The sequence below is a fragment of the Periplaneta americana genome, chromosome 4, assembly GCF_040183065.1.
Source record: "Periplaneta americana isolate PAMFEO1 chromosome 4, P.americana_PAMFEO1_priV1, whole genome shotgun sequence".
NCBI lineage: Eukaryota > Metazoa > Arthropoda > Insecta > Blattodea > Blattidae > Periplaneta > Periplaneta americana.
Genome location: NC_091120.1, coordinates 183625384 through 183727926, shown reverse-complemented (window position 1 = coordinate 183727926; position 102543 = coordinate 183625384). Strand labels below are relative to the sequence as shown.

Sequence of the window (102543 nt, the reverse complement as noted above, 5' to 3'; positions counted from 1 at the left end):
ATATAAAAAAAATAGATCTGGCCAGACATTTACATAAAATATGATATATTTCAGGTTATAAGCCTAAGCTTTTCTTGAATATCTATGGCTAAACGTTAGGGTACCTACTATAAATATGCTAGATTTAGCCATCAAATGGTTAGGTTGACGACAGTGGTACGAGCGGACAGCGTATTCCGAATCTCACCGGTCCGGTGGCATCAATGACGTCACGTTGCAACGAAAATAAGGAACAAAACTGCTGGAAGAATCGATGCTGTCATGGCGACTGTGTAAGTGGTTATCTGTGCTACGCTAGCAAAATCTTGCGAAATTTCCGTACTGCCATCTCGTTCAAATAAAAGAGATCATAAACAACTTATTTCTTGAACCGGTAGTAATAACTGGTCCGTTGACATGTTCGCTCATAAGCCATTAACATATTGTTTTTACGTTGTGCTCATTACAAACAATACAGCAGAACTAAAGCAGAACACACCGCCATGACACAACAGTGCACGATGTCATTCGTCTGCTAATTCCCGCCTTATACAAGAACCAATCAGATTCACTGATGGCGGCTGATGGAGACTGCCACCACCTCTGCAAGTTGATGGCACCGGTGCGACACCGGTGGAGCATCAATGACGTCATCGGTGGAATTCGGAACACCGTGATGCCATCGGATTGCTCACCGGTGAGATTCGGAATACGCTCAGAGTAATATGTATATTTTCAAGGTTGCTTCGGGATGACGCGGCTGTCTGATTGGTTGTCTTCTGCTTCGTAACAGGACTTGCTTTATAGAAAACTACAGGACGGTCTTAAAAACTTTCGTCTTCTGGCGACCAGGAGGAAGGAAAGTGTCACTCAAATTGGAATGAAATTTGTTTAATACATTATTATAATACAGAATGAATATTGTGTGCGTAGCATGTGCTGTTCTCAGCCAAATAGCCTCGGTTCGATTCTCGGCGTGGGTAATGGAATACATTTATTTTCCGTTCACGGTACTGGGTGTATGTCCCTTGTCAGTCCACATCCGTGGAGTAACGGTTAACATGTATGTATGTATGTATGTATGTATGTATGTATGTATGTATGTATGTATGTATGTATGTATGTATGTATGTATTTATTGTATTCACACTGCAAATGGGTAAATACCCGGTGACAGTGGTAACTAATTACACTCGATAATGACAATTAATAATGAACACAATAAATAAAATTAATAATAAATAATAATAATTATTATTATTAGGCCTATTGTTATAATTATTGGCGAAGTTTCATATGATTGCCCCATATTTTCGTGATTTTTGTGTCCATCCTATAGTATCTGCTAAGTATAAAACAAAATGTATAAACCATTTATGTCTCACGGAATCACTATGATTTGCTCTTGGAATCTTAACGTTCCATGGAACACAATAATTTGAGAAACGCTGTCGTAGACGAAAGGGTGTCCTTGATGTTAGTATTTCCGTTATTTTGTGCCTTTCTGGAAGTTCATACCCATGTTCTTTCGACGTCTGTTCATTGTTATTATTATTACTGTATTATTATTATTATTATTATTATTATTATTATCATTATTATTATTATTAATATTATTAGTTATTATTTTAGTTTCTTATAGTGTCTTATAGGAATTTATTTGTTAAAATTTATAGGCCTTTTGTCTGTACTGATATGTAGAAAAAAAAAGGGCTAATGAACCAAACGGATTATGTTGCGCTGCTGGAAAAGTTGTTCTTCCTGAGATTCAAGACTCCCACAATCAATATTGTTTGCTGCTCTGCTGGACAAAAGTTTTAAATGACACAACTTTGGTTACAATTTCCCTTTATTAAATTATTGGCACTGATTAACTTTCAACTTCTTTACTGTGTTAACTTAAAAACTAACAGAGTAAAGAAGTTGAAAAGTATCAGTGATATATAAGTGTTAAATGTGTATAGAGAACAGTGAAGTAAATTAATGATTTATTCCCATACAAAAGGTTATATGCTACAGGCATGATATTTGGTACACAATTCTATAATCAAAATCTGTTCTTTTGTTGCATTTGAAAGCTATCCATTCATATTTTTGTGAAGGTACATCTAAAATTAATTCTTGAAATGTATTTATCTTAAAATTATGAAAGCCAATGTAACAATTCTGCTCCAGGCATTTTAAAGAAAATACTTTTAGGAATAAAATGTTACAGAAAATTTGAAATTATCTTAAAAATGACTGAGATAAATACATTGTAGTAAATTACTGTATCTTGGTAGTCTTTTTCGAAGTTTGGGACCAAATTGTTTTTTTTTTTTATACTAAGCTAGAATTTAAGTTGTTACAGCAATGATATTTCTACATATAAACATTTAAAATATGCATCAATTACGAAAAAAGACATCAAATTATATCATCCTCTGCCCTTTAGAGTGAACGATACATCTGAGAGGTGGCCCTTCTAGAAGTATGTAGTAGTGGAGATAATTTTCAGTCGCACCACCATTTGGTAACAGTTACTTGTTACCATTTCTTATCTTCTGGAAGAGCTCGATGATGGGTTCATTTATGAGAGAAGCGACGTCGGCGTGTATGATAAAATCCAAGTGTGTGAAGCCTTCTTGTGGGACTTTATATAGACCTAGGGAATTGGGTAATTCACCGTTTAGTCTCGTTACATCCTGAAATAAAACCAGAACAGATATTAATGTCACTAAATGAACGAAATGTGAAATCTTTTCAAATTTAATTACCAAATTATTCGTACAGTAATTATTATTATCATTATTATTGCTCATCGTTTTTATCTTTTCTTTATTCCATTTATTTATTCTCGTTTTAGCAACTATATCGCGACATCTGTTGGAGTAGCACGTAAAACCTTGAAGTATTGAAGTGTTCAGTTCACTTCGTTCGAGACAGTAATGCAGCTGCTTTCCTGTACAGTACGAGAAAAAAGTTAATGTCCCGCTTGAATATTTGAAGTCCAATATACAAGAAACTGCGCATGTTCAGACATAGAGCAAAGATACACAAGCTATCCTTAACGCTGTCCAATGTTGTCGTAACCCGTTCTGAAACGTACTTGACAAGATGCGAAGAAAATGGATTTGTTGTAAATAAATATCGACGGTGTTTAAGTAAAAGGGCTTAACCTTAATTTTTTTAAAATGTGACTTGCTGTAATTAGTTGAAATTTAATTAAAAAACGTGAATTTGACAATTATTATTCAAACATTTCTTCATATAAAACACAGTCTAGTATATATATACAGTCTCGAAGCTTAATACTTACTAAATATGCAAACGTAAACAGTTGAAATATGCATCCATAGATAGTTGCTCACCACCAGGATCGCTACTATCGTCTCATCACAGACTCTTTCCCTAGCAGACCATAAAATGTATTGTACTTTCGATATCGTGTTCTTTTGAAAAAATTAACACCTTCCTTCCACTATTGAAATATGAAATACATAAGATTTATATATTATTTTCATAAAATATATATTGTATTCTATAAACTCTCCTTCATGGATCTTTCGGAAGGATAACTCTAACCTATTTTTCTTACAATTTATAGTACTACAAACGTCTCCTTGTCCCATATTAGTATTAAAATTATTGTATTTTAGCCATTTACAGTTATGACAGCCGATAACGAACTTTCCACAAAAATGCGAAATACGGCACAGTCAATGCCTTTTCGATCTAGACCAGGCCGTAATGTTTGTTCGGGTTTTCTATTTCAGTGTATGGAGCTCAGTGAAATATTATATTATAACTTTATTGCTTAGCATTGCTAAGCTTTATTTAGTGTAATGTGTTATAAGTTCCGTTTACTTCTTGTTGCATAATATGTTGCAGAAATAATTACAAAACTGTGTTATTTTAATATGAAGACAATTTTACATGTTAACATAATCTGTTCGCGACAACATTTCAAGTTTAGAATGGAAGCTATTTTGAGGTTTAATAAAAAAAGAATTTATATTGTGATTTCAATTTAGCACATCTACCTTCCTTAATTTTAGACAAAACATTTACCATACCATTCCTATGAAATTAGTGTAGCCTACGTACAATTGTGTTACTTCATATCTTAAGTAGTAGATAAATACAATAATTCATTACTCAATTTTAGTATTAAAATACAGACAAATTGAATGTCCGGGGTATCACACATGACATTATGCTTAATTATAATGTATGATTGCGAATTTAGGAATATAAGTTAAATATAGTAAACATAACCTATAATTTTCATATGAATGGCAAGGCATTGGAGATCACTAAACTTAGACAGAAAGGGGCAACTGGTACAGTAAACACAATTGAAAATTATTGAATCATGCATAAATGAATGTACAAGAATTTCGTAATATTTAATCGAAATAAAGGCAGGTATTACACATACGAAAAACGTAATTTTCACACCATAAATAATATTACATTTTAACTCGCAAGTAAATTATGTCTGAAGTGTCTCATAATCATTGTTTTAAATTTTATTAATGGAATTACACTACATTTTAGAGAAACATATGTTACTGTTTATGCATTCCAACTAATTTATATGCTTGAAACGCCGCCCTTCGTGATTGGGTTAAGCGAGTTACATGGTCTGCCTTACAGCCTGTATTAGATCACGATGGCTGTGGCACAGTCTATTGTTCCTAGTACTCACAGCGCTCCAAGCGGCTAGCAACTATCGCGAGATTTGCAAAAAATCACCCCAAGCTTCGTGACTGTATACAAGTAGACTGTGATATAAAATAACTAATCAGTCTTAGGAATTCGTAGTCCCTTTCTGTCGGGTTGCGTCACGTGCCTGCACACAAGCCATGCAGTCGTTGAATGCGAAACATATTCGAAGCAGGTGACTAACAGGCAACCAGTCTGTTATATGCATAGTACAGTACTGATGTCCTTCAAACTTCCTACAATACGTAGATTTGAAAATCCGAAATAATTCCATAGCTAAACGTCTTTTCCATAGCATTACATTGACTTAAATACTCATACCTTCCACGTATAACGTTGCTTGGAGCAACAACCTGCACTTGGCGACAGCGAGTCACTATTTACAAAATATGACAGCTGAGTTTACTTTAGTGCTGCTTATGATTAGGTTTTCTCCGGAGCGGTTGTTTGCGCGCTTTCAATCGGAGATCTCCGGTTACCTCCGATTGATGCAGCGCAGGTTGTATATGTGCTGTGGCGCAGACATACACTTTCCGCTGAGCATTCCTTTAATCGGATCAGGTAGTGATTCGAGTCCGCTGACGTCCGCGTATCTTTTAAAATAAGTTCTAATTTGTTGTTGTTTAATCTCTCTCTTATGTTAATCTCTCTCTCTTTCTTCGGCTCTTTTTTGTGTTGCTTAAAGTGCTACGTTAGCTGACAGATTTTTTTCTAGTTTTGAAATTCATAGTACATGTGGAAAGCCGTATTAGTTTTATGTCATTGATCAAATTAATAACATTCAATCTAACTGCAAAACTAACGCAGAAGTAAAGCTTTTCAGTAGCTAATGTAAACATTTATACTGTAATTCTCCTAGAAACTCTCGTTTAATCGCAAATAGGGTTTGTCAATTATTATTCTAATCGGTTTAGTTAACGTAAAATATATTAAGGGAGCTTCATAATGGAACAAAAGAAACGTGGGCTATCAATGGGATAAAGTTTACTGTCCAACATAATTTATTCAGATTCTTCACCGGACAGGATTGTGATTATTGTGTTAAAGGGTGTCAGTATTTGAACTGCCTCTTCTAAAACGCGCCACTCTTGCTCTGTAATAAAAATATAAGTGGATATCAACTTAAGAATAATTGTAATTATATTATTACCAGATGTTTCTTTAGTTTCATTAAGAAATATTTTAATCCAAACAGTAAAATATAACTCAAGCTGTCTAAACAGTAAAATATAACTCAAGTCGTCTTGTAAATATTTCATTTGTTTTTTATTGCATCGAAAGTTACGTTTTAGAGAAATTTCAAGACTTTTTCATAGACTGTGAGTCTTTGGGAACAATAGCACTAAAACAGTTTACAAATAAATCGTATCAAATGTTTTGCGTAATTGTTTTCATCAAGTTCGCGATTGTGCGATCGCTTCAAATGGTCTAACAAATTCGAAGTTCCACCACCCTTAGAGTAAATTCGCCCACAAAGTTTACAGTGTGCGACTTCATTATTATCTCCAACTAAATTAAAGACTTTCCAAGCGACGGATATCCGATTTGGTGCCATTTTATTCCACTCACAACTACCGTCAGTCCGTACGCGTCGGTCGTCCTTGAGCTAACTGTCGCTTCGCTCCGAACCCCCGCACCCCTCCGTATGTCCCCTGTTCCACCTACGGTAGTATCGGAGATCACCGGTGGAGAGCTTTATTCGTAATCTCCGATTCCTCCGCGGAAGTAGTCACTCCAATGAGCAGCACTGGTTTACTTGTGCGTGCACTGAACCGTGGCTAACGAGAAAGACAGGCTACGGCACGTTGTCACATTCTTAGTCATAACATGGCCAACATTGAACAAGCTTTTATATATAGTATATATGCACGTTTAACACGAGTTTAATGTAGAGATTCCTTTGTTGTCTAGAAATTTGAACATGTATTTTTATTAGGCGATTGTCAAGATGGCCATGACTAGACCATGATAATCATGTGACTCCAATTCGTGCCGAAGCCTGTCTTTCTCGTTAACCACGGCACTGAATTCTGTGACGTCCACAGCCCATACAGCACAACTTCATTTCCCTTCATTCTGAGTTAAGGGACTATGAATTCCTATGTACGACTAGTAATAATAATGTGTTAAAATTTAATTTTTGTTGTATCCGAAAAAAATTTCTTTTGTAGGATAAGTCCTTTTACCTAAACAGCATCAATATGATAATAAATGAATATATACATATTATAATACCGGGTATTTCATAAGTCAGTGAAATATTTTAGAAATTCACCACAAATAAACTAAGGAACAAATACCACATTTTATTATAGATAAATTTTCCGAGTTTTTTTTACATACCTTACAAATATTCAGAGTGTTCACCCTTGCTGATACGGTAGACATCTAGCCGATAATTTTATGCTCGACCATGCCGAAATGTACTAATTATACACCTGGTAGCAGTCCTTTAATGCATGTCATTAAAGTACACCTACTCATTAAAGTACAGGTCTTCAGCCAATGATAACTCAGCTTACATGTGTTCAGCCAATGACAAGTCTACTTTGTACCGTTATAAAACCGCAAGTATCGATTATTCTCGGATTTGCAATCGAAAGAGAATTAGCGAAAAGTCACGGAGGCTGGAAATCCAATACTGTCGCAGAAGGTTATGTTCTGTTACTATAATATAATTAGCGTTAATTGTAAATAATATTCAAATAAATTCAATTTGTCATCTCGTTTTTCAATGTCGAATTCAATAATCAAGATTATAATATTATCAAGTTTAACGGGACTACGTCAAGGTCAATGACATTATTATTCCTCGGAAAAAATCAATACTTTAGCGTCTGCGCACATCCCACAATTCACGACCTAGAACAAGGTCACTTCCGATCTTGTCAGATACAAATAAAATGTATACATCTGAATACCGGTAATTTCAAGTTAGAAATATGGTCGAGCATAAAAAGTCGTATGAAACTCGCCTATAATGGTAATTAAGAAGCTCGTATGAAAATTATGAAACTCGCTTGCACTCGTTTCATAAATATCCATACTCGATTCTTAATTACTATCATTATAGGCTCGTTGCATAATGTACTATTAACCCACACGCTTGTCATATTACGATCGATGAGTGCCACAGCCGCGGTGATACGGTCGCGAAGTTCCTGAAGGTTAGCGGGAAGTGGAAGTACAAAAACAATGTCCTTCACAAACTCCCAGAATTGTCCACAGCGTCCTATCTAACTCTGTGATAATTTTTTTTTATTGAGATAACCTCGTACGTCATTATGGACATAAGCCGGACAGCCGTCTTGTTGAAAAACGTAGTTATCACTGGGTTTTCCTAGCGGCAAACCACGGCAACTATGCTATACAGGCTTTTTCCTAACAAAACTTGGAGAGTTTCTCGTTCTATCGGCATAAGGATTACAAATCCTTTTCTTTGTTTGTGGCTAATTTTTATAATGTTTCACGGACTTACGAAAGACTGTGTGTAATCGTGCAGTAAAATCGAAATTTGGGCCTTCCGTTCCGTATGATAGGCATGCGGCTGAACTACTGAGACGAGACGACAGATCATGCTTCTGAGCGGCGCGGCGTGCCAATCTCCTTACTCCATATTGTGTGAATCTTGCTATGAAACAACATCCAAGAGTCCTTCTAATACTTATTTTTTCTGGTACTGTATCACCTACTTACGAAGTGTGTTGATAGATAATCAGTTTCATAGTCGCCTTTATGGTCATTATCTATTTCAGCTTTCTTATTTTTGTAACTTAGTGTTAAGTTGGGAAAAGGAAATTGTACCAGAACAATGGAAGGAGTCCATAATCGTACCTATCTTTAAGAAGGGGGACAAGACTAACTGTAGTAACTTTCGAGGAATATCACTTTTGTTGACGTCGTACAAAATTTTGTCCAATATTCTTTTGAGAAGATTAACTCCATATGTAGATGAAATTATTGGGGATCATCAGCGTGGTTTTAGGCGTAATAGATCGACTATTGACCAGATATTTTGTATTCGACAGATAATGGAGAAAAAATGGGAGTATAAGGGTACAGTGCATCAGTTGTTCATAGATTTCAAAAAGGCATATGACTCGGTTAAGAGAGAAGTTTTATATGATATTCTTATTGAATTTGGTATTCCCAAGAAACTAGTTCGATTGATTAAAATGTGTCTCCGTGAAACGTACAGCAGAGTTCGTATAGGTCAGTTTCTGTCAGATGCGTTTCCAATTCACTGTGGGCTAAAGCAAGGAGATGCACTATCTCCTTTACTTTTTAACTTTTCTCTAGAGTATGCCATTAGGAAAGTCCAGGATAACAGAGAGGGCTTAGAATTGAACGGGTTACATCAGCTGCTTGTCTATGCGGATGACGTGAATATATTAGGAGAAAATCCACAAACAATTAGGGAAAACACGGGAATTTTACTGGAAGCAAGTAGAGAGATAGGTTTGGAAGTAAATCCCGAAAAGACAAAGTATATGATTATGTCTCGTGACCAGAATATTGTACGAAATGGAGATATAAAAATTGGAAATTTATCTTTTGAAGAGGTGGAGAAGTTCAAATATCTTGGAGCAACAGTAACAAATATAAATGATATTCTGGAGGAAATTAAACACAGAATAAATATGGGAAATGCCTGTTGTTATTCGGTTGAGAAGCTTTTATCATCCAGTCTGCTGTCAAAAAATCTGAACGTTAGAATTTATAAAACAGTTATATTACCGGTTGTTCTTTATGGTTGTGAAACTTGGACTCTCACTTTGAGAGAGGAACATAGGTTAAGGGTGTTTGAGAATAAGGTTCTTAGGAAAATATTTGGGGCTAAGAGGGATGAAGTTACAGGAGAATGGAGAAAGTTACATAACACAGAATTGAACGCATTGTATTCTTCACCTGACATAATTAGGAACATTAAATCCAGACGTTTGAGATGGGCAGGGCATGTAGCACGTATGGGCGAATCCAGAAATGCTAGTTGGGAGGTCGGAGGGAAAAAGACCTTTAGGGAGGCCGAGTAGTAGATGGGAAGATAATATTAAAATGGATTTGAGGGAGGTGGGATATGATGATAGAGAATGGATTAATCTTGCTCAGGATAGGGACCAATGGCGGGCTTATGTGAGGGCGGCAATGAACCTCCTAGTTTCTTAAAAGCCAGTAGGCCTAAGTAAGTAAGTGTTAAGAAAATTAGGAAACTGGCATTTTCCATAGCGACTAGGAAGATTATTGAAAAACCTAGTGACGTTAGACGCCCCGGCGTTTGAACCAGGGACCTTCCGAATGCAAGGCTAGTGTTTTACCACTGAGCCACCCCGCCCGGTTACAATTCGTTACCCTTATTACGTAGAAATTGCTATGAGTGAGTCGCAATCGAGCAATCCGTTATCGATGTTGGCATTGATATTTCTTAAATTTCCTGATGTCTGTTCAGTAATACCTAGGTACATTTCTCCACACGTCATTCTTGAGGTCAAATGGCTTGCTTAATTTGTATTCGTAGCTTAAAAGTTTGGCCACCACAACCTGTATGTTATCTCCGTCCATGTTTACTGGGGCAAATTTATCATCATGTCTCTCCCAAGTAAAATTTTATTATACAGGGTGATTTACGAGGATTTACCATCCTTTACGGAGCTTATTTCCGAAGACATTCTGAGAAAAAAAGTAATATAAACATGGGTCCTATTCTCAATACTTACAGAGTTACGTTTCGTTATTGGAACTCATTGCTGTGAACGCATGATCTTGGTCAGCGTGCAGCCAGCATCCAGCGCGAGCGCTACAGAAATCAAAGATAGCCGTATGCAGTTACGTAGAGCGACGAGTGCCGTTCACAAGTATGCAGCTAAGTGTACTCAAGCGGACGGCGACATTTTTTAAATGTGTTGTAAACTCTCCAAGACTGTAAATTAGGATGCAAAATTGAACTGCAAATAATTAAGTCGGTGGAAGTGGTGTGATTTGTAATAATTGTTGTGATAAGTGCTTAAGAATAATGCAATTTTCTAGTTAAAAATAGAAACGAAGCAACGAAGGAGTCCACACCATATTTTTACCTTCATAATACTTGGTAATTAAAGAAATGATATTTCTGAATGGTTCATTCTCTATTTGTATTGTTCTTTTACCTTCAAACTAAAGAAAAAACGTATTTTACAAACAACTTTAAATTAGTGTAACTCTGAAAATATTGAGAATAGAAACTATGTTCATATGACATTTTTTTGCTCAAAGTGTCTTCAGAAATAAGCTCCGTAAAGAACGGTAAATCCTCGTGAATCACCCTGTATGTAACTTCCATCTTTTGAAATGTTTGTAAATTTTAGTATTGATTATCAATAAAATAATCCTATAATACTCTAAATCGTTTGGAGCACAAGGCACAAAGTTTGCCTACCTTCAATTCCTGTCCAATAGAATACCACCGTCGTCAAAATTTAGAATTCTGGTGCCACCTCTATTCCATTTTAAAAATAGTAATGAAATGTAGGATTTCGTGTTAGTCAGAAAATAATAATAATAATAATAATAATAATAATAATAATAATAATGATAATGATAATGAAGAATCAAATTTATATTATCATTCATTCTTGTAGTAAAGTTTTCTGAACCTACTATTGGATCTGCGAGGTTGTCGTTGTCGCCGTAGAACAGTGCCACTGGTGCCGTTATCTTACTGGTGTCATATTTGGGTGGAGATATAGAGCCATAGTTAATCAGGTTTTGCAACCATCCAAAGTCGTATCTTCTAAATTTACCTGTAAAATGAAGTAAATATAACATATTAAATTTATATAAGAAGGTATTCAACAGTACGAATTGATTAAACATATTTTTTGTATTTAATTGTCTTTAAAATGTGTCTTGAGTAGTTACAATTTGTACAGACGCTGTATACTTTAATGTAGACAAAACTGAGTGCACAACGCAGTTAAATTATACGTTATTACTGTAGATGATGATTGATGACTTTACTACTGAGCATATGCTTCATAACCATAGATAGGAAGTTCGTATCAAAAACAGTAGATTTCAGTTGAGTACAGCGAGGAGTATAGATGTCATCCCCGCCTCGCCCTGTTCCCGCTCGCTACAGATGATACACGGTTCACATATACAACGAATAGTATCATTCTGTGGAGCTGTGTACAGTCATGAATAGTTTGAAGATTATTATTAATTTACGAGTATATTAATATTTTAGTTTCTGAACAAAGTCAGCTATTCTGTTATTTTTGTATTATTTACGTAACGTTAATATTATGCACGATTCCAAAAAAGTAAACTCATCTGTTATTAAATAATTATGCAAACAGGAGTGTGTAACACGTTTATTTTTTCCCGGATTATTCTTCGTTAAATGTTGACGTCTCGTGCTGCTATGCATTCGGTTCCGTTACAGTCCAAGTTTAACATCGGAATTACGATACGAATTACAATAGAAGTGAAAAATTGTCTTGAAAACAATTACGGGTTTAATATTATGTGCCACATACGAGATACACTATTAAATTCACAAAGTAGTTATTCACTTGATAGTAAGATATACTGTATCATATTTCAGATTTGCTCCAGTAATGTCTTGTGACGTAGAACGAATATTTTTACAGTAAAAATATTGTTTTTATTTTTTTTCTGATCATAAAAGGTGTATTTCTTTTGATAAAATGAAAATGTTCATTGTTATTTTTTATAATGAGGCTAGAATCATACAGTAATTGCGTATTTTGCATGTTATTTTTATATGTATGTGTAAATTATTTTAGATTGGGAGTTACGAAGTTTATAATCACAAATTATTGTTTTTTATATTATTAGTTTATTGTTTTCTTTTTGTACTGTAAAACCATGGACGATTGGAGCATAAGTTTGGTTACCACCCGGCTGTACATGTTTGTCGCTCTGGTTCATTGACATTGAGAACTGCACAACTATTTTTCATTAGGTAAAGATATGGTCCATACTCACACAACTTAACAGTTTCGGTACCAGCTTCCTAGCTCTGGTTATTACAGTAGGTGAGGACATTACTGCTAATTATATGCCTCATAACCACCTGTCGTCATTTCCGAATTACAAGTGACATTTCCACTCTTATTAAAACAAGCTTATGATTTGGTTTAGTTGTAATAAAGGTCGAAACAAGACACCGCTCTGTAGAAAATATTGCAAGTAAAAATAATATTACTACAGGCAATACCTCTCGAATACGAAATATTTACACAAACTGTGAAAACCATGTACGAGTATGTTCAGTCAGCAGTCCGAAGACAGGTTGGAATCTCTTAAGTGATACCAATAAAACATCTCTAATGGGACAGTTAAGTCAGGAGACAAAAGGAAAACGTGGCCAATTCCTTTCCTCTTTCACTGCATACAATATGTAGTTGACTAGTAACATTGTTTATTAATCAGAGTTGAGATGTACGAATTATTGTTCTTTCTCTGACATATCGTAAAGGATGAAAACCGTTTAAACGTTTATTAAAAAGACGGGCCTTCACTAGCTTTGTAATATTATTTAGAATGATGGTAGAATTCTGAAATTAAACTTTGTAGTGCCATAAAAACGTAGCGCATAATTATAGACATACTTTTACCCCGCGCCGTAGCGTTGTGGTCTAAGGTATCATGCCTAGGAATGAGCTCTGGGTCGAGTCCTCGTGGGGAAGGAATTTTTTCGTGAAATTTCGCAAAGTGTATGGGGCCGGTGGCCACCCAGTACCATGGTGAATTTGTGGAGCTACGATAAGTAACAAAATCAGGCTTCGAAAACTATCTACCTATTACGGCTGAGGGGAAATCATCGTGCTGAATACATGTAATCGTCATTCTGATTGTATGTTCGTTTACCACTGCTAAGGCATGTGGAAGCGAGACTGTGGCACCACGGATTATACAGTAGTATATTATTAACTAGTGGCTTGTGCAGCAAATGCTGCTGCAAACAAAGTTCGTTAGACGTTCAAATAAACATTTTTCAGATGTATTTTCAATGAAGAATACTTGTCTTTTTGATAATTATTTGCTTCCATAATAATGAAACATACTCCCTCTGAATGGATTTTTTTAGGCCAAATACTTTTTCTTGAACCTATCCAACTTTAGTTTTTGAGTTTCAACGCGAAAACGCAAGTATCAATGTCAGGACGATAGCAGTAGCTATTTCAGGTCATTGTGGATTGTAGGCGAAAGTTAAAAAAATGTCAGGTTTGCTAAGCTTTCGAACAATACCATTTTCGTATAGCTGCTGCATGTAGAACTTGAAATGTAGAGCGTAAAATCATTTTATCCTACTAAGAGATCTTGCTGAAATGATCTGGAGACTACAAAATTTTCTAGGCCACTTATTTTATCACTAAGTAATACCTTTTGATCTTTCCTTAGGAACTGCAATTTTTGCGCTCTCTCGAGCCAATACTGAAGACAATGACACATATCAATATCTACACTACACCGCCATTAAGTATATGAAAAAGACCCAACCCCACTGGGCTAATAAGTATAAAAATATTTGATTTTTAATAACAATATTATTATCTTACTTACGTTTTGTAGTTACATATAGCAGCCACTCAGTAAATTATAGAAATGAAGATCTAAATTAAGGTATTCTCTACATTTACTTACATAACCTCAAAACGTTTCACATTCATGTCATCAACATAGCATCAATATTATGTACAATTAATGAAGATGCATCATGATATTAACTATAATAATATTTAATTTCTAATGATAATAATGTCATCAAACCACCTCAAGTTTCGTAGATTTGAATATCCAATACACAGCTGTACTCAGAAAATTATTATACACTGCAGAATCAGTTTTTAATAACAAATTGAATTGAGCTCTAAATATGTCGGCAATCCTGCAGGTCATGGCCTCCGTGTAATAAATAGCCTATTGTTTATTGTAGTGTGTGTTTTGTTCTGAAATACAATCAAGTCGGCCGTGATTCGATAAAATTATTTCTCAAAACTGACAACAGATGGATTTTGAAAAATAGAAAAATTATTTAGGAAAATTGACATTTCACTGAAAACTACTACTTTTCCGAAAAACTTTGGGTTCCAAGCTTCAAAATGAGGGGCCATTTATTAAAATCCGTTCAGCCGTTTTCCCGTAATTTCCATTACCATTTCAAATTATATATATATAGATGATAGTTGAACTGGTAGGCCTATATGTAAGCAAAAACCCTGCTGCATCGACAAAAAAAAATACGTGTTTTAAAACGTAGCGCCGTAATAGACATGCAACCAGCGAAACAAACGTCTCGGTGAAGTGGCCGATACAGCAAGGCGTATTACAGTTTTGAATCAGATTTGCGTCGTGAATAATTCAGAAACCTGGTGTGTCCATTTGAGTAAATTTTTCAGGAGGCACAAAGAACTATTTTGAAAAGTATAATAATAATAATAATAATAATAATAATAATAATAATAATAATAATAATAATAATAATATGTAGTCTTTGACATATATGATAATTTTTTTTTTTAGTATTTTCTAGACAAATAATCTGAATTGTCTGGACATGTGTGGTTTATGCAATTCATAACTGGTAACAATCAATTTATTCCTTTAAAATAATTTCTAGTGAAGTGGACGGAGGAGAATTTTTTTTGTTCTAAATGACTTTGAAATTGCATTTGAACCAAGAAAAATTGTAAAAACATAACAAAATGGATACCTTTGATTGACGCTCTGGCTGATACTTATACCGGTACATCTTATCAGACAGTAGCCTACATCTCACTTGAGAATATGTGTCAGAGGAAGAACAATTGTATGTATACATCTGAAGTCTGATTAGTGTTATATGTAACTGGTCAGCGATGTATGCAATGGAGGGGAAATGGAACTGGACACCTACCCCATTATCTCCCGGCTTAGTTGCCTAATGCATGGTACCTTGTTGGCATCACTTGTAAGGTTTAGATCTGTTTTTAGACAGTTGACTAAGAATAACAACAAAATGAAAAATTATATGATTTACGAGTAATTCAAGTTCTTTTAAACCGATAAAAATGGCGAAATGAAGTAGACTCAAAAAGTTTGGTTTCTAAAAAATTCCACATGTCCTGGAATTGTGATCCTCCAGCTCGCTGCAACTTGTTTCCTCAGTAAAATGTACACTGAACACACGATGTGTGGGGTTTCTGCACCATTTAAGGCCTATGTATGAATATTACAACGATATGAAAAACTGAATTTGAGAAAAAAATATGAGTTGTGGAATTTTTGCAGTTCGTGATTCATTTGCTGTTTTCATCAAAATTAATGAAAGCTTTGTTATTAGCTTTTTTATACATATGAATAATTTGTTTACTACTTACCAGATCCATATTCTTGGCCATAATGCACGAACATTCTGGTGGAGCATCCCTGGGGCATGTTGTTCAGGTAAAAGGGTATCTTGGTCTGCAAAATACAACATCGCTGTTTAGTTAACTTAAAATGTACCAGTTGCGCTCTGTTGCGTTGCAGGATTGCAGCTCTGAAGTCTTTTCAATTCCGAACTCCGTCCTGGCAAAGTTAGTTTTATACTCGCTTAAAAATTTTGTATTTAAAAAGATAATGTTACTTCATTTTGATTTTTGTGATTTTCTACGGACTGATCTCAAATTCAACCACTCTCAGGGATTACAACGTGTTCATAAATCTTATATTCGCTTCGTCTGTGATGTCCGTCGCGCTGACCACATTACTCTATACTTCAAAAATCTAAACTGGCTTCGGCTTAACAAACATGTAAATTTTAATTCAATCGTTCTTCTTTTCCAAGTCCTTCACACATCTACACCTACCTACCTTGCCTCCAGCTTCAGTTATCTATCATCATACCACAATCTCTACGTACTCATGCAAAATAGTCGTATACTGGCCATAGAAATACATAAAACATCAACGTATTTATAATCATTCACTATCTCGATATCGCGTGTGTGTAGGGTAGGCTTTACCCTACCCAGTGACATCAGAGACTGTCGGAAATGGAAGTATATACAAACATCGTGATCATTGGGTATAATGCAGTAACATTGTTTAGCTCTCCAACTGAAATTATTACATTTACGATTACGATCAACATGTGGATTGAAAAATCGTAATGGTTGATTTATGCTCATGTTGAAGTACAGATAAATTTTATTTCATGGCAAAGTAAGAATCTAATGACTAGGGCTCAGAAGTTGAGGAAAAATACTTTTTTTTTTCGAGTGTACGAAGACGATACCCATCATATGTTCATTTTAGGTCATTATAGGCGAGAAAATGGTGGGTTTTTATGTCCTTTTTTGCCTTTTTCGGCATTTTTCGGGTTATCGGTTCTTTTTAGCCTCTTTTTTTTAGGTCTTAATGGCTTTTTTTTTGCAACTTCATCTTCTTTCTACTACATTTTTACTGCTACTTTTACACTTCACCATGAGATCTCACTTGCTTCAAGTAGGCTATGCACCAATAACATCCGTTGATGTGGAGAGAAGTTTCTCGATGTTTCGCAACGTGCTGTCAGAAAACCGACGATCCTTTACACCTAAAAAGCTGGAGATGATTCTGCGTCTGCTCAAAGGACTTTTTTTTTAAACAAGAGGGAAGATGAACATTTATCTTTTTTTAGCACATGAATAACAGAGTATACTTTTATGTAGGCTTCTGTGATTTGCATGTCCCTGAAAGGAATATGCACTGTACTTACTTTAACGGGAGAATATATTACTTCGTTAGGTTCTGGATATCTGGTTTCTCCCTCAACGGCAGGGTCCTTAACTTGCCGTTATTATTCCAGATTCTACGAGTGTGGCTCATAGATGTCGCTAGTGCTTAAGAATCGTAGACCACTTAGTTCGTCAGAGATTATCCAGATTTCACTTCAGATAGAAGGGGTCTATATTACATGCATGATAATGATGATGATGTAGAATTATTGGGATGTCCAGGGGAACCGGAGTACCCTGAGAAAATCGAGCTGCCTGGACCACGAGCTTGCCCAGCACGCTGACTTGTGCTATAGCCTGTCTATATCTTAAATTGATTTTCTTATCTTGATTATTCACTATGTACTGCAGATAGCCAATGACCTTATCTCTATTCCTAAGTACATGAATTAAGGAAAACAGCTTATCTGTCGTCCACATTGTCGGTCTGGTCATTACTACGCTAGCCCCCCTTTTTTTCTCCAAGATTCTCGAGTTCAAATTAACTCTGTCCCCGATAAAGAGCTCGAAAAACAATTTGATAGCCATTTTACATTTAAATTCGACACTAAATGAACTCTAAAGTTGAAAGCATCATTAGGTAAAAATACTACTAATTTTTCTGTGAATTTAAACTCAATATTTTTTGTACACTTTAGCCATTTAGGGAACAAGTTGGATAATAGCTCATTTAACATAGGGCATAAAATTATTTAATAAGTGAAAGAATGGAAAAAAGGGAATGTATATTGAAGGAAAATATTGATACATCGAATTTTTTCATCGGTGGGAACCCTCAAGTCAAATTTTTATAATCAAATATATTTTTTGGGTAAATATATGTGAAGTATATAATTTTGTACGTACCACGTCCAGATTCTTCGAGTCAGCTCCTAGGATTAAGAAGGCTACGTTTTCACATAACTCTTTGAATACGGCGTCTTCGTTGCAAAATAATTGCCCAATCTCCTTGAGAAAGTCCGACTGAGGCAGGAACTCATAAACTCCCATCAGATTCAGGAGCCACTGAAACAATAGCAATGCGCTTGTATTAAAAACATTTATAGTAAAATTAAATACATTTGCGTCACAGTGAACGCTCCCCGTGTTTCTGTCGACCGACCAGTGATTAGAACCCCCCCCCCCACCGATAATGCCCTGTTACACGTTCACACACTGAATATGTAACCATTGCAAAAAACAACACAACGTAATAAACTGTACTTATGATTAGCTTATTCACTGAGTGGCTTTACGAGCTGTCTAGGACAGAGTGCCACTAAATCTAGTGACATGAGCCTGTCGCATTTAAGCACACTTAAATGCCATCAACCTGGGCCGGGATCAAACCCGCAAACTCGTGCACAGAAGGCCAGCACCACCCTGATCGACTTCACAGTACATTGTCTCCACATTTCGTGTTATAAGAAACTAATAGTAAAGGGGAAAAATCTTAAGCCGATTTTGGGAAAACTGTAGTTTTTCAAATTAACAGTCTAATTTTTAGTAAATTATTATATGGCTCCAGCAAGCTCTCGCAAAGCCTTCCTTGCATCTCAGAAAAGGAAGAAAACTTGAGAACATGGTTGGATTAATTACTGGATAAGGTCATCAGGAAACATCTACAATCTGTGAGACTCTTTCAAGGAGATTTCATTTGTAGAGTGTTCAAGCAGCACACAGAAACTGGAAAGCACAAATTACTTGAATCTGTGGTCAAAGAAGAGCAGACTCCGACTCTTTGGAACTCTGTCACAGAGCAGCATGAATGACACTAACAGAGGCGTGAAGGTTCTGAACTTCAAGAATACAGAGCTAGAAGTCATATGATGGGTGAAGGGGCAACCTAATAAGTCCAAGACAATGGGTGGTATTAATAAAGTTGAGGAAGATGAGTTTGCTTCAAATTTTGTGAGCTTCCTCCTTTTGCTATTAATAAAGTTGAGGAAAATGAGCTTGCTCATCAAGAATTTCCTCCACCTTTGAGCAAGGAGTCAGCACTAATAGTTTCCTCGCATTACTTATTAATAAAACGGAGTTTTGCTTCTTGCTCTGAAGCATTTGCTTCAAAAAATCTGAGGTACCTAAATAGGTAACTCAAGCTTGTAGAGTGAAGCTGTTGTATCGAAATGGCTGAGTTCATGGATATTCAATGGCCTCAAAAGTTGTATAAGAAGCACAGAGATTCACTTTCGAGAGATTACAAAACTTCGTACCGATTTAATCGAGAAAATGTGGATTGTTTAACCGACTATTTCATTTCTTAGGTGACACAAACCAAACCAGTGGCAGTGCATTTAAATATTTCTTTAACAGATTTGCAGAGGCTAATGCTGTTGGAACAATTGGAAGCATTGAAGGAACACAGAGAGTATTATAAGGAAAAGCGTGCAAGACTCTTTGAAAAATACTATCAAATCACAGCTGATACACGGAATCTTGAATACTTCTTTAGTTACAACTTACACACAAATGTAACTTACATGAAATTATCAGTTCAAATATTATGCACTGGAATGAAATAGAATTTGGAAGAGGGGCACTATGACCCAGCACTGCGACCTATCAAGATACATTGCACTAACCCTCAAGCTAGGCACATCCCCAAACTCACACCGGCTGACTACGCTAAGGTTTGCTATGTATCCAGGTTTCGAGCAAGCAACTCCATTAATCCCTAGGCCAACCCCGTCCTTACGTCGCTAGCCGGCATTCGAGGAATGCTATGGAATAATGACTGAATGGAGAAATGTTGACAGAATGATGTAAATTCCTCATTAGGGGAAACGGGAGAACCCCGAGAAAAACCCAACTGCAACCTTGTCCGCCACAAGTGTCACTACGGATTTTTCAATTAAAGATCCCGTACGAACTCGGACAGTCATTCATCTTTATGTTCTTGTTTCCCATATTTTTTTTAGTCTAGTTTTCATATTGGACACTTTTTTAATTAATTGTGCCTCGGTTATTGGCAACCCAAACCCTTTTTCATACTTCTCTCTGATATTTGCAAATGCTGCAGATTTCTTTTGCCTCGATTCCGGTAACATTGACTTCTTAATTATAACTGGAAATTTTTTAATGATATCCATAAATAAAGATAAATCTTCTCCCTTTTTCCCAACGTCTTCCTCTGTATCACTCATAGCTCAATCACTAATCCTTTCGATCGAAATACACGTGGCGGTATCGCTTGTTGTGGCTGGCCTGAACCCGTTTGACGACTCTACTGATACGAATTCCCACGCTAAGTGAAGCAAAAACTGAGAGTAAGCTCTGGCACGTAAGAGCAAGCTCCGATAGTTTTTATTAATACGACATTTCAGAGCTTCTTCATACAAAAAGGAAGCTCGTTTTGCTCATGAGGAAGATGAGCAAAGTAAGGTCTTCGTTTTTATCAATACCACCCAATGACTTGAGAGAATCAAAGAATTCTAAAAAATCCCCTTTTATTACTACTACTGCTACTACTGCTACTGCTACTACTACTGCTACTGTAATAATAATAATAATAATAATAATAATAATAATAATAATAATAATAATTATTATTGTTAGCCTCATTCGTGAATCGATTAATTGTTAGTTTCAATAAAATTGTTCCAGTAGTTTAGGAGAAATTGCTGGCACAAACAGATCGACGGACAGAGAGACAGACGGTATGCAGGTTATAGACCTTTCGGTTTAATATTAATGAATACGAGTATATTTTCATTAAATTCTTGAAATCAATTTGTTGTACCACAATAGGGTAAACCTACCTAATTTCATAATACTAAGGATTTGTTATGGAAAATATCACACATGGTTAACATAAATACTGTTTTAATTTGTCTCACACATTACATCTATACACAGCGTTTAAATATTAGATCTCATCTGTGTAGCACACTTGTAAAATTTTCTGTTTGGTATACTTTACCCCATGACAGAACTAATTTCATAAATCACGAAATAAGGTGTATCACGAAATTAGGGTAGGTTTATCCTAATTTGTTTATGGTTATTGTAAGTAGTTATAAAAACTTACGCAAGGTCATGTTCTCTTCAGAATATAATAATACTAGCTGGAAACACCCGGCATTGCCCGGGTTTTCATTTTTGCTTTTATATTTAATTAAAATGGTTGTTAGACTTTTCAGAAATCTCGGAAACCCAATTATAGACAACCTCGTTCATAAAGACGATTCTTTACATAGCGTCACTTACATGAATTAATTAATGCCTACCAGGGTTAACTCACTTTAAAACAGCTGTAGAGCAGGCACCGAGAATTGCAACATGAGCCTTGCGTTTAACTGTTTTTTAAATTTAATTATATCGGTTATATATTTTCATTTTTATTTACTTAATCTGGTGTAGTGAAGGCCTCTAGACCATCTGTTCTACACCTCCAGAAATAAAATAAAATAATAGAAAAAATCAAACTATAAACCAAGTAAAAGCAACGAAGGTATATATAGGCTACAGTCACACGAACTTTAAATGAGTTAGCATTGTCTTGAAGTTCAGCAAAACAAAAACACACCTCTTGGTACTTTGTACAGTTGACTGTAGAAGATTGCATTTAATATTATACATGAATGTTTGATCGTATATGATTTTATCTTTTTATTTTTTTAAATTAATTTAACGTCCATCTGTCTGATTTTAATGTAGCCTATGTTCTTCTCCTGGTTATGAAGGTTAAATGTGCAAACTTCGGCAAATATCGGTCAAAGCGTGTAGATTTGTAGAGTACATACATACATACATAGCCACATTGCTTTTATATATAAGATTTATTGCATTGGGTGGGTCGCGAATTTGTCCAAGTTATGAAGTCTAAGTAATCGGATTCTTTTAGACTGCTCAGGAAAAGCGTAGGCATATTGGGATATAAAAGGTCGTGGCTAGTACTCACCCCGATTTGTGAGGAAGCAGGAGCCAGAAGCTTGACGAGGATGTTATCGAGATGGGACATGTACGCGACGGGAGCCAGGCTCACCATGGCCGCGATCTTGTCGTTGTATTCCGGTCTCTCAGCCGCCATCACATAGAACATGGTGGTGCCCATGGAGTGACCCACGTAGAACACCTTCTGTTGGCCAGTCGTCTCCAGGATGTGGTCGATCACTGCTGGCAGGTCGTAGACACCGCCTTCGTGCCAGCTACAATATGAATTTCATGTCGCAGAAACATTTAAGTTGCACTCAGTGGAAGAAAAAATCTTTCAGGTTCTCTTTCACACAAAGATAGGTCGCATTTTTATGGGCGGAAGAATGCGTGCATATATGTACTCAGTGTGTGTGTATAAGATAATGAGAAGATGTAAAAAATAGAAGAGATTGAGGGAGAAATGATAAAGAAGAGTGTAAGAATGGAATATGAAAGGAAGAAAGGAACAGCGAAGAAACAGAATTGAAGCTTGAAAGACAGGAACGGAATGAAATATTGGGATAGCAATAAAAGGCAAGGAGAGAAACAAAATGAAGAAAAATAAATTAAAGGGAGAGAATAAAGAACAGAAATAGCAATAAAACAGGAACAGCAGAAATAAAGAAAGAGCAGTGAAAGTCTATGAGAACAGTGAAAGACTAGGAGAGATGTGAAAGATTAGGAGAGTAGGAGAGCAGTGGAAGACTAGGAAAGCAATGAAAGACTAGGAGAGCAGTGAAAGACTAGGAGAGAAGTAAAAGAGTAGGAGAGCAACGAAAGACTAGGAGAGCAGTGAAAGACTAGGAGAGCAGTGAAAGACTAGGAGAGAAGTGAGAGACTAGGAGAGTAGGAGAGCAACGAAAGACTAGAAGAGCAATGAAATACTAGGAGAGCAGTGAAAGACTTGGAGAGAAGTGAAAGACTAGGAGAGTAGGAGAGCAACGAAAGACTAAGATAGCAGTGAAAGACTAGGAGAGAAGTGAAAGACTGGGAGAGAAGTGAAAGACTAGGAGAATAGGAGAGCAACGAATGACTAGGAGAGCAGTGAAATACTAGGAGAGCAGTGAAAGTCTAGGAGAGAAGTGAAAGACTAGAAGAGTAGGAGAGCAACGAAAGACTAGGAGAGCAATGAAATACTAGAAGAGTAGGAGAGCAATGAAAGACTAGGAGAGCAGAGAAAGATTAGGAGAGAAGTGAAAGAGTAGGAGAGAAGTGAAAGACTGGGAGAATAGGAGAGCAGCGAAAGATTAGGAGAGCAGTGAAATACTAGGAGAGCAGTGAAAGATTAGGGGAGAAGTGAAAGACTAGGAGAGTAGGAGAGCAACGAAAGACTAGGAGAACAGTGAAAGACTAGGAGAACAGTGAAAGACTAGGAGGGCAGTGAAAAATCAGTACAACAGTGAAAGATAGGTAGAACAGTGAAAGACTCGGAGAATAGTGAAAGACGGTAGAGAAAAGGGACTGGAAGAGCAATGAAAAGGCAGGTAGAACAAAGAGACAGGGAGAGCAGTAAAATACTGACGGCAGTGAAATACTTTGAGAGCAGTGAAAGACTGGCTGGGAGAGTAGTGAAAGACTGACTGACTGACTGAGCAGTGAAAGACTGGTAGAGTATTGAAAGACTGGGGGAGCAGTTAACTACAGAGAAAGCATTTAAAGACAGGGAGAGCAGTTACAAGACGGCGAGTGCAGTGAAAGTCAAGGGGATAATTTGAAAACTGGGAGAGTATTTAAAGATATGGAAAGCAGTTAAAGACAGGAAGAGTAGTTAAAGACAAGGAGAGGAGTTAAAGACAGAAAGAGAATTTAAAGATTGGGATAGGGTTTAAAGACTGGGAGAGCAGTGAAAGACGGAGAGAGCAGTAAAATTGGGAGACCAACGAAGATAAGGGTAGAAATGGAAGGCAGGAAGAATCCGCCTAGAAGATGAGGAGGAAGAAAGATAATGAGGGAAAGGATATGGGCCTAGTATGTTCATTTAATTAATCCATTAGTGGAGGATATGACATAGTTGCACATCACGAGTGCTTAAAATTGAAGACCCTTTGTTTAGTTAACCTGTTCCATATGATTGAACGTTACGGAATTTAGGCGCCTATGTTACTACCTGAACTTCCAGTAGTCATTTGTATCTGGATCATGCTCCGAAGTTGCCAGTCTGGAGTACACGTTGCCGCGGGCATTTCCCAGCCAAACATCGAAGCCTGCATCAGCCAGCATGTAAGCTGAAACAGACGATTTATGCAGACATCACTAATTGCGGCGAAATACAAACTTTGTGGCGGACAAAGCGTGCTTGAGTCGGATGTTTTCCAAGAACTCTTAATTCCATTGCCTTTTTCGTACACAGGACAGATGCCGGCGGCGCTCGCGTAGGAAACATGTTACAGAACAAGCCATAGACACCTAGTTTGCGATAATTTGATGTATGAATATAGTATGTAACCTTGTGATCGTTAGTAAAATGTCTCCGTCTATCTCCAATATTAAAATGCATCCATAAAGTGTTCTTGTAGTGTTAAACATTTGAAGAGTCCATTACAAGAATGATGGATGTCATTTGGAATACATTTTGCAGAAGCAATTGAAAGTTTGAAATGCTTAGCGCTCAAAGCTTAACTGTGATTTTCCGATCATTACTGGACAATGACTATCAGTGTTAATACCATATAACTCTCTATGTACATTCTATATGTCTTAAGCTATGCATTGACAGTCTTGGTTCATTTTCGACAAGAAAGTGACATCCACCATTCTTGCAGTGGACTCTTCATTTCATATCGCAAAAAAAATATAGTTAATAATTTTATCTGTTGTCAAAACATTGAATGGAAAAAGGATAATATTTCAACATATTTAATTATTAACAATTATTAAACAAATAAATATTTGACTTTGACATTGAGTGAATACTTAATGATTAGTTCTACAATTGCTTAATAGTAACTTTTCCAATAGAACCCTTAGCTTTTTCTGTCAACTTATTTTTTTGTTTTCCCACAAACTAGAGAAATTGGAATATCATCCTTTTTCCACTCACCCGTTCAATTGTAAATGACGTGTTTAAAAATTGAATTAGGGTACAAGCAGGCCTACACCGAAGGATTATAACGAAGAACTTTAAACCGTATGAGCACAATAGGGTTCGCCCCAACATTTAAACTGAACGTTGGAAATTTTCCTTCTCTATAAAAAACAGAATATGATAGTTACTGGCGTTTCTTACCCAGGGAATTTTCAACTCCGTTGAGGATCCAACAGGAGGAGCTAGCGGTAAGACCGTGTTGCACGAACACGGCAGGTCTGTCGGCCCTAGCGTGCCGTGCCTCGTTTCTGCCGTGCGGGATGCGATGCACGCCCAACGCGTAGCCGTCCTCTGTCGTCACCACGTGCGTCTCCACGGGGTACCCGTACTTGACGATCAGCTCAGGCTGTGGACATGGATGAATATATAATAGGATGCGAAACTTACTGAGCTTCCCGTAACACATACTAGAGGTGCTGTTGTAGAAATTGATCTTGTTGCCACCTGTTGGGAGGAGGGGCGTTATTACATCTAGCAGCGCACCAAGTAGCGAAAAGAGTAACTAATTACTCAATGCATTTAGCAGCGCACCTGGTGACGAAAATGTTAAACTGTGCAGAAAATATTCCCTCCCACCCTCATCGATATTCAAAATTAACCCAATTTAAAATAAAACATTTACATTTTTATTCCTCACAGCATCATCTACTGAAAATTCTTACCGGAGCCAACAGGAAGATAAAAGAGACGATCTATTTTACACTACCCAATTAAAATATAACCAGACAGAGACAAAAAAATAAAACAAAAGGTTAGATAATTGGGATTATATTCTTTGGGTATTTATTGTACAGCGCAATGGAAAAGTCTGCAAGAACTACTTCGATAGTTCAGTTTATTTTATTACTATTACTTTACAATACATTCAACAGCACTATTTTTACAACGTCCATAAACATCACTGTTTAACATACACTGCTTATACACACGTAGTATCACTTTATGTTCACTTATTAGCAAGTTTCTGTCTGCCATTTTGTCTCTTTAAGCAATATCTCGAACGGATAAATAGAGAACTCTGGGTAATGTATCCAACACGTAGTTCTAATGTTCACCACCTACGACATAGGGCGCTGATCATCTTATTCCAGTCCCCCGCCGCCAGATGGTGCTGACCGCAGTTTCGCATCTTATTATATACTAGTGGCTTGTGCAGCAAATACTGCTGCAAACTAAGTTCGTTAAATGTTCAAATACAAATTTTTCAGATTTATTTTCAATGAAGAATACTTGTCTTTTTGATAGTTATTTGCTTCCATAATAATGAAACATACTCCCTCTGAATGGATTTTTTTTAGGCCAAATACTTTTTCTTGAACCTATCCAACTTCAGTTTTTTAGTTTCAACGCGAAAACGCAAGTATCAATGTCAGGACGATAGCAGTAGCTATTTCAGGTCATTGTGGATTGTAGGCAAAAGTTAAAAAAAATGTCAGGTTTGCTAAGCTTTCGAACAATAGCATTTTCATATAGCTGCTGCATGTAGAACTTGAAATGTAGAGCGTAAAATCATTTTATCCTACTAAGAGATCTTGCTGAAATGATCTGGAGACTACAAAATTTTCTAGGCCTCTTATTTTATCAGTAAGTAATACCTTTTGATCTTTCCTTAGGAACTGTAATTTTTGCGCTCTCTCGAGCCAATACTGAAGACAATGACACATATCAATATCTACACTACACCGCCATTAAGTATATGAAAAAGACCCAACCCCACTGGGTTAATAAGTATAAAAATATTTGATTTTTAATAACAATATTATTATCTTACTTAAGTTTTGTAGTTATATATAGCAGTCACTCGGTAAATTATAGAAATGAAGATCTAAATTAAGATATTCTCTACATTTACTTACATAACCACAAAAGTTTCACTTTCATGTCATCAATATAGCATCAATATTATGTACAATTAATGAAAAAATAGATGCATCATGATATTAACTATAATAATATTTAATTTATAATGGTAATAATGTCATCAAACCACCACAAGTTTCGTAGATTTGAATATCCAATACACAGCTGTACTCAGAAAATTATACACTGCAGAATCAGTTTTTAATAACAAATTGAATTGAGCTCTAAATATGTCGGCAATCCTGCAGGTCATGGCCTTCGTGTAATAGCCTGTTGTTTATTGTAGTGTGTGTTTTGTTCTCAAATTCAATCAAGTCGGCCGTGATTGAATAAAATTAGTTCTCAAAACTGACAACAGATGGATTTTGAAAAATAGGAAAATTATGTAGGAAAATTGACATTTCACTGAAAACTACTACTTTTCCGAAAAACTTCAGGTCCCAAGCTTCAAAATGAGGGGCCATTTATTAAAATCCGTTCAGCCGTTTTCCCGTAATTTCCATTACCAGTTCAAATTATATATATAGATATCCATGCTATGGATGTAACATTGCTAATAGTCAGGCTTGGCTAACAAACACAGACAGTTCAATTCAGTATTGTCACTGGCTGAGTCCTAAGGCCATAACCATAATAATCGGCATTATCATGACACCGCCTGACACAACCCAACACCAAGAACATGTCTCCAGTCCCTATGGGAGAAAGAAACAACTCCACGTACCTACTGAGAATCGAACCAGTGTATCTTGCTGTATCATTTTACATTAGTAGAGTAAACGAGTTAACTACACTTCGTCTCATAATGTCTGGCAGGAAAAGTAAACATTGCCGACAGAGGAGGAGAGAAATATAATTGCTGTTCAACCAATGACAGAGGTCTCAGTCCACGCGTATCTTGAAGTTGGGTGGGGGTAGAAGACTTCAGACCGCTCAACTACAGGGACATCATTTTATTTTTACTTCAGTTTTTATTGTACCTGAGTTTTTGAATGTACTTCACTCCCACCCCTTCTACTAATGAAGTTCAACCGTCCTCCACACAAAACCAAGGCCGCATATACTGTCATAGTAGCCTTACGGTCATAGTAAACAGTACGTTCCAAAAATATGTTCGCGTTTTCCAATGACGAAAGAGCTTTCAATATTGCGTCATTTTCCATTTGCCTACGTCGCATCCCGGTTTCCCCCACCTGCTTTTATTCGCCTCTCTGTAAATACTAGTGGCTGGGCTGTCTTAGCTCTTTACTGAGAACATTCATTTTTGTTAAGAATTGGACGTCTACGTATATTATACTCATACAATTGTTTAAAATAACTTAAATAAAAGGGCCTCGTTAAGTAATTGTCGCGTGATTTCCTTCCTTCCTTTCTACGACGCTGCGACGTAACCACTTGGACGGACAGTAGATAGCATGTCTGAGTAATTTTATCTTTTCGGATCGGGCAGAAGTGAAGATTGAATTTACAGTACGTAAGGTCTCTTTTATAGAGTAGGTACATAATTATTTCAACATGAGTTACTGGTAATTGGAATTACGTACAATAGTCTATAGTGCGATAATATGCCCATTAGAACTGAAGCCTGTATCGAAATGAACGGCCACCATTTTCAGAAACGTGTTTAAATATCCATATTATGATTATTTTTCAATTTAACTTCATTCTCTCTATTGTACGCTAATGTGCTGTAGACAGTATAATATACACTGCATAATGAATAAGTCCACATGGAAAGCTCAGTTCATGAGTAAAAAACACTTACTGTTAATACTGTACTATATTTTGATTAAACAAAAACTTAATGAAAATTATCAAACTCAAAATCGCGATATTTCCTAGTTTACGTAAATGGATGAACTACTTTTCTTCCCTCCTATACCTAGTAAAGTGATTTGTTTGTATTTTACGCCAGTATCATCGAACTCCAGTCGTGGAAGGGGTTAGCAAACGGTGTTTGCGGTTCTTAATCGTTGATCCAAAGGTATAGCCTGGTTAATATTAGAAATGTTAGTAAAAATAAAATGATGTCCCTGTACAAGACAAGCGCGAAATGAGACCTTTGCCATTGGTTGAATACCAACTCCTATCCTTCTCTGCCGGCAATGTTTATATCACCTGTTAGGCATTATGGAACGAAGTATAGAGAAAATAGCACAACCTATCTAAACTATTGCAGTTTACCTTCCCATCGTTTACATATAGTTCCATTAATATAAGTGGCAGCGGATCAGTACATTGACACAACTGCAATGTCTTCACGTAGAATATGTGTGAGATGTTCTCCGATATGGAATCAGACTGCAGTGTTCGATTTTACAAGATTTAATTTATCATTGACAAGCTATGATCATATACATTGAAACTAGCTTATAAGCACAATTATTTCAACATTATTTTGTTCAGACTCCTCTAGAGTTTAGAAATTGGAATTACGCTAGCAGAACTTGTAATACAATTCTGAATCGAATGACACCAAAACGGACAAACGCTGTATGACTTGCGTTTACTGAGTTGTGGCAGTTTACTGGCGCTTGACACGCTTTTTTCACTTTTCTCTACTATTGCTACTCCCACCACTCCTATAGCGGTGACTCATACCACGGACCGTACTGGCACAGCTTAGTATATGGGCTATTCCATCTCAAATCGACCGAAATATAGAGAAAATTGACCTTGCAATTTTTAAATATAATGAAACTTTTTCTGTCCGTTGACAACTTGATACAATGCTTAGTGCAAAGTTTGAGGCATCAGAACTTCATAGTGTTTAAATTAAAAATATTTAAATTTATCGTATTTTCATAAAATTAGCAACTTTAAACTGTTGTGGCTCCGAAACCCTTTCACTTAATGATCAAAATCATGGTTTATTTTGATGCTGAGAAATTAAAGTTTATATTGACATGTAAACAGTTTTTCTTACTTTTTATGGAAAAGGAGAAATTTAGATTTTTCTTCATTAAGACGAAAAAATATTTTTAAAATATATGGTTAGATTCCGCATTGAAAGTAAAAATAAACACATATTTTTTACTGGTGCACCGTTGATAAGAAAGTATTGAAAATATCAAATAAAGAAAATAAATAGTACGCGCGTGAACTAACCAGCTGACTGTGTGGCAGGAGCTAGCCGAGACAAGCAAGGCCAGGAGACAAACACGTAATGTTTCGTCTAGTAGCGCATAGCTGGGCTAGCTTTATCACAAGTTTTCATAAACACAGGAGTAAAATGACGCCCAATGCTCGCTTATCTTCATCTCTCGGCCAGTGCATACGGTACTGAGTCGTTCAAGTCTAGGCGTGTGAAAATAATTCATTTAATACCCTCGAAACTTATTGGCGAGCCACTAAGCAAACAATGCCGAATCCCTCTTAATAATGCAAGGTTTATTCTCAATATTTTTTTTACATTTTTACAAATGGGCAAAAAGCCTAAAAGTAAGTAAAATCAGATTATCTGTCTCTCTGTGTACAATAAAAATAAGGATTACTTCTTAACATAACCTACCAAATGTCAGCTTCAAAATGAGCTCCTGTTCAATTTCTGCAGTAAACGGTTCCTGAGTTCTGAGCGCTGAAAGAGGCTTGTTTTTATAAAATACGCTAAATTTGTCGCTCAACAATACGAAAACCATTTGACTTGCGATAGTATATTTTTGAAAATGCACTCTCCTCAGCACCTTGTATAAATAGGGAAAAAATTGGAGTATTAAAAAAATGCGAGGTTTTTTACTGATCGATTTCATATGGAATAGCCCATATACAGTCACGAAGCTCAATACATAGTAAATATGCATCCATAGATAGTTGCTGTCCAATGGGATCGCTAATATCGCCACAGTACACACCTGTGGAGTAACGGTTAGCGCGGCTGGCCGCGAAACCAGGTGGCCCGGGTTCGATTCCCGGTCGGGGCAAGTTACCTGATTGAAGTTTCTTCCGGGGTTTTCCCTCAACCCAATATGAGCAAATGCTGGGTAACTTTCGGTGCTGGACCCCGGACTCATTTCACCGGGATTATCACCTTCATCTCATTCAGACGCTAAATAACCTGAGATGTTGATAAAGCGTCGTAAAATAACCTACTATAAATAAATAAATAAATAAATTACTAAATAAATAAATAAATTACTAAATAAATAAACAAATTACTAAATAAATAAATAAATAAATAAATAAATAAATAAATAAATAAATAAATAAATAAATAAATAAATAAATAAATAAATAAATAAATAAATAAATAAATAAATAAATATCGCCACATTACAGACAATGCGAAATAATACCGGCACAGTCTATTGTTCCTAGCACCCTCACAACTCAAGCTTCGTGACTATATATACTAGACTGTGGTACTAGTGAGAAACGTTTATCCGTATACTCTCAAGTGCTATTTGGTTTATTTGGATATCTCTATTAATTCTCTCACAGTAACAGTGTCTGATCACGTCTAATTTCGTGACACACTCTAGTGAATTTGGTTTCCTATGCGTAATACGAACAAAGACGTACTCTACGTAAAAAAAAAACTGACGTTCGTTAAATTAACCAGAGCAGTAATGCAACTATATTGCTTTCGAGATCATATTATTCCACAATCCTGATATAATCCCAGATGTAATATATAATATAATCCCAGATTATTAAACAAATTTTATTCCGATAATATTTCAACCATGAATCCTCTCCAAATTAATAAAAAAATAGAAAAAAGTGTATTGGATTTATAGTTTGGGTTTAAGCATGTTAAACACTATTTAATCTGTATTCACTCTCAATTTTAAATTTATTTTTGTCTGTATTGGAAACCCCTCCCGAGCACGAGTCTTACTCATTCAGGAGTGGGCTAGTTTATCTTTCATTGCGTTTATTAATTTGTATTCATTTCAAACTTACTAGCAATAATAAATAAATAAATAAATAAGTAAATATATAAATAGATAAAAAGATAAATAGATAGATAAATAAATAATAATTGTAAAACTATTACATCTGCAGATCATATTACTGTCCTGGTATATTACCAGTAGATTTATTACATTATATGTACAGTACGTATAAATCTCAAGATACTTTTAGTACTAATCAGAACATACGTAATTTTGATACAATACACTAATCAGATCTCCATCTCATTCATTCATTTATTTTATTCCATAGATCTTACATGAGCAATGAAGCTTTAAGATGTGGAACAAGTTAACATTTTACAATATTACAATTACAATTTTTACAAATTTTTATAGTTTTACAATTTAGTAATTTTCTACAATTTTTACAATTTTGTGCAATTTTTTACATTTTTTTCTTTTTTTTTTACATTTTGGCGAGATGTAGTGAGATGAGATGAGGTCCGAGGATTCGCCAAAATATTACCCGGCATTTGCCTTTTGGTGGGGGAAACCTCGGAAAAACCCAACCAGGTAATCAAATCAAAGGGGGGGTAATCAAATCAAAGGGGTTGATGCCAAGGACTCGCCATAGACTCGCCATAGACCATCCGGCTTCAGTCCCACGGCTCTCTGTTCGTCTCAGATGTCACGAAAGAGGAGTTCACTGTTCATCTATCTTAAATGCACTGTACGATTATATTAAAGCTTTAAAGGACCAAGAGGAAAAGTTTAAAAAAGGATTAACTAAATATTTCCATACCATAACTTATACTTAAAAGATAAAATGTTAATGCTTGTATTTAAGTTAATATGCTTGCTGTATACTATTAATATACATATTTGTATAAGTTTTTACTTGTTCCAAATCTCAAAGCTACAATATTGATGTCAGGTCTGTGGAATACAATAAATGAAGTAAAAATGAAAAGTGAAAAATGTCCACGCTCCTTGGCGTCGGATTTACAAATTTATTCATTGTTAATGAGGCTACTGGGTTAGTACAGACCCAGAAACAAAATTTGAACCATCTGAATTTTCCATGCTTACTGAGCATGTTATAAGTATGTTATAACTGGAATTTTGAAAATTCAGGTGGTCCTAAGTTTGTTTCTGGGTCTGTACAATGATGGAATGAAACAGACAAGAGATAATTATGTACATAGGAAGAATATTCGCTTGGTAATCTGTTTGCCCATCATCATGGATATTATTTATTTATTCTATTATTTATTTAGGTATGTATTTACATTAATATTTACTTGCATATTAACTTATTATTTTCTTATTTAATTATTTACTTGTTTGTTTGTGTTTGTTTGTTTATTGTTTTTTATTTATTGTTTATTTATTTTTATTTACTTATAATTTATTACTTATTAATTAGCTATATATTCATTTATTTATTTACTTATTTATTTCTTCCGGCGGAGGTAAGGCCAGTAAGCCTTCTCTTCCACAACAATAAAAATACAAATACGGGTAAAATACGGAGAGAGAACTAAAACTAAAGTTAGAATATTGATTTAAAATAATAATGGCAGAATTTAAGTGACATAATCTACGGAAGAAAGTAATTGCAGTTTAGTCACAACTGTCATGCTTATATGCTAGCAAATTAAAGACTGCAAAGGAATTAATAATATACAACACAATTTAACTTTTATCAAAATTTATTAGAATAAAATACTAAGCATTATATCTAGCAGCTACCGGCGTAGCTCAGTCGATTAAGGCGCTTGCCTGCCGAAACGGAGTTGCGTTCGGGCGCGGGTTCGATTCCCGCTTGGGCTGATTACCTGGCTGGGGTTTTTTCCGAGTTTTTCCCCAACCATAAGGCAAATGTCGGGTAATCTATGGCGAATCCACGGCCTCATCTCGCCAAATATCACTATCACCAATACTATCGACATTAAATAACCTCGTAGTTGATGCAGAGTCGTTATATAACCAAGTAAAATAAAAAAATAAAAATATATCTAGCAATTTCTTAAAACTCTAGTTTAAACAACAAAACAACACTTTCTAATTTAATCCATGTTGAATAGACATCATAAGGAAGACAAAACAAAAACTCAACAAACACAAAACACAACACAAACACAAGAACACAAGAAATATATCACACTAACATACGAAAACAAAAACACATACAAGATCGCATCCTCATTCAGAAAACAGAAATACAACATAGTATACAGAACAGAAAACACACTACAAAGACATCTCAACACACAAACAACACAAACAAATAAATACAACCATACAGGCGTATACAAACTCACATGCAATAGTTGCGACAGTTTCTACATTGGACAGACAGGCAGATCATTCCAAACTCGATAAAAAGAACATATTAAAGCAATAACCAGAGGACACAATACAGCTAAATATGCCGAACACATAACTAATGCCAACCACACATACAATAACATAAATACAGACAAGGAAATCCTACACATACAACCCAAAAACCAAAAACTCAACACACTAGAACAATATGAAATATACGGACACACTAAAACACACCCTAATCAAATACTCAACAAACAGATCAATTTCAGAACATACACACACTATCTGACACAACTCTTCATCACACGAACGCACCCACACAACAGGCTGCGAAGTTGAGATGACGCCGAGACACAGAAGGCTCTGAGGATGGTGTCAAGTAGCACCGAAACAGCTGTAAGCCGCACATGCTTACATAATTAACACGAGTAAGATCGCCATTTAATCAATTATTTACTTTCTAATTTAGTTTTAAATTGTGATGATGTCCGGAAACTATACTTCGTTCCATAAATTCTGACAGGAGAGAAGTATAATTGCTATTCAACTAATGACAGAGGTCTCATTCCACTCTTCTCTTGAGTTGGGCTGGGGTAGAACGCTTCAGGCCGACCAACTTGAAGTCAAGAATGAAATGAGTCCTCTGCCATTGGTTGAATAACAATAATATTTTAATTCTCTCCTTCTCTGTCGGCAATGTTTACATCTCCTGTCAGACATTATGGGACGAAATATAGGTAATGTTATGGTGAAGGAAGATGAGTATGAAGTATCCCCGTGTTTAGAAATAGAAAAAAAGCGATTGGTGCTGATTACGAGATGATGTGAGGAACTGAAACAGTAATGCCAAATAATTTGGAGTTGAAGTGTATAGAATTTTGAGTAGAAGTGACACGAAATGTATGATTCTTCCTTCCCTTAGGCCAGCGGTGGCGAAAATGTAATCGTGCGCCGAGCCACTGTGTAACCTGCAACGTGCATAGCACCTATGGAGGGGGGCAGACACTCGAAGGGGAAGTGAAGCAACTGTCTGACTTATTAACGGATTTTCATTTTCCTTACATCAAGCATTTAAATATAGTTTTATACAGTACAAGGCTACAAACTAATGTTTAGTACGTGTAACGAAGAAAGAAATGAACAATATCACAGCCTAAAATTAACTGTCTTCAGAATATCTCTGCGACAGAGTTTCAAAATCAGGAATTATGTCACTTACTGCCAGTCGTAGTTGATCACGAAGGTATTTGTCTCTCAGTCGTGATCTAAATTTGGTTTTTACTATTTTAATTGTTGAAAATAATTTTTCGCAAACGTAAGTTGTAGCTAACATGGCTTCAACAGAGCAAGCAAAGATTTGAAAGTTCAACATTTGTCATGTCCTTACATCTAGATTTCATTTGACATCACATAGTAAATCAGTGAGTTCAGGTTGAAGAGCTAACCGCATTATTCGTACATCTGCTGAAAAAGGGGCGACCTACAGAGATGATGATGACAACAACAACAACAACAATAACAATAACACTTAACCTTTTAATGTTTCATCAGTAACGTGTAATATAATGCCGTTTTATGTTATACAACCGTTTTCCTCGTAATACTTGTGAACAAATCATACATTTAAATTCTCAACATATTGACAGCAAAAAAATGCGTCCTCCCATCCTACTTGGAACTTTCGTACATGATTTCGAGAGAGACATATGCCACTCGCAGGTCAGAGACAAATACAAATAGAACGGAGTTTGTCTCCAGTGAGTGAGAGGGTGGGAGTTGGCGGAAGTTAGAGCAAGCGAAATGCACAGCTATCACTGCGAGCCACAATGTCTCGCGAGTCACGTTCTCGCCACGGCTGCCTTAGGCGAAGCCACGAGAATAGTCTGAGAGGCAGTGTTACATGGTAAAATGTTCCAGTATTACAGGCGAATCATATATAAAACATGACACGAACTCCTCTGTTTAGGTAATAATCAGACAAACTCGATTTAATGTCCTATTGAAATCATGAACAATTCTGTTATGGTAATCGCTTGTAATGAAACTCACCACTGTGAGGTCTATGTCAGGATCACGCTCCCTTTCATCAATCTCTCCCAGAGAGGGACTCAGGATCAAGCCCAGGAGTAGTAAAACCAAGTTCACGTGGCGTGCCATGGTGTACAGGAAATTTTGTCCAGAAAACCGCACGTATATATCTTTAATATACTGTTAGCAATCTGATAAATAACGTCCGATGTGAACTTTGCCACTATTAGAAATTTGTAAACAATTGAGACCTATACATATAGACAGGTAAAAGAAAAAAGGTTGCGATAAATCACTTATTTGATGTATTGATTGGTAAAATTAGAATCTGAAACACTTACAGGCTCATTTGTTTTTTTTTTTTTTTTTTTTGTGAGATTAAAATGTGCACATCATTGTTGTTATCATTGCAAATTCATATCCGATAGATACCGGTTATAATTGAATATACGATTATAAACATGGGTGGACTTTGAAATTGCACGTAACATTCCTTAGAATACCCATGTTATGCGGCTTGATCGCTATCGAATTGTTATTATTCCTGATAGTAAAAGATAGACTTTGAAATGTTGGAGTAAACGCAATACTAATCATCCGATAGGTGAAAGTTCCCATTCAACTCTTGCTCAATTGGTGGCTTATTGGTGCAATACCTCGTAAATTGTGAGATGTGCGCAGACGCGAAAGTATTGATTTTTTTCCGAGAAACAAATGTCGACATTGGCCTTGATATAATCTAGAGAGTAAAATAAACATTAATCTTCATATAACCTTGAAATTGAATTACACATTGAAAAACGAGATGATAAATTGAATTTATTTGAACATTATTTACAATTAACGCTAATTACTATAGTAACAGAACTGACTTTATTTCAAATATAGGTGATTTATTGATTTATTGTTGTCTTCCGATTGCATATCCGAGAATAATCGATACTTGCGCTTTCATATTGCTACAATGGTATTTTCTGAGAGGTGGAACACCTGAACTTTAGTGAATAGGTGTACTTTAATGAGGTCCATTAAAGGGCTGCTACCAGGCGTATAATTACTACATTTCGGCATGGTCGAGCATAAATAAAATAAAAACATGTAGGCCTACTTTGCAGTTGAACATAAATAGATCCGGGAACTTTTGAAGCAGGTATGGATATACTTTTCAAAGAAATTATGATACATCAAAAGAAAGCCCAAGTCTTAAGAAAACACCTGTTCTCATTTCACTCGATATTTCATCCCTCTCAAAATTTATAACGGGAACGAGAATAGGAACCATGTTTGTATGACTTTTTTGCTGAAAATGTCTTCAGAAATAAGCTCCGTAAGTGGCAGTAAATCCTCGTGAATGCCCTGTATAAGTCAGTTATGCATGGGCTGTGGAAGGACTTGAATGGCCTGCTGCTGATATTTTTCGAAACGTATCGTCGGATCTAAAATAAGACTCCGACGATCGATTGCAACAATATCCGTTCTTCTTGTCGACCCATCCTCTAATGCAGTGATGTCAAAGCAAGCGCATTTTTCTGACCTTGACGTTGTGCGCGGGTAGCAAACGCTAAGTGTGGAAAGAGGAAGGGTTATGTATATGAATAAGCAACCTGTTGGATTAAGAAAACAGTGGTGCACAAACTTCAAACGGAACGTGAAATTTTATGTCGTTATTTTTATATGGCTTCTTTCTGTTTAATATTATCTATATTGTCTGTAAAACAAAATTACTAACACTGATTTCTTAATATTGCACTTGTGTTTTAAATGTTAATAACACAATAGAGAGTTAAGAAGGAATATTCACTTGAATTCCATAGTAGTATAATATTATACTGTATTAAGTGGATGAAACACATCATTCATAAAGAAAGTGATATTCCAAAGAAAGAGAATGAGTATGACATGATAAGTTGGAATTTATATTGATGGTATCTTTAGCCTTACAAAAGTAATCTATAAACTATCAAAACAATATTACAGTACAAAGCAAAGTTACCCAGGTACTGTATATGTTTTAAGTGTAACTAATATTACATAACAAAACTCTTATCGCATTATGCTTTTAAGATGATATTTGTGAGCAACTTCCTATCATCAGAATATTAAATTATTTTCTCGAAATCTGCTGAAGCTATAGAGCTGACATTTTTACAACACATGGGCACGTATCCTTTGCTTATGATGTAACAGTAGTTGCTTTGTTAATTCATTTCCTTACAAACAATTTCCATGCGAATATTTTCAAAAATTTCAATACACTATCTTCAGTAATACGTATATACGGTGTATTAGATTTACGAAAACATTCTGTAAGGCTACTAAATAAATAGGCCTATACCTGAAAATTTCACTTTTCTATACGAAAAGTTGAGAAAATATTTCTTTTGAATAAAAAAATCAAACTTGTGAAAAATGAGCATTAAAATTAAAACTTACATTCCTATAATGCACTTATACTTCTCAGACAAATGTAAAAATTAACATGGATACAGTTTTAATAAGTTCTCTTCCCTTTATCTATTGAATCAGTGCTGGCCATCCCTGAATATAGCTCGACCAAGCGGCATATACTAACCTCTTTCGTCTGTCTCTTTCCTTTCCGCTGTAAAGCGCTCAGGCTCTCCTGGGCTCTAATGCGCGCTCTTGCTCCTGTGGGCATCAATTGACATGCCTGCTCTAATGGGTAGACAGTGAATGCGGGATGACTTATCGTTGAATGTAGGTGCACATTTACTATATCTTACATTTTTTTCATTCAGACCATTGGCTCAACAGGTTTTAAAAGTAAACAGACTACGTCAACATGCTACTGTATTTCCGTACAGTCAGAAGGAAAAGAAAAATAACGTACTGTAGTACATACCTTGCAAGGTTCAGTCCTCGTCATCATTGATGCAATTACCAGCGTTGCAGTAAACGACGTTGTATTCTCTTAAGTTGTCGAAGCTGAATCGTCTTCGCCTATCGCTTAAACAGTTTTTGTATCGAGAGAGATTCTGAAGAAAACTTCTAAAATGGGGATCACTCAATTTCTTTAGAGGAATATTTGTACTGAGCATCATGTTGCACGTGTCGTTAGACCCGCACAACTAAATGATGATGATGATGATGATGATGATGATGTAGTAGATGGTACCTCAGATTTCATTTCAACGCATTTCCTGTGCAATGTACTGTTGCAATGTTTCTTTATAGCCTGAGTTGTTCTGGTTTTTATTTCAATTTTACATAGGCCTACATTACACAGGATATTGTCTTCGTTAATACATAAAATGTCACTCTCATACTTCTTAATTGCATTTCGTATCTCTGAGCGAATTTAACGTTTTGCCATTATGAATGGATCAGCACAACACTATTAATAGTAATAATAATAATAATAATAATAATAATAATAATAATAATAATCCATGTATTGTGGGTCCCTATCACCACGGTATGGCGCGTCCTCAGGTTGCGGATCGAGGAGACGGCCTCCAGATATGGAGGGTAGCTGTGAATATATTGAATAAGCAGTAGCGGACAGCCGATGAGGGGTGGTTCTCCAGCTTGGGGGTTAGGCGAAGGGCTAACAACCCATCACCGTAAAAAACAGCTTGTTACGAATCCTTCAAATAAGCCTCGGAATGGAAAGAATGGATTAATCGTGCTCAGGATAGGGACTAATGGCGGGCTTATGTGAGGGCGGCAATGAACCTTCGGGTTCCTTAAAGGCCAGTAAGTATTTAATAATAATAATAATAATAATAATAATAATAATAATAATAATAATTATAATTATTTATTTAACCTGGCAGAGTTAAGACCATACGGCCTTCTCTAACACTCAAGCAGGAGTAAAACTTCGTTACAAAAAACACTACAAATTTACAAAGTATACTGCAATTTTACACACAAAACTGAATAAAATAATAATAATGTAATGTAAATAACAAGTAAGTAGAAATCAGATATAATATATAACATACAGAAACAAAGGAAAAAGCATAATAAAATGTGAAAAGCAGGTCAAATAAATGAGACAAACAAAGTATAAAAAATAAGACAATTATTGATGATAATAATAATAATAATAATAATAATAATAATAATAATAATACTTACTTATTTACTTACAAATGGCTTTTAAGGAACCCGAAGGTTCATTGCCGCCCTCACATAAGCCCGCCAGCTGTCCCTATCCTGTGCAAGATTAATCCAGTCTCTATCATCATACCCCATCTCCCTCAAATCCATTTTAATATTATCCTCCCATCTACGTCTCGGCCTCCCTAAAGGTCTTTTTCCCTCCGGCCTCCCAACTAACACTCTTAATGCATTTCTGGATTCGCCCATATGTGCTACATGCCCTACCCATCTCGAACGTCTGGATTTAATGTTCCTAATTATGTCAGGTGAAGAATACAATGCGTGCAGTTCTGTGTTGTGTAACTTTCTCCATTCTCCTGTAACTTCAACAAATATATTCCTAAGCACCTTATTCTCAAAAACCCTTAACCTATGTTCCTCTCTCAGAGTGAGAGTCCAAGTTTCACAACCATACAATAATAATAATAATAATAATAATAATAATAATTTTTATTATTACATTATATTATATTATTACTATTCAACGCGTACTAAATGCTTGAGCAGGATAACACAACTGCACACATTGCGTTGCAATGTTACTATGAACAGATCGGGTTTCATTCGTTTTGTACGCTGCTGTACTCGCCAGGTACACAAAAGACGGACGGCGCGAGACGTGTACTCTGATACGAAACAACTTCACTTTTCCTTAAGTCATCCCGCATCCATTATCTTCTAATGAGCAATGAACCTCTTCGTCCACTTCGCACTGTGCCTTACGAAGGCTGTTGCAATAAAGCTTCGAATTCTATGGTGACGTGTATTCTGCAATAATTCTCATTTTGAGAAGTAACTCAACACATGACTAAAGGTTTCGACTTCCTGGCATCCCGGCTGACTTGTTTTTCCAACACGGAAATAACACGCTGAACAATAATAATAATAATAATAATAATAATGATAATAATAATAATAATAATAATAATAATAATAATAATAATAATGATAATGATAATAATAATAATAATCACAGCCTCGCAGATACCTTATCCATTACTTGACTTTCTTCTTAAAGATATTTTTTCTTTATTTTGTTTAAAAAAAAAATCAGTTACATAACCTTTCAAGCCTGAGGCTACACTGTAAGCCTTCGGGTCCCTCCTCGGCATGGCATAGTTGCCCCCACCGGTCAATTGGGAGGCCTAGGCATGGCATAATTGCGCCCCGAAGAAATCAGGTAGCAGAATGGACATGGCATAGTTGCGCCCCGATGGACATAGTACACACAAAAGTGATTGTCATAATATTCGTATAAACAAATTACTTACAAATATTACAGTGATTGCATTGAAATCAGGTAGGCCTAGCATATGATCAATTTTACTATTTAAAATAACACTTTTTTATCGATCACACACAATAAATGAACTGCATTTTTTGTTTGTACATCGATATCTTAACCCTACGGTGTAGGGTTTCGAAAATTGAAATTTAGAACCATTGTGAATTATTAACTCTTTACCCTTTTCACTAAACTTAACATTCATTTTAAATTAATCTCACTATACGCCGCAGACGGTGTGAAAATCATTAATAAAATGTCAAAGACTGCTAAGCCCCCATATTCCAACGGCTCACTCATTTGAATATGTCAGTTAATAAAGTACTGCCAACTTCATGGTGTTCATTTTAACGGTAGGCTATTGCATAAACAGTAGAAAAACAGTTAATAAAATACTGCCAACTTCATGGTGTTCATTTTAACGGTATCGATAATGAATATTAAATCGAATTAGAAATCAATAAGGTTGGTTGATTACGAGGCTCGAGTTTCCGTAGTGTCTTTTTCTCTACCTATTTCATCGGGGCGCAACTATGCCATCCCCTTTTCTCTACCTGATGGGAACGGGGCGCATCTATGCCCACAAAATAGGGACCCTTTTTTATCTGCTGCATTTTATCTTACCTTGGGGCGCAACTATGCCTCTGCCCTCCCTCCTCCCTGCAAAAGAGAGAGAGGGAGAGGGAGGGTAGGGGAGAGGGAGAGAGAGGGGGAAGAGGGAGGGATATCTTCTGCGATTTTTAAAATAATTTATTAATTAAATTATGTTTCATTTGATATAGAATTACATGAGATCTGGACCAGTACTATGTACAATATAGGTGTAAGATGTCTATGACGGGCTTGTTGACAAGTGTGGCGATATCTTTGTGAGTGACGAAGGCTATATGGTTGAAATCTTTACATGGCACCTTGTGCAGCTTGATCACGTTGGGTAGTTCGTTGTACAGCTTCATGACATCCTGAAACAGAGAAGCAACCAGATTCTAGATTACAGGCTTAAATCTTAATGCCAATATTTCGGTTGACTTGTTTGTTAGTACTTTTAATCTCCCCTACATCCGACTTACACAATTCTTCGGGTACAAAACGGACATAATTCTGATCGTGGACTATGTTCTTCTTCTGGTAAATAAAGAAAGAGGTGACTTCAGTGTTTTCCACTCCCCTTACGTAGATCAGGTAACAGTTTCACACACTCCTTCCAAAGTACCGGTACAGTATAACAAGTATTTGAAAATTTGGAAGCGTCACATCAACTTGCGGGACAATATTGAACATATAATAAGGAGATTCATGAGGATGATGATGGTGATGATGACGACATAAGTTCAGGTAATCCCTGAAGGACAAGGGCCTCTTACTAGTGCAGTGGTGGCTCAAGTTTTCTCATATGTTGAACCAGACCATAAGAGAACTTTTCTACTTTTGCTCTCTCACACATCCACACACATGCTTGAACTTTAAACCTTATTTATCTTGGCCTTACAAGTACAGGGACATCATTTTATTTTTACTTCAATTTTTATTGTACCTGCGTTTTTGAATGTACTTCACTCCCACCCCTTCTACTAACGAAGTTCAACCGTGCTCCACATAGATCCAAGAGCGCATATACAGTCATGGTAGCCTTACGGTCACAGTCAACAGTATGTTTCAAAAATATGTTCGCGTTTTCCGGTGACGAAAGAGCTTTCAATGTTGAATCATTTTCGCACAGGTACTGTCGTCCATTTCTCTACGTCGCATCCCGGTTTCTCCCACCCGCTTCTATTCGCCTCTCTGTAAAATCTAGTGGCTGGGCTGTCGTAGCTCTTTTCTGAAAACATTAATTTCTGTTAGGAATTGGACGTCTACGTAATATTATACAGGGACATCATTTTATTTTTACTAACATTTCTAATATTAACCTGGCTATACCTTTGGATCAACGGTTGCTACCCCTTTCCAAGACTGCAGTTCGATGATACTGGCGTAATATACAAAGAAATCACTTTACTAGGTATAGGAGGGAAGAAAAGTAGTTAATCCATTTACGTAAACTAGGAAATATCACGCTTTTGAGTTTGATAATTTTCATTTCGTTTTTGTTGAATCAAAGTACAGTACAGTATTAACAATGAGTGTTTTTACTCACGAACTGAGCTGTCATTATGCAGTGTATATTATACTGTCTACAGCACATTAGCGTACACTATAGAGAATGAAGTCAAATTAAAAAATAATCATAATATAGATATTTAAACACATTTTTCAAAATGGTGGCCGTTCATTTCGATACAGGCTTCAGTTCTAATGTGTGTAATTCCAATTACCGTTACCAGTTTCGTCCTTCGTACTAGTAACTCATGTTGAAATAATTCTGTATCTACTTTGTAAAAGAGTACCTTACGTACTGTAAATTCAATCTTCACTTCTGCTCGATCCGAAAAGATAAAATTACTCAGACATGCTGTCTACTGTCCGTCCAAGTGGTTATGTCGCAGGATCGTAAAAAGGGGGGAAATCATGTGACAGTTAATTACTTAACGAGGCCTTTTCATTTAAGTTATTTTAAACAGTTGTATGGGTATAATATTACGTAGACGTCCAATTCCTAACAGAAATTAATGTTCTCAAAAAAGAGTTAAAACAGCCCAGCCACTAGACTTTACAGAGAGGCGAATAGAAGCTGGTGGGGAAAACCGGAATGCGACGTAGGCAAATGGACGACTGTACCTATGCGAAAATGATGCAATATTGAAAGCTCACTGGAAAATGCGAACATATTTTTGGAACGTACTGTTTACTATGACCGTAAGGCTACTATGACTGTACATGCGGTATTGGATCTGTGTGGAGGACGGTTGAACTTCATTAGTAGAGGGGGTGGGAGTGAAGTACATTCAAAAACATAGGTACAATAAAAATTGAAGTAAAAATAAAATGATGTCTCTGTATAACTGTTTAAAATAACTTAAATAAAAGGGCCTCGTTAACTAATTAACTGTCATGTGATTTCTCCCCTTTTTACGATCCTGCAACATAACCACTTGGACGGACATTAGATAGCATGTCTGAGTAATTTTATCTTTTCGGATCGGCCAGAAGTGAAGATTGAATTTACAGTACATAAAGTATTCTTTTATAGAATCGGTACAGAATTATTTCAACATGAGTTAATGGTACGACGGACGAAACTGATAATTGAAATTGGGTGCAATAGTCTATAGTGCTATAATATGCACATTAGAACTGAAGCCTGTATCGAAATGAACGACCACAATTTTCAAAAATGTATTTAAATATCCATATTTGATTATTTTTCAATTTAACTTCATTCTCTATATTGTACGCTAATGTGCTGTAGACAGTATAATATACAGTGCATAATGAATACGTCCGCATGGAAAGCTCAGTTTCGCGAATAAAAACACTCATTGTTAATACTGTACTGTATTTTAATATGACGTATAGGAGCACCACCAAATTTCACAGGAATATAACATATACAGGGACATCATTTTATTTTTACTTCAATTTTTATTGTACCTGCGTTTTTGAATGTACTTCACTCCTACCCCTTCTACTAACGAAGTTCAACCGTCCTCCACATAGATCCAAGAGCGCATATACAGTCATAGTAGCCTTACGGTCACAGTAAACACTATGTTCCAAAAATATGTTCGCGTTTTCCGGTGACGAAAGAGCTTTCAATATTGAATCATTTTCGCACAGGTACTGTCGTCCATTTGCCTACGTCGCATTCCGGTTTTTCTCCACCAGCTTCTATTCACCTCTCTGTAAAGGCTAGTGGCTGGACTGCCTTAGCTCTTTTCTGAGAACATTAATTTCTGTTAGGAATTTGACGTCTACGTAATATTATACCCATGCAACTGTTTAAAATAACTTAAATGAAAAGGCCTCGTTATGTAATTAACTGTCCCTCCTTTCTACGATCCTGCGACATAACCACTTGGACGGACAGTAGACATCATGTCTGAGTAATTTTATCTTTTCGGATCGAGCAGAAGTGAAGATTGAATTTACAGTACGTAAGGTACTCTTTTACAAAGTAGATACAGAATTATTTCAACATGAGTTACTAGTACGAAGGGAGAAACTGATAACGGTAATTGGAATTAAACACATTAGAACTGAAGCCTGTATCGAAATGAACGGCCACCATTTTGAAAAATGTGTTTAAATATCCATATTATGATTATTTTTGAATTTGACTTCATTCTCTATAGTGTACGCTAATGTGCTGTAGAGAGTATAATATACACTGCATAATGAATACGTCCGCATGGACAGCTCAGTTCGTGAGTAAAAACACTCATTGTTAATACTGTACTGTATTTTGATTAAACAAAAACCCAATGAAAATTATCAAACTCAAAAGCGTGATATTTCCTAGTTTACGTAAATGGATTAACTACTTTTCTTCCCTCCTATACCTAGTAAAGTGATTTGTTTGTATATTACGCCAGTATCATCGAACTGCAGACGTGGAAAGGGGTAGCAACCGTTGATCCAAAGGTATAGCCAGGTTAATATTAGAAATATTAGTAAAACTAAAATGATGTCCCTGTACAATCGGATCAGACAAGTGTATAATAAAACATTTACGATAAGAGAGATGCGGTTTTTGAAGAGAAGATATAGCAGCATGAAACGTTGAAAAGCTCTGTCTTTGATTAAGTTTATGTGTTGTCTGTAAGTCAACCTTCTATCAAGATAAATATCAAGATATTTTACAGCGGAATTAAAAGGTATGTTTTGTTGTTGTGCTGTGAGCTCCTCTGGTAAATGTGGAAATCTTTTAGTGAAAACCACTGCCTGTGACTTAGTTCCATTAATATTTATTCGCCATTTCGTTAGTGCAAGCAAATTAAGAGCTGCTTGCATTTGTTGACAGGCAAAAATTATATTACGAGTATAATGTCTTTTGTAGAGAACTGTATCGTCTGCTTAAAGCATATGTAAGCATTAAGGTTTCTTTGGAAGATTCTGTAAATAAATGGAGTACAAAGTAGGGCCAAGAACAGATCTTTGAGGAATCTTAGTTTAAATGTTTGGAGAACTTGAAAGTGATGAATCACACCGAACTCTGAAGGTTCTGTTCTATAAGTATTTATTTTCTTTTTCATCTCTCTCTTCTTTCTCCATTTCTTGATTTCTCTGTTTTTCTTTTCTTTTATCGTGTTTCGTTTCTATTAGATTTCTTGACTGCTCTATTTTTCTTTTACCTCTTTTCATTTTCCCTTTCTCCTTTTTTCAGTTCTCTATTTCTCCTTTTCTTTTTGTGTTTCCTTCCCTGCCCCATTTCTTGATTGCTTTATGTCTTCCTATTCATTTTTACTTTCTTTCTAAATTTTCTAATTTCTCTGTTTATCCTTTTCTTTTTTGATGTTTCTCTTCGTCCAGCATGACATTGAATTGAAAGCGAGGGGAAATGGAAGGAGAAATTTAAAAGGTACGGGAAAACGAGTGCTCGCAAAGAGAGTTCGGGGCTGAAAAAAACTGAATATGTGAGCTCCAAGCCTGTTGGCCACTTGTCTCACTGCGGATTACGCTGCTCCAACTGAAGGAGTTCTAGAAAATTTTAAGCCTAAAAGCCGAAAATGCACGTAACCTCTTAGGTACCACTATTTATTCTTTTCTTATTCGGTGTTTCCATTCTTTCGCTCTTTCTTGATTTCTCTGTTTCTTATTTTATTTTATCATTTTTTATTTTTATCTACATTTGCTGATTTCTTTATTTATTCTTTTGTTTGTTCGTTTTTCCTTTTCTTCTCTATTTCTTGTTTAGCACGTATCTGCATACATTAGAGCAGCTATTGTCAACTGGCCTGCATACTAGTTCGGAGCGCCGAGACGCTGGCTGAGGAGGTAGTAGTGTGCAGTGTGTCGAGCCAAGCCAACGCATCCCATCGCAGAAGCCAACTTTCTGACCATAATTTACAATACCTTCTTCGATTGTGTTCTACACGAGCATTACCACCTAACATTGACCAGTTAGCGAGGGAAAAACAAATTAAAAAATCCAGGAAAACCGATGCTAATGATCGGCGAAAATAATTTTTATCATTTGTTATTTACATTGTAATAAAATAATTTAGGCCTACTTCAGTCTTGTAACAGAAACGACAATATGTTTCATATGTTATACAAAATAACAAATAATTGGTTTAGTGATATATAGTGTCAGATAAAAAATGGATAACTAATTTTATTTTATTGACGACGCTTAAACAAAGGAATAGGATGATAGGATTTAAATATTAGTAATGGATTCGAATTGTTTAATATTTTGTAACAGTGAAAATACGTTATAGGTCTGTAAGTTCCCAATTAATTTAATATGAGAGAGATAATTTGTAGAAAAAAAAGCCGCCCTAAATAAGGGTTCGATAGATCGGCCTACAAATCAATTCATAAAGAATAATAAGTAAACAAAACAATTTTGTGACACTTGGAAAGAAAAAGAAAAAAACATTAAGATAAGAAAACTTAGGAAATCATTTACAATAAAAATTTTGTTGGGTACAAATGATTACTAATTATAGCTAAGGATGATTTTAACACATGAGATCCTATGGCATCAATCGTTGCATCAGAAATTTTATATTGTTTAAGTTGATTTAAAGTTTCACGTGGGATCGTGCCACGGGCACCGAACATGAGCCCAAAAACTGTCCAATGTGTAATGTGGTATTGTGCTCCAAGATGCTGACAACAAGGCTCATATATGACTTGTTTTTCACGACACACCACTTGTGGCTGTTGCTCATGCATCTCAAAACGGATTGTGGGATCAAGAATGACACCCTTATCCTTCTGCCGATCAATTATGATGATATCAGCCCGTCTAGTAGAGCCATCAGAAGAGACGCAACCAACCTCCTCATAAACCTCATAGGAAGCATTCTGACGGATTGAAGCTGCGATGAGAGAACGAACCGTATTATGTCTGTTGATTCGGACCAATTCTCCATGACGGCAGAAACCCAAGACGTGAGGAAGCGTTCCTTGCTCGTCGCATCTTCTGCAACGGGTTGAGTCAAGAGTTCTACCAGGAAGAGTAATTACCTTTCTTCCAGTGAGAATAGAAAACAACTCCCAGACCTTTACTTTTCAATTTGCTCCATTGATGAAAAGAATCTTCACGCAATGATTTTCTTAGTTTTTGAGAAGAAATACGTTCAGAGCAATCGAAGGTAATTGGTAATTGTTTGATGCAATGTTCATTTCGTTTGGAAGATTTCGAGTGGCTGCTACATGAGGGTTGTCAACGTGTAAAAGTCTTTGATAAATATTTAAGTGCTGAAGGTAAGCTTCCCACTGGGCTTTAAATACTCCTAAACCTCGCAATCTTCTTGGTGCATACAACATAGCATCCGGGGTGTCAGTAGGAATTTAATTATTTCCTTAACAGCGCTGCGAATTAATTTGTCAATATCAGATAGAAATTTCACTTTAACATCTTTTAAAGGAGCACATTGGAAGGGGTAAACCAACTGAGGCCAGATATATTGATTTAATATATTTATCTTTTGGTCAGACATGAGTAAGGGTGAAGTGACCAGCTGATTAAGATTTTTTGTCAGTTTTTCAATTAGTTGCGCTGCATTAAATTTTATTTCATCATTAAAAGTAATGCCAAGATATATATATATATATATATATATATATATATATATATATTTGTTTTCAAGACCGCTGCAATACATAACGAAAAGTACAACTTGCTTGTTGTCTTAAACTAAAAAGTGATTTAAAAATCCAGGAAAACCAATGCTAACGAACAGCGAAAATAAATTTTACAATGTGTTACTTACATTGTAATAAAATAATTTAAGCCTACTTTACAGAAGCGATAATATGTTTCATATGTTATACATAATGAGAAATAACTGGTTTTTGTGATATATAGTGTCAGATAAAAAATGGATAATTAATTTTATTTTATTGACGACACTTGAAAAAAGGAATAGGATGACAGGATTTAAATATTACTAATGGACTCGATTTTTTTTAATATTTCGTAATGGTGAAAATGCATTAGGCCAATAAGTCTGTAAGTTCTCAGTTACTTTAATATAAAAAAAAAACTTTACTTTCAAAACCGATACAATACATAACGGAAAAATACATATTTTTTTTTGTCTTAAACTGAAAAGTGGTTTACTTATTACACAGTTCCTCCTAAAATAAATTAAGTACATGCTTCTTCCGTGTTTATTATAATTATTAGAGACTGATTAAAAGGGTTGAACAAGTGAACGGACGCCACTGCCATCGCCCGATTCCTTCCCCTCAACTCCTGCTGCACAGTTGGTGTCTAAGGGATAGAACTGAGCTAGCGAACAAACTGTCTCTGCACCATAGTGCACTGAGATGACGACTCCTGCATTAGAGGAAGTCCAGTCTGATATTGAGCATGAAATGAGAATAATTTCAGTTGATGAGTTTAGACGAGTTTGTGACTGTGACAGCATATACTTGCTATATGAAGCTTGTATACAGGTGAAAGAAAGAAACTTTCAAGATATACTGTAGGGTAGGTTTTGATCTATTTCTGCTTCCGCCGCTGTAGACAGCATTTTACCGGCTGATGCTCGACCTGTCGCCCGGGAGCCAGGTCCCGTGCCACGGCAGCAGTATTGTATCACGTACCTTGTGTTATGTAACCACGGCTGCCGTATTGTATCACGTACCTTGTGTTATGTAACCACGGCAGCCGTATTGTATCACGTATCCTTGTGATATGTAACCACGGCAGCCATATTGTATCACGCATCCTTGTGTTATGTAACCACGGCAGCCGTATTGTATCACGTACCTTGTGTTATGTAACCACGGCAGCCGTATTGTATCACGTGCCTTGTGATATGTAACCACGGCTGCCGTATTGTATCACGTACCTTGTGTTATGTAACCACGGCAGCCGTATTGTATCACGTACCTTGTGATATGTAACCACGGCTGCCGTATTGTATCACGTACCTTGTGTTATGTAACCACGGCAGCCGTATTGTATCACGTACCTTGTGTTATGTAACCACGGCAGCCGTATTGTATCACGTACCTTGTGATATGTAACCACGGCATCCGTATTGTATCACGTACCTTGTGTTATGTAACCACGGCAGCCGTATTGTATCACGTACCTTGTGATATGTAACCACGGCTGCCGTATTGTATCACGTACCTTGTGATATGTAACCACGGCTGCCGTATTGTATCACGTATCCTTGTGATATGTAACCACGGCAGCCATATTGTATCACGCATCCTTGTGTTATGTAACCACGGCAGCCGTATTGTATCACTACCTTGTGTTATGTAACCACGGCAGCCGTATTGTATCACGTATCCTTGTGTTATGTAACCACGGTAGCCGTATTGTATCACGTACCTTGTCTTATGTAACCACGGCAGCCGTATTGTATCATGTATCCTTTGTTATGTAACCACGGCAGCCGTATTGTATCACGTATCCTTGTGTTATGTAACCACGGCAGCCGTATTGTATCACGTACCCTTGTTATGTAACCACGGCAGCCATAATGTATCACGTATCCTTGTGTTATGTAACCACGGCTGCCGTATTGTATCACGTACCTTGTGTTATGTAACCACGGCAGCCGTATTGTATCACGTACCTTGTGTTATGTAACCACGGCAGCCGTATTGTATCACGTACCTTGTGTTATGTAACCACGGCAGCCGTATTGTATCACGTACCTTGTGTTATGTAACCACGGCAGCCGTATTGTATCACGTACCTTGTGTTATGTAACCACGGCAGCCGTATTGTATCACGTACCTTGTGTTATGTAACCACGGCAGCCGTATTGTATCACGTACCTTGTGTTATGTAACCACGGCAGCCGTATTGTATCACGTACCTTGTGTTATGTAACCACGGCAGCCGTATTGTATCACGTACCCTTGTGTTATGTAACCACAGCAGACGTATTTTATCACGTACCTTGAGTTATGTAACCACGGCAGCCGTATTGTATCACGTATCCTTGTGTTATGTAACCACAGCAGACGTATTGTATCACGTACCCTTGTGTTATGTAACCACGGCAGCCGTATTGTATTGCGTACCCTGGTGTTAACACTTTTGAGTGATAAGGTCAGCTATTTCCATAACGTTCAATAATAGTAGGTGATGAACAGGGAAAGGATTTATATGTAAATACATATTTACTTATAAAGCTAATATAATTTATATTTTGCATTATCTTTATGTTTCACAATGTGTAGGGTTGAAAAATCCTACTTTTATTTTCCATATTTTTCCATATTTTAGAGTTTAGTACATATTTTCGTTAATTTCCATATATTTTCCATATTTCATATAAAACAGTCCATATTATATTAGGTTTAACAATAAAACAAAACAAAATTCCATTAACTTTTAAAAATACATTTCAACAATAGAGATTTAAACACATGTTCAGTAATCCCTTTAACATCAGAGTTATTTGAAAATTAGCAGTCCTATCAACAATGGGAAAGTAAGTTACAAAACTGTATTAATTTAATTTAAAATTTTTAACAGACTTCAGTTGTGCAGCTCAACAGTTAAATGCCAGTCAGAGTACACATAGGTTCAGTTTTGTAAATCATACTATAAAGACGGTAAATATGCCAAAAGTACGTCATTCAGTCAATTTAAAATCAAAACTAACAAGTTACATTTCAGAATTTAAAGAAGATGGTTTATCAACTGACAATAAAATATTATTTTGTAATTTGTGTCAGTGTGCAGTATCATCTACACAAAAGTTCCTGGTGCAACAACACATTACAACTAGTAAACATCAGGCCAACAAACAACTAAATTCCAAGCAGAGACAATTGTTTTTAACACAACCAACAACATCGAATGTAAGATCTGAGTTTAACATCGACCTGTGCCGTTCTCTCATCTCTGCTGATATTCCTCTCTACAAACTAAAGAATAAGGTCTTCAGGGAATTCCTTGAAAAATATACTCAACATACAATCCCGGATGAGTCAACACTTAGGAAGACGTATGCTCCATCCATCTACGATGAGACAATACAGAAGATAAGAGATGAAATTAAAGATAGTTCAATTTGGGTTTCCATTGATGAGACTCCCGACAAAGAAGGTAGACTTGTTGGTAATGTAGTTATCGGTTTGTTAAGTGAACAATATTCTGAACGAATTCTTTTACATTGTGATGTTCTAGAAAAGTGCAATAACAAAACTATAGTTAAACTGTTCAACGAAGCTATGGGTATCCTGTGGCCAAAGGGTATTATGTACGATAATGTGTTATTCTTTATTAGCGATGCTGCCCCTTATATGGTCAAAGCTGGACAAGCATTATCTGTTGTATATCCTAAATTGACTCATTTTACTTGTGTGGCGCATGCATTTCATCGTGTGGCAGAAGTGGTCAGAGACAATTTCCCTAAAGTAGATTTGTTGATTTCATCAGTGAAAAAAGTATTTCTCAAAGCTCCCAGTAGAGTTAACGTGTTGAAAGAAATGTACCCTGAAATTCCATTGCCACCAAAGCCAATTTTAACTAGATGGGGTACATGGCTAGAAGCAGTTGAATATTATGCCGAACATATAGACTCTATTAACAATGTTCTCCTTGCATTGGACTCTGAAGATGCAGTCTCAATTGATACTGCGAAAACAGTTACCTGTGACATAAGTGTGAAGAATGACTTAGCTCACATTCAGCATACATTTTCATGCATCATAAAAACGCTCAAAAGTCTCCAAAATAGGCACCTTTCACTATCTGAAAGTTTTGAAATTATAAATAGTACTGTGGAACAACTGAATCGTGGTAGAGGTAAAGTTGCAGATGCAGTAAGAGCTAAGGTGGACACTGTACTTTCAAAAAACCCTGGATATGAAGAACTACAAAAGGTTGTTGCTGTGATGAGTGGTGAATCAACAGTGAAGATTAACTTGGACTTATCCCCAGCAGACATTGTGAAATTGAATTATGTACCAGTTACTTCTTGTGACGTCGAACGCTCTTTTAGTCAGTATAAATCTATCCTCAGAGACAATAGAAGAAGATTCACTTTTCAGCACTTGAAAGAAATGTTTGTAACCTATTGTTATGGTAACAGACAATAAAAATTGTGTTTTGTTGAAACTACATTGGAAGATAAGGTACGTCCATTATATTTTTTGTTTAGTTTGATTAAAATGTACCAATATTTAACGTACATAGTCATTTTTTTATAATTTTAAGTCCATATTTAATTCCATATTTTGGTAAAAATCCATATTTAATTCCATATTTTGGTAAAAATAACTACATATATATTTACATATTTCATATATTTTTAGTCCATATAAATCCGTTCCCTGGTGATGAATAATAATTTTTCTACTGACACAACACAGTTATACTTACAATTACATTGGCGGTAGTATCGCTATCTGAGTAAAGTATAGCAACAGGTACTTTTGTTTCGCTGATATTGTAGCTGGGTGGTTGGGTCCTGTTGTAGCGCTTGAGGTTTTCGGATTTGCCGTAGTTATATTGACAGAAACGCCCTGAAAAATATCACCAGACAATGTTACAATTCTGTCTACATAAAATAGATTTACAGCTAGTGTTTTTCTAGTATTGTAATAATAATAATAATAATAATAATAATAATAATAATAATTCTTTATTTATACTGGCAGAGTTAAGGCCATAGGGCCTTCTCTTACACTCTACCAGGTCACAAAGTATACAAGCAGTTACAATTTAACAAAAAGTTAAAGAGCAGAATACTAACATATTAAAAAGATAAAAGAAAATAATAATAATAATAATAATAATAGCATAGTAAAATCGACACTAAACAGCATGAAAATAATACCATAATAGGAAAAAAGTAAAATACATTGGAATATAGTGAAAGCAAATCATTTAGTACAAATGGTTAATATGGAAAAACGTAAGGAAGAATATATCAAAATGGAATGTAGTAAAATAATAATAATAAAAAAAAAGAAATACGAAAATTAAATAAAATTCACGATAAAAAGCCTATGTTAATAAATTCATCGGCTGATAGTGAGAACAAAAAGGGGAAAGGAAAGAAAAATAAATATATAGCCTATATTTTTACAAAACTATCGCAGACAAAAGGGCTTATAACTGAAAGGAATCTGAATTGAAAAAGTGCAATTTTAATTTATTTTTGAAACTAGACAATGTCCGACAGTTTCTGACATGTTGTGGTAGAGAGTTCCAGAGATGAGCTGCAGAGGCGGTGAAAGATGAAGAGTAGAAGGATGTTCTGTGTTTAGGAATGGAGAGTGTGATATGGCGTTGTGAGCGAGTATCTACTCTTATTTCGTGATATGAGGACCAATGTTGAAAACGAGAAGCCAGGTAGCTAGGGTTAGAGGTTTGAAGAATATTGAAGAGTAAAGTGAGAGAGTGAATAGTTCTTCGCTCTTTGAGACAGCAGCTCTTTGAGACAGGACAGCATATTTAGTGAAGGTGTGATACGGTCAGATCTACGGACGTTGCAAATAAATCGAACGCATGCATTATGAACACGCTGTAGTCTGTCAGTCTCATGTTAAGGTCAGTGTAGAGAGTGTCACAGTAATCAAGATGAAGCATCAAGAGCGAGTGCACTAAATTCTTCTTGAGAAGCAATGAAAGGAAATTTCGAATTCTTTTTAGTGTGTGAAACAAAATCTGTTAGAGGTGTATATTTTTAGTTTGGCCACCTTCGTGCACAAAGAATTGAGTAGGAGCTTGGAAATACATTGTTGACTTTTCATAGACAGTGAGCAAATATACTGTAATAAAGCATATATAAAACTATTGTTGTGCCCAGGGATTATGATAAGCAATATATTTTCACTTTAATTTAAAGTAACGAAATCGTATTATTAATGCATGCATACATGCTTTACATGCGAAAGAGCTCGCTTCCTGTTTCGACAGAGTACAGATTACAGTTTAGTTAACGTCAGCACAGTCTAGTCCTTGAACATGCAGAAATGCGTACGCTTGCATCTTGCATTTTTATCGCGAACTCAACTTAGCAACAGCTGACTTATAGCGAGACATTTTAATTGGCGATGATTCTGAAATTCTGAATTTCCATTGGTCAAGTTAAAAACAGATTCAGTCGTGAAAGTTCCTTAAATCCATATTGTTCTAAGTAACGACCGGAAACACCGATTTGAAAGAATGGTTAAGAATCAGAAGCGTGGTGTTTAGTGAATGCAATACCTTCTTTTCAGAAGATTCGCGGGTAAAATAGCGTCACTCTGTTACGTCACAAAGGACGCGGTTCGAGAGTTTATAAAAGGACATGAAACGTCGAAAACGCTGTCGTAAGTTATTGGTCAAGATAGCGGTCATGGAGTAGCGCTCCCGACGTCCAGGAAGAAACTCACGAATATGGCATCGAAAATGGGATCAACTGGGACCAGCATTAGGGTTCGTCCTACTATTTATTGTAAGTAAAATCAGCAGATAATTCTTTAAACGTTTCATTTAACTAGTTATTTTGGTACTTCAGAATAAACAGAAATTTTCATACTTTCCAAATCGTTCAATACAAAATATTTTATCTGTAGTAAATTGATATTTTTATTAATAAACTTAGTAAACTTATTAATAAACTTAGTAACGGGCTCTTAAGTGTTGTGGGAAAAATTCACCATTAAAATGGGACACACTCACGGACAGGAGAACGCGAATTCGATTATGCGCACTGTTCAAAACATACAGAGGTGAGCCTGCCTGGAGAGAAATAAAAAATAGGTTGCAGCCGCCAAAATACTCTTCAAGGAACGACCACTCATATAAATTGAGGGAAAGAAGGCAGAGGACGGACACTGGAAAGTTTTCTTTTCTCAATCGTACTATCAGGGACTGGAATGCTTTACCTGCAGACTTACTAAAGGCTTTACCTGGTTTTTAAGTTTTTTAATTAGGAGAATTTTATCCTATTTTAATAAAATCTAAACAAAGGACTAGCATTACTTATGTTAAATGTTAAGTTTTATTTAACGACGCTCGCAACTGCAGAGATTATATCAGCGTCGCCGAATGTGCCGGAATTTTGTCCCGCAGGAGTTCTTTTACATGCCAGTAAATCTACTGACATGAACCTGTCGCATTTAAGCACACTTAAATGCCATCGACCTGGCCCGGGATCGAACCCACAACCTTGGGCATAGAAGGACAGCTGCATTACTTGTGAGACAACCTAATATTATATCTATAGTTGGTTGAGAGGAAGAAAAAAAATTTTTGGAGAGCGAGCTTTGTTTATCAGGTTTCGGTTCAGAGTACCGAAACGCAATAAGTTACGAACTCACGGAAGATAGTGTTGTGTAGATCGAGGGAATGGACTATGGAGAGTACAATTACTCCTTGCCTTGACATGTAAACATTCAGTCACAGTAGGGCACAAAATGAATACAGATTTAATAAATACAGTGCATTTCTAGTAAGTTATAGAAAATAACTCTAGTTTAGAAGATACGGTGTGCTACAAATAGATTATGAAATTAAAATTTTTGGGATACTAGAATTACTCGGGGAAAATACAAATGAGGGGGTAGAGGGGAAGAGAAGGCCTGATGGCCTTATCTCTACCAGGTTAAATAAATAAATAAATAAGTAAATAAATAAGAAAATAAGTAAATAAATAAGAAAATAAGTAAATAAATAAGAAAATAAGTAAATAAATAAATAATTCCATTTTAAGTTTAATATTCGTTTTGGTGCTATCTTCCACACTCTGAACTTCACTCGCGGCTTTTAGTATTGGTCCAACATATTCTGAAAATGTTATCTTGAATGAGAAATTGTATGAATGCTTACCAGATTTAAAGAGCTGTACTAAATGCATCATTTGCTTGATGGGCGCTCCCGCATATGGGTTGTTTAAATACGCAGGAATGAAAGTCTGTAAACAAAATATTACAAATTAAGTACCGGCACACAATATAATGTTTTCTTCAACCATTACAATGATTTTAATTTTATTTCATGTTGTTCCTGACTACATCGTTAGAAATTATCTGTAGTAATGTCACGAGAGGTCTGAGATTTGCCGATAAATCTCAGACCTCGAGTGACATTTATTAGGACTATTTCGTGAATAAAATAAAAATGTAAATGATATATCCCTAAAATTCGATCACAAAATGTTAATAATTGTATATTAACGAATACTTAACCTATTCAGACATTGTGAAGTTGAAATACTCGTAGATGAATATCGATTACTGCAATAAAGAAATTCGATGTTATTATTCAATAATGCCAATTGCGAAAAGCGAAATACAGGTTTAAAAATGTTAATTACATGTAGGCCTATTGCACTTTTCTCTTATTATTATAACATAAATACATTTTCATTATCTTCTGAAATCATAATTTAATTTAACAGTAACAGTGGGGACAGCTATATACCAATGCTTATGTATTCATAGCGAGACATGTTGCTACACAGTGAAGCCATCTCTGTATAGATAGGCCTAATTAAAACACGAATTTTATTACGCCATACGGAAGGCAGTTTGATCAAAGACCTTATTATTACTACGCAAAGTCTTTAGGTTTGATATGCGAAGAAGTTATATAAATTTGAACATCTGACTTTCTATTAATTATTTCATTTCATTCACAAAATACAAATTTTATAGGCTACAATTATAATAGGTTAAGTTACCTGTGGAAGCAGGACCAATGTCAGCTGTGCCTTATTACAACCGTTACTTACAATCAGTGCTACACGAAAGCATTTTTTATAGCTCAACAAACGCATTCTCGCTGTAGTGTGTAACGGAACTAAAGCTGCATCTACACAGTTGAATATTCCAATCGCGTATGCGTGCAATCTGGGAAGAATATTGAAAAAATCAAGTTTAAAACGTACGTTCAATGAAGATGCATGAAGATTCTGTGTCTACATGGTGCGCCGTTTTTTTAATAACTCGAAGAATAACCCCCTGAAATGAACGAAATTAGTTTCGGTTCACCCTGTAGGCTATATTACTAAACCCTAGACAGTGGCGGTGCGTCAATAAGAGCACAAGAGCACGTGAACACCTTGTTTCCATTAATGCACGACTAATTTTATTATTTGATATCGTATTGACGTAGTGGGGATGTATAATATCAGAATCGAGTATTTTAAACTTCCCGCATCTTGCATAAACTTCTTATGTAAACTTGGCAACATCCGTTCACGTACAAGCCGTGCTCTTTTCGAGATAGTTACAGGAATTTCACGCATGCGCGGGAGAAAATTGTCTTTAGCTGGCCGCTTATGACTCGTCAAGAGCACAAAGCGTTAAGTGAACATGATGAGTATCTATCCTACAGATGTCAGGTGCATCGGTGCCTATCGTTCACGTGCTATATCTCGAGGAGGAAATTTAAAAGCCTGTAGACGTCAGAATCTGACTGTAGGAACGTCTACTTCACGTAGATGTGTGTACAGTGCTGCTACCAGAGTGTAGTTTGTGAATTACTATACTTCAGTGTCGGCATAATAGCATAGTTCGACTTTCAAAGACGTGCTGGCTGACTGTGGTGGTGATATGAATTTAAGTATCTGTATGGTAGTGTATAATATTTAAGAATAATATTTACTGGCATGTATTTATAGCAATCAATCTATGCGAATGGGATTACAGTACTGGTATAGGCTATAAAGTATCAGTGTGTTGTGAATCAAAATATATTACTGAACACACGCGTTTGTAAATAACGGGACTGTGGTATGTATTCATTATTAACAAACGTAAACAATGAACTCTGTTCAATGAAATTTGGAACAGTAAAGAACTGGGTAAACTGGCTTACCAGGAAAAATTGGAAATAGAAAGACTGAATTTCATTATTATTACTATTATTATTATTACTCTTATTATTATTATTATTATTATTATTATTATTATTATTATTATTATTATTATTATTATTATTATTATTATATGTGATTTTGAATTTATATATGTTTTTTTTTTCGATAGTGAAACATTGGAATCATGACATTTCATATTAGACTAAACGTACAATTTCAAATTCTCTTCGATTTTGGAACCACAAAATTGTGAACACACATAATATTTTATCACGAGCCGCCACTGACCCTAGATTAGATAATCTTGTTCAGGAAAATAAAACAGTCAAGAATTCTACTGTCGGCCTGAGTAGCGTAGTCGTATATCGCTGGCCTTCTGTGCTCGAGCTTGCGGATTCGATCCCGGCCCAGTTCGATAGCATTTAAGTGTGCTTAAATGCGACAGGCTCATGTCCGTAGATTTACTGGTATGTAAAAACTCCTGTGAGACAAAATTCAGGCACATCGGCGACGCTGATATAACCTCGGCAGTTGCGAGCGACGTTAAATAAACCATAATTAAAAAAAAAAAAAGAATTCTAGAATTCTAGCAACGAAACCCAATTGCTTATTCAAGGGAATGTATGGGATTTGAACAATACAAAAGTGAAGATACATTTTCTGCAAGCGTTTAGTTTTTCTCTGTCACTTTCATTTATTTTTTTTCTAATATTATCTCATCGCACATGAAAAGCATTTGTTCATAAAATTGAAATCAATGTAAAAAAAAAACTCACTCCAGAACTAAAATATAAATGTTAATACTTACTGGATTAAGGCGTTGTAAGTCAACCCCCTCAACTAATATTAAAAATTTCTGGCAGATGTTGCTGATCAAGGGCGTATCAATGCAGAGCATCGGGCGAATCTCTGACAGGAAGTGCGGCACTGGCATTATGTGGGTAAAACCGATCAGATTCAGGAATTTCTGGAAAACGTAACCATTATTATTAAATACTAGCCGTACCCGTGCGCTCCACTGCACTTGTTAGAAATAAATATAAAGTAATTACATAATTAAAATATGATATCTGGTCCAGGGAACATTCGTGTTTGATAGAAGGATAAATCTTTAATATGTTACTTAATTTAAAATTGTATTTAATTAAAATGCAACTATTTTGGTCCAGAGACCACTCATTTGGTGCAATGATAATTCCTTTAACATGTTTCTTAATATTATTACATGAAAATAATTAAAATATTATTATTTGGTTCAGAGAACATCCGTTTTTGGTGTAAGGATAATTCGTTTAACATTTTTCTAAATTAGTCTTGAATGCATTCTTTAATAAATCACGGTTGTGTACGAAGATAATTTGTATGTTAGCCTTACTGTGTATCTTCTTTTTTGTTAAGTTTATTTTATTCACGCCTTAACATCTGTGGTCATGTCGCATGTTTAGAATGTGTGGGTATATCAGTAGGCTGTTTCTAATCTTATTGAGTTCCTGTTTCTATTGTGTGTTGTAAATGGCTTGTGTTCATGTAACTGATTATAAACTTTGATTAATGTTTTTGGTATTGGTAATTGAGGCGGTGATGAATCATTGCATATAACTTTCCAATCCGACATTTGCCTTTATGACTAAGGGAAATCATGAAAAACCCAGTCAGATTGGTCGGCCACGGGGTTTGTACCCGGGACCTCCCGAATGCTTGTCTCAAACGCTACCGTCTGACGAACTCGCTCGGTTGTATATCATTGTTTATGCAAATAAAAAAATGAGGTACCCTACATAAATATTATTTTAAGAAACACAGGAAACGAATATGGGTAGATTATGAGCGCAGGAACGCCATTTCGTGACACCTTTTAAAATAACTCTGCTCTAGTGAGCTCTATGGTAAAATGTTTAATATAGGCTGTATGGTCCAGTAAAACTACTTATCTTTACGACAAAACTCTTAACTATTATGTTCTGTGAACAAAAAGAAATTTAAGCGTATAAAATTAGAGAATTTTATGAGGACCAAATAAAGTTGCAATAATCAAGTTATACAATATTTCGACAGAATATCAAGTCTTCTGTGCGTAAAGATCTATTTTCATCTTACCACAGTCCTATGTAGTATTACATCCACCTAGAGAAACTACAAATTTCAAATACTGAAGGAATTATCCAAATTAGCTTCTGAGATTACTTCATACAAACACACAAATTAATATTCTCTGTATATTAATATTGATAAACGTCAAGGCCACCTTAAATGGACGGAGTCATTTGTTTTAATTTCATTATAGCCATCGATGTCGTTCCTGCAATAACTCCTATGTGACATATCGATTTTCAGATTTTTGCTCTATTAAACAACTTAAATACAATCTCTTATATGTAATTATATTTCTTTCTTTCGAAAATGTAAGAATTCACGATCTACTATGTGCCACTGCCATAGAATGAATAAATCTGTTTTTTCTTCCTACTGAAAAATTTTATATTTTGCACATAGGAATTACGGAACAACGACGCTATAATCTGAGGCGGCGGTGAAAATGTATTGTATTGTTATTTTAAAACTCTTGTATGTCCTTAAATATCAGTCCTATCAAAATTTTGCTTGGAATAAAACTTATCGAAAATCATTTTTAAAGAAACGTTTGTTTTGTAATATTTTTCACAAAAATCTGTAATAAGCGAGATATTTCGATTTATTTAATTCAGGCCCCCTAATAACCCCCCTTTTAAATAAAGTATTTTGAATGTCATATAGCCTAAAATCTAAGTTACAACGAACTAAATTTATATTCCAATTTTCATCGAAATCCGTTCAACCATTATTGCGTGAAAAGGTAACAAACAGACAGACAGACAGACAGACAAAAATTTCAAAAAAACTATTTTCGGTTTCAGGATGATTAATTATACATGTTAACACCAATTATTTTTAGAAAAGCGAAAATTACCAGAAAAATTTTGGCTACAGATTTATTATTAGGCCTAGTATAGATTAACTGGTATAGATCAATACTCACTTAACTTTAGGCTCAAATATACAGTAATTATATACATTTAAATTTGTCCCAATTAAGTCTAAAAATTAGAACATTGTCTGAAAATTGAATAATCTGCTGTTAACAATAAGGATTGAAACCATGATATTCAACCATCAAAGCAGTGAGTCCGTCATTTCGTAAATGTGATATTACGAAAATCACTCTCTCACATGTGGTATAATTCTAAATATGAGTAAATATTTCGATAATTTTTCCCAGCCACCAGCGTAGCGTTCAGGTGTGGGTTCGATTGTTGCTTGGGCTCTTTAGCTGGTTGAATTTTTCTGAGATTTCTCCAAGCTAATGGCAAATTTCAGGTAATCTATAGAGAATCCTCGCCTAATCTCGCCAAATATAAACACAATATAGATTAATTTCATGTTGAAGTTTGCCGATAAGCTATTAATGTTTGACTATAATTATATGTGTACAAAACCGCATTTGCTTATCATAAAATAAATAAATTTTCATTAACGTTTTCGATACTTGTGTATCATCTTCAGATGTAAAATGTTAGATTAATATGATGAAAACCTTGCCTATTAAATGGAACTTAATGTGGTAATTTTCGGGTCATATTAGTGTGATTGCTTGGACTTAACTTAGGTTGATCTATGATATACATGCTATGTTAGGTTAAATCACTGCGAGTCATATGATATGATCTAAAATATAAAATAAAACTGTTTAAGAATTTATTTTGATGTACCGAAGTACATATGATATTTCCATGCAGATATTCTGCGTCATCACATGATGAAAGAGTGATGGAACGGAGAAAAATTCTCTCCGGCGCCGGGATTTGAACCTGGGTTTTCAGCGTATCCGGCGTGGCTTAGTGGATAAAGCATCAGCACGTAGAGCTGAAAACCCGGGTTCAAATCCCGGCGCCGGAGAGAATTTTCTCCGTTCCATCACTCTTTCATCATGTTTAAGAATTGTAACCACTATTAGCGTAGTTATTGAAAAGTGAACACTTTGTATAAACACTTTAACAGTTTAAATCATTTTGAACATGTGTTGGCTGTATTTGCCAATTTAAATCACCGCTAGTCATGTGATATGATCTAAAATATATAAAAATAAAACTGTTTAAGGATTGTAACCACTATTAGCGTAGTCATTGAAATGTGAACACTTTGTAAAATCACTTTGAAAGATTATAATCACGTTGAACATATGTTGGCTGTATTTGCCGATTCAACGAACTTTAAATCGGCAAATACAGCCAACACATGTTCAAAATGATTTAAACTCTTAAAGTGTTTATACAAAGTGTTCACTTTTCAATAACTACGCTGATAGTGGTTACAATTCTTAAACAGTTTTATTTTATATTTTAGATCATATCATATGACTCGCAGTGATTTAACCTAACATAGCATGTATATCATAGATCAACCTAAGTTAAGTCCAAGCAATCACACTAATATGACCCGAAAATTACCACATTAAGTTCCATTTAATAGGCAAGGTTTTCATCATATTAATCTAACATTTTACATCTGAAGATGATACACAAGTATCGAAAACGTTAATGAAAATTTATTTATTTTATGATAAGCAAAGGCGGTTTTGTACACATATAATTATAGTCAAACAATATAGATTGTTAACTGAATATGTAATAGGCCTACTTCAAGTAGTTAATACCAATAGTCCTCGGAAAGAATAAGTTGAGTCACTTTTCTTAAAACTTTTTGTCTTTTGTTTTTGTTATTGCGAAAGGCTATTGGTTCTTTGCCTCTGTCATTAAAATTGAATGTTGGTGAACACTGCATATATTTCCCCTGGCCATATCTGTTTTTCCACAGCTACAAAATTACGATCAGAATCCATAAAATATGTCCCAGTTCTGGAAACTTGAGTTGTATTGTTTCCATCTTCCCTCTTTGTATAATATACTGGCAAAGACATACACCCTGAAAATTGTTATTTTGTCCTCCAAGCTACAGGGTAATTCACGAGGATTTACCGCCACTTACGAAACTTATTTCGAAGACATTCTGAACAAAAAATGTCATATAAACATTTGTCCTAATCTCAATATTTTCAGAGTTATGCTAATTTGAAGTTGTTCCTAAAATACCATCATTCTTTAGTTTTAAGGGTAATAGTAATATGCGTTACAAGAGCGGTATGTTGACGTTTTCATGTTCGAGGAAAAGATTGAGAAAGCTCAACTACATTTCGCTTTTTCAATCTTTTCCTCGAACATGAAAACAAACATACCGCTCGTGTATCGCACACTATTTTGTGCGAAGATCGTTTATTCTTTCTAATTAGTTGCAATGAAATCTCCATCTTGGTTTCTGTTCAATGACGGCAACTTTGGAAAACAAATATATCTATTTCAAAACATTGTTCCTATAAAATATTTTGTGCGAGATCGTGCGTATTTGTTTGCTTTCCGCACAAAACCAATACGCGGTAAGTGTGAAATACCACATTCAGTATTCCCAACGTAACACACATAACAATTTCCCTCTTCTTACCTCTTAAGCGCGACATTCATTTTACTGCTTTAGGCTTTTAACATATTATTTTTAGAGACGTTTAACATAGTAATAATTATAAATTGGAAACTTACCACAGCAATTTCACCTAAATTGCACTGTTAATTATTGTTTTTAAATATTTGGAAAAATTAAGTAAACTCTACTACTCCACAAAAGTTATTGCATTCCTGATGCAAGTAACATTAAGGAAGCCGTGAAAAAATGAACAAGATTCCAGATGCGGATGTTATTACTGCAATATGTTATATAAATAATATTGTTAAAATATTAAAATGAAAAATAAATCGTTACATAACCTTACCGTTTGTTTTAAGTTCGCATTTATAGACTGGGGGGGGGGGGAAAGACAGACGTTTATCACGGCCTGCTGGAGTATAGTAAACACAGAAAACATTTTAAAGCAACAATGTTGAAGATAGATATTTTGGTATTCCAAAGTTGCCGTCATTAAACAGAAACCAAGATGGAGGTTTCATTGCAACTAATTAGAAATTCGTCTTTCAGGTATGTAATAAACGATCTTCGCACAAAATAATGTACGATACACGAGCGGTATGTTTCTTTTCATGTTCTCGGAAATTAAAAAAAGCTCAACTACGTTTCGCTTTTTCAATCTTTTCCTCGAACATGAAAACGTCAACATACCGCTCTTGTAACGCATATTACCATTCTGTGTTTACTATACTCCAGCAGGCCGTGATATACGTCTGTCTTTTTCCCCCCCCCCAGTCTATGATGAGTCTGGAATCTTGTTGATTTTTTCACGGCTTCCTTAATGTTACTTGCATTACAAATGCAGTAACTTTTGTGGTGTTGTAGAGTTTACTTAATTTTTGCAAATATTTAAAAACAATAATTAACAGTGCAATTTAGGTGAAACTGCAGTGGTAAGATTCCAATTTATAATTGTTACTATATTGAACGTCTTTAAAAATAATATGTTAAAAGCCTAAAGCAGTAAAATGAATATGACGCTTAAGCGGTAGGCTAAGAATAGGGAAATTGTTATGTGTGTTACGTTGGGAATACTGAATGTGGTATTTCACACTTACCGCGTATTGGTTTTGTGCGGAAAGCAAGCAAATACGCACGATCTCGCACAAAAGAATATTACAGATAAGGAATGACTTATTCAGGACTATCATTTCTTTAATTGGGTAGTATTTTGAAGCTAAAATGTGTTTGAATTCCATAGTTGCTTCCTACAGATTTCTTTCTTCAATTTTTAACCACAACATTCCATTTTTATTACGTATTTATCACAACAATTTTTACAAATCACACCACTCTTGTGAATTCTTTATGACTGTACATTAGGATGCAGAATTAAACTGTAAAGAATCAAGTTCCTAAAGTCGTATGATTTGTAACAATTTTTTGATAAGTGCATATGGATAATGTAATTTTTACTTAAACATTGGAAAACAAAATCTGTACAAAGAAATTAACAATATATTTTTACCTTCAGAACACTAGTCATTTAGAGAAATAATACTTCAGAATAGTTAATTCTCTATTTGTAATAATCTTTTACCCTTAAAACTAAAGAAAAGTGGTATTTTACTAAAAACTTCATATTAGTGTAACTCTGAAAATATTGAGATTAGGACACAAATTTATATGACATATTTTTACTCAGAATGTGTTCGGAATTAAGCTCCGTAAGTGGTGATAAATCCTCGTGAATCACCTTGTACGAGGCGGCAATGGTATAAAAAGCATTGTTATTTTAAAACATATTATCTCGCCATATAGTAATGCAGAATTGCTGCACGGAAATAATATTATGTACTTCGGTACATCATGGTAATATCAGTCCTATCAAAATTTTCCATAGAATAAAACTTATCGAAAATTGTTTTTAAAGAAACTTTTTTGTGTAATATTTTTCAAAAGAATCAATAATAAACGAGATATTTCGATTTATCTAATTCATGCTCCCTTATAACCTCCTTTTAAATGAAGTGTTTTGAATGACATATAGCCTAAAATCTAAGTTAGAACGAACTTAATTTATTCCAGTTTTCATATAAATCGGTTCAGCCATTATCGCGTGAAAAGGTAACAGACAGACAGACAGACAGACAGACAGACAGACAGACAGACAGACAGACAGACAGACAGACAAAAATGTCAAAAAAACTATTTTCGGTCTCAGGATGGTTAATTATACATGTTAACACGAATTATTTTTGGGAAAGCGAAAATTACCAGAAAAAGTTTGTGTACAGATTTATTATTAGTGTAGATAAATGTATTTAAATGTGAGCAGTCATAAAATACTTCCACGTTTCCGTTCCTGGGCTTCGGAAGCTTCTCGTTAGTTGTGAATCCTCACATTTAAATACATTTATTTTAACAATGTTTCCGTTCTCGTTCTCGTTTCCGTTCCCGGTTTTTGGGAACAGTCTTAACTTTGAAAGCATAAAATATGGATTATATTTGAAATAAAGTGTTAAATTATGTAAAGATATGCGAGAGATTTTCTCAGATAGGTATCAGTTACGCTAAGCATGCTTCCTTGAACTGATATTTTTGTAATGAATTGTAGCTGGGCAACTCCCCCCCCCCAACCTCCCTGACGTCAGCCGAGCTTACAGATAGTGTCATATCTACAGATCTGGAATTTTATCTCTGCCTCTGTGCAACATCACATTTGCGCAGGAGAAGTGAGGGGATGGGAGGACAGTTGTAATGCTTTTCAATACGCTGATGCCCACGTTGTAAGGTAAGCCATTTGAAATTTAACGGCCACTGACCGGCAGAAATACAATCCGAGATCTGTACATGTGCAGTTTGCGTTGACTATAACACTGTACAGACCGATTATTTAGTCCTGACAGTTCGACGATGTGAAAGAGGGGAGGTAATAGGAGTAGTGGGGAGAGCTCCGGAATAGAGATAAGAGCGAGCGGTGAGTAAAGGAATGCAGTATACTGTTCTCCAACCAGGAGATTAACCGTGAAAGGAATGTGCTTACTATTGCGTCATCTATTGGAGCGAAGTAGATAGATAATATTACCGTTATAACGTCAGTTTAAAAACCATGCGCTATCCTACATATGTTATTTCCTGTATGGAGGGATTAAAAGACCAGGAGATTAACCGTGATTCAATTTTGTCACTAGAGTAGTACAGGGACATCATTTTATTTTTACTTCAACTTTTATTGTACCTGAGTTTTTTAATGTACTTCACTCCCACCCCTTCTACTAACGAAGTTCCAACCCAAGTGTCCTCCACACCGAACCAAGGCCGCAGTACTGAGTTAGTGATTATAGTACGTTTCAGAAATATGTTCGCGTTTTCCAGTGACGAAAACTTCCAATATTGAATCATATTTTCGCACAGGTACTGTCGTCCGTTCGCCTATGTCGCATCCCGATTTCCCTCACCTGCTTCTGCTCGCTCCACTGTAAAGACTAGTGGCTGGGCTTTCTTAGCTCTTTTCTGAAAACATTAATTTCTGTTAGGAATTAATATTATGCAACTGTTTAAAATAACTTAAATAAAAGGGCTCGTTAAGTAATTAACTATCACGTGATTCCCCCCCCCTTTCTACGATCCTGCGACATAACCACTTGGACGGACAGTAGATAGCATGTCTGAGTAATTTTATCTGTGCGGGTCGGGCAGAAGTGACGACTGAATTTACAGTACGTAAGGTACTCTTTTATAGAGTAGGTACCGAATTATTTCAATATGAGTTACTAAGTATGAAGGACGAAACTGGTAATTGGAAATAGAGGGAATAGTCTATATTGCGATAATAAGCACAAAATAACTGAAGCCTGTATCGAAATGAACGGCCACCATTTTCAAAAATGTGTTTAAATATCCATATTATGATTCTTTTTCATTTTAACTTCATTCTCTATATCGTACGCTATTGTGCTGTAGACAGTATAATATACACTGCATAATGAATACGTTCGCATGGATAAACACTTATAATTAATACTGTACTGTATTTTGATTAAACAAAACCTAATGAAAATTATCACACTCAAAATCGCGCTATTTCCTACTTTACGTAAATGGATGAACTACTTTTCTTCCCTCCTGTACATAGTAAAGTGTTTTGTTTGTATTTTACGCCAGTATCATCGAACTCCATTCGTGGAAGGGGTAGCAAGCGGTGTTTCTGGGTCTCAATCATTAATCCAAAGGTATAGCCAGGTTAATATTAAAAATGTTAGTAAAAATAAAATGATGTCCCTGTATAAGTTTGTGTGTATCAGTGTTATCGTTTGTACTGTGAGAGTTAGCCAATAGAGATACGCGTACCCACGTGTGTGACCTTATGACATCTTATGACATCAACATTCATTCACAGCATTACCCCGCTGCGTCTCATTCCCCTGAGACTTTCTTCTGGTTGGAGTACAGTAGCTTAACTGTACTAGAAACATACCACTCTACCGCACGCATGACATCCGTTCGCTCTGAAGGCAAGCGACTAACCCAAACAGTCCTTGGTGTAACTAAATGGACTCGCCTGACCCAGGTGCATATTGTCGGCGACTGTCAGGACTAAACAATGGTACTATATCTGCTTATCATCGCAGTCTGTCACAATCAGTTCGCTTGAGTCCCGCGCGCGCTCAAACAATGCTAGACTGATACTTACGCTGAGTGGTTCTTGTAGAAAGGCCAGCACATTACCCACACCACTTTTGGTATGACTCGTGTAGACGATGGGGGCTAAACTGATCATGACCGTGATCTTCTCGTTGTATTCGGGCAGTTGAGACATCATGATGTAGAACAAGGTGGTGCCCATGGAGTGCCCCACATAAATGATCTTCTCCTTTCCGGTCTTCTCCAGGATATAGTCGATTACAGCCGGCAAGTCATAAACACCGCTTTCGGTCAGGCTGGAAAAATTCACCATTGTGAATGTGTGGAATATCATAAGTTGGGCAAACAAATGCATGAGCTATTCAATCTAAAATCGACCGAAATATAGAGAAAATTGACCTTACAATTTCTAAATACAATGAAACTTTTTTTTACGTAGAGAACTGTGATACAATGCTTTGTGCAAAGTTTGGGGCATCAGAACTTCATAGTGTTTAAATTAAAAATATTTAAATTTACCGTATTTTAATAAAATTAGCAACTTTAAACTGTTGTCGCTCCGAAACCCTTTCACCCAGTGATCAAAAACATGGTTTATTTTGATGCTGAGAAATTAAAGTTTTTATTGACATATAAACTTATTTTCTTACTTTTTACGGAAATGGATAAATTTAGATTTTCCCTGATTAAGACTGCTTTTCCACCGAAAAAAAAATATGTATAGTTTTATTCCGCATTGAAAGTACAAATAAACACATACTTTTTACTGATGGCATGTTGATATGAAAGTATTGAAAATATCAAATAAAGAAAATAAATAGTACGCGCGTGAACTAACCAGCTGACTATGAGACGGGAGCTAGCCGAGACAAGCAAGGCCAGGAGACAAACACCTGATGTTTCGTCTAGTAGCGCATAGCTGGACTAGCTTTATCACAAGTTCTCATAAACACAGTAGTAAAATGACGCCCAACGCTCGCTTATCTTCAGCTCTCGGCCAATGCGTGCGGTACTGCGCCGTTCAAGTCCAGGCGTGTGAAAATAATCTATTTAATACCCTCGAAACTTATTGCCATACCACTAAGCAAACAATGCCGAATCCTCTTAATAATGCAAGATTTTTTCTCAATATTTTTTTTTACATTTTTACAAATGGGCAAAAAGCCTAAAAGTAAGTAAAATCAGATTATCTGTCTCTCTGTGTACAATAAAAATAAGGATTACTTCTTAGCATAACCTACCAAATGTCAGCTTCAAAATGAGCTCTTGTTCAATGGTCTCCAGTAAATGGTTCCAGAGTTCTGAGCGCTGAAAGAGGCTTGTTTTTATAAAATACGCTAAATTTGTCGCTCAACAATACGAAAACCGTTTGACTTTCGATAACATATTTTTGAAAATACACTCTCCTCAGCACCTTGTATAAATAGGGAAAAAAATTAGAGTACAGTAGAACTTGGTTATAGCGACCTCGTTTTGTGGGACACCTCGCCTATAACGTCAAATATTCTGTGGTCCCAACTAATTCCCCATAAGACATATGCTATTCTACCTTGCTTAATACGACAAACGTATATGCGTCTACTTCGCATATAACGTCATTTTCAACCTCAGTTTGGAATACAATTCTCTAAGAACCAAAGTATTTTAAGAAATATTTTGCTGAAATCTGGCAAATCCTTTACTGTTCCCTTCTATCATAGACCAGGCAGATTCCCCATCCCATTATAACCTGCCCGAATTCATGCGATATTAATGGTACCTGCATGCGGTCAGTTTCGACAGGAAGTTTTCACTAAGTGCACGCATTTTAACGCAGTATGGGCACTAAAAGAAGTGAGTGACACTTTAGAAGCCATTAAAATTGTGAACATTTCTATGAAGCTAGAGGAGGGAGTATAAAGCTAGGAGAGGGAGCAGTGAAATTGCAACTGAAGTAATGAACATAGAATTTAATTTATAAAATGTATATTGGGCAAGTAGGAGACAACAGAGTAAAATGACTGATTACTTCACTCCTCAGTAAAGAAGTTTGGTGAGTAACGAACAAACTGTTCTAATACAGAATACTGTATTTATAATTGTACATGTATTTTGTTGTGTTCATGGTATGCTTAAAAGTGAATACATAAATCTAAAATAAGCCTAATTATGTTTATTATTTTTAATTTTCCACCTCACTAGACTGATAATATGAACCTCGCTTACTACGACACTCGTTTATAGCAACATAACTTTCAAGGTCCCTTGGATATGGTTATAACCAAGTTCTACTGTATAAAAAATGCGAGGTTTTTTACTGATCGATTTCATATGGAATAGCCCAGATAGATCCCGAAGTGGATATATCTGGTTGTGAGCAAGAGAGTGTAGGTTGCGTCATTATAGTTAAAAAAATGGGTTATATCAGCGGTCGTCAGCACAGTGCATCCTCGGGCTAGCGTCTCTTACCCGCAGGTCTCTTACAGCACCAGTGGCCTGGGTTCGAATCCCGGTCGGGACAAGTTACCTGGTTGAGGTTTTTTCCGGGGTTTTCCCCTCAACCCACTCCGAGCAAATGCTGGGTAACTTTCGGTGCTGGATCCCGGACTCATTTCACCGGCATTATCACCTTCATTTCATTCAGACGCTAAATAACCTTAGATGTTGATACAGCTTCGTAAAATAACACAATAAAATAAAAAAATACAGCACCAGCGTGCAATCGTGATTTACGGTGGGCCGCACAAAATTGCAATGACAATAGCACAATTTGAATTGATAAATTAACGTCAATTCTTCATCATATAAAAATGAGCATAATTGGCTGGAAAAGGGTGATTGGAAATCCTGTGGACATAATGAGTTATTAGAAGAAGATAGAAATAAATTGTGGCTTAAAGGACATGCAAATGCCTATAATGCTCTGAAGAAATTTATTTTGGAAGTATGCCTACCTTCTTGAAAGATTTGGGTCATATTCGATATTAAATACATACTGGAATTTAGAAATTTACCATAGCCTTCGTCTGAGTTATGCTCCGAAAAGAATACATTTTTTATATAATGCCCTGCAATTTACATCCATAATTGCAACGCTGGATCTCAATTTCAATGTAAATAAAAGAAATATAGGGGTAATTGATTAACTAGCGGACTTACTCCTGTTAATTATGTATGTTTGTGCGGCTTACAGCTGTTTCGGTGCTTCATCACCATCCTCAGAGCCTACTAGATCTCGGCGTCATCTCGAACTTCTCTGCCTGTTATGTGGGTGCGTTTGATTGTTGAAAGGTGTTGAAAGGTGGAGTCAAATAGTGTGTGTGTGTGCTGAAATTGATCTGTGTGTTGAGAATTTGATCGGAGTGTGTTTTAGTGTGTTGAGTTTTTGGTTCTTGGGTTGTATGTGTAGGATTTCCATGTCCGCATTTATGTTATTGTATGTATGGTTAGAATTGGTTATGTGATCGGCGTATGTAGATATATTGTGTCCTCTGGTTATTGCTTTAACCCTGCGTTACTCATGTTATAAATATTCTCACCATTGCTCAGGTGGGGTTTCACAAACTCCATTTTAAATAACTAATATATTTTTCCGCAAGTTTCAGAAATCAGATAAACTAACTAAGAATAGTTCACATAAACAATTTAAGTGAACTCTTCTGGATGTGATTGAAAGGTATACAGATGCACAGAGTACACACTAGCTCCATCTCTTAGATTTTCGTTGAAATATACGCACCGGGGTTTATCACACCCCACCTGAGTAATGCAGGGTTAATGTGTTCTTTGTAGCGTGTTTGGAATGATCTGCCTGTCTGTCCAATGTAGAACTTGTCGCAACTATTACATGTGAGTTTGTATACACCTGTGTGGTCGTATTTATTTGTTTGTGTTTTTTGTGTGTTGAGATGTCTTTGTAGTGTGTTTTCTGTTCTGTATGCTATGTTGTATTTCTGCTTTCTGAATGAAGATGCGATCTTATGTGTGCGTTTGTTTTCATACGGACACATTGGACAGACAGGCAGATCATTCCAAACACGCTACAAAGAACACATTAAAGCAATAACCAGAGGACAATACATCTACATACGCCGATCACATAACCAATGCTAACCATACATACAATAACATAAATGCGGACATGGAAATCCTACACACACAACCCAAGAACCAAAAACTCAACACACTAGATCAAAACGAAATATGCAAACACACTAAAACTCACCCCGATCAAATTCTCAACACACAGATCAATTTCAGCACACACACACACACACACACACACACACACACACACACACACACACACACTATTTGTCTCCACCTTTCAACACATGTCAACAATCAAATGCACCCACATAACAGGCAGAGAAGTTCGAGATGACGCCGAGATCTAGTAGGCTCTGAGGATGGTGATGAAGCACCGAAACAGCTGTAAGCCGCACAAGCTTACATAATTAACACGAGTAAGTCCACTAGTTAATCAATTACTTATAGTCAAGTGTTAAAAGTAGTGTACGCAAGATTCAAAATGGAGAAATATAGGGATCAAAAGTCAATACCGTAATTTCCCATAACTATGGTCCAGGCACCCAACTATGGTCCAAAACGCATTATGTACTACTTAGTCCCCCAATAGTTCGGTGTTTGCCATTTAAGGCGCCACTGTGATGGAATTATGTTCCCCATAGATGCTTCTATCTACCATTACACGTGGCAATGATATGGATGCTTAACAAGGTCAGTGTGCATCGTTCTATTGAATGAGTGAAGACACGAATTCATTCAGTTTGTGATTTTCTGTTTTATTAAGCTCTCCTCTGTAGAATTGGTACGTTATAAATATATGATTTTTTGTACAATTAAACCTGGCTATATAGTGTTTACTTTCACGTAATAATTAGACTGGCAGAGGTTAAGGACTCTGCGTGAAAAATGTTTAACCTCAAGATTACAAGTCAGTCCTCAACTATGTACCACAATTTTTCATGGAGCATAGTTGTATTTCATTTTGAAATATTTGTTTTAATGAAATGTGAACAATTTGATTATTTACTTCTGCAAATACAGTATCTCAGTATATTCTAAAACACCATTTAACATTATAGTCCAGTAAATAAAGAAGCAGGCTGTTCCAGCATCAATGGTACTAGCACGAATAATGGTCCGGTAAAACGAAAACTTCAGGGTAGAATGATCACAACCGTCCCTGTAAGTGACTGAGAGCGATGAAATTGAATTGGATACAGATTATGATGTTTCCGGTGTACTCTCCATATTTACAGACAGTGAGTCAGATGTGGAAAAGAAGACGAAATCTGTTAAAATAATGCTAAAGGCACATAGTTATATGGTAGTTACTTATGAGGAAGAATTGTGGCCATGGAAAGTTTTGGAAGTGAAGAACATTGGAGCTGTTGTTTCAGGTATAGTAAGAAGCGGCAATTACTGAGGGGAGGCAATATCCGCTATTAGTAACATCTGGGTGGCCACAAAATCAGTTGAACATTTGGAAGAAAATTGAAACAATTCGTAAGTTTTTACACCTTTTAATTATATCCATTGTTTCGCGTTGAAAATAATAGCGCAAATGATAATAAAAAAGAGTTTTTTTTTCCTGGGAAGCAATGTTTTCTTCATTTCATAATGGGTTTTCTGATTCTCACCTCGTAAAAAAAATTGAGAAACTTTAGGTGGCCCGGTAATTTTGCCGATTAGTGTAGTTGTTCATTATTGCAGGAAGATGACTTTCAGATTTCACTTGTTTATTGTGTGTTTATGCAATGTGTACTAATAATAAGAATCCATGTACTTTTCATTTATTTTTAATATTTCTGTGCTAGATTATGTTTCTACCCTTAAATTAGAAACTCAATTTATTGATTTACGAATAATTACAGATCCAGTTATAGCCCATTCATGTTTTCAAGCATGAATATATGAGTGGACCATAGTTGGGCAACTCAGAATACAACTATGTACCAATGCTTATTATTTTTTCAACACTTGTAATTAAATAATTTCAAACACATATGTCAATTTTTATTTAATATACACTTACAAGAGTCCGAAGCCAAAATTTCACTTAATCTGGATGAATAGTATTGAATATACAAAGAAAAATGTGACAAATGTGAACCATAGTTAGGGGAAACTACAGTACTCGAAATCATCTGGGTGTTGGATAATGAAATGCAAATATGAGGAATGTAATAATGAGTGGAAAAATTTAATAATGAGTAAAATAAAACATTGCTTGTATTCACAAAGTGTAGATAAATCTACAATCTCTCACTGCCAAAGAATATCGCCCTACACTTCGTCCATTATTAGTGTCGCTAACATCGAGTCATTTTTCACGTTATCAGTGGTCGTCATAAAAAGGAAGGCCACAGACAATTAAATGATAATTTCCATAGATACATGTTTAAATTTCTAACTGATCAGATATTTTACCTTTTTCATTGTCGAAGCTTGAAGCCTACTTAAACTCCACTGGATTATGGAAGTTCATTTCTAATAGTATGCACTACACATGATGGTATCACGACTCTCCTATGTCCCATTGCGGTCCACATTGCACTTAAACTGTTTGTAACAAGAATATCTCCAGCTCTTATTAGCTGGATTTTCTCTTCTCTCTTCGTTTCCTCTTATCTCGTCATTTTCTATTCTTTCGTCATATCTTCATCATTTCTCTTCCTTCGTCAGTTTCTCTTCCTTCGTCATTTTCTTCTCTTCCGTTACTTTCTCTTCCTTCGTCATTTTCTCTTCCTTCGTCAGTTTCTCTCCCTTCGTCAGTTTCTCTCCCTTCGTCAGTTTCTCTTCCTTCGTCATTTTCTCTTCCTTCGTCATTTTCTCTTCCTTCGTCATTTTCTCTTCCTTCGTCATTTTCTCTTCCTTCGTCATTTTCTTCTCTTCCGTTACTTTCTGTTCTTTCATCATTTTTTCGTCTCATTACTCTTTTTCCTTCGTCATATTCCCTTCTCTCGTTATTTTTGGTAATTTTCTTCTTCTTTCATTTTCTCTTTTTCGTCATTTTCTCTTATTCGTCATTTTTTCTTCCCTTGTCGTTTTCTCTTCCTTCGTCATTTTCTTCTCTTCCGTTACTTTCTCTTCTTTCGTCATTTTTTCGTCTCTCATTACTCTTTTTTCCTTCGTCATATTCCCTTCTCTCGTTATTTTTGGTCATTTTCTTCTTCTTTCATTTTCTCTTTTTCGTCATTTTCTCTTCCCTTGTCGTTTTCTCTTCCTTCGTCATTTTCTCTTCCTTCGTCAGTTTCTCTTCCTTCGTCATTTTCTCTTCCTTCGTCATTTTCCCTTCCTTCGTCATTTTCCCTTCCTTCGTTAGTTTCTCTTACTTCGTCAGTTTCTCTTCCTTCGTCAGTTTCTCTTCCGTCGTCATTTTCTTTTCTTCCGTTACTTTCTCTTCTATCGTCATTTTTTCGTCTCTCGTTACTTTTTCTTCCTTCTTCATATTCTCTTCTCTCGTTATTTTTGGTCATTTTCTTCTTCTCTCATTTTATCTTATTCGTCATTTCTTCTTCTTTCGTCATTTTCTCTTCCTTCATTAGTTTCTCTTTCTTCGTTAGTTTCTCTTTCTTCGTTAGTTTCTCTTCCTTCGTTAGTTTCTCTTCCTTCGTTAGTTTCTCTTCCTTCGTTAGTTTCTCTTCCTTCGTCAGTTTCTCTTCCTTCGTCATTTTCCTTTCTTCCGCTACTTTCTCTTCTATCGTCACTTTTTCGTCCCCCGTTACTTTTTCTTCCTTCGTCATATTTTCTTCCCTCGTTATTCTTTGGTCATTTTCTTCTTCTTTCATTTTCTCTTTTTCGTCTTTTCCTCTTCTTTCGTCATTTTCTCTTCCTACGTTAGTTTCTCTTTCTTCGTCAGTTTCTCTTTCTTCGTCAGTTTCTCTTTCTTCGTCAGTTTCTCTTTCTTCGTCAGTTTCTCTTCCTTCGTCAGTTTCTCGTCCTTCGTCATTTTCTTTTCTTCTGTTACTTTCTCTTCTATCATCATTTTTTCGTCTCTCGTTACTTTCTCTTCCTTCGTCATATTCTCTTCTCTCGTTATTTTTTGGTCATTGTCTTCTTTCATTTTCTCTTTTTCGTCATTTCCTCTTCTTTCGTCATTTTCTCTTCCTTCGTTAGTTTCTCTTTCTTCGTCAGTTTCTCTTTCTTCTTCAGTTTCTCTTCGTCATTTTCTTCTCTTCCGTTACTTTCTCTTCTATCGTCATTTTTTCGTCTCTCGTTACTTTTTCTTCCTTCGTCTCGTTATTTTTTGGCCATTTTCTTCTTTCTTTTATTTTCGTCATTTCCTCTTCTTCCGTTATTTTCTCTTCTTCCGTTATTTTCTCTTTCCTCAAAAATTCTCCTCTCGATACTATGATGGACTGGTGAAGAGTTAGGTAAATAAATGGTGGTTTGGTAGGGGAATAATTCGGTAAATTAGTTGATTGGTGAGTGTCTAAATCAGAGGAGGGATGAATGTATGGCTGACAGGTTACTGGACGGTTGGATAGATATGTGACTGGACGGGTTGATGGACATTCGGAGGATTGGTAGATGTTTGGACGTATTGTTGAATTTTTGGATAAATGTGTATTTGGTGGATGGTTGGACAAAGGAATGGATTGATGAATGGATGGGCGGGCGTGTTGGTGAGCAGATGTGCTGATAGATGAGTGGATTGCCGGATGAATGGTTGTATAAACTTGTTGGCGGTTGGATGGTTGAATATTTGACTGGCTGGCTAGTGCCCTGTATGGATGGAAGAACAAGATGGGATAATGAATGGGTAAACGAAAATATTGTTATATTTGTAGAAGATTGGATGTATGGAATGTTAATTAATAGATGGATTGGTGGACAGAAGGCTGAGAATAAAGTGGTATAAAATAAGTCTATAACTTATAGTGTAAACACAAAGGAGAACGAAATATAGCTGATCAACTAAAGTAATGGATAATCGATACCAAAGAGATCAAAATACGTGCGAAAACAAAAGAAAGGATGAACGGGGAACAAGCATAAGCTGAATCATGAACAAAATACATTTTGTTTCTGATTCAACTGAAAGGGCTGCAGGTATTACCTGAAATCCCAGAACTCTCTTGTCCGAGGGTCTCTTTGACGAGTGTACATCGTTGAGTACTCGTTACCACGTGCGTTGGCAATCCACACATCATAGCCGTCGTCTGCGAGCATGTATGCTGTAAAAATTAAAGTACCATATGTGATGACGTCAAGTACATGCGACGACAGCTTATACAATTATTATGCGTGATGGGAACAAAATCGTATTTAAGGTGAACAAATTAGCGTGTTAGTCTTCCATCGAAGCGGCCGATTTGATCCCCAGTCAGATCGTGATGGATATTGTGGTGGACAAAGCGAGAATTGGAGACTGTTTTTCTCGGGGTACTGTTGTTTCACTCTATCATTTCATCAACACTGTCCACGTCCCCCTCATTTAATTTGCTTTCTATAATAGTGAAAATAGATTTTGGTGATCTTAGGGATAGCACGGGTTTCCGATACTGATATGGGAAGGGCTTGGGGCACCGGGCTATAGGGCTCATCAGGCTCATCAGGCTATTCGTCCGCGAAGCGAGACCTAGCCCTGTCACAGGCTGGGTAAAGATTGTCCACCTGTCGCCATCGGATTCACATGCCTCCAAGGCCACCCATGGGACTTGGATAATGATCACATATTCTGTATTGGGCGCACAAAAGGCAGAGCGTGCCTAGGTGTACAGACCTGTCCCTGGTCCAGCCCTGTGAATGGCAAGCCCTGCCAAATTGAAGAAACACAAATACCGTGGATTACGTCAAATGTCATGCGTGATGTGAACAAAATTGTCTTACTTAGGGTGAACTAATAGGGGAGACTTTTGTACCTTGAATCACTTTCCACATTTTATTTTATTTTATTTTTTTTAATTTAGTAAATGAAATTTTTAAAATGAAAAGTTGCTTGAAATAGTTCTTGAAGATTCATTTACAAGTTCCTACAGGTATTTTCATGTTTTATAGATCTATTAAGGATGAAAAGAATAAAATGAAGTGGTATGTAAAATGTTCCATGGTACGACAGTTTCGTGTACCTTGGATCATACCCTCTTGTACCTTGGAAAATTGGAACACGGGGAATATAGATGGAAATATAGGTGTTCAGAACAGTTTGAATTTAGAAAATTTAAATTCACGGAAAGTACGTTTATAACTGAAAAATTCTGGAGGATATTAATAAAAAATTCTAAGGTGGGAGGATTTTCTGTGATTTATCCAAGGTATTTGACTGTATAAATCATAGAATGCTGCTAGAAAAATTAGATCATTATGGAATTAAAGATGTAGCACACAAATGGTTTCGCTCATATGTCGTAGATAGGAAACATAAAGTCGAAATCAATATCACTGTGAAATCTGCCTCGACATGCGGAACTATTAATAATGGAATTCCGCAAGGATCAATTTTAGGTTCCCTACCTTTGTAATGTTCATAACTGATCTTGCCCCCTAAAAAAAGATGTAGGTCATTCCATAATATTTGCAGGTGATGCAAATATAGTAATTACAGCCAATAGCTCTAACACATTCCAATCTTGACGGCGGAAATTCTGCTCAAAATATGATATTGGTTCTCAGCCAATAAATTAGTATTAAATTGTAACAAAACTAACATAATCCAATTTAAATCCTACCCAAATTCAACTTGGCAAATTTCAAGTGCAATAACTAACAAGTCCCTAATATTAACAACTAAATTTTTGGCTTACAAATATATAATATATGTTAAATTGAAAAAATCATATTAAAGAAATTACCCCGAACCAAAATTCAGCATGTTTTGCTATTAGATCTATACAAGAGATAGTATATACCAATACCTTAAAAACAATATACTTTGTATATTTCCACTCGGTAATGAGTTTTGGAAAAATATTCTGTGGAAATTCTACAGATAGTAACAGTATATTCCTGCTACAAGAAAGAGTAATTCTGTCGTCGATTTGCAAAATGGGATACGTCCAAAATAACAAAGTGTTGGAAAATCGCAAAAAAAAATCATAACAGACTTAGAAAATTAAAAGGTTCATAGATTCTGAATGTATGTATCTAATAGTGATCTAATTAGAAAAAAAATATGAACATTTTAATTTGTTAACCTAGTTATAGTTTTTGCGATTTTCCAACACTTTGTTATTTGGACACGTGCTCTTTTGCAAATCGACGACAGAATTATAATAATAGTAGATACAAAATCAAGGAATTCATATAGGACCATTTTAAGAAGGCTACAAATAATGGTCATGGCTTGTCAGTAGAATTTTTATTAACAAACTGCCTCGTATGTAATCGTGAAAATTTTGTAACTAATTCAACAGTTTATAGCATAAATACGCGTCAAAAATTTACTTTCGTACTCCTTCGGAATATTTATCGTGCTATCAAAAAGAAGTGCGTTACATGACAGTACAACATAAGATTATTCAGGGCCAAATTAAAGAAGTAGGCCTACCTAATTTCTTACGTCTTCTGTTCAGTTTCTGTCATTAAGCAATGCTGCATTAATATTTCTGTGTTGGTATTAACTATCGATAATAATCCTTGCGTTGTAATAGTATACTGCAAAAGGTCTTATATACGTTTATACTCTTCTATATGTATATATATTTCGACTAAACTATTATATAGCTAGCCGTACCCGTGCGCTCCTCTGCACCTGTCAGAAATAAATATGAAGTAATTACATAATTAAAATAGGACGTTTGATCCAGGGAACATTCGTGTTTGATAGAAGGACAAATCGTTTAATATGTTACTTAATTTAAATTGTATTTAAATAATTAAAATGCAGTCAATTCCTTTAACATGTTTCTTAATTGTTATTACATGCAACCATAGTTTAATGAAGATTGACATATCATTTGGTTTTAATGTGTACACTTTATATTACTTGCTATATGTTTCAGAAGTTACTGTAATAACATTGTAGAATTATGTCCATCTAGAGAAACTACACTTTCCAATGGTGAAATAATAATGAAACTATTAATTACCGGTAGCTTCCGATATTACTTCATACAAACACAGACACATTCTCTTAGGCTATGTTTAATATCTTTCGATTGTTGTTGTCCAAGGCCCCTTATAGACAAATTCATTTGTTTTTATTTCAGTACAGCGCCTTAGATGGCGTTGTTATTGAAATTTTAAAACTCATTTATCTTATTAAATATCAGTTCTATCAAAATGTTGTATAGAATAAAACTTATCGGAAATTATTTAAAAAAAACTTTTGTTATGTAATATGTTTCATGAAAATCAATAATAAGCGAGATATTTCGATTTATTTAATTCAGGCCCCCCTTATAACCCCCCTTTTAAATAAAGTATTTTGAATGCTATATAGCCTAAAATCTAAGTTACAACGAACTTAATTTATATTCCAATTTTCATATAAATCGGTTCAGCCATTATCCCGTGAAAAGGTAACAAACATCCAGACAGACAGACATACAAACAAAAATTAAAAAAAAGCGATTTTCGGTTTCAGGATGGTTAATTATACATGTTAACACCAATTATTTTTGGAAAATCGAAAATTACCAGAACAATTTCGGCTACAGATTTATTATTAGTATAGATGAAGACATTGTAGTACTATTAAGATTTTTTGACATGTTCAAATTTATAGCTGTGAAGCAATGTCACGAACAACGGGGAATATAAATAAATACATTACAAGCAAGGTTAAACTTCAGATCCTGGTTCATAGGGACAGCTCATTACTCATGTGATTGTAGTGAGTTCCTGGTTTTACTTATCAATGTACGTCAGCCTAAGGAAAACTATACCTTATCGTAACATACAGTACAGGGTAATTCAGACCACCCGTAACAGTCACTTATTTCTGAAACTTACTTACAAATGGCTTTTAAGGAACCCGAAGGTTCATTGCCGCCCTCACATAAGCCCGCCAGCGGTCCCTATCCTGTGCAAGATTAATCCAGTCTCTATCATCATATCCCACCTCCCTCAAATCCATTTTAATATTATCCTCCCATCTACGTCTCGGCCTCCCTAAAGGTCTTTTTCCCTCCGGTCTCCCAACTAACACTCTATATGCATTTCTGGATTCGCCCATACGTGCTACATGCCCTGCCCATCTCAAACGTCTGGATTTAATGTTCCTAATTATGTCAGGTGAAGAATACAATGCGTGCATTTCTGCCTTGTGTAACTTTCTCCATTCTCCTGTAACTTCATCCCGCTTAGCCCCAAATATTTTCCTAAGCACCTTATTCTCAAACACCCTGAACCTATGTTCCTCTCTCAGAGTGAGAGTCCAAGTTTCACAACCATACAGAAGAACCGGTAATATAACTGTTTTATAAATTCTAACTTTCAGATTTTTGGACAGCAGACTGGATGATAAGAGCTTCTCAACCGAATAATAACACGCATTTCCCATATTTATTCTGCGTTTAATTTCCTCCCGAGTGTCATTTATATTTGTTACTGTTGCTCCAAGATATTTGAATTTTTCCACCTCTTCGAAGGATAAATCCCCAATTTTTATATTTCCATTTCGTACAATATTCTGGTCACGAGACATAATCATATACTTTGTCTTTTCGGGATTTACTTCCAAACCGATCGCTTTACTTGCTTCAAGTAAAATTTCCGTGTTTTCCCTAATCGTTCGTGTATTTTCTCCTAACATATTCACGTCATCCGCATAGACAAGAAGCTGATGTAACCCGTTCAATTCCTAACCCTGCCTGTTATCCTGAACTTTCCTAATGGCATATTCTAGAGCGAAGTTAAAAAGTAAAGGTGATAGTGCATCCCCCTGCTTTAGCCCGCAGTGAATTGGAAAAGCATCTGATAGAAACTGACCTACACGGACTCTGCTGTATGTTTCACTGAGACACATTTTAATTAATCGAACTAGTTTCTTGGGAATACCAAATTCAATAAGAATATCATATAATACTTCCCTCTTAACCGAGTCATATGCCGTTTTGAAATCTATGAATAACTGATGTACTGTACCCTTATACTCCCATTTTTTCTCCATTATCTGTCGAATACAAAAAATCTGATCAATAGTCGATCTATTACGCCGAAAACCGCACTGATGATCCCCAATAATTTCATCTACGTACGGAGTTAATCTTCTCAAAAGAATAATGGACAAAATTTTGTACGACGTCAACAAAAGTGATATTCCTCGAAAGTTACCACAGTTGGTTTTGTCCCCCTTTTTAAAAATAGGTACAATTATAGACTCCTTCCATTGTTCTGGTACAATTTCTTTTTCCCAAATAGCAAGTACAAGTTTATAAATTTCGCTATATAATGCACTTCCACCATCTTGTATTAATTCTGCTGGAATTTGATCGATACCTGGAGACTTGTACTTTTTCAGATTTTCTATCGAAATTTCGACTTCTGAAAACGTGGGTTCGGGTATAAATGGCTCAGCAGTTTGTATTTCAATTTCGTCCCGATCATTTGTATTTGGCCTATGTACATTTAGTAATTGCGCAAAATAGTTTTTCCATCTGTTTAGGATTGATGGAGAGTCTGCAAGCAAGTCGCCATTCTCATACTTGATCACGTTTACCCTTGGCTGATATCCGTTCTTAAATTCCTTTATACCCTTATATAAATCTCGAATGTTTTTATTCTTACTATTTGTTTCTACCTCATTCAGTTTTTCCTTCAAGTAACCTCTCTTTTTATTCCTAAGTGTACGACATGCTTCCCGTCTTTCATTGAAATAATTATCTCTCTTTCCTCAACTGGATCCTGTAAGAATTTCAATTTTGCCTGTTTCCTTCTTTCTACTACCATGCAACAATCTTCATCAAACCACGGTTTCTTTTTCTTAGTTTTATAATAACATATGCTCTGCTCAGCTGCAATTTTGATACTATCTCTGATATTTTCCCACACGCTATTAACATCTAATTCTTTCTCAACTTCGTCGGAACTTTCTAAAGTGGCAAACCTATTCGAAATTTCGACCTGATAATTTTGCTTAGCTACCTCGTCCTTTAATTTCAAAATATTGCATTTAGTAATATTAACTTGTTGCTCTACTCGCTTGGCTACTGATAATCTTTCTCTTAATTCTCCAATCACCAAATAATGGTCAGAATTACAGTCTGCACCCCTGAAAATTCGAATATCTACTATACTAGTATGTCTCCGTTTATCTATCAAGATGTGATCTATTTGGTTGTGTGTCAATCCATCTGGAGAAGTCCAAGTATATTTATGTATATCCTTATGGGGGAATGTTGTACTTTTGACAATTAATTTTTTCGATGTAGCAAAGTTGACTAATCTAACTCCATTGTCACTACTAATTGCGTGTAGGCTCTCTTTTCCAATAGTTGGTCTAAAAATATCCTCCCGTCCTACTTTAGCATTGAAATCCCCCAATAAAATTTTCATGTGATATCTAGGGAACTGATCAAAAGTATGTTCCAATTCCTCATAGAAGCTATTCTTTATATGGTCGTCTTTCTCTTCGGTAGGGGCGTGAGCATTTATAACTATGATGTCGCACCATCTACCCTTAAGTACTAAATATGATAACCTGTCACTGATAAATTCGACCTTTTTTACTGCTGATTTTATTCTTTTATGAACAAAGAATCCTGTTCCTAATTGGTGATTATTGTTTCCTTCCCCATAATACAACAAGTAATCTCCTATTTGTGATATGCCATTCCCATCTAACCTAACCTCTTGTACTCCTACGAAGTCTATTCTATATCTAGCTAGTTCTTTTGCTACTAATGTTACCCCTCCTGTTCTATAAAGACTAGTTACGTTCCAAGTGCCAAATCTCAAAACCTTATTCCTTTGCTGTGGTCGTGCCAGAGAATCAGTCCTATTCCGAGGCTTATTATAGGGATAAGTAACAAGCTGTTTTTTTTTTACGGTGATGGGTTGTTACCTCTTCGCCCAACCCCCAAGCTGGAGGACCACCCCTTATCGGCTGTCCATGACTGCTTATTCAATATATTCGCAGCTACCCTCCATATCTGGAGGCCGTATCCTCTATCCGCAACCTGAGGACGCGCCATGCCGTGGTGATAGGAACCCACAATATATTCGAGACAAAAATATTTATAACTAAACCACACGTGAACTTTCATTTGAGCTTGATTTCATCAATCAGCTCTAACAGCAAGTAGGGTCAGTGGCGTATCACTTTAAAATTTCAAATGAGAGGCGTGTCAAATAAGGTATCATTTGATAGAGCTTTTCAAAACAAACAACATTCATAGGGAACGTTTTTATTAATTCCTACTCTGCCAGTCACTTGACCACGCCGAAGTATTAGGAGTCACTGACAGTTAGAAGAAGAGTACAGGTGTGTGCTGTTCAGAAAAGCAGATAGTTTGAAAATTTATAAAAAAATTAATGGAATTGTGAAGCCTTTCAGTAACATTTCAACATTAAGGGTGCTATTCATAGACATTTCGCAGCACGCACTACGAGCGTACTAAGCTAGCCAAGGCTATCCAATGGTTACTTGTGCAGAATTCAAATAATATCCTATCGCTAACACTGGTTTATGAATACGAAAAACGCCGATCATCCACCGGAAAGATCTACACCTGTGGAGTAACGGTTAGCGCGTCTGGCCACGAAACCAGGTGACCAGGGTTCGATTCCCAGTCGGGGCAAGTTACCTGGTTGAGGTTTTTTCCGGGGTTTTCCCTCAACCCAATATGAGCAAATGCTGAGTAACTTTCGGTGTTGGACCCCGGATTCATTTCACCGGCATTATCACCTTCATCTCATTCAGACGCTAAATAACCAGAGATGTTGATAAAGCACCGTAAAATAACCCACTAAAATAATAAAAAAAAATCCACCGGAAACCCGCGCAAAAATGTCTATGAATACGACCCTTATTGTCTTGTTTTCATTTTCGTCTTGTAACATTTCTCAATATTGATGACATTGTATTTTTGTACGTTTTCTCATTGAAAAAGTAGGGATTCACTGCTAGCTATAAGAATATTATGGATTTATTAATTTGTCCTACAGAATAATCTCTGTAATGTTGACAATTAATCCCGGCGAAATAAATCACTCAACTGAGTGCACTCCTAGTATAACGGCAGTTGACACTAGACATACGTCAACATATATGCCTAACTTGGAGTCAGGCCACAAAGGGAAACACTGAAGGAGGAAGGTTCGGTCCGGTGCTGTGGATTGAATTCGGCGTAGCTCAGTGGTCAGAGCACTTGATACGTAGAACCAAGGACCCGGGTTCGATCCCCGGCGCCGGAGCGAACTTTTCTCCTCAATGTTAATTGTCAACATTACAGAGATTATTCTTTAGGACAAATTAATAAGTCCATAATATACATAAGGAAACAAATGTTAGGGAAGTGATAAAAACAAAAAAATGTTAGGGAAGTGATAAAATTTTGCGATAAGCAGCCATGATTAGTTGAAAGACGTCCTTTCGTACCGTTTTATTTGTCAAAGAGTAGTATGACGTAGTAAAAGTGTAATAGTCATCATAGCACAGTGCTCTCTTAAATTCACTGAGAATATTGGGAATTCAATCAACAGCTTTCCCAAAACACTCTATGAAATGTATTATATAAAGTAATTTTCATCTCGAAAAGGAAGCAAAAACGAGCAAAATTTTATTCAACTTCTTTGTTTGAAATATCTCAAAGAATAATCCACTAGAATTAATGTCATTACTTACGGTTCATACTATAATATATGTATGTGTATGTATGTATTTATTCACACTCCAAATGGGTATATACCCGGTGGCAGTGGTAACTAATTACACTCAATAATGACAATTAATAATAAACACAACTAATAAAAAACAATAATTAATAATAATACTAATAAAATAATAATAATAATAATAATAATAATAATAATAATAATAATAATAATAATAATAATAATAACAAGGAGCATCCTAAACTAAATGAAGCATGGTCACTTAAAATAGCATTTAAATTAAATCTAATTTGTATCTTAACTCTTAAGTTCGAATGTGACAGGTTCATACCTACACAAGTACCTTTCGGCACTACACTTATTTCGCTGTCAACTCACTCACTGCACTGATGCTAACTGATTTCAATAACACTTCTAACCATTTCACTGTTCAAATACTTTGCACAGTCACTTCACTGACACCAACACACTTCACTTACACAATATACTTCACTGACACTACACACTTCACTGACAATACACTTCCTCACTGATAGAACACTTCAAATAACAAGATATCAATTACACCCTTTAAATAATTATTAGTAAAGTCCTTAAGCCTATTTTTAAATACATTTTTGGTTATTGGTAAAGCCTTTAGTAAGTCTGCAGGTAAAGCATTCCAGTCCCTGATAGTACGATTGAGAAAAGAAAACTTTCCAGTGTACGTCCTCTGTCTTCTTTCCCTCAATTTATATGATTGGTCGTTCCTTGAAGAGTAATTTGACGGCTGCAACCTATTTTTTATTTCTCTCCAGGCAGGCTCACCTCTGTATGTTTTGAACATTGCGCATAATCGAATTCGCGTTCTCTGGTCCGTGTGTCCCATTTTAATGGTGAGTTATTACGACAACACTTGAGAGCCCGTTTTTGAATCTTTTCCAGTGTCTTTATATGCTATAATCTGTAAGGATCCCAACATGCAGCACCATATTCCATTACTGGACGAACTAGTAGTGATTTATATGCAATCTCTTTGGATTTATCAGAGCCTTTCCTTAGTACCCTCATCACAAAGTGTAACGCCCTCCATGCCTTTCCCGCTGTGTCAGTAACGTGTTCCCCCCAGCCTAGATCACTACTAAATGTTATTCCTAGGTATTTACATTTGTTAACTTCCGGAATGGTTTCACCCCCTAGTATATAGTATAATGTTATATTATACTATGAGTAAGGAAGGAACTAGGCCTATGAAAGTGAAAGTTATCTTGCGCATCCTAATATATTAAGTGATCAATTGAAACTCTTCAAAAATTGCATAAAATTGTAAGTGCAACTTTTCTGCTTATATAGTTTAAAATAGTTGCAAATTTGTGATTTCTTTCATGCCGTCGCATGAATGTCCCCTTAATCTATACATTATTTAAATCACTGCATGGTACGTATAATTAGGAGGTTAGATCCGTATGTCTGAGTAAAATGAAATATCTCACCGAGTGCGTTATCCTTTCCAGTATACACCCAGCTGGCGGAACTGCCGGAAATTCCGTGTACCAGTAACACAACTCCTTTGTCGCAGCCCGTGGAATTCCTCTTGCCACGGCCGCGAGGAATGCGGTGTACAGTCAGGGCATAGCCGTCCTCGGTCACCACAGTGTGCGTCTGTGTGGGGTAGCCGTTGTACACTATCATCCCCGACTGCAACGTCAGAGTAGTTGTCTGAGAGATCGTATTCCTTGAATAATTAGAATAATAGTAGGTGCCAAATCTAGGGAATCGTGTAGGGCTATTTTCAAAAATCTACAAATAATGCCCATGGCTTGTCAGTATATCTTTTCATTAATAATCTTCCTCGTATGTAATCGTGAAAACTTTGTAACTAATTCAACAGTTCATAGCATAAATACACGTCAAAAAATGACTTTCATACTCCATCGGCAAGTCTATCGTGCTATCAAAAAGGAGTGCGTTATATGGCAGTAAAAATTTTTAATAGCCTCCCTATCGATATAAAAATGAAACTCAAAACATAAAATTATTTAGGGCCAAATTAAAGAAGTAGGCCTACCTAATTTCTTACGCCTTCTATTCTGTAGGTGAATTCATGACATTCAATAACACTTCATGTAATTGATACTAAAACTTTGTGTTGTACTAGTAGACTATATTTCATATATTTCATCTAGACTGTGACTATAAATTAAGATTTTATAATAGTATTAAGTTTTTTGACTTGTTCCATATTCTAGCTGTAAGCATGTATGAATACTATGGAATGTTAATAAATACAATACAATACAATACAGCTTAAAAAGTTGTTTATATTCTGATTGTTATAAAGAACGACACTTCCCGCGTTTAAGTTCAAACGTTAGGGGCAACCTTGCCAATGAGGAACAAGAGATGTTGGAGTTGTGCTACTTATTACCTTATACCTGCTAGACAGGATGTTCCTACAACACGTTAACGTTCTTTGTTATCCTACCTCAGCGTAGGCCCTCTTGTAACTTGGTTAAGTTCAGTTTCTAAACGTGTCACTTATAATTATTTTTAATTAATTCAGGATGATGCTTAATAATTATTTTGTATTTAATGGGACTGAAGTTAGACGGAAACAAAAATTGAACTCAAAAAATTCGAAAATTGAGAATTTAAGAAATTGAGAATTTGACGGAATATTTTAAAAGATGAGCCTGGCTTCCGTTTGACAATACTATAAGTTACTTGAAAAAATAATCATGGTATACTTTAATCAGGCGTCAAAACTTTTGGTTCTTACGAAGAACAATTGAGGACTTCACCCGAATAACGGCGTATACCCTTATACGCCCGTTTTCCGACGATCAAGGGAATAGATAGTTGAATGCGTATAGTACACTGTAGTAAATTTTCGTTAGTCTAGCTTCAATACGTAACACAGGACACAATGTTACGTGTTTACGTTCAACGAGCGGCAGTCACATGCTGTGCAAGCCATACTGTAGTAGGCTAATATTCTATGTTTAAGCTTACTTCAGGTTGTCAGTTACAGCAGTGAATCATGACCGAAAATATGGGAAAAAAGAAGCTTGTGAGCAAAACTAAATGGAAAACCGAAGAAAAGAAAATTAATAGAAACAGTGGCAAGTCATACACAACTTGTACAGGCAAGGAAATGGAAGAGAAGTAATTTACACCTGTAAAAAGTTGATGTATGAAAATGTGTACACATGAAATTTCAAAGGACGATCAACTCTCTATTTTTAAACGCTTTTGGGACATGGATTCGAAATTAGAACAATATCATTTTATTACTTCTTGCCTTGAAAGAGTGAATCTAAAAATAAGAAGCTTCAGTCTTTCAAGACTAGGGATAATGTTTGGAAAGATAGTGTTTTCTGTAATGGAGGTAAAAAAATAATGTTGTTAAAACTTTCTATTGAGTCTATTGCAAATTTCAGAGAAACGATTAACAACAGTTCAGAATAAACTGGTTTCAGGTGACATCCTCAATGATAAAACGGGTACACTCTTAAATCGTTCTCATACAATCATAATGCAAAAGTATAAACAACTGCAATACAATACATCAGGGGTATTTTCAGCTTGAACCTCATAATCTGCATCATTTGTTTCCTTCAAGATTTGGAAGACGGTAATGGAAGTGTCGCAACTGAAACTTTTTTGAGTCCAACACAAATGAACCCAATGTCTTTGAAACCCCCCAAGGCGGAGGACTGAAGAGATCTCTTACAGTTTTTAGATGAAGATGGCCAAAGTTGGCTGAACTCAATGCTGAATAAAGTCGGGACATTATCACACAATGGTGAAAATGACTCTAGCAACAATAGTGATGATGTATGAAGAAGAAAAAAGACATAAAGACAAGAAAACCATAAACTAAAAATGTAATGTTATTTTGTAGGCCTACTTTATTTAGTATGTTATGGTAAATGTATATTTTATTTTGTTGAATTTATTTTATTTTAATTTTTAAGACAAACTTATTAATAAAGTACGAGATTTTCCTATAAATAATTAATTTTCATGCAAAGTTAGACACCTAGAGCATCAGAATAATTAAAAACAGTACTAAAACATATTGTCGTCGGAAAAAGGGCGTATACAAAGTTCCATATTATATTTATTTACTAATAGCAGAACATACTATTTGCTGTTATGTTTCAATAATTTTGTTTTAAATATCCTCGAAACAATTTAACAGTAATGAAAAAATTTTTCGACGCAACTATGATGAACCTGACAGCTTACAAACATTGAAATTAGTTTATATCAGAACTACATTTTGCTCTATACGCCCTTATTCGGGTGATGTCCTCAATTGAAGTCCATTGGTTGAAGGAAATAACACTCGCAGTCGAAATTCAGTTGAAATGTATATATAAATTCTAAATTATAGACATCAGCTTAAAGAATTTGAGTGACCACAAGGATCCTGAATACAATAAACATGTACAATATAATGTGATGTGATACATTAAAGAAAAAAGAAAGTTAATTGTTTAAGGCAAATATAAGTGGATTAATTGAAATAGAGATGATGATGTAATATTTGAAGAGAATCCTTGATAATATTTATAAGGACAGACATTACATAATCAAAAGGAATGTGAAGCTCCTTAAGATAATTCCATGTGAATTTTGTGATTGAACCTCTACTGCCAAACAGCAAACCAGTGACAGACCATTGTTTAAGAGGGACGTTGTACTTTCGAGAAAGATAAGGCAGACAAGGTTCATATATGGACTTCTTCTCAATATCAACTTCGGTGGCCTGATTTAGGTTTCTTTCAAAACGAATAGTAGGGTCAAGAACAAGAGCCCGTTTTAAGTGTCCGTTAATAGCAATAATGTCTGCCCGTCTGAAAGAACCATCTGATGATACACAATGTACTTCCTCATGAATTTCCCAATTTAAAGTTTTTAACGATGTCGCCAAAGCATGTCGTACACGATGATGTCTAGCATTGATCAGCAGCTCGCCTTTAGGGCATTGTCCAAGCACGTGTCCAATTATTATTACTAATTATTTCTTTCCTTTGCACTACGGGTATGCGATGACCACGATCATTTTTGTTAATAAATGAATTTATTGACTGTAGAAATTCAGTATGTAAGGAAAACAATGAAAGAAAATTCATAGTGAGTGTGATATGAAGGAACGAAGAATTTGCAGATAATTTGATGCTAATAAGATGATCTGTGCCATGAATGATATTGCGAGAGAGGGCAGCAACTGTCAACACTTGAAGTGTATAGGAAATATTACATAAGCTGAACGAAAACGTTTATCACACATGCTGAACGAAGAAAATTATCATTATAGTTTATTAATCGTTATGCCGGACTTTGAAGACTTTCCTAGTTTTTTCAGGACTTCATTGAAAAAGTTATACTAAGGTGCATTGTTGAAAAATTAAAGAACAAAACTAGTTTAAAGTCAAATTATTGGATCATAATTTCAGGACATATATCATTGCAGCATTTATACATTGAATCAAGTTTTCTAAATATTAATTTAAATAAATGGCCACATTTCAAACTTAAAATTATTAATTACACAAAACTTGAAAATGTGGCATTGATTGTTCTTTCGGTGTACCCTTCAGGTAATTACATACACTCTGATATCAAAGCAATCGTGTGTAGTTTTTATATGTAATTCCAGAGTGAATGTTTTGGAGAAGACACTTTGAGCGATGGTTGTGTCTAAAAGTGCGGTTATAGTTACATGAAACAAGAATAATCGGAAGAAGAGCTTAAAATACTTCCATAAAAGTATTCGCAACTCTCCTTTTGCAACATTGTATACATTTAATCAGGAAGCTTTAAGACAATACTTGCTTTATACTCGTATATAAAGAAGTTTTTACACCCAGTTTAGACGATATTTTGCCTATAGCTCGCAAAATAGAAAACACAAAAAAGGAAATTTACGTATCTTATTTTTTTTTATTTTTTAATTTATTGGGTTATTTTACGACGCTGTATCAACATCTCAGGTTATTTAGCGTCTGAATGAAATGAAGGTGATAATGCCGGTGAAATGAATCCGGGGTCCAGCACCGAAAGTTACCCAGCATTTGCTCGTATTGGGTTGAGGGAAAACCCCGGAGAAAACCTCAACCAGGTAACTTGCCCCGACCAGGAATCGAACCCGGGCCATCTGGTTTCGCAGCCAGACGCGCTGACCGTTACTCCACAGGTGTGGACACGTATCTTATTGTAAGAAGTATTAAAGAGACGAGAACATTAAGAAATATTATGGAACGTCGCTGGTTGAGGATCTAGCTGAAGAGACAGACAGACAGACAGGTAGATAGATAGACAGACAGATAGGTAGATAGACAGACAGACAGACAGATAGGTAGATAGACAGACAGACAGATAGGTAGATAGACAGACAGATAGGTAGATAGACAGACAGATAGGTAGATAGATGGACAGACAGATAGGTAGATAGATGGACAGACAGACAGGTAGATAGATGGACAGACAGACAGGTAGATAGATGGACAGACAGACAGGTAGATAGATGGAGAGATAGATAGGTAGGTAGATAGATAGAGATAGATAGATAGGTAGGTAGGTAGGTAGGTAGATAGGTAGATAGACAGACAGACAGACAGATAGATAGATAAAGTAATGCGAGAAAAGTGGCTCCTTTTCAGTAACCATTATTATGCAATTTAGATATACTATATCTGGAATATCTTATTTTTGATCTTACGACCAGAATATGTACCGCGTATGTATATCTCCTCCTATTTATGATCAAGACATGAGTTCATGGTTTTGTAAAATATGAACTCAGTATTTCCATGGCTATTAATTTAATGCTTATCTACAGTATTATCAAAGACGTTTACCACTATACACAATGACATATTAAAATATATGACTAGGTACTTTTTCTATATTATTCAAATTTGGAGATCGTGTTTCCCGATTTATTTCCCTGTATATGTGATCTATGCTCTAAATTTAAACAAACAGCGATTTCACATAAAAATAGGTTTCTAGTAAACCAACGAGCTAGAAATCTTACTTCCAGCTGGTTGTAGTAAACATTGATGTAATATCGAATCGAATGAGATTTAGTCGATTGGTGACGAGAAAGAGCTACGACCTAATAAAATGATGACGAAGTCATGACGTATATTGTATAACTACAGTCTAGTCACGAAGCTTGAGATTTGAGTGTGCTAGGAACAATTGACTGTGCCGGTACTATTTCGCATTGTCTGTAATGAGGCTATATTAGCGATCCTAGTGATTAGCAACTATCTATGGATGCATATTTACTACGTATTGAGCTTCATGACTGTATATACTAGACCAGTGGTCGTCAGCACTCGCTGAAATGTGCAATGGGTACGCGGTGCTGTCCGGTGTGCACCGTCGTGCAACAGGGAGAGATAGAGAGCATACCCGCTAGCAACTATGGAGTGCACACTAGTGCACTGCGTTTTCCGCGGGTAAGAGATACTAGCCCCAGCGTGCTCTGTGCTGACGACCCCTGTACTAGACCAATGGCCATCAACTGATTTGCAATGTGCATCTCTATAGCTCGCTCGCTTGCCTTGAACAACCGAGTGTATGGCAACGGAACAGAGATGCAGTGGCGGTATCTCTGTATTTTAATGAGCAAGATATTGGACATAATTTGAATAAATGAACATTAACTTTATTATTGCATTAGAATATTTAACTTATGCAGACAGAATAGTGGCAGCACACTTGTTACGTATTACTGGCACAATTTCAATTAAATACTTACTTACAAATGACTTTTAAGGAACCCGAAGGTTCATTGCCGCCCTCACATAAGGCCGCCATCGGTCCCTATCCTGTGCAAGATTAATCCAGTCTCTATCATCATATCCCACCTCCCTCAAATCCATTTTAATATTATCTTCCCATCTACGTCTCGGCCTCCCTAAAGGTCTTTTTCCCTCCGGTCTCCCAACTAACACTCTATATGCATTTCTGGATTCGCCCATACGTGCTACATGCCCTGCCATCTCAAACGTCTGGATTTAATGTTCCTAATTATGTCAGGTGAAGAATACAATGCGTGCATTTCTGCCTTGTGTAACTTTCTCCATTCTCCTGTAACTTCATCCCGCTTAGCCCCAAATATTTTCCTAAGCACCTTATTCTCAAACACCCTTAACCTATGTTCCTCTCTCAGAATGAGAGTCCAAGTTTCACAACCATACAGATGAACCGGTAATATAACTGTTTTATAAATTCTAACTTTCAGATTTTTGGACAGCAGACTGGATGATAAGAGCTTCTCAACCGAATAATAACACGCATTTCCCATATTTATTCTGCGTTTAATTTCCTCCCGAGTGTCATTTATATTTGTTACTGTTGCTCCAAGATATTTGAATTTTTCCACCTCTTCGAAGGATAAATCTCCAATTTTTATAATTCCATTTCGTACAATTTCTGGTCACGAGACATAATCATATACTTCGTCTTTTCGGGATTTACTTCCAAACCGATCGCTTTACTTGCTTCAAGTAAAATTTCCGTGTTTTCTCTAATCGTTTGTGTATTTTCTCCTAACATAATCACGTCATACGCATAGACAAATTAAATACGTAATATTCAAATTAATAAAAACGTTGTATATATTTCTAAATTAAACACTGATTGCCACTACATACATAAATGTGCATTAACTAAACCAAGAACATAATGAATAGTACTATTTTAGGTTTGAAAGGAGATAAATAATTGAAATGAGAAACTATAAATTATTGTTTATGAAAGAAACAGAGTGAACATACATATTGCTACTATTTGTGAAATGTTAAATTTTATGTTTTGTTTAACGACGCTCGCAACTGCCGAGATTATATCAGCATCGCCGGCGGATAAAAGAATAGGGTAAAGCCGCATTCCAATATGTGAGATTATAATGAGTTGAGAAGACAAAATATTATAGTCGTATTTGGTTGCGTAAGAAATAAGCCCATTACTGTACTCTAAGAATCATAGTTCGGGAAGATTTATACAGGGACATCATTTTATTTTTACTTCAATTTTTATTGTACCTGAGTTTTTGAATGTACTTCACTCCCACCCCTTCTACTAATGAAGTTCAACCGTCTTCCACACAGATCAAGTCATAGTAGCCTTACCGTCACAGTACGTTCCAAAAATATGTTCGCGTTTTCCAATGACGAAACAGCTTTCAATATTGCATCATTTTCGCAAAGGTACTGTCGTCCATTTGCCCACGTCGCATTCCGGTTTTCCCCACCAGCTTCTATTCGCCTCTCGGTAAAGGCTAGTGGCTGGGCTGTCTTAGCTCTTTTCTGAGAACATTAATTTCTGTTAGGAATTGGACATATACGTAATATTATACCCATACAACTGTTTAAAATAACTTAAATGAAAAGGCCTCGTTAAGTAATTAACTGTCACGTGATTTCCCTCCTTTCTACGATCCTGCGACATAATCACTTGGACGGACAGTAGATAAAATGTCTGAGTAATTTTATCTTTTCGGATCGAGCGTAAGTGAAGATTGAATTTACAGTACGTAAGGTACTCTTTTATAGAGTAGGTACAGAATTATTTCAACATGAGTTAGGCCTACTAGTACGAAGGACGAAACTGGTAATTGGAATTAGATACATTAATCGAAATGAACCGCCACCATTTTGAAAAATGAGTTTAAATATCCATATTATGATTATTTTTCAATTTAACTTCATTCTCTATAGTGTACGCTAATGTGCTATAGACACTCTAATATACACTGCATAATGAATATGTCCGTATGGACAGCTCAGTTCGTGAATAAAAACACTCATTGTTAATATAGTACTGTATTTTGATTAAGCAAAAACCCAATGAAAATTATCAAACTCAAAAGCTTGATATTTCATAGTTTATGTAAATGGATGAATTACTTTTCTTCCCTCCTATACCTAGTAAAGTGATTTGTTTGTATATTACGCCATCGAACTCCAGTCATGGAAGGGGTTAGCAACCGTTGATTCAAAGGTATAGGCAGGTTAATATCAGAAATGTTAGTAAAAATAAAATTATGTCCCTGTATAAACTGTTAACTGGAATGTCATTGTCAAAGTATTAAGTATTAATAGAACTGATGTATTGTGAAGCGCCTAGATCAGGACAGGGCATTGGGAGCGGATCCAGACTCTAAACGGGGACGCTTAATATTCATCCGTTACTGAATCAACGCTGCGCGGTGTTCGGCAGGGAAGAAAGGGGATGAAGAGAAATCATGTGGCTCCCCGTGAGAGAGTAGAATCCGCTCTTTCTGCCCTGCCCTAGCCTAGACCGTACAGTCTGCTAAGGCTGCTCTTTTACGCCAAAATAAATGCATAGGTCTACTGGAATCTACATTTGAGAACCTACTAATAGACATTTTTTAGTAAGATATCGCGTTTGGCGACAGAGACTTCCCTCTGTTATTACTTATTAGTAGGGAGCGGATTTTTATGTGCTAAAAATGTAAATATATTTATTTTTTATGTGCTAAAAAGTACGAAAATATTTGCTAAAAATGAAATATATATATATACAAATTTTTAAATATGACAAAAATACCTTACTTATCTTGGAAAAAAAATGTTACTAGGTATTCACCAACCACATTTGAGTGCTAGTAGTTGGCCGAGAATTGCAGTGAGCAACAAAGGTCATCTCCAATTTCTCCATCACAAACGCATGCCGATTATCTCTGAACAACGACTTATACTGTGAAAACGATCTTTCAACATCACAGGACGTCAGACGTGCATATTTAAAGAGAGGAATGTCACAAACACAAACACCGTCAATTTCACCTACAGGCACATCCTCCAATACTCGAGCAACTTTACACATTTTTTTATATCCACTGTTTTTCCCAACCACATTCTGGAATTTGTCCCTTAGTACTTGTACTTCTGAACCTGGTAGCGAGTCTAGTTTAATTTCCAAGGCACGCACCTCCTTGTTTCAGACAACAGGTTTTTGGATGTTTCGAGTTTTTTTATGGTGTCACACAAAAAGCTTAGATTTGCTAATAGGAAAGCCAAATCGTTTTTTAAACAACCATCTTTCAGTATATCTTGAAGGATATCGATTGATGAACCCCGATAACAGGGAATCACAACATGGCGTATTGCCTTACTTGATAGACATGAGTGAGAGGCGAGAGATTTGTTTAACTTAAATAATGTTCATACCCGAGCTCTTATCTGTTGTGTTTCACAAACAAATTGTGGAATGAAATAATTTTTAGCAACAATAAACATTCCTAATTATGTGTTGCAAGATCTCTCGTCCTTGTCCATGCTAATTTATTCTCTGATAATAACACTGATATGCTGCCTAGCAGTTCTCAGAACCAGTGTTGCCAATTCAGCGATTTTCCCGCTAAATCTAGCTTTTTTGGATAACCATCTCGCGGGTAAAATTATATTATCCCGCTTAGCGGGAATACTAGCGGTTTTTAATCTTACAAATTTCTGAAATGAAATTCATATTAGCATTATAAGCGGCTTTCATAATTACGTTTAATTCGTTCAGTGTGTGTTTTGTGAAATAATGGATGTGTTAATGTAGTGATAATTCCATATTATATATGTTACCGTTAAAACCCGAAATCAGTCAAAACTAGTTTCAGCTAGTAATAATTAGTTTAAGCAAATAAATATAGAAAGTGAGTTTTCGTATAATCTACAATCAATGCCAGGTTAGGTTTGGTTTGTTTAGGTTTTTGTGTGGTAAAAAAAACCTATACAAACCAAACCTAACCTGTCATTGATTCTAGATCTTACGAAAATTCGCTTTCTGTCTATCTATATTTTAAAATTACTTTTTACTAGTTGAAACTGTTTTTTTATATTTTTTATTTTGGGTCTTAACGGTAACATATACAGGGACATCATTTTATTTTTACTAACATTTTTAATATTAATCTGGCTATACCTTTCTATTAACGATTGAAACAGGAAACACCGTTTGCTACCCCTTCCACGACTGGAGTAGGTATAGGAGGGAAGAAAAGTAGTTCATCCATTTATGTAAATAGGAAATATCGCAATTTTGAGTTTGATAATTTTCATTAGGCTTTTGTTTAATCAAAATACAGTACTGTATTACCACTTAGTGTTTTGACTCACGAATTGAGCTATCCATTCGGACGTATTAATTATGCATTGTATATTGTACTGTCTACAGCACATTAGCGTACAATATAGAGAATGAAGTTAAATTGAAAATTATCATAATATAGATATTTAAACACATTTTTGAAAATGGTGGCCGTTCATTTCGATACAGGCTTCAGTCCTTTTGTGCATATTATCACACTATAGACTATTGTACCTAATTACAATTACCAGCTTCTTCCTTCGTACGAGTAACTCATGTTGAAATAATTCTGTACCTACTCTATAAAAGAGTACCTTACGTATTGTAAATTCAATCTTCATTTCTGCCCGATCCGAAAAGATAAAATTACTCAGAAATGCTATCTACTGTCCGTTCAAGTGGTTTTGTCGTAGGGTCGTAGAAAGGGGGGGAAATCACGTGACAGTTGATTACTTAACGAGGCCCTTTTATTTATGTTATTTTAAACACTTGTGTAATATTACGTAGACGTCCAATTCCTAACAGAAATTAATGTTTTCAGAAAAGAGCTAAGATAGCCCAGCTACTAGACTTTACAGAGGAGCGAACAGAAGCAGGTGGGGGAAACCGGGATGCGACGTAGGCAAACAGACGACAGTACCTGTACGAAAATATGATTCAATATTGAAAGATTTTTTTCGTCACTGGAAAACGCGAACATATTTCTGGAATGTACTGTACTCACTCAGTACTGCATACGCGCCCTCGGCTCTGTGTCGTGAACGGCTGGAAGTTTACTAGTAGAAGGGGTGGGAGTGAAGTACTTTAAAAAACTCAGGTACAATAAAAATTGAAGTAAAAATAAAATGATGTCCCTGTATTTGTGCAATAAGAATTTAAATATGTTGTGTCTGTGATAAAAGTGTTCAAAATTTGCTTTATAGCGCCACATTCGGAATGAAAAAAATGCAATATTCGTTACATTGGCGGGTGGATGTTCCATCATGACCATTATTATTATTATTATTATTATTATTATTATTATTATTATTATTATTATTTAATAATAAGTATACATTAAAATCTAGAGATATTTGCTAGAAAATCGCGGGTATTCGAAAGTCATCTAGCGGGATTATACGAACAACTGTTGGCAACACTGCTCACAACTTGTGGCAATACTATACAAAAATGGATCACGGATACACCACACAGCTTAGAAACACGAAGCAACCCAGAATTCTTAAAAAGATAACGCACTTCTGAGTAACATAGGCCTAATTGATTTAGTTTTAAAATGTTTAAAATTTCTGGTAAAAAAAAAATAGTTAAGTAAACAAGCTCCAAGGTTTATGTGTTTATAATAGATATGTATTTACATAATTTTTTCGTGAAAATATATGTTTTTATGCGAAATAAAATTCGGATTTCAAACTTGAAACTTCATGTTCGGAATTTTTAACTTTGTTAATTATGTTTTACCACACGCAAAATAGTACATTATGCAACGAACCTATAATGAAGGTAATTAAGAAGCAAGTATGGATATTTATGAAACGAGCGCAAGCGAGTTTCATAATTTTCATACGAGCTTCTTAATTACCATTATAGGCGAGTTTCATACGACTTTTTATGCTCGACCATATTTCTAACTTGATATTATTAATTTTCTTTGTATCTGACCTTGACCAATCTCCCGTATGTTGTGAGATGTGCGCAGACGCGAAAGTATTGATTTTTTTCCGAGGAACAGATGTTCACATTGACCTTGCTAGGCCATAAGAACCTACAGAGATAACATTGAAATTAAATTAGACATTGAAAAATGAGATGAAAAATTGAATTTATTTGAATATTATTTACAATTAACGCTAATTATTTATAGTAACAGAACATAACCTTCTGCGACAGTATTGGATTTCCAGCCTCCGTGACTTTCCGCTAATTCTCTTTCGATTGCATATCCGAGAATAATCGATACTTGCGGTTTTATAACGGTAGAAAGCTGACCTGTCATTGGCTGAACAGTTGTAACCTGAGTCGTCATTGGCTGAAAGACCTGACCTTTAATGAGTAGGTGTACTTTAATGACATGCATTAAAGGTCTGCTATCAGGTGTATAATTACTACATTTCGGCATGGTCGAGCATAAAATAATATTTATTCACATAGAAATCCGCTCCTTACTTATTAGGTTGTCACATTATTTCACTAATATTGAATTTTTTAAAAATGAAATTAACTTGTTGGCAGTAGAGTACGTATGCAGACTCACCACGTCCAGAAATGCCTCGGGATTGCCTTTGCTGTCACCATTCACTTCCTGGTACAACGCGAGTACAAGTACAATGAAACTTAAGTTCCTGAGCATGATGGTTTGCCTTAGTTTTTGTCACTCATATTTTTATCTATGTAATACTAGCGGTTTGCCACGTTTCGCGAGACTACTTCACTTTTCTACTTACGTAGGACGCAGCCTTTGCATGAAATACAAAACAAACTCAAGGAATTAGAACTCGAGAGATAATACTGGGCGATTGGGAATTGCAAGTACGTCGCTTTAGTCGGCAATTGTCGTCCTTGAACGAAGTCCTTGCCTTCGTCTATTTTAAGTTTCTAGCGATTAGAGTATCACCGATATTTTCTTGTTAAACCTGACTTGATCAAAGAAATGCGAGAATGTATTTAATTATTAATTCTGACGTGTTAATTGTTTCCTGCAATTATTGTATGTTAGGTGAAGAAAAGTCCGAAGTCTCGGATCTACAATTCACAATATTTATTTATTTTATTTATTTATTTATTTAACCTGGCAGAGATAAGGCCAGCAGGCCTTCTCTTCCCTTCT

General features: G+C 35.7%; 2 protein-coding genes across 3 annotated transcripts; both read right to left on the bottom strand.

The window, feature by feature from the left end:
* Nucleotides 1-1950: 1950 nt before the first annotated feature.
* LOC138698516 (lipase 3-like) lies at nt 1951-36669 on the bottom strand. The gene is made up of 8 exons (XM_069824500.1): nt 36510-36669; nt 25552-25756; nt 24433-24550; nt 22312-22558; nt 18276-18434; nt 16050-16134; nt 11320-11462; nt 1951-2663 (listed from the first exon to the last, which is right to left on the bottom strand). The coding sequence occupies exons 1-8, from the start codon at nt 36615-36617 to the stop codon at nt 2499-2501; spliced, it is 1230 nt and encodes a 409-aa protein (XP_069680601.1). The 5' UTR covers nt 36618-36669; the 3' UTR covers nt 1951-2498.
* Nucleotides 36670-42633: 5964 nt separating this feature from the next.
* LOC138698515 (lipase member K-like) lies at nt 42634-102218 on the bottom strand. Of its 2 annotated transcripts, none has more exons than XM_069824498.1 (8): nt 101971-102218; nt 89081-89285; nt 78949-79066; nt 69931-70177; nt 60553-60711; nt 57752-57836; nt 54314-54456; nt 42634-42860 (listed from the first exon to the last, which is right to left on the bottom strand). In XM_069824498.1, the coding sequence occupies exons 1-8, from the start codon at nt 102064-102066 to the stop codon at nt 42705-42707; spliced, it is 1209 nt and encodes a 402-aa protein (XP_069680599.1). In that variant the 5' UTR covers nt 102067-102218; the 3' UTR covers nt 42634-42704. The 2 variants fall into 2 exon arrangements, with proteins under 2 accessions (XP_069680599.1, XP_069680600.1); XM_069824499.1 differs by having other exon boundaries at nt 89081-89322; nt 101971-102207.
* Between the last annotated feature and the right edge of the window lie 325 nt (nt 102219-102543).

Coding starts and splice junctions, on each gene's coding strand:
- LOC138698516 (XM_069824500.1), bottom strand. CDS start 36,617: ATGGCACGCCACGTGAACTTGGTTTTACTACTCCTGGGCTTGATCCTG. Junction 22,559..24,432: donor AATGACTACTGGAAGTTCAG/GTAGTAACATAG, acceptor TTCATATTGTAG/CTGGCACGAAGGCGGTGTCT. Junction 18,435..22,311: donor CTGCTTCCTCACAAATCGGG/GTGAGTACTAGC, acceptor CTATTGTTTCAG/TGGCTCCTGAATCTGATGGG.
- LOC138698515 (XM_069824498.1), bottom strand. CDS start 102,066: ATGCTCAGGAACTTAAGTTTCATTGTACTTGTACTCGCGTTGTACCAG. Junction 70,178..78,948: donor AGAGAGTTCTGGGATTTCAG/GTAATACCTGCA, acceptor GAATTTTTCCAG/CCTGACCGAAAGCGGTGTTT. Junction 42,861..54,313: donor ATACTACCGCCAATGTAATT/GTAAGTATAACT, acceptor TCTCTGTTTCAG/GATGTCATGAAGCTGTACAA.